This window comes from Neoarius graeffei, chromosome 4, assembly GCF_027579695.1.
Source record: "Neoarius graeffei isolate fNeoGra1 chromosome 4, fNeoGra1.pri, whole genome shotgun sequence".
In the NCBI taxonomy this organism is placed as follows: Eukaryota; Metazoa; Chordata; class Actinopteri; order Siluriformes; family Ariidae; genus Neoarius; species Neoarius graeffei.
In genome coordinates, this window is record NC_083572.1 from 112802988 (window position 1) to 112947166 (window position 144179).

Genomic DNA, 144179 nt, shown 5'->3' on the forward strand with positions numbered 1-144179 from the left:
TTGACTAATCACTGAAATCTCAGTTTTTTCCCCATTCAGGTGGTTGATTTGAACATTCCTTAAAAATGCTGGTCCATAGCTGTAGGATTGACAATTTACAGCTGATATACAGTAAGATATACAGAAATATACAGAAATACAATTTAAATGGCAAAAACAGTGCTAGTCATAGCTAAAATTTAATCAGAATACAAAAATATCTATTCATCATGCCAAAAGAGTTAAAAAGAAAAGTTTTGAGTGAGAAAAAGAAGGGTTAAATTCTGGCTTTACTGACAGAGGGATACAGTGAGCGTCAGGTTGCTTCCATCGTCAAAATTTCAAAGATGGCAATTCATCAGAACAAGGTCAAGCAGCAGACATTGGGGACAACAAAGTTACAGACTGGCAGACGATGAAAATGACTCTCCACTGACTGGGATGCTCGTCAACTCCTTCGAATGTTGTTCAACAACCATAGGATGACATCAAGTGACCTACAGAAAGAATGGCAAATGGCAGTTTGGGTTAAGTGCACAGCAAGGATGGTTCAAAACAGGCTCCTCCAGGTAGGGCTGAAGTTATGTGAAGTTAGAAAAAGCCCTTCATCAATGAGAAGCAAAGAAGAGCCAGACTGAAGTTTACTAAAAATCCTAAGGTTTGAACTGGAGAGGGCTGAAGTTACGTAGTGGATGTTCATTATGTCTAACTATTACAAATATTTTAAGTTCATTTCTTAGACAAGGATATTATATAATATCCTTAATATAATATATATATATTATAATATATAATATATAATTATATATATATAATTTATATAATATATAATATATAATATCCTTGTCTAAGAAACGAACTTAAAATATAAGGGCTGAAGTTAGGTCATCTTACCTGATGAGTCCAATTTTCAGCTTTTTCCCCATCACCTGGTCATCTAATGGTTAGACGGAGACCTGGAGAGGTCTACAAGCCACAGCGTCTCGCACCCATTTTGAAATTTGGTGGAGGATCTGTGATGATCTGGAGGTGCTTCACCAAGGCCGGAATGAGACAGATTTTTGTTTGTGAAGGACAAATGAATCAAGCCGTGTACAAGGTTATGCTGGAAGAAAACTTGCTTCCTTCTGCTCTGACAAATGTTCCCTAACTCTGAGGATTGGGTATTCCAGCAGAACAATGCTGCATGCCACACAACCAGCTCAATCAAGGTGTGGATGGAGAACCACGAGATCAAGACCCTGTCATGGCCAGCCCGATCTCCAGACCTGAACCACATTGAAAATCTCTGGAATGTGATCAGGAGGAAGATGGATGGTCACAAGCAGGGGCGCCGCTAGAAATCTTGGGCCCTATGGAAGATTACAATTTAGGGTCCCCCCGGTAAAATTTTCAAGCGCAAGCAACTGAATTTGAAGTCTGTTTTTGGCTGGCACTTCTACTTTACTATCCATGTGATCAGCTGTCTAGCAAGTTTAGGTGATACAATTATTTGGTATATGAACATTTTAAATGCAGAACTGTCAGAATTAGACTGAATAGATTGTTGCCGGTTTAACAGCATCAATTCTTGCACTCCAGCGAGCATCAGACAAGCTGTGGAGAGAGCAGCTGGTAGTTTCTTTGTATATGGCCCATCGTTCTGGACTGGCACTTACAAATTTGTAAAGACAATTGATGAAGCCAAAAAAAGCTGACACTTCCTCACTTGATCCTGGAGCGTGTACCCCAGCGAGATTTAACACATGAACATTTTGATTGAATGAACTCCATACTAAGTTACCTAAGAATAGTTGCTCATAAAAAAAGAAATGTCTTTTCATTTTAATGTAAGTCTTAATAGCCTAATGCTGCTTACTGTAGCCTAGCAATTAAAATAGTTTTTAACCCTAAATCCTTTATTCATGGATTGTATTGCTCACCTCCTTCTCCTAGGATTTTGGTTGAGGGCTGGGGTCCTATTCCTGAGGCTGAATCTGTGCATGTTGAGGGCATCTCATTAGTTTTGAAACCAGTTATTAGCACCAGTATCATGTACTGTAGGCTAGCCTAATATTTTACCTCACGTATTAGCCCAGTAGGCTAGTTTACTGCACAAGTTTAGCTAGTTCTGTGCAGACCTTCTACATTACATTCATCTGATCTTCCATGGCAATAAACATTAAGTATTTAAATAAAATGACACTGCACTGCTGATTGAAAAGTGTTGTCTTGATATTCCAACTCGGTGAAAATGAAATCTGCTAGTCTATCATTAGCTAGCATGCTGTAATGGCATCGAGTGTCAGTGAATAATAGGCTAGCTTTCTCTGGGAAAAACTGAGTCACCAATTCTCGACCCTTTTTCTCCGTTTCAGCTTTCTGCTGTTTCTCCTTCCGTTTTTGATATCCGGACTTCATAATTTATCGCACCACCATCACACCTGCTCCTGCTTAGTAACTTCTAGAATGTACAGCTCAATTGGAGAGAAACTGCCAGCTGCGCTAATAGTGGCGCTGTGCACACACGGAGCTACACAGTTCACTGCCCCCGCCCACAATCAGACTGTACCATTACTAAAAAGGGAGGAGGGGTGAAATGACAATATCATAAATAATTCAAGGAAAATGTGATAGCAAATCATAGCCATGTATAATTTGCATATTTTAATAGATGAAATGAAATATTTTATTTCAAAAACTTACACAAGGCAATACTATTAAAATAATATTAATATCCCTCACAGGCCCCCCTGTCAGTACCAGGCCCTTAGAATCGTCCTAACTTTTCCCCCCTAGCGGCGCCCCTGGTCACAAGACATCAAATAAAGCTGAGCTGATGGAATTTTTGCACCAGAAGTGGTATAATGTCACCCAAGAGCACTGTGAAAGACTGGTGGAAAGCATGCCAAGATACATGAAAGCTGTGATTTAAATATCAGGGTTATTCCACCAAATTTTGATTTCTGAACTCATCCTAAGTTCAAACATTAGTATTGTTTGAGTATGATCTCAATTACTATGCATTATTGAAGATTTGAAAATGCTTCACCTTTTTTGTTATTTTGACCAGTTGTCATTTTCTGCATTTACTAAGTGACAATATTTTCACGTGGAATTTGGGGGAAATATTGTCAGTAGCTCATGGAATAAAACAAAAATGTTCATGTTCTTCAAACAGATACCAATCATTAGTAAAACCAGAGAAACTGATAATTTTGCAGTGGTCTCTTAATTTTTTTCCAGAGCTGTATATTAATGGTTAACGTGTCTACCTCTCAACTGGGAGATTGCGAGTTCTGCTCGCTTTTGGGTTATACCAAAGGCCATCATAAAAATGGTACCTACTGCCATCTGGCAAGACATGCTGCAATTATATATATTATAGTTAGATTTTAACTATCCCACACTTTTTGGAATTAGGTTAAACCTAATTCCAATAAGTGTGGGAAACTGTGTACATGGGTGGTTAAAATCCAACTTTGTGTACACACACACACACACACACACAAAGTTAGAATTTGATGCAACACACTCAAAAAAAAAAAGCTGGGACAGAGGCAAAATAGGATATTCAAGTCACACCATTTTGGAAGATTCCACATTCAGCAGGGTAATTGGTCACATGATTGGGTATAAAAGGTGCAACACCAAAGGTTCAGGCTACATCCACACGACAACGGCAACGAGATTTTTTTTTTTAAATATCGCGTCCACATGGGCAACGGATCAGTAAAATATTAGGTACGTATGGCAACGCAGCGCTTGCTGAAAACGATGCAATACACATGCCACACCTCTACGTGCACTGTAAGATGGTCCCATCGGAGACACCAGAACAATAAAAGAAGTAGACGCATGCGCATAAACCCCTTCTTCTGTAGCATTAGCCACATAAAGTTTTGATTATTAATCAGTAGCGTAAAACGAAAGACGTGGAAAGAGGAATGAATGGGGGTAGATGGAAGCCGGTACGCCAACATTCTGATATCCTCCAGAATTCTTTAATGGTCCGGAATAAATTGAATGCTACACGCTGATGGATTACTTTGTTCTTCTACGCCCTGTTTGAGGAATGTATTGTTGGACTTAAACCAACATCTGAAGAGGTGAGATCACTCCTTTTTTTTTTTCCTATTTTTGCTGGCGGGATTGTTTTTGTTTTTGGAAAGCGCACGGGCGGTGCGCGGTTTGGTACTGCTTCCGCAGTGTTTGGACTAAAGACTCTGCCCTAAGGGCTATTCTCTCTCTCTCTCTCTCTCTCTCTCTCTCTCACTCACTTTGCACCATTACACAATAAATATTCACAGTGAAAATATTTTGTAAGCGCATTTCATGAACCAAGTTATAGGATTTGTTGACAACTCGCATCGAGTTCGTTACACTTCTACCTGGCGTGAAGCACTGACAGTCATGTGGTTGTGACATCATCGTAAACAAATCTGTTCCCATCTCAACCCATCTCAAAAGATTTCATTTTGGGGCACCCAAAACACTGGTGCCGTGTGGACGCCAGGCCGAAATGATAAGCAATTTTATCAGATTCACCTGAATCCGTTGCCGTGTGGACAGGGCCTCAGTCTTTGCAAGCAAGCATGGGGTGTGGCTTACTGTTTTCTGCCAAAATTCATGAGTGAATTGTTCGTCAATTCAAAAAGAACATTTCTCAATGTAAGATTTTTGGTCTTTCAAAATCTACAGTACATAATATTGTGAAAAGATTCAGGGGATTCAGAGACATCTCAGTACATAAGGGAAACCACTATTGAATGTACATGACCTTCGAACCCTCAGGCGGCACTACCTGAGAAACCGTCATGCTAATGTGACAAATATAGTTACATGGGCTCGGGAGAAAACAGTTGACACTTAACACAGTCCGCTGCTGTATCCAGAAATGCAACCTGAAACTGTATTACACAAGGAGGAAGCCATTCATCAATTCTATACAGAAACACCTCCAATTTTTCTGGGCCCAAACTCATCTCAGATGGACTGAAACCGTGGAAACATGTGCTGTGGTCAGATGAATCCACATTTCAGCTTGTTTTCAGGAAAACCTGACGTTGATTTCTCAGTGCCAAAGGTAAGCATGACCATCCAGTTTATCATCAGAGAAAGGTGCAAAAGCCAGCATTTGTGATGTTATGGAGGGCATCAGTGCCCACAGCATGGGTGAGTTGCATGTGTGTGAAGGTACCATTGATATATTGGGGCATATATTTGGATTTTAGAGAGATTGACTTGATGAATCTATGTCACGTCCATGCTTATTTTAGCAGAACAATACCAGGACCCATTCTGCATGGGCTACAACAGCGTGGCTTCATAGACACAGAGTATATGTGCTTGACTGGCCTGCTGCCAGGCCAGATATGTCTCCTTTTGAGAATGTATAAATTGGAGAATCAGACAATGGTGACCATGTACTGCTGAGCAGCTAATGTTGTGTATCAAGCAAGAATAGACAAAAAATTCCAATTGGAAAACTGCAAAAATTAGTATCCACACGTCCCATACTATTAAAAAGTATTTTTAAAATGAAAAGGTGATATAACACAATGGCAATAATGCCTCTGTTCCAACTTTTTTTTATTGTGTCACAGGCAATTTCTAACTTTATCATTCCAAAATACAATAAAGTTGATCAGTAAAATCATTGAAAATCTTTTCTTTGTCCTTTTGTCAGTTAAAAAAAGGTTCACGTGACTTAATAAAATCACAGATTTTTGTTTTTATTGCATTTTGGAAAATATCCCAGTTTTTCTGGACATGGGGTTAGTATATACCTTTTAATATTTTATTTTTTATGGGCATTGGTCATGCCTGAGAGCATGTGGTAGTACTTCCATAGGGACAATATCCTGCAGGCGTCCTGGAACTACAGGGTTAAGGAGAGAGGGCAGAGTGTGATTGATGGCATAGTTGATGCAACTGGATTCTGTCATGTCCATAACCTTTAAGGAATGGTGAATCATAAAAGCCTGACATCACTTGGACAGGAGTCTAAGGTGCAGGTTTTTTGTGGTAAGCACTCTCTCTATTGTTCTGTTTTGTGGTCCCTTCTTTTCTTATATTGCTGTATTCAGTTTCACTCATCAGTCGACTTGCCTTAATATAAAGATATAAGACATTTTCAAAAACAAATTTCAAGCCAAGGTGTTTAATTTCATTTTATCATGTAGGTGTCTGAGGTGCAGGACTTTTGTGGACCAAACCATCTATCTCTTGTTCAGTTTTCCAGACCCTTCCTGTGGTGGCAATCATCATGAATCTTTAGTGTTAGGTCCTCTCACTCAAGTATTTAGAACTTACAGTATATTGCTGTATTCACTAATCAATTTAATTCCTTTAAACAAAGATATCAGAACTAAGTCTGTTGGACTCTGAAGAAGAAGAAGAAGAAGAAGAAGAAGAAGAAACCTTTATTTGTCACATGCACTCTTCAAGCACAGTGAGAATCATCCTCTGCATTTAACCCATCTGAAGCAGTGAACACACACACACACACACACACACACACACACACACAGAGCAGTGGGCAGCCATACGACAGCGCCCGGGGGGCAGTCAGGGGTTAGGTACCTTGCTCAAGGGCACTTCAGCCCAAGGCTGCCCCATGTTAACCTAACTGCAAGTCTTTGAACTGTGGGGGAAACCGGCGCACCCGGAGGAAACCCACGCAGACATGCGGAGAACATGCAAACTCCACACAGAAAGGCACCTGCCGGCAGCTGGGTTCAAACCCAGAACCTTCTTGCTGTGAGGCAAGAGTGCTAACTGACCCAAGGTGTTGCTGTTAATGACACCCTACTTTTCCATCAATGGGTAGAGGGAGTCTGGACTTGAAACTTGTGCTCACATTCAAAAACAATATACAGTATCCTCATCTCATCTCATTATCTGTAGCCGCTTTATCCTGTTCTACAGGGTCGCAGGCGAGCTGGAGCCTATCCCAGCTGACTACGGGTGAAAGGCGGGGTAAACCCTGGACAAGTTGCCAGGTCATCACAGGGCTGACACATAGACACAGACAACCATTCACACTCACATTCACACCTACGGTCAATTTAGAGTCACCAGTTAACCTAACCTGCATGTCTTTGGACTGAGGGGGAAACCGGAGCACCCGGAGGAAACCCACGCGGACACGGGGAGAACATGCAAACTCCGCACAGAAAGGCCCTCGCCGGCCACGGGGCTCGAACCCGGACCTTCTTGCTGTGAGGCAACAGCGCTAACCACTAAACCACCATGCCGCCCCCAACGTAATTGTAATAAATATAATTATTAATGTGTTTTCTTCTTTAATTTCAAGGCTCCAATTGGGATTCTGGGTTCCAATTTCAGTCCAAGGGTCTCCAAGTCCAAGTTTTTTGTCTAAAACGTTTGGCAACTTGTGCTTTATGTTCCTGTTCACCAAAGCAATAATAATCCTGTTAACAATTTTCTTGTTTTCTGTAGTTGATTGAAATATTTTTAGAATATGGGTCATTCTATTAATGGTTAATATTAAATCACAGTGATTCAGCATTTAAATTGTACAGTGAGAAACTGAATTTACAGTGATTTCCTGTTAATCACTGTTAATCGTACTGCAATGCCATATACAATACCGTTAAAAAAATGAAAGTGCTTTGTTTGTACAGTAAATAAACCAGCACAGTAAATACAACTGAAATCACAGTATTTAATTGATATTTAGTATACAGTTAAACAAAATACTGTAAATACAACTGAAATCACAGTATTTTATTGTTTTTTTATTTTACAGTAAATACATCAATACTGTAAATGGAATTACAGTACTTCTACTGTAAAATATATTTACAGTAATTACCTGGTTAATTGCTGCCAGTAAGTTACTGTAAATTTTACAGTAAATTTTTTACAGTGTACTCACTATCAAGCATGACTCAGAATAGGGTGAAATCCCTTTTGAGCTGGTTCTTTCCAAGATTTCTTCCTCGTTCCATCTCAGTGAGGATTTAATTTCCACTGGTGCCTCAGGCTTGCTAAAAAAAGGAAGCAGACAAATTATTACTTGTTTTTGTTACCTTGATGGTGAACTACAATAATGTCTTGCTGTCTGAATTTTCCCGTAGGTGCATAAACAAGCCCCGGTTAGTCAGAAATGCAGCAGCCAGAGTCTTTAAATAGAACCTGAACATTTCAGAGATGTAGAAATGTTGCTTACACATTCCTGAACCCAAGGCTCATTTTCTGGCTATTGATTAATGTCAGTCAATCAATGTGTCCATTCATATGTCCATATGTCCATACAACTGTCCTCTATATCTATGCAAAGGTCCCTTGCAAAAGTACTGGAAAGGCAAGGCCAGTTCTTTTGTTTTGGCTATATATGAATAAGAGATAGAATTTCATTTTATATTTCTAGATATGTTAAACAACTTAGAGCATGGCACCTTTTGCTTGAACCCACCCATTTTTCAAGTGATCAAAAATATTGGAACTTGTGGATGACAAGTGTTTCTTGTTGCCCAGGTGTGTCCTGATAGATTAATTGTTTAAACCATTAATAGCTCTGACTGTCTACTCTTGTTTCATGCCTGAGGTTTTGCTTCTGGAGACTCTATCAGTTGTTTAGAAGATAAAACCAACATGAAGACCAGAGAGCTGTCTATGAAGCAAAACCCAAAAAGCAGCAGTCAGTGACATCACCAACAACTCTACAGGTCAGGGTTGAAGGTATTATCGTCCAGTGTTCAATGAAGACTTTGAAATATAGAGGAAATACCATGAAATGCAAACTACTTGTCAGCAGTAAGAACTGGAATTTGCAAAGAAATGCTGAGATCATAATAATCCTTATGAGTTCTATCATCAGTAAAGATTAGTAAGTCAGTTCCATAAGCAGCCATGCAAGCCCAAGCCATGATATGACCTCCATTGTGTTGACATGACCAAGCCATGACACAACCTCCACAAAAGTTCTGGAACAAAGATGAACCTCTAAGAAAGTGATGGAAAGGCCAAAGTGTGGCGAAAGAAAGGATCTGCTCATGAGGTAGAACATATAAGCTCATTGATAAAGCACAGTGGAGGTCATGTCATGGCTTGGGCTTGCATGGCTGCTTCTGGAATGGACTCACTAATCTTTACTGATGATGGAACTCATGATGGTAGCAGCTGAATGAATTTGGAAGTCTACAGAAGCATTCTGTCTGACAATTTACAGAGAAATACATCCAATCTAATTGGGAGAAACTTCATCATGCAGCACGACAATGACCCAAAACACACTGCAATGACAACAAAGGACTTAATCAATGGAAATAATGGAAGGTTTTAGACTGGAAAATCAATCACCGGACCACCAGAAGAAAAGGCTAAAGGGAGAAACCCCCCAAAACAAACAACAACAGATAGAAGCGGCAATACAAGCTTGGAAAAGCATCAGAAAAGAACAATTCAACAGTTCGGTGATGTCAATGGGTCACCAGTTTGATGCAGTTATCACAAGCAAGGGACATGAAACCAAATATTAAATATTTTTATTTAAAGACCATCTGTTCCATAACCTTTTCTCACCTACAAAATTGGGTGGTTTGCCACCACGGGCTCCATGTTCTAAGTTGTAAAATCTGGAATTATGATATATGGTCTCAAATTCATCATTTGATATAAAAAAAGTGACAGTCATAGTGATGAACGCTTGTACATGAGCATGCATGCTGATATTTCCTGAATTGCATCAACTAATTTAAAGTAGCAAGTACAGCATTGTTAATTAATATATACATTCTAAACTGTAGTCATATAATTTTCACAACTATGTTGATTTTACTATGTCAGGGTGCAGGCACTTATGGATGTAATTGCAGGGGAGAGCAGGTGTGTCACAAACTGGTAACCAAATCCAAAACAGCAATCTGAAGTCATAGTCGGGGATGGGCAAGGGTCGGTCGATTTGCAAACAGGATGTCAAAGGGTAGGCGAGTAGATGAAGTTAAAAATAAATGTAAACAAAGTCAAAAGCACTGGTAATCGGGCATAAAGTCAGAAAGCTTAGTATGATCAGGCACGGAGACACAGAATGATATTTCACAGTGGGTGTGGATGCTGGGCTTATAAAGGGAAGTAATTACAGGGAAATGGGAAACAGGTGCACTTCCTAATGTGGTGGAAAAATCATAATAAATCAACACCTTGAGACTGTTAGGAAAAAGCAAGCAGAAATACTTTTGCAAAAGTAGGCTTCCCAGAGTGTTTCACCCAGAGAAGCGCCCTCTTGTTATCATACACACTCTTTATACAGCTTAGCATAACTTGCATATCAGATGTTCCCCTGTTTATCTACTTTCATGGTCAGGGCATCTTCTCTGCTATCTTCATCTCTGCTGACAACTACAGGCTATCTTTGCACATACACATGCTTACAATAACCTTGCAGAACAGAACAGTGTGACACAAAAACAGCATTCTTCATCTTATATAAACATGAGACACCGTGTTTCTGAAATGTACTTTTCTAAAAATCACTACTCTAAAAATTCTCTAAAAATTATATTTCCCTTTACACTAGTATTCTGGAGATGAGGGGCACTGTGGTGTTTGGTTGTTGTAGCCTGGAGTGGCCATGTTTGGAGGCTGCTCCAAACTCAGGTTTTCAATGCTATTACTGACAGACCCCCCAGGCGCTTACTCTGGGAGCGATCTCTATTCTTTGGACCACCTCTTTTTCTTGGTGCTGGCTAGTTTGGGTGTTCAGTGTGGAATTCCTGGGTAAGGAGTCAGTCTAAGATGTCTTGGGAGTTTACCTAGCTGCATTCCTCCGGGCCATACCCTTCCCAGTCCACTAAATATTCTAGTTGCCCTTGTCTGTGCCGAGAATCGAGGATTTTGTGTACCTGGTATATTGGGTCTCCTTCTAGTCCTAGGGAGGGGGGGAGGTTCTTGGATGAGTTTGTTAGTGGGTAGGGGGCCTTGGATGGCAGGTTTCAGGCATGGGACATGGAATGTGGGAGCCATTCTGCAGTGAGGTGGGAGTCCCAACTTATAGGAGACTTTGTTAACTTTGCAGATTACTTTATATGGACCAATGTATTGGGCTTGGAGCTTCCGGCAGGTGTTGGCTCTTGTAGATCCTTAGTGGACCCACACTCGGTCACCTGGGGCATACTCAGGAGTCTCCCCTTGATGTTAGTCTGCGTATTGTTAGTACTTGCTGTTGACCTGATCCAGCCTTTGGTGAACCTCCTCCTACACCTGCTCACTCCTCTTGAACCAGGAGTCTACTGCCAGGATTTGTGTTGGGGAGTCATCCCAGGGGAAGAGTGCTGGTTGATACCCAAGGATATATTGAAATGGTATATGCTGTGTGGCAGAGTGTTTCAAAGAGTTCTGGGCATGCTCAGCCCAAGGAAGGAACTGCACCCAATCCTTCTGATTCCTCATGCAGAATATCCTAAGGAAGCAAGCGACCTCCTGGTTGGCATGCTTCACCTGGCCTCTGGATTGTGGGTGGCACCCTGAAGTTAAGTTCATGGATACCCATAATTTGTCCATAAACTTGGTCCATAACCTGGAGATGAACTGGGGACCCCGGTCACTGATGATATTTTTGGGGATACCATAATATTGGAAAACATGATTGAACAGGAGTTCTGTAGTTTTGAATGCCATGGGTAGGCCGGACAGAGGAATGAGTTTGAGGGCTTTGGAAATGCAATCTATGACCACTAGGATGACTGTGTTACCTTGGGATTGAGGTAAGTCGGTGATGAAGTCAATGGCTATATGTAACCAGGGTTGTTGAGGCACCGGGAGTGGACAGACCTTCCCAACAGGTGGGGCCCATGGCACCTTCGCTTGGGCACAGGTGAAGCAGGATGAAACAAAGTGGTTAATCTCAGAAACTATGTTCTCCCACCAATACTTATTTCTGAGTAGTTGATAGGTTCTGTGACTGCTGGGGTGCCCCGTAGCCAGAGAAGAGTAGGCCCAGGTGATGAGCTGACCTTGAAATCGGAGTGGCACATACATGAGTCCAGGACCATAGTTCTCAGGTGGATTTGGTGGTTGCGATTGTGCTATTACTTTATCTACATCCCATGAAATGGCATGCAAGAAGAATTCAGGTGATAGGATGGATGTGGGTTCTGAAACGTGTTTGGATGTGGTGTGGATTCTGGAAAGGGCATCCACCTTAGTGTTTCTGGGACCTGGACAGTATGAGATCGTGAAACAAAACCAGGTAAAGAAAAATGCCCATCTGGCTTGATGTGGGTTTAGGCATTTAGCTGTCTTCAGATATATGAGATTCTTATGATCGGTGAGGATGGTGAATGGATATGCGGTGCCCTCTAGCCAGTGTCTCCATTTTTCTAGAGTTAGTTTAATTGTTAGGAGTTCTCAATTGCCAGTGTCATAATTCTGCTTGGTTGGGGTGATTTTCTTAGAATAAAAGGCTATGTGATGTCGCTTAGGCTTATCCCTGAAACGCTGAGAGAGTACCCCTCCCACTCCTGTCTCTGAGGTGTCTACCTCTCCGATGAATGGTTTAGTCAGGTTTGGGTGCTGAAGTATGGGAGCTGTTGTGAAGGTGGTCTTGAGCTGGTTGAAGCCTTCTTCAGCAGCTGGGTTCCACTGGAGATGTTGTAGCCCCTTCTTTAGCAGGGTGGTGAGAGGAGCGGTGATCATGCTGAACCCTTGGATGAAGCAATGATAAAAATTTGCAAACCCCAGGAAGCATTGCAGTTCCATCATGGTAGTGGGTGTGGTCCAGGAGGTGACTGCCGAGACTTTGCTATGGTCCATGCTTACTCCTTCTGCACTGATGATGTACCCAACAATGGAGAGCTGGTGAACATGAAATTCACACTTTTCTGCTTATACATAGAGGTGATTTTCCAATAATCGGGTGAGTACTGACCTTACATGTTCGTGATGTGAGCTCTTGGCGGGGGAGTAGATTAGAATATTGTCTATCGAAGCAATGATGAATCATCCCAGCATGTCTCTGAGTATGTCACTGATCAAATAATGGAAGATGCTGGGAGCACAAGAAAGTCCATAAGGCATGACAAAATATTTGAAGTGCCCGGATGTTGGACTAAAGGTGGTCTTCCATTCATCGTCTTCCTGAATTCTGACCAGGTTGTAAGCACTTCGAAGGTCCAGCTTGGTGAATATTCTCACTGACCTGAGCTGTTCCTAGGCCAACAGCATCAGGGGAAGCAAATAGGGTATTTGACTGTGCTCTAGTTTAAACCTCAGTAGTAGATGCAGGGGTGAAGACTGCCTCCTTCCTTTTCAACAAAGAAGAAGCTGGCTGAAGCTGGAGACATGGATGGCCTAATGTACCCCTGTTGTAGTGCCTCCTGTACATACTCCTCCATGGCAGCTTGTTCAGTGGTGGACAGAGGGTATATGTGATTGCGAGATGGAGTCGTCCCTGGGAGGAGGTCAATGGCACAGCCATAGTTTTTGGTGAGGAGGCAGGTCACTAGCCTTATCCTTGCTGAAAACTTCCTTATGGTCATGATAACAGAGAGGAGCATTGTCCAAGGTACTTGGCAGTGGGCTCTCCACAGAGTTGGACAAAAGAGAGACTTGTGGAAGTTTCAGGCAGTTCTGGAAGCAGGATGGGGACAATTGCAGAATTTCTCTGTGTTGCCAGGATATTAGGGAATCATGAAGCTGGAGCCACGGGAACCCCAAGATGAGAGCATGCTGAGTTGTGTGAGTAACCAACAAGGTGATGTGTTCTACATGAAGTGCCCCAACCTGGATTTCAAGAGGTAACATGCATGTTGCCATGAGCCCATCACTGATGGGAACCCCATCAATGGCCTTAAGGTTAACTGGTCATTGAAGTTCTTCCATGGGTAGGTTGTACTTCTGGATGATCTCGATACTGATGAAGTTCCCCTCTGCCCCAAGTCTATGAAGGCAGAGAAAACATGGATTGAGTCTGGTAGCTTTAACAGCACTAGCATCTTGAGAGAATGCAGTGTGTGAATAAATTCATGACTCACCAGGCTGGACGGACAGATTTCCTGATGGGTGAGACCCTCCCTTTTAGGGTTTGATGGGCAAATGGGACACTTGGCTATCAGATGGCCAAACTCACCACAGTAGAAACACATCCCTTCAAGATGCCTCTTATCCATCTCTGCATGTTGCAAGCAAGCATGGGAGACCTCCATCAGAGTCTGGGATGCTGGAGTAGGAGGAAGGGCTGGAGGTGACTGTAACAAGGGCCAGTTTCTAAGGAGGTGGTCTAGGTGGATGGCCAAATTGATGAGGGAGTCAAGAGTGAGTTGTTTGTCATGGCATGCCAGTTCAGTGAGGACTTCTGGGTGCAGACCCTGGCGAAAAGTGACCTTGAGATTGGCCTCATTCCAGCTACTTCTGGCTACTAGCATGTGAAATTCTAGTGCATAGTCAGCCACTCTCCTATCTCCCTGTCTGATGGTTAGCAGATTCTCACCAACTTCCACACCCTCCAGCTGATGATCAAAAACTCGCTTGAACAGTTTGATAAATCAATCATAGGAGGTGGTGTGTTCACCCCAATGCTCCTAAACAGCACTAGCCCACTGCAAAGCTTTCCCTGTGAGGAGACTGAGGAATTGAGCAATCTCCTGCTCTTCTGTAGCTCCAGTGAGGGTCGTGAAATATAGTGAGCATTGAAGAAGAAATCTTTTACAGTCTGAAACTTCCCCAGAATACTTTGCGGGTTGTGGAACCATCAGGGCTGCACCAGCAGAGGACGAGAGGCATGTCAGGATGGCCTACAAAACAACAGCTGTTAATTGCGACATTCTGGTGTTAAGTTCGCATCTCATTTGCTGATGTTCTCCGAACAGTCACCCCTGAGCATTGAGAGCAGTCTGCTTCACTTTCTCTTCTGCATTCATTGTGGGTGAAATATCCTGTCAGGGTGCAGGCACTTACAGATGCAAGTACAGGAGAGAGCAGGTACATTGCAAACTGGTAACCAAATCCAAAACAGCAATCTGAAGTCGTAGTCAGGGACAGGCAAGGGTCAGTCAATTCACAAACAGAATGTCAAAGGGTAGGTGAGTAAACAAAGTCAGAAATAAACTTAAAGTCAAAAGCATGAGTAGTCGGGAAGAAAGTCAGAAGGCTCGGTATGATCAGGCATGGAGACACAGAACGATACTTCACAGTGAGTGTTTGTAGATGCTGGGCTTATATAGGGAAGTAAGTATGGGGAAATTGGAAACAAGTGCACTTCCTAGTATTCCAGAGATGAGGGGTGCTGTGGTGCTTGGCAGTAGTAGTCGGGAGTGGCCATGTTTGGAGGCTGCTCCGAACTCAGGTTTTCAGTGCTATTACTGACATACTTTTATCAGGAAAAGATTTTAGAGCTTTGAGTCATGATTGATTGAGCTATATTTGCTAGCTAGCTGACTTCAAGCAGTTTTATTTTAAGTAAGTATAAGTAGCTAATGTAAGGTAGCAACTGAAAATATAAACAGCACTCAACATTTACACTCAACACCATTTTTTGAGGGAAAAAAGTTGCTGCTCTCCATGATTTTCATCTGACTCCGATTCTCTTATTCTCGTTATTCTGTCATTCTGGCAGTTTGTTGAAAAATGAATGACTAGCTAAACTTAGCAAGATACTTTGAGTGTTAGCTAAGGTTATACAGTCAATAAATTATTATGAAACTGAACTAATATTAGCTGTATTGGTTTAAACCAGCACTTCACTTACATTGGTTTGCAATTTATACAGTATATAATTTTTTAATGAATATATTCTTCTTCTTCTTCTTCTTTTGGCTGCTCCCGATTAGGGGTTGCCACAGCGGATCTTTCATCTCCATTGCTCCCTGTCTTCCGCATCCTTCTCTACCACACCTGACACTTTCATGTCCTCTCTCATGTATCTCCTCTTTGGCCTTCCTCGTTTTCGTGTGCCTGACAGCTCCATCCTCAACATTCTCCTTCCCAGGATGTGCCCATACCATCTCAGTCTCATCTCTCTTAGCTTAATTCCCAAGCTCTCCACATGTGCTGTCCCTCTGATGTGCTCGTTCCTTATCCTGTCCAACCTTGTCACTCCCATCGCAAACCTTAACATCCTCAACTCTGCCACCTCCAACTTTGCCTCCTGTCTCTTCTTTAAGGGTACGGTCTCCAATCCATACATCACAGCTGGTCTCACTACTGTCTTATACATCTTACCTTTCACTTTTGCTGGGACTTTCCTATCACAAATGACTCCTGAAATCCTTCTCCAACTGCTCCACCCTGCCTGCACTGTCTTTCTCACCTCACTATCGCAGCCCCCATTTTCCTGCACAGTTGACCCCAGGTACTTGAATTCACCAACTTTCTTTACATCTACTCCTTGCATCTTCACTACACTCTCATTCCCATTCTCATTGATGCACATGCATTCTGTTTTGCTACTGCTCACCTTCATTCCTCTTCATTCCAATGCATACCTCCATCTCTCCAAACCCAGCTCAACCTCCTTTCTACTTTCACCACATATCACAATATCATCCACAAACATCATGTTCCATGGTGACTCTTGTCTCACTTCGTCCGTCAAGCTATCCATCACTATGGCAAACAAGAAAGGACTCAAAGCAGATCCTTGATGAAGTCCCACCTTCACCTTGAACCATTCAGTTGTTCCAACTGCACACCTCACTGCTGTTTCACTGTTCTCATACATGTCTTGCACCACTCTGATATACAGTTAGGTCCATAAATATTTGGACAGAGACAACGTTCTTCTAATTTTGGTTCTGTACATTACCACAATGAATTTTGAACAAAACAATTCAGATGCAGTTGAAGTTCAGACTTTCAGCTTTAATTCAGTGGGTTGAACAAAATGATTGCATAAAAATGTGAGGAACTAAAGCATTTTTTAAACACAATCCCTTCATTTCAGGGGCTCAAAAGTAATTGGACAAATTAAATAATTGTAAATAAAAAAGTTCATTTCTAATACTTGGTTGAAAACCCTTTCTTGGCAATGACTGCCTGAAGTCTTGAACTCATGGACATCAGCAGACGCTGTGTTTCCTCCTTTTTAATGCTCTGCCAGGCCTTTACTGCAGCGGTTTTCAGTTGTGTTTGTTTGTGGGCCTTTCTGTCTGAAGTTTAGTCTTTAACAAGTGAAATGCATGCTCAATTGGGTTGAGATCAGGTGACTGACTTGGCCATTCAAGAATATTCCATTTCTTTGCTTTAATAAACTCCTGGGTTGCTTTGGCTTTATGTTTTGGGTCATTGTCCATCGGTATTATGAAACGCCAACCAATCAGTTTGGCTGCATTTGGCTGGATTTGAGCACACAGTATGTCTCTGAATACCTCAGAATTCATCCGGCTGCTTCTGTCCTGTGTCACATCATCAATAAACACTAATGACCCAGTGCCACTGGCAGCCATGCATGCCCAAGCCATCACACTGCCTCCACCGTGTTTTACAGATGATGTGGTATGCTTTGGACCATGAGCTGTACCACGCCTTCGCCATACTTTTTTCTTTCCATCATTCTGGTAGAGGTTGATCTTGGTTTCATCTGTCCAAAGAATGTTCTTCCAGAACTGTGCTGGCTTTTTTAGATGTTTTTTAGCAAAGTCCAATCTAGCCTTTTTATTCTTGAGGCTTATGAGTGGCTTGCACCGTGCAGTGAACCCTCTGTATTTACTTTCATGCAGTCTTCTCTTTATGGTAGATTTGGATATTGATACGCCTACTTCCTGGAGAGTGTTGTTCACTTGGTTGGCTGTTGTGAAGGGGTTTCTCTTCACCATGGAAATTATTCTGCGATCATCCACCACTGTTGTCTTCTGTGGGCATCCAGGTCTTTTTGCATTGATGAGTTCACCAGTGCTTTCTTTCTTTCTTTCTTTCTTTCTTTCTTTCTTTCTTTCTTTCTTTCTTTCTTTCTTTCTCAGGATGTACCAAACTGTAGATTTTGCCACTCCTAATATTGTAGCAATTTCTTGGATGGTTTTTTTCTGTTTTCGCAGCTTAAGGATGGCTTGTTTCACCTGCATGGAGAGCTCCTTTGACCGCATGTTTTCTTCACAGCAAAATCTTCCAAACTCAAGCACCACACCTCAAATCAACTCCAGGCCTTTTATCTGCTTAATTGAGAATGACATAATGAAGGAATTGCCCACACCTGCCCATGAAATAGCCTTTGAGTCAATTGTCCAATTACTTTTGGTCCCTTTAAAAACAGGGTGGCACATGTTAAGGAGCTGAAACTCCTAAACCCTTCATCCAATTTTAATGTGGATACCCTCAAATGAAAGCTGAAAGTCTGGACTTTATGTCCATGTCCATTATATAACTATAATTTGATTATATTTCAGTAAACAGGTAAAAAAAGAAAATTTGTGTCAGTGTCCAAATATATATGGACCTAACTGTACTTCTCATTCACTCCACACTTTCTCATACAATACCATAACTCATCTCTCGGCACTCTATCGTATGCCTTCTCTAGGTCTACAAACACACAATGTAGCTTTCTCTGGCCTTCTCTGTACTTCTCCATTAACATTCTTAAAGCAAAAATTGCATCCAACATGCTCTTCCTTGGCATAAACCCGTACTGCTGTTCACAGATTGCTACCTCTCTTCTCAATCTCTCCTCCAATACCCTTTCCCCTAACTTCATGGTGTGGCTCATCAATTTTATCCCTCTTTAATTACTGGAGCTCTGTACATCTCCCTTATTCTATATACTGGGAGAAGCACACTCTTTCTCCATTCATTTGGCATTTTCTCATTCTCTAGGATCTTATTAAACAATCTCATTAGGAACTCCACAGCCGTCTCACCCAAACATCCCCAAGCCTCAATCAGGATACCATGTGGTCCAACTGCTTTCCCAGTCTTCATTCTTTTCATGGCTCCCCTCACCTCATCCTTACTAACCAACTCTGCTTCCTGATTTGCTGTCTCCAATGAATCTGACCTTTTATCTCTTGGATTCTCCTCATTTAATAAACCCTCAAAGTACTCTTTCCACCTTCTTAATACACTCTCTTTTTTTGTCAGCATATTTCCATCTTTCATCATTCTTACCTGCTGTACATCCCTTGTGTCCCTGTTTCTCTAAGTAGCTAGTCTGTACAGGTCCTTTTCTCCTTCTTTGGTCCCCAGTCTTTCGTACAACTCCTGGTATGCATCTGCTTTTGCCTTCGCTACTGCTCTTTTTGCCTTCTGTCTCATCTCTCTGTATAACCGCCTGCTTTCCTCATCTCTCTGATCACCCCAATTCTTCTTTGCTAGCCTCTTCTCTTTTATAATTTCCTGCACTTCTTTGTTCTACCAACATGTCTCCTTGTCTTTCTTTCTCCTTCCCGATGACCACCCTAGCACCTTCCTTGCTGCCTCTCTTACTAGTACAGCAGTAGTATCCCAATCTTTTGGCAGACTTCCATTACCACTCAGTGCTCATCTCATTTCTTCCCTAAACTCCTTCTGATGATCAACCTCTTTTAGTTTCCACCACTTAATCTTTGGCTCCACTATTTCACGCTTCCTCTTTTTCACTTTCAAGCTCATCCTGCGCACAACCACTTGATGTTGTCTAGCTACACTCTCCCCGCCATCACTTTACAGTCTCCAATCTCCTTCAGGTTACCCCTTTTGCAGAGTATGTAGTCCACCTGTGTAGATCCTCCTCTGCTCTTAAACATCACCATGTGCTGCTCTTTCTTCTCGAAGTATGTATTGACTATTGCCAAATTCATCCTCTTTGAAAAATCAACCACCATTTGCCCTTCCACATTTCTCTCTTACACCATATCTGCCCATCATGCCCTCATCTCCTCTGTTTCCCTCACCAACATGTCCATTGAAATCTGCTCCTATCAGCACACACTCCTCCCTTGGTATACTTTCTACCACTTCGTCCATCTTTTCCCAGAAAGACTCTTTCTCTTCATTCTCACATCCAACCTGTGGGGCATACACACACACAACATTGATTACCACTCCTTGAATCTCCAACTTCATGCCTATCACTCTATCTGACACCCTCTTCACATCAATCACACTGTTGACCAACTCTCCCCTCAAAACAATACCAACACCATTTCCCTTTCCATCGACTCCATAATAAAACAACTTGCATCCATCTCCAATGGTCTTGGCCTTGCTGCCTTTCCACCTCGTCTCCTGCACACACAAAATGTCCAACTTCCTTCTTTCCATCATACCTGCTAACTCTCTCGCTCTGCCAGTCATGTTCCCACATTCAGTGTTCCTACCCTCAATTCTAAGCTCCTTCCCTTCCAACTTTCATGCTCTCTCCTAACACGCCTCCCCCTCTCTTTCTCCTTCTCCGTTTTGATGCAACAGTAGCATATTTTCCGCCGGTACTCTGGTGACCAACAGTACCAGAGGCAGTCATTGTTAACCAGGGCCCTGATCGATCCGGTATAGTATTTCTCTTTTTCAATCCCCATGTTAGATTTGGCATGGTTTTACGCCAGATGCCCTTTCTGATGCAACCCTCTCCAATTTATCCCGGCTTGGGACCGGCACCAAGAGTACGCTTATGCACCCCCAGTGGCTGGATTTTTTAAATCTATCTATCTATCTATCTATCTATCTATCTATCTATCTATCTATCTATCTATCTATACTGTATGTATACTCATATACACACAATTACAGTAACCACAATAGCTTGAAAATAAAAATATAAAATGTGAATTTGTATGCGTACACGGACAACAATACATGGGGAAAGCAATTATAAGAAAGGAAGTCGATGATCTTTTAAGCATCTTTTGTAACTTTTTGTAGCAGAATGTTTTTTTTTTTTTTTGCCAGGTAGGTGGGAAAGGCTATTCCATAATTTGGCCCACCTAAATCTTATGGAAAATTTCCCTCTGCAAGTGAGAAATTTAGAAAGATGAAGATCTGCAGATTGATGAGTTTAATAAGAATGATCCTGTAAATTTTCTTCAAAATAATAATTAAAATGCTCAGAAAAAATCCCTTTTCTTGAATATATCTCATAAATGAAAAGATATTTAAAATATTAATGTCATAAATAGGAAGTCCTTGAGTTTCTTAAATAGAGGAGCAGATGAAATGTCTGACTCTAATCAAGTTGTAATTCTAACAAAACGTTTCTGGAGGACCATAATTTTGTGGAGGATGGTAGGAAAAGTACTTGTCTAAGTTATATTAGAATATGACAGATAAGGATAAATTAAACTGTAATAAAGAGTAAGAAAATACCTGCATATAGGTTGATTTTATGTTGTTAAGTTTATGTTATGTTTATCTTCACAGCAAACTCACAGAGCAGGGCTTTTATGTAGCCTTGATACTGAACCTTAGTTATTGGCACAGTTAATAATTTAGGCTTGGGAGAATAATGTATTCAACAGATTAAAGGTAGACTGCCTTTTAGATTTTTAAAGTGTTCGTCATAAAAATTATTTTTCCTGAGACCCAATTATTTTTGTTTAGTAGACTGAAAGCTACTGAATTTGAATCACAAACTTCCAGGGTTTTTTTGTTTGTTTGTTTTTTGTTTTTTTAAATAGAACAGTTAACGAATTTAGGGCCATGTCCCACAATGTCTTTTTAAATTCTCCGCAATGGGGCAGCACGGTGGTGTAGTAGCACTGTCGCCTTACAGCAAGAAGATTCTGGGTTCGAGCCCAGTGGCCGACAGGGGGCCTTTCTGTGTGGAGTTTGCATGTTCTCCCCGTCTCTGCATGGGTTTCCTCTGGGTGCTCCAGTTTCCCCCACAGTTCAAAGACATGCAGTTAGGGTAACATGGGGTGGCCTTGGGCTGAAATGCCCTTGAGCAGGGTACCTAACCCCTAACTGCTCCCCAGGCATTGTAGTATGACTGCCCACTGGTGTGTGTGTGTGTGTGTGTGTTCACTGCTTCAAATGGGTTAAACACAGAGGATGAATTTCACTGTGCTTGAGTGTGCATGTGACAAATAAAGGCTTCTTCTTCTATTTTTTCCTGCTTCAGCATGACCCAATTCAAGATCCTATGTCATGCATCATGTGGTGGGATTTCTCTGTTCGTGCAAGGCATTGTGGGATACAAATTTGAAGCAGGAGAGAAAAATGGAGGATGTGAGTGTGTGAATCAAACATGAAAGACTTATTACAGTAATGGAAAGGGAGAAAATACATTATGTTGCGAAGGAAAATAAATGCAGGACCAAGTTAATAAATATCGGCAGTCAGCGAGCCCCTCGGTGTGATCAGCTGTTAGTTTAGCAATAAAATTATGTAACTATCAGTGCACAGTCAAAGGTAAACCTGTGGATGCCAGCTGCCGTAAAACCCAAAAGAAGAAGAAGGATGGAAACCAGAAGTCTGTCTGCTTGACTGTATGAAGCGAATGATTTCATGCACCTTATTTGCTAGGGAATCCCCTCAAATTAAGTACAGTTCTGGTCAGAAGTTTACATACAGTGACATGAATATCATCTTGGATATGAATGTTATGGCAATATTTGGTCTTTCAGTCATTTCTTTGAACTGTTCTTTTTCTGTGGTAGAATATACATCTTTAAAAACCACTAGACTTTGGTGCACAAGTTTTAATTTTCTTTGGGTTTTCTGAAATTAACACGGTCAAAATTATACATACAAGATCAAAAATTTACATCCGCTCACTTAGATTATTAATTCAGAGGTGCTGAAACTTCCAAAATGTCTCTTATCTTGCCAAGGCCAGGTCTTTTAACTTCCTGTTAGTGATCATGATGGACTACAGCTGGTAGTTTCTCTGTGCCTTCATAAAAAGGGTTTGTTTACAGCACTCACTGGATTGACCAACACACAGTAAAATGGGAAAGTCCAAGGAGCTCAGTGCAGATCTGAGAAAGAGGATCGCAGATATACACAACTCCGGAATGTCTCTTGGAGCCATTTCTAAACAACTGAAATTCCAAGATCAGTTCAAACAATTGTATCCAAGTTATTGTGAGGTGTAGTCACTTTGCCAAGCCACTTTCCTTCAAGGAAACCCAAACTGTCACCCTCAGCTGAAAGGAAATTGGTTTGGATGGTCAGGAACAACCTGGGAACCACCATAGCACAGCCCTACCATGAACTGGAAGCTGATGAATCACTGTCTACAGTTCAGATCACCATGGCCTAAGAGGCTGCTATCCAAGAAATAACCCCCTGCTCCAAAATTGACACCTTCAAGCTTAACAAAAGTTTGAAGCTGACCACACAGACAAAAAAAAGCCTTCTGGAGGAAAGCTGTATGGTCATATGAGATAAAGATTGAGCTGTTTGGCCACAATGACCACCATGTACAGAGGGACACTGTACCAGCTGGTGGTGGTGGTAGGATCATCATGCTCTGGGGCAGTTTTGCTGCCAGTGGAACTGGTTCATTGCACAAAGTGGATGGAATAATGAAGAAGGAGGACTACCTCAGAATTCTTCAATATAAACCATCAGAAACTTGAACACGACTTGGGAGTTACAACAGGACAATGAACTCAAACACGCATCAGAGCTAGTTGTGGAGGATAAAGCAGGCTAACATTATGCTTAAAACAAGTCCTGACTTCAACCCGATTGAAAATGTATGGACCATGCTTATAAGTCGAGTCCATGCCAAGAACAAAAAAATTTTTTTAAATAATTAAACTCTACCAATTCTACCATGAAGAGTCATGAAATATCCAACTAGAATTCTGTCAGAAGCTTGTTCATGGTAAACAAGAAGGCTTGGTCAAAGTGAATCTTGCGAAGAGACATTTTACCCAAATATTAGGTGGGCTGTATGTACATTTTTGACCCTGTATGTATGATTTTGACCTTGCGTTGATTTCAGAAAATGCAAAAAAATTAAAACTTGTGTACCAAATTCTAGTGTTTTTTTTTTATTAAAGATGTATGCTGTACATTCTGCCACAGAAAAAAGAACAGTTCAAAGAAATTACTGAAAGCGCAAATATTGCCATAACATTCATATCCAAGATGGAATTCATGTCACTGTATGTAAACTTCTGACCACAACTGCAATTTACCAGCCACAGAATGGCCTTTTTTGTGAGATATTACAGAAATAAGCATATATCCCAATGACCAAATTTCAGAGGGAACTAAATTTCACTGATTTTATGAAATTGGAAGGCCATGTAGCTTTAATGTTCTTTACACTTCACCTATGTCCTATAGTTAATACTGACATATCACAAAGTTTTGGATTTTACATATACCGTATGTAGGGCAGGTATGCATAACTCAGGTGCAATATATGTATATAGGAATCATTGTATATAGAATCACTTCATTTTGCTGTTACTTGAAGTTATTGAACTTATTTAAATTTATTTTATTTTATTTTTATTCTTTTTTCAGACAATTTTATCTACTATTTTTAGACATGTTTTACTTCTTCTCTGATTCAGGAGCTTGGTAGCAAATTTGAATTTCCCTCCGTGGATTAATAAAGTAATTCTGATTCTGATACCCACTCTCCATGTTTAAATTTTCCATTTTATTCAACTTATTTCTAATTTTATGCCAACATACAGTTCCAGGCAAAAGTTTGGACACACCTACTCATTCATAGGGTTTTGTGTGTTTTGACTATTTTTAACATTGTAGAGAAATACTGAAGACATCAAAACTATGAAATAACATTATATTCCATACATACAGAATTCCAACAAATGGAATTATATAGTAAACAAAAAAGTGTTTAAAACATGTTTGATATTTTCAATTCTTCAAAGTATCCAGTGTTTTCCTTGATGACGCTGTACACACTATTGGTATTTTCTTAGCCAGCTTCATGAGGTCGTCACCTGGAATGCTTTTCAATTAACAGGTGTGCCTCGTCAAAAGGTAATTAGTGGACAGTCTCTTGCCTTCTTAATGTGTTTGAGATCAAACAGTAAATAGTAAATAATAAAAATATAGTAAATAGCCCAATTCTACAACTGTAGTAATTCATATTAAGTCAAGAACCGAACAACTAAGTAAAGAGAAACAACATCCATCGTTATTTTAATACATGAAGTGTCTTAATTAATAAAAATAAAGAAAACAACTGAATTAGGTGTGTCCAAACTTTTCACTGGTACTGTATATACATCATGGCACTGAAATTTCTAACAATATCTAGTTTTCTTAAGTCTAATGCATGGCTGATGCCCTTCATCTCGCATCAAGATTCCATGTCACCACTGTGGGCTGAGGGACACCTGGTTGTGTTTGTGACCCAGTCACCAAATGCTTGCCTGTGGACAATCCAGGTTGGGTACACTGTCTTTTTTTTGTACCTTTCATGGGGTTGTTTGTAATTGTTCTTTGTTTGATCTCTCCCCTCATATCTGTTCACAAATGTTGGCTGACTGGGAGCACAGCCCTGTGGTAGACATGTCCTTTTGCCCTTTTACAAAGTCTTAATCCACAAAGGCAGTCATACTTTTATTGCAGTAAAAAGCTTTAGAAATGGATCTGCTTGAGGCAAAATTTAATTTATCCCAAATAAGTCCACAACTGAAATAAAGACACAGCAACTGAGACATTCATTCATGTGCTTGAAATTTAATTATGTTAAATACACAAATTATATAATAATTACAAAACTTCTTAAATATAAGATACATTCTTAAATATAATATACATCAAAAGTTTTGTTCAACTCCAATGAAAAAATAAAAATAATAAATATACACAGCTGTAGTAAAAAAAAAATCTCAAATGCTGTTGTTAAATGAAAATGCTTTCAATACTGCCACTCTTGCACATTTTTTATCTTCATTTATCACAGTTCTTGTTTTTAGCACTATTAATGCACATTCACATGTACAAAGTGCACACACACACACACACACACACACACACACACACACACACACTTTATATATATTATATATATAAAGTTGTTACTTTTTATCTGTATATTGTAAAGTCGCCTTGTTCTTGGGATTTTAAAAAAAAAATCTATTTTATGTTTTTCCTTTCACATGTCTGATAACTTGCTGCTGCAGCAAGACAATTTCCTAGCTTGCGATCAATAAAGTAAATCACTCAAATAAATCGATCTATCTTCTTGATCCATCAGTCCTTCTACCAGTCAGTCCACCATGTTCATACCTGCCAAGACACAAGAACACATTATGACCAAGATTTAGTGGATTGCTGTTAAAGCCAGTCAGTGACTCATGACCTGAATTTATTATATATAATCATGACCAAATAATTTACCTGACAAATCCAGGAAGGTTTTCTTTGATGATGCTGGATATCCAAATCTGGTACTGAGACACCAGAGTATACACACCAGGTGAGCTATGCTGAGCACAGCCCTTATCCCAGCTAGTGATACCAGTCTGAATCCAGGCCGCACCCAGCTTAGTCACCATCGGACCACCAAAATCCCCCTTTCAAAAGAGAAAAGAAGTTTTGTTGTAATCTGTGTTTTGTAGACATGATGCAAAGGGCCACACACAATTCTATTATGCATTCACACAAGAAGGTTGATCAGGGTTATATTATTCAGATATTTGTTCATATTCCACAATGTTGTGTGTACCTGGCAGGTATCTGGGCCTCCATGTAGATAACCAGCACAGATCATGTTTGCGGTAATGGATCCAGGACCCATTAGATAATCACAAAGATATGGATTAACAATCGGCGCCATTGTCTCTTGAAGTACACCAGATGAAGGAACTACACACAAACAATCACACATAAACATCATTATCTATAAAAAAGGTATCAGCTTATATTCATATCTGTCTGTATGCATTTGTGTAGTTACAACAGCCTAATGGAGCCCACTTCTGACTTCCCAAACCCAAAACTTAGTTTCAGAGATCAGCTGAGACAGTTTGATTGCAAGTCTGGGATTAAAATCAGACCAAAAACCATGCCTTTAGAGGAGTTTGTTTAAACTAGAACAATAGGGAATACCAGTTGCACCACAGACACTTAAAATTCTTCACAACCAGTCATATATAAAGATATCAAAGATGAAAATGTTTTCAAATCTATAACACAATCTGGCATAAAGAGGAAACACTACACACATGATTGAGACAAGACACAGGAAAGTGTTAATGGCCATATTTTGTTTTTTTTTCCCAAGAATTCAATTCATTAATTTGTTCCTCTTTGGTAATGCTTTATTCTGGTCAGGGTCATGAAATTAATATCCTAGGTTTATAGTTGGAGAATTCACTCAAGACAAGACACCAGCCCGTCACAGGACACCATGCACACACACAGTCATTTACACCAAGGGGAAATTTAGAGTAGCCAGGCCACCTACCTACATGATTTTGGAATGCATTTCATTTAGACGACACTCTTATCCAGAGCAATGTACAACATACACAGAGCAGCATAAGGAGCAGTTGGGGTTAGGTGCCTGGTCCAGGGATTTGAACCAGCAACCTTTTGGTCCCAAAGTTGCTTCTCTAAGCATTAGGCTATGGCTTCCCCAGAGCTCAGGATTGAACTGGGAACCTTGGAGCTGTGAGGCAGCAATGCTACCATCTACATTACTATGCTTCCAATCATTTTTTAGTGTAATATAATTATTTCCATTTCAAACATACAATGTACAGTGGTATAGCCTCACTGGACTTATGTTCTACTGGTGCAACTGACTGCTGGACCACAGAAAGCAACTATTTGCAATACTCCAACTCATAAGCTTTGGAAATTAGGAGGAGACAGGCCAGATAGAGAAATGCATGGAAACCTCTTCTGATATACAGTTGTTCCAGCCCCAGACATGTTACATTTATGATTTAATGGTCAGCTTGTTAGGACCTGTAGGCTGTTTAAGTATTGCCTAAACACTTCCCAATTCAAACACTCCAGAATGTTTTCTCTCAGACACTACTCATGGTCAGTTACTGATGACTTTTGGTGTTACTCTAAAGAGAACACATTCATTATATTTCATATGCACAGATCCATGTTTTTGTGTCTGTAGTTTACCTGGCAAGTTAATGCTTCCCCAGCCTGTGATCCAGCTTATGGTGCCATCAAAAAAACTGCTGCCTTGTCCAGCTAGGCACACTGGTCTGATGTAGTCTGAGAAGGTGACAGAAGCTTGCAGACGCAGAAGCGCAATGTCATTGTTTTTGGTTGTGCTGTTGTAGTTGGGGTGAAGAATCACCTTTTTAATACGTCTAGTAATCTGATTGGGATTGGAGCCATTCAAAGTCTGTTTCCCCAAATACACAATCACAGCAGAATTTCTTTTCCTGAAAGAAAGAAAGAAAGAAAGAAAGAAAGAAAGATGTTCGGTTATTTGTTCCGTCAGCTCTTTGAGTTGTGTCAGTGCAGTGTTATGTGCAGAAATGTGTGTGAATTTAACCTGGAGAAACAGCGGGCTGATGTCAGAACCCAGTCTTTGTTGATGAGGGATCCTCCACAGAAATGGCCACCACGTTTACCAGGCCTCTGTAAACTAACCTGCCATGGCCATGACCCTTCTGAAGCATCATGTCCACCCACAATACGGGTATTAAAAGGTGCACGACCACATACTGAGAAAAGGAAAAACTCAATTACACATGTGTATTTTTTTTTCTTTTCAATGATTGAGTAGAACAGAACAGAACTTAACATGGCTTAAGATTAAGATAAGTACTTACCATTGAGTTGTGAAAGACAACCTGTCGTGTGAAAGGATCACAAAGAATATGTTACAAAATGTGACTCTGATGCTGTTGTAAATTACAATGAATACATACAATGTCACTATAAAATCCATCAATATTTAGTAAGTTGGTGATCAGATAACTTGTAAAGAATGCCCTTTCTCATTAGTAAGACACGAAAGTTTTGAATCTGTTTAAAATTCATTTGAATTACATTTTGCTGGCAACATAATTTAATACTTTGCTTTCCTGTACTCTGATCTACTTTACTCAAGCAAATAAGCAAAAATAAATAGAGAAACATTTATCAGCTAAAAGTAATAATACCTTACCTGTTAAATATAAGACCAAGGCCAAAACCACACACTGAAATCTCAGCATATTTGCATTCAGCCCTCTGTCTTGTCTGTGTCACTTGGAAAGTGTTCTTGTTCTTCCTTGACATGCTTTTATAACTACTCAGTCTTCCATTGGTCTGATGTGTCAGACCTATATCATTGGAAATCACCCACAACAACATAATCCTGTTGAAGCGCATAGCATGCAATTATCTTCATGAAAGGAATGGCATGTGATTGACAAAACAAAATAACAAAACATGGAATGAGGTTATAGCAAAACACTTCCTCAACTATAATGGGGAAAAACTCAACACCTCCTGCTGAATACAATATAGTGTAGCATTATAGTTAAATTTTATTTGTATAATACTTTTAACAGTAGACATTGTTACAAATCAGCGTTATAGAAGTCCAGGTGTTGACTCTGATCTCTAGATAACATGCCAGAAATGGCAGAGGTGAAGAAAAACTCCATGAGACAGCATGACAAAGAAATTTTGAGAGGAACTTTAAGAGGACCACAAAAAGGACCCCTTCCTCTTTTGATTGACCCCAGATAAATAATTACAGTTTATGTACAAGTGTAGAAGAGTAAAACCGAAGAGTACCAAGTGTGTTGAAAGGATGTATGAGTCCTGGGAAGAGCATAGGACAATCTTTCTGATTACAGTAGCAGTTTTTGGTACAAATCTACAGTATCTGCGTACAGTATCAGGTACATTATCTATTGCAGAAAGGGCCATAAACTGTGTTTGGGGAGTGCAAATCTTTAGGGTACTCCTGTGGGACCATCCAGACCAGCAGAAGGTGAATAACAACTGCAGAAGTGAAGTGGAAAAGAACATCAGGATAAATCTGGCAGGTCCAGAAGACAAGAGGAACCAGAGCAGTTGTCGTCGTCGTCAGCTGTACATTGCTAGCAATGATGACCGCGTCATTAGGATGCGCAGAAACGCAGATAGGCTGCAAGACCCACACCAGAGCGACAGAGTCACCTGCAGTGGCGGCACGAATGGCCCGGCTGAGCCACCATGAAATGTCTGGCTTTGTGAGCACTTGCATACTATTCTCCTCTCCTAATGAAGCACCTTGCAAAGTAAGTTAAGACAAATGATGTCGTGCCCCCATTGTGTTGTCTTTCTGGACCTCCAGACCTGATGTCAAGTGGTGCACAAAAGTGCCATAGACCTGATGGGTATGGAAGTTGCCCCACAGTGACAACTGACTTGCTGAATGATGCCATCCATTGGCCGTTTGAGTGGCTCTGGTGGTGTGCCACTGACCCTGTTGGGTTCATCTGCCACATTGTACTGAAAAATGCCCTGCTGCCAGCGCCTTATTGGTGATGTACTATTTAACCCATAGCTGGAACCCAAGCAGGTGCTACCACTTTGGGTCAGAGCGGACCTGGGAACAATGGTGATTAAGGGGTAACTCCACTTTCCCCAATACTCAAGTCCAGGGTCGGACTGGGAACAAATTTCGGCCCTGGCATTTTTCCTCTGGACCAGCCCACTATTGGCCCGACAAAACCACCCCCAAACACGCACTCACACATCCACCCACCCGTCCACACCGAACCCCCAGTGAACAAATACCAGACATCTAAACACCATGAAAGCACACTTTCACTGTCATTTCAATTTCACCTTGAACATATTACAAAGCACAAGCACACAAGCTTTTGTGTCTCCAAAATGTGTGTGTGTGTGTGGGATTAAAATTAACGTTGTCCCATCGACGTGATAAATTCTCATTGGGAGAATTTATGTGTGTGTGTGTGTGTTTACTTTACCTTACCTTACAGGAGACAGTCGTTTTGGTTAGGGCGGCTGAAATAGTCCATAGCAGGCTCAGCCTCAGACGTAATCCTCTCTGAAGGAACGTTAACACTGGAAGTGCTAGCATGAATCTGAGCATGATGAACAACTTCGGGTTCTGTAATCTCCTGTGCGTCCTTTCCCTCGACCTGCTCACTGGCCACGGAATCCTCCGAGTCCGAGTCCAACCCAACATACACATCACTTGGCTTTGAGCCTGTACTGACCTCTCCAGTAACGTTGTCCTTATTTTTGCCAGTTGAACTTGTAGTAGGGACGTCGGGAACACTAGCAGCAACACTAGTAGTAGCACTACTGGCCACAGCAAACAAATGATCTATTTTAAAACACTTGGAAGCGTCAGCTTGAAGAGCTTTCTGCTTTTTGTCGCGAATCTTCTCCGCTACCCCTTTTCTCTTTTTGCCACCTCTTTCCATTATTTATAGAGGGCTACCGCGTGACGTCACCATACCGCGAGATTGTGTTAGGGCGCCATATTGGAAGACCAAGTACATGCATACATACATACTCACAATATAAAACAAAGTACGAGCGAGAGTAAAGTGACACGATGGCTGATAATTCTGGTTATGTGAGTACATTACCATCTGCAGAAAGGGCACGGTATGTGGAGAAACTGGCTGTGATTGATGGGTTTGACCCATATGATAAGACTCGGGGCAAGGGAGAATGGATTTTTTTATTTCATAATTTATTTTTAATTTACTACTTATCTGTTTTTATTTATATATATTTGAATTATTTGGACATGGGGGGAAAAACTATATTTAAAATCCAAAGAGGGATGGAGGGAGGAAAATTAAAACAAAAGAAAGAAATGAAATATATAACATAAATGTGATAAAATTAAGGATGTTTTTATTCAGTAAACATTTAAAAAAAATGTTCTACAACACTCTAGCCTAGTGACTTACCAGTAACAAAATGGTCTGAACATATTCTGTACTGTTGTAGATTTGAAGTATTCAGATCCGCTCTGCATAAAGCAGCTAAATCCTCTCTCTGTCTCCTGGCAGAAAGCTTCTTGGTTTGCTCCCCTTGTGTCTCAATCACAGCTGGTATTCTGTAGAAAGACTTCTTTTCACCTTTCCCATCAGCTTTGTTGGAACACCCTAACACAGCACAAACGTTTACCATTGTAGGTTTTTGATGAACCAAGTGCCTCGTGGGTTCACATACCGTGTGCCGCCGTTATTTCCCCCTAATCACGAGTTTGTTGGTCTTCCAATATGGCACAGGGTTTGTTTACTTCCAGTTTCGGGTGAAGTCAGTGAAAGATTCCTACCCCATCATGCACCGCTACACATTTTTGCAAAATCTTCGAACAGAAATCCACCAAATACAAAACGAACATCGTAGTTTGGCTTCAACAAAGTTTTTAGTTTAGTTTGTTTTAGTTTGTTGTAAGGATTTTACAGTTAAAAGAAGAAAAATAAAATTACGCCACATGCCCACCATGACAAAGATGTGTATCAAAAGTAAGGGGTATATAAACTGCATGCTCTGCTCAAAAATCATGATGTGCTTAGTAGAAAACGTAATAGCGGATTTTCTATTACTAGTAGTCACTTGTAATTGCTACGCAGGGCCGGTGTTAACTTGTGAGGGCCGCCCAAAGCACGTCTGAGGTACAGCGGCCCACCGGGATAATGCCCAAAATCACAGATTACCAGTCCGAGCCTGGTTCCGCGGTACTAGAGTTCAGCAGCCCAGTGGTTGAAAACACTGTACACCACTGATGCACTTGGTAACATCTCCATTCAATAACTCCATCCCTCCTTTTTGGTGGGGTTTTGGTCGCCCTTGGCGCCCCTGGGCACACTTTGCATTTAGGCTATTACATGGTCAAAACAGAGAATAGCCGCGGATGCGCACTTGTGCGCCCGAAGACACACTATAGACAGGGCGAACCACTGTTGAGCGCTTATTGTTTCATGATTAACAACCACCACCCCACCCCACCCCACCACACTTTTTTGACAAATCGCACCCTGACTACATGCTTTGCTGTACAATTAAATTCGGCTAAGACATTATAATGCTGACTCGTTTTCGGAACAGTGGAAGTCATAATTTTTCTCCCCCCGTTTCTGCGCCCCTGGATGGACGCAGCGCCCTTAGCATTTGCCTATATTGCCTATGCCACGGGCCGGCTCTAACGCCATGAAAATGAAGACCAAAGAGCATTTTAAAGAAATAGATAAAAGTATGGGCATGCACATGACAGGAAAAAAGGTTACAAAATAATATCCAAGTGTTTGGATATCCAATTGCATGACCTGTTCAAGCACTAGGGGTGGAAAATAGCAATATTTGCTAAAACCTGGTACAATGCATCTCTCCTTGTTTTATGCAAGGATAATATTTTATTGTGCACTGTTCCTGTTTAAATAAATAACTGAATTAGTTAATTACAATTACACTTGAAGAAAGAAACAATTAAAGCTGTTCAAAGAAATGGCTGCCATATTTTGAAGGGCTTTGTAAAGAAGAAGAACAAAAGGACAACTTTATTTATCACACATACACTTGAGTACAGTGAAATTCCTCCTCTGCATTTAACCCATCTAAAGCAGTGAACACACACATGCACACACCAGTGAGCAATGAGCACACACACATAGCCAGAGCAGTGGGCAGCTATGCTACAGTACCCAGGGTGCAGTTGGGGGTTAGGTGCCTTGCTGAAGGGCACTACAGCCCAAGGCGGCCCCGTGTTAACCTAACCGCATGTCTTTGGACTGTGGGGGAAACCGGAGCACCTGGAGGAAACCCGCACAGACACGGGGAGAACATGCAAACTCCACACAGAAAGGCCCCTGTCGGCCACTGGGCTAAAACCCATAACTTTCTTGCTGTAAGGTGACAGTGCTAACCACTACACCACTGTGCCACCCCACGGCCCTAGCTATCCTCTGATGTGTTCTGTACACCTGTGGTATGGGTGTTTAAAAGGTGCAGGAACACAATCTGTGAAAAGGAGAAACTCTTTAATGCAAACAAATGTGAAAATACTGATTGATCAGAACAGACCAAAATAAATACTACTTAAGGATATGACGTAACGAACATCAGGTTGAGAAATTCTGTGGTTTCTCATACAGTGAGAACAATTACAGCTTTGTATTACTGAGATAATTACAGCATGTGAACTTCCCTCATGAGTCATAATGAATGAGTTAATACTTTAACAACAGCAACAACAACAACAAAGTGTACAAAAGTGGGAAGGGGATCCAAACATTTGCATGTGCCACAATTAATTTTTTGGCTGTTTTTAAATTCATCAAATAGAAAGTAAGTGTTCCAGGCAGACTGGGGGAGGAGAAATACAAACACGTGTTTTTTTAATGATCCACAACATCACTGGAATGTCTTCCTCGTCTTTGAGAAAACAAGTTTCGTATAACTGGAACAATTACGGCATGTATGGTCGACATACTTTACAGTATATGCAATTATCATGACAAATTCCATCTGCATAGCAGAATAATATAAGCAGGAACTCGATGTTAAGATTTTAAAATTGTTGCTTCCTAAACTACAAAAGGAGAAAATTTCTACACCTTATGTTAAATTTACTACAGTGTATGACTATTCCAGTGCTACATTTTAGAAAATAAATGTTTAAATGCAATAATTAAAATGTAATTGTTATAAATTAATAATAAAAATTAAAATGTTAAAACAAATAAAATTGTAATTGATTGCTTTACTATATTGTGGAATGTTACCTAAGAAGCAACATTATAACATGAATGAAAAACCCATCTGGAATGAATTCATGTGAACGTTCAGGGAGTAATCCCTGTAATTTCATGGATTAACTATAGCTATATTTCCTGTCCTTTTTCTCCCCAAGGAAACGTCTAGCTGTCAGTGGTGACATGGATGGCAGTATGAAGTCCATCCAAAGGGCCTCATGGATGTACTTCTCCAGACAATCAATGGGTAAATCAGGTCAATAGGGTATGACCTACCAGGGTATGAGCTAGAGGAGTTTGCTAGCACAGCCCTCACGAAATATTGCCAGCCAGTCTTGGTATTTTCCTATGGTGGTAGATTCACACTCGCTTTGTCAACTGGAAAGTGTTGCTCAGCAATTTAAGGCCTTCAGTTACAAATAAGAAGGTCATGAGTTCAAATCCCAGCACCACGAAGCTCTCACTGTTGTGCCCTGGAGTGAGATCCTGAATCCTGGTTGTGTTCTCTACACATTATATGTTGCTTTGGATGTAAATGAGACAACTAGGAGGACAGAATATCCATGTGAATTAATAGCACAAAGAGATTCAGAAAGTTTAAACCCAATCTTTTCATGTATATACTGAAACTAATTGTCCTGAGTCTTTTTCACTCTCTCTCTCATTGATTCACATGGACATTCTGTCATTCTAATTCTCCCATGGTTGTAGAAACATCACTAAAAGTCAAGAAGGGAGATCATGAGCTGGTCACCAAGCTGCACAAAGTTTTGTAGAGGAGTGGGTTTGAATTTTGACCCACCTCCACAGAGAGCCTGGCAAAGTACCATGACCTGCTGGTGGTCTTTACTAAGGATGGTATCACCAAACTCTCCCTGCTCAGAACCTGGGATTGTGTAATTGATCTGCTGCTGTCACTTCGCATTCTCAGATTTACCCCTTGTCTGTCAAAAAGAATCATGTTGTGGAGTAGTATTTATAGTTTTCCTCAGGCAAGGGTTCGTTCAGACATCCAAATCACTAGTGTCAGTTGGAATTTTATTTCTAGAGAAAAAGAATGTGGGACTTAAGCAATTACCATGAATAGTACTAAAAAAGAATTGCATTATCTCCTGCCTTTGGTGCCAGCCAAATCAGAACAACTTTACCTGGTGGTGGTGTAGCTCCAGACCTGGTTGTGGTGTAGCTCCGGACCTAATTTGGGCATCGGTTCCCTCCAGGCCTTGGTTCGCCGTGGGCGATGCCTGCACTCCCAGCTGTGGACTGCAGTGAGCTCGCTGCTCATTTTAACATCGTGGTTGTCCAGCACTCTGCGCTTTAACGCTTGGCATGATGTTCTGAGCGATGTTGCTTGGTGGTGTCGCGGCGGCTGTGCAGGCGGTTTGGGACACACCAGCGCTCTGCGTGGCGGAGGTTCTCTGCTCACTTTGTGGATCCACGGCGTGGTGTTCGAGTGATGTTGCTGACGGCATCACGGCAGCGGTGCTGGAGATGTGGGACTTGTTTTCGTGCGCCTTTTGGTGGGACTGTGGATGCTACACCACGGGAATTACATCCTGACCCCTACTTGGTGGACTTTTTTATTTATTTATTTATTTATTTATTTATTTTTTTATTTGTTTTTCTTTCCTTGTCTATAATTGTAAAGCGTCCTTGGTTTTTTTGAAAGGCGCTATATAAATTTAAATTATTATTATTATTATTATTATTATTATTATTATTATTATTACCTAGTTATTACATAGCCTGGTTAATGCCCCAGTTGTTTTCCAGTAGTTCTTGAACGAGGTGCTCGCTTACATGAGCCACACATGTATATATCAAAGAGAACCTGGCATATTTCCACAAGCTAAGGTTTGTTGCAATTTCGCTGCTTTTATTTATTTTGAATTTTGTTGTATTATAATGGCGGAAGAAGTACAATTTAAAAAAATAGATTTCCTGGTTGGGTTTTTCAACCTGGAATGTAATTTAACTGGATATGTAAGAGATGTGGTAGTCGTAAGGTTATTTCATGAGTGATATAAAAATCTAGATCAATAAGATTGTTAGGCGTGGCAACACTGGGCAGATATAAGCAAGAGCTGAGAGAGCACAAGGACACCTGCTTACACACTTACATACAGAGAGACAGAGCTGAATGCAAATATGCTGAGATTTCAGTGTGTGGTCGTGGCCCTGGTCATGCATGTAAAAGGTAAGACATTTGCAACTATCAGTATTCATGGATAAATGATTTTATGTTTATTTTTACTATGATGGTATCATGGCAAATATATATGACATATATCCTGGCAAACATCTTCATCAGTGGGTGGCACCACAGTTTTCCAGTAATGACGATTGTCTAGTAACCTTCTGGCAACAAGTTCACCTCTTTTGGCAAATATGTCAATGTTTTTTTTTGTTGTTTTGTTTTTTTGCTCGTTTGTGTTGTTGATGTACTATGATGGCAAATTGAAGGCAAAACTCTTTAAGAGAAAAACACTGTTGCATGAATTGTCAGAGTTGTTCCATGGCGGCAGATACAGACGCAAGCGTAGGGTAAGAGAGCTCTATTATTAAAGCTCAACAACATATCCAAATTGTCAGGCAAAATCATAAACAGTAAACTGGCTATGGTCAGGCAATCAGCAAACAACATGAACTAGGCATCTATATACTTAGTGGCAAAGGTTGTTTTTTTCTTTTTGTCTTGAGCTAACGTCGTCATTTCTCAACGGATTTTCACCAAATTTGACAAGTAGGTCCAGGGATGACCCTCAATTTTGCATATATAAAGAAAATTCATGTATGCATCCCAGGGAGGTCCCTGGGGGGCACAACAGCCACCCACTCCCTCCCTCAATGACTTTCACATTACATTTATCAACATAAACCCTCAACAGATCTTCACTAAACTTGGCACATAGGCACAGGATATAGTCACAATTTGGCAGAACTCAGAAATTCCATATAGGGGCCTCAGGGGGTCCCCGGTGGGCCCCTGGGTGGTGCATGTTTGGGTTTTTGTTTGTCTTGGGTTAATGTCACCATTTCTCAATGGATCTTCACCAAATTTGACATAGAAGTCTGAGGTCAACCCAGAATTTTGCAAAACCAGGGCAACGCCAGGGAACCTGCTAGTAGACTATAATCATGGAACCAAAAGACTATAAAGAACATCATAAACCAGGTAGACTATGACAAGTTGAAAGGCTTTATAGTGACCAGTAATGTAACACTGAGCGTATACCTCATAATTAATAAATAGAAATGAGAGCTTTTATTTTGTGTGTAATTGAGTCCAGGTGACTGATCAGCAATCAGGTGAACATGAATGTGATTGATGAGATTTGGAGTTTTTGCCGGTCATGTTTGTAGGCTGCATGATATTACGGGTGTGAGGAGTGTATCATCAAACTTTCCATAACCAGTTCTAATTATCACATTAGTCACTGCAAATTTGATTTCACCAAACAGTATGGATACCATACTCATTATTCAGCACTATATACAATAGCACTTGATCAAATCACATCCTGTTACCTGTTACTGTACATACTGTCGCCTTTTATTTTATTATATTGCGTGCTGACCAATAATTGTAGACTCAACTTAACGAACCCATAAGATATGAAATAAAAGTCATGAATCATGTGTGTGTGTGTGTGTGTGTGCGTTTTAAGCTATTTAATCACTTTTATTTAGCTGTTTTGAACTGAATTAATAAACTAATGCAAATGTTTTGGTCAATTTGATGAATGCTCTTGGAAAGAAATGACTGAGCTTTCATCTGCTTCACAGCTTGCATTAAGCCAATTTGCAATTTATCTATGAAAAATTTACAGTGTATCTGATTAAGGGTCTTCTCCTTGATAACCATGCAGGAAAAATACCTTTTGTTAATATTTTCAATGAATGAGTTATTTAATCAATTAACAAATTAACTAATTAATTAACAAACTAATTAATTAAATATCCAATTAGTTCAGACAGCAGCACTGGATTTAATGCTGCTCTTCACTGAAAGGGAGACTGCCTTACAGATTTTTCAAGTGTAGATCATAAAAAGAACTTTCCCCGACACCCAATTATTTTTGTTTCATGGACCGAAAGCTACTGAGTTCGATTCACAGACTTCCAATTTTATTTGCCTTTTTTAATAGAACAATTATTGAATTTAGGCCCACATGGCCCTAAATTCTCCACTATTTTTTCCTGCTTCACCATGACCCAATTCATCTTGGGGCGGTTCTAGGGGCGGGGCCACAATTATAAAAATCTTGAATAATTATTATTCAAGATTTTTATAATTATTGAATTATTCAAGATACTACATCATGCATCACGTGGTGGGCTTTCCCCATTCATTGTGGGATACAGATTTGAAACAGGAGAGAAAAATGGAGGACGTGAGTGTGCGAATGAAATGTGAAAGACTGACTACAGTAACAGAAAGAAAGCGAGAAGAAAACATGTTATGTTGCGAAGGAAAGGAAACGCAGAACCAAACTAATAAATATGGGCGCTCAGCGAGCACTTCGGTGTGATCAGCTGTTCGTTTAGCGACAGAATGATGGAACTGTCAGTGCACGCTCAAAGGGAAACCTGTAGATGGCAGTAATGCAACACTGTGGATGCCAGCTGCTGTAAAACCCAAAAGAAGAGGAAGAAGGTAAACCTGCGCATGCGCACACGGACTTCCTCTGTCTGCTTAACTGTGCAGTGCAAGCGATTTCATGCACATTATTTGCTTTAATCTCCTCAAATGAAATAACTTCCCAGCCACAGAGTGGCCTGATATTTTGTGAGATATTTCAGAAATAAACAGATATCACAATCACCACATTTCAGAGGGAACTAAATTTTACAGATTTTATGAAATCGAAAGGCAGTCTCACTTGAAGATGATGTCGAACAAGAACAAATACTAAAGTTCAAGTGCAAGGTCAGAATCAAGCATTAATTGATACACAGTACTGTTTTAGGCAAATTCGGTCCTGCATGCACAGCTCTTCTGAATAGGACTTAATTCTTTATTTATGTCTGAGCTCTGACTATCAATATGCACACGTTCAGTTTTAAATCCTCATTATATGCACTGTAAAAAAAATAGTTGAGAATACTTGAAATTTCAAGGCAACCGTCTGCATTAAGAATTTTATGTTTTGCCAATGATGTGCCCATGATAATCCAAACTATGATAAAACTGTTATCTTTATTAAGAATTCTTAATTAAGTCAATTTTCAATTCCTCATTCTGCCAACATAGATTTCTCTTTTTGCTGAACAGTGGCATTCACAGTAGTGCAAAAAGGCAATTGAGGTTATCGCAATTTTTTTTTTAAAGATTTTTTCACCTCTATTTGGATAGGACAGCATAGAGACAGGAAATGAGCAGGAGAGAGAGAGAAAGGGAGGGATGGGGAAATGATCTCGGATTGGAACCGAACCCAGGTCCCCAGATTTATGGTATGGCGCCTTATCCACCTGAGCCACAATGCCCCTGAAGTTATCACAATTTATCATTAAACTATACATGCCTTTTTTCATTGTTCTACACAATTACAAAACTTCAATATTGAAATAAAGTTTTTAAAACCCACATCGTGGGTGTGGCTCAGGTGGATAAGGCACCATACCATAAATCCGGGGACCCGGGTTCGATTCCGACCCAAGGTCATTTCCCGATCCCTTCCCGCTCATTTCCTGTCTTTACACTGTCCTATCCAAATAAAGGTGAAAAAAGCCCCTCAAAAAAGTCTGATAACCTCAATTGCCTTTTTGTACTACTGTGAATGCCACTGTTCAGCAAAAAGAGAAATCTATGTTGGCAGAATGAGGAATTGAAAATTGACTTAATTAAGAATTCTTAATAAAGATAACAGTTTTATCATAGTTTGGATTATCATGGGCACATCATTGGCAAAACATAAAATTCTTAATGCAGACTGTTGCCTTGAAATTTCAAGTATTCTCAACTATTCTTTTTTTACAGTGTGTGCAAAACTAAACTCTGAATACAAACCATGGATTCTATAACAACAGAGTCTGCATTGTATTTTGTGACACATATTCTTTCTCTCATTTCAGGTTCCCTTTCCCAGCTCAATGGTAGGTTCTTCTCTTAATCTTAATCACTCCCACTGTTTGCTGTTGGCATTTCTTTTCCTCTGTTCTGCTCCATCAGATTCTGATGGCATTTAATGACATTGGGTTTGTAACTGATGTTTCTCTTCTCTCAGTTTGTGGTCATGCACCTTTTAACACCCGTATTGTGGGTGGACAGAGTGCGTCAGATGGGACGTGGCCATGGCAGGTTAGTTTACAGAGTCCTGCTTATACTGGTGGCCATTTCTGTGGAGGATCCCTCATCAACAAAGACTGGGTCCTGACAGCAGCCCACTGTTTCTCCAGGTTAAATTCAATTCCATTCAAATGTATTTGTATAACACTTTTTAAAATGGATATTGTCACAAAGTAGCTTTATTGAAATATGTAAATTCCATATATAAATTTTCATCACATTTCAATTTCATAATTTACGTAACACATTTTATAACTTTTTTAAGTTTCACTGAAATAACTGACTAAATGTTTTTATTTCATTCTTTATCCCACCAGCACCAAGACTTCTGACCTGACTGTGTATTTGGGGAAACAGACTCTAAGTGGCTTGAATCCCAATCAAATTGCAAGAGGTGTTAAACAGGTGATCCTTCACCCCAAATACAACAGTGCAACCCAAGACAATGACATTGCCCTTCTGCTTCTGAACTCGTCTGTCACCTTCACGGACTACATCATACCTGTGTGCCTGGCAGGTGAAGGCAGCAATTTTCCACACGATACCAAGTGCTGGATCACAGGCTGGGGAAGCATTGCATCTGGAGGTAAAATACATACACAGGCACAAATGCATAGCTCCATGTACAATAAACACATGTACAATAAACTTTTAACAATAGACATGTTAAAACACGTTTTAACATGTCTATTGTTTAAAGCGCTGTACAAAAAAACTTGACTTGAGTTGACATCCATAGTGTACTTCTTAGGCAAATTCCTCACTGGGCAGATCTTCAGGGTTGTGAATAGTTGCTCTCTATGAACATAAAGCAAGGTGTAAAGCAAGGTGTCAGCCTGGAGAAAGCTGAGCAAATAGTGACATAGTTGGATTCTAGCGGTTCATGTGAGGTATATTTTTATTTATTTCTTAAGATGTGTTTGTGTTGGTTTGTGTAGTGCCACTGCCATCTCCTGGTGTGCTGCAGGAGGCAATGGTGTCCACGATCTATTCACTGCTTTGTGATCTTCTACATGGATTTGGATCCATTACCCCAAATATGATGTGTGCTGGTAATCTCAGTGGACGCCAGGACACCTGCCAGGTACAAACAGAGTCACAGATACAATATGAACAAATATGTGAATAATACAACCTGGCTCAAACTTCTTGTGCGAACACATAATAGAATTGTGTATAGTACTTAACAATCAAAAACAGCAAAAGTTATTTCTCTTTTGAAAGGGGGATTCTGGAGGACCCTTGGTGACAAAGCGTGGTGCAGTCTGGATTCAGGCTGGTATCACTAGCTGGGGTAAGGGTTGTGGAAATTCCAGATTACCTGGTGTGTATACTCAGGTGTCCCAGTACCAGAAGTGGATCTCCAGCGTCATCAACAAAAATCTACCTGGTTTTATCAAGTAAGACATTATTTGCTCATGAATATATATCACAAAATCAGGCAAGGAGTCATTGACTGGCTTTAACAACTGTTCAGTAAATCTTGTTCATAACATGATCTTTTATCTTGCCAGGTACTAACACAATGCGATGACTGGTGACAGTACTGATGGATCAGGAGGAATGAAAGCATTTCAATTTATTAACAGTGTTTATTATTTTTCATGAGATGTCTATATATTTTACAATACAGATCTATATATATTTTTACAGTAATCAGTTTCATAAATTTAAAAAGAATTTTATACACACACACACATATGCATATGAGGTTGTTTTGTAATTAGGATGGCTGTTGTAATAATCATTTTAAGATTAGATTTTAAAAAATTGCTTCATGAAGTATTGTACGTGATGTACTGACATTAGCTTGGCTACACTGTAGCTGTTGTTTGCTCTCATGACTCTGCACTAAACCTTCCGTGATTTCCTGTGAAGCATGCAGATACAGTATGTATGGTACCCTGGCTTATATTCGGTCATGGTAGTGCCAATGGGCACTGAACTACTACTACTGACCAGCATGTCACATGTCAGTAATTACTCTCACCTGTATCTCATTATACTTTTTTAACACCACCATTTAACTTCTAGTTTTAGTATCTCACTGTCAAGCTTCTGTTGTAATTGTTGTGTTTGTTGTGTGCACATGCCACAGTTTTGCTTATGACCTGTATGACCTTTGTTTTATATCCAATGTCCATGTTTATGATTCTTGTTTTCATGTTGTTGATGAGTTTGCTTGTATGTCATGTAATAAAATATCTGCATTTGCATCCGTCTTTGCCTCCCATACATGACACATGATACACCTGAATGTCTTGTTCAACCAGTGACCACAAACAAGATCACTAAAAAGATTATCTGTCTGTTATTTGTAAGTGCTTATCCTGTACAGGGTCATGGGCAAGCTGGAGTCTGCCCCAGCCAACTATGGGTGAGAGGTGGGGTTCACCCTGGACATCACCAGGTCATCACAGGGCTGACACACAACCATTCACACTCACATTCACACCTACAGTCAATTTAGAGCCACCAATTAGCCTCACCTGCATGTCTTTGGACTGTGGGGGAAACCGGAGCACCCGGAGGAAACCCACACAGACACGGGGAGAACATGCAAACTCCGCACAGAAGGCCCCCATCAGCCACTGGGCTCGAACCCAGGACCTTCTTGCTGTGAGGCGACCATGCTAATCACTACACCACCGTGCTGCCCACTAAAAAGATTTATTTTTCAATACTGTTATAGTGTTTGAGATGAGAACTGAAGCAAAAATACTCCTCAAGAAAAAAAAAATCTGCAAAATTCATTAGTTTGTTATCTTTAACAAAAAAGGATACTAAATAAGAAATTAATGACAAAAAAACATCCTTTAACTTGTATCTAACACACCATCTCCTCATGTAATTAGAGATCAATCTTAACACTTGGCTTCAGAGGAGTATTTGCTGAATGTATTTATTTACGGGAAGGTCTGGAACAGATCTATATTTACTCTAACTCTGGTGTGTTCTTCTTTCCCTCTGTTGGTAGACACTTGACATCGAATTAAAAAAAAACAAAACAGGTTCTCAGGCTAAATGTGAGTTTTTTGTTTGTTTACATGGGGAAGATCATTATGTGCAAGTTTAACACTGAACTATGCAACTAAATTTAATTCATTATTAGCTCATCCGGCCAACAGATGATGAGTTTATTCCAGCATGTGTTGTCTGGTGGCATCCACATTTCACAAAAATAGCTTCTTTTCTCTCAATACTTCAATTTTTATTCTTTTTAGCAGGAAGGTGAGTCTATCTGGGGTGCATATAGCTTCTACCCACATTTGCATAATTGCAATTAATAATGAAGATATGGAGTAATTAAGCCCTAACGACCAGTTTCCACACAAATCACTTCTTCACCCTTAATTTTTCAGCGATTTTGATTCTTTCTGGCATGAAGGTAGGGGTACCTAGGGTGCATATATCTTCTACCCAGATTTGCTTCATTACAATTATTAATGAAGTTATGGACCAATTAAGCCTTAATGAGCAGTTCAACAAAAATCACTTCTTCTCGGTCAATTCCTCGCCATTTTGGATTCTTTCTGCCAAATAGGTAGGCATTCCTAGGGTGTATATAGCTTGTATATAGTGTACAGTGGTGCTTGAAAATTTGTGAACCCTTTAGAATTTTCTATATTTCTGCATAAGTATGACCTAATACATCGTCAGATTTTCACACAAGTCCTTAAAGTAGGTAAAGAGAACCCAGTTAAACAAATGAGACAAAAATATTAAACTTATTTATTTATTGAGGAAAATGATCCACTATTACATATCTGTGAGTGGCAAAAGTATGTGAGCCTTTGCTTTCAGTATCTGGTGTGACCCCCTTGTATATAGCTTGCAACATTTATTGCACAAGGTTCCATTCCATTCCACTTTAGATCATTCCTTCTGGACTAGATGGGGCCAGAGTGAGCTACACCATCATTGACAGTCTCATTATTATTATTATTATTATTATTATTATTATTATTGTTGTTGTTGTTGTTGTTGTAAAATTAATAATAATAATAATAATAATAATAATAATAATAATAATAATGAAGCCTCCCTGCAATCCCACCCCATCTCATGACAAATCACAACATGTACCTACCAGTACCACCATAAACAGAGCAACATATCATGGCTGTGGAACAACTTCAAACAAAACATCATGGAAGCTGCTGCAAAAGTGCTCGGCTACAGAAGATCAAAGAAAAAGGCTTTCCTATCCAAGGAGACAGGCCAGATTAAGAGGTCACCTTAATGAGTACAGATGTCTAAATGCCAAGCGTAACAAACTGCTCTGACAAGACAAACAAAACTGGCTGGACACCCTCTGTAATGAAGCCAAAGCAGCAGCCCATAAAGGAAACCAGGCAATCATCTACAGAACTCTTAGGATCATCTCTGGGAAATCCACTCCACCTACAGCTAACGTTAAGACCCAGGATGGCTCTGACCTGGATACCCCAGAACAACAGCTGGCGCGATGGCAGGAGCACTTCATGAACCTCCTACATGCTTCCTGCTAGCATGTTACACCCTGCTGTTTTGTGCAGGATTGTCTCGGGGGCATCTTTGCACAGTCTGCACCTGGGGTCCTGCCTCATGTGGTAGACCCCGGTCTCTATCAATCTTGTGCTTAGGGTCTGTTCCTGTGCAGCTATGATTAGTGCCTCTGTGCCATCTTTCAGTCTAGCTTTATCCAGCCACTGGTAGGATTTTTCAATATCAGCCAATTCTTCTATCTGCCAGTGGTACATTTTGTGCAGTGGTTTGTCTTTCCATGATGGTTCCTTTTGCACTTCCTTCTTCAATTTTTGCTCCTGGGGTATTCACTAAGCACGTCATCATTCAGGGGCCATCTTCCTGATGTACTCATGGATCTTTGTTTTTTCATCCTGGATAGTGGCTTTGACACACACTCATCCTCAGCCTCTGTCATTCCTCTCAGTGTACAGCCTCATGGTGCTGGACTTGGGGTGAAACCCTCTGTGCATTGTCTGGAGTTTTCTTGTCTTGATGTGAGCGGCCTCTATCTCCTCCTTTGGCCAGCTTTTTATGCCAGCAGGGTATCTGATGACCGGCAGGGCATAGGTGTTGATGGCCCGGACCTTGTTCTTCACATTCAGCTGACTTCTCAGGACTTGCCTTACCCTCTGTAGGTATTTGGCTGTTGCTGCTTTCCTAGCGGCCTCTTCATGGTTGCCATCTTTCTGCAGGATTCCAAGGTACTGTCTTCCACATCCCCTATTATGCCATGTGGTAGCACCACCCCCTCAGTTCTCTTGGTGATGATCTGGCTGAGGGGATTCAGTCCTATGCAGAACAGCAGTGGGGACATGGCGTCTCCTTGATATATGCCACACTTGATGTTGACCTTTTGTTATTGGCTTGAAATTGGCCTCTATGGTTGTTTTCCACAGACTCATTGAGTTCTTGATGAAAGTTCTGAGAGTCCTGTTGATGTACAGTTTCAAGCATTCCAGGATCCATGTGTGGGGCATCAAGTCAGAGGCTTTCCTGTCGTCAAACCAGCTGGTGCACAGATTGGCGCATCTGGTTCTGCAGTCTCAATCTACTGCACTGTCTACCAGTAGCTGAGGTTTTGCTCCTCTGGTGTTCCTACCAATTACTTTCTGGGCCTCGCTCATGTATTGAGTCATGTGCCGACGCATCTTATCCACTGTGATGCCTGACAGGCGCTTACATGTTCTGCAGAGACAGGTTATCAGGCAGTAGTTGGATGGGACTGCTCCCTTCTGTGGGTCCTTCAGGATCAGGACTGTCTAACCTACAGTTAGCCATTCCACGTGAGTCCCATCCATGAGCAGCTGGTTCATCTGTGTTGCCAAGTGCTCATGTAGCGAGGTTAGCTTATTTAGGCTAAGGCTAGTGCTGGTGCTGTCCAGTTCTTCATTTTTGAGACTCTTACTTGCACTGTAAAACAGGATAAGGTCACTGAGCTCAAAAATTTTATTGAAACCGATTACGTAAAAATTTTTGAGGTAAGTAACTTAAATTTTTTAAGGTAAGATTTCTTAAAAATTACAATTAAGTGTAACTATAGTGTAATTTTTAAGAAATCTTACCTTAAAAAATTTAACTTACTTACCTCAAAAATTTTTACTTAATCAGTTTCAATAAAATTTTTGAGCTCAGTGACCTTATTGGGTTTTACAGTGTGGATGTCTGCCACAGTGATGGATACTGGGTCTTGTTATTTGGCCCTAAGGTCTATTAGCCACTGAGCACTGTCATTATGTGATTTTTCCTTCTCCCATACGGTATCCCTTTTCAGTATTGTTCAGTTTCTAGCCTTGGTGGATCTGGAACCATGTTGTTATTTCCTTGCCACTGGGTGTTCACCTTTTAGACATAGATACAACTGGTTATACAGCTGGATATCTCAGTTGGTAACATCACTGACTTGGTGCACTCTAGTGCAGGAGGTCACGGGTTCATGCTCTGGTTGAGATAACTCCAGTGAGGCCTTGTAGGCAAGGCCCTTAATTCTACCTGCCTACCTCATCAATGAGAGACAGAAAAAGAAGAGTCAAACCAGCTCGGACGTCGCCCAGTTTAACAAGGTCTGTGTCAGGTGTTGAAGAACCAGGCCAACCTGATGAGATGTGGGCTACTGGAACAAGAACATAGGCATAAATGACTATAATATACAGAATAAATGTATACACTATAAACAATACGCAAAAAATATACATGCCACAGTCAGGGTACACAGAGTGCAGTGACATCATGGAAACTAGAGTATGTTCACATTTTAAGTGTAAGTTTTGCTAATGTAACTGATGTGTTGTTATTGCAAATAAATGTTCATGTCATATGTACCAAATAATAAAGGTTAAGGAAACCTTAATGTAAAGTATTATGAATATATTTTGTTAGTTTAATAACATTGAAGTCAGTTTCAGTAATACCAATTTTTATCTACCTAGCAAAAAGGGCACCGCTATAGCATTCATTGAAACATTTTTTCACAAATCCAGGTGCTATTTTTAACTCTACCAAAATTTCCTGACTGGCTTGTTTTCTTTTGTGAAGCACCTGGAATTTATGTTATGAAGACAATTATGTGCTAAGTGATTATAACAGGAAATGCTGTAGTATGTTGTTTGACGAGAAATGTCAGGCCAGCAGTGATGTAGCAGGTCCAATTCGTAGCACTGTGAGTCATAGACAGGCTGGATGTTTGAGAGAGGACAATAACACCGGTTGACTTGAACAGACAAAGACGGAGAGCTGAAAGCAAATACATTGAGATTTCAGTGTATGGTCATGGATCTGACCCTATATTTAAAAGGTAAAGTTATCTATATCGATAATTTTCCAGTTATCAGTGACAGTTATGCTACTTTTATTTAACAACTGTTACATTTTGATTGCTCAAAAAATAGTAGTGATTCAGTAATGTACAAATAAAGTATGTATTTTGCCAACAACTATACTGACACTGATCATCGCGCATTCTCATCAAATATTTTAATAATAGTGACTTTTCAAGCATAAAAAACTATTGTATTTTAAGGATCATCATACTGCTGTGTAAGCTACTCTAGATTAGCTTATATGTACTGATTAGATGATGTTAACTTAAACAAGGAAATGATAAGTAATATTAATGCACTTTTCATTTTGAGTTTATAAATCTCACAGTGCTTTATTATGCTGCCTGCAGTGACATGGTGGTTATTTTTGAACAAGATAGCTATATCGCATGCTATGATTGCATTGGTCTAATTAAACTAATTTCTCTGCCTTTCTCATTTTAAAATACCCAATTTAAAAAATAGAAACTATCTACACCTTATTAAATAAATCCACCATATCATCAGGTCATTCGTCATTCACATTCACAAGTTCACATTCATAGCTCAGCGTTAAGCATCTCTTAATCTTAAGTTTAAGCTTAACTTCTCCCGGTGCTTGTAATCGACCCCTTCATGATTCTCCCAACTCTGCAGTTGCTAAAACAGAAAAGTTAAAATTGCATCTGTGATTTAACTGAAGAAGTAATCACTGTATCACTCTTTTCCAAGTATGTGGTTGTGCACCTTTAAATGCCCATATAGTGGGTGGACATAATGCCACAGGAAGGCCCTGACCATGGCAGGTTATCTTCCAAAGCCCTATTTATGGTGGACATTTCTGTGGAGGAACCCTCAACAACAAATGATGTCTACAGCACACTTTTTTAAAAGGTAAATAGTGCGCACCGTTCTGTATATAGTACTGTACTGATGCTGCTCTGAAATATAATGTTGAACAAATGACTGACCATCTTCCTTTCTCCCTCCAACACCCCCAGGACTACCATCAACAGTGCATGTGGGGAAGGAGACTCTTGAGGGTTCTAATCCCCATCAGGTTGCCAGAGCTGTTACACACCTGGTCTGTCAAAGAACTACAACAGTGTCATCACTGACAGTGACAACGCCCTTTGACATCTGAAGTCATCAATCATGTGTCTGGCTACTAAGGACAGCACTTTCACTAAACCATATATCAAGTCAAGTTTATTTTTATAGTGCTTTTAACAATAGACATTGTCACAAAGCAGCCTGACAGAATTTGAATGACTTCAAACATGCACTAATTTATCGCTAATCTGCTAATATATACATGCAAACACAAATATATAGTCATGTACATTGATGAATAAGCATGGCATAAATCTTTCATTAAGCAATACTGGATAATTTATGAAAGGCTTGTATAAAACTTGTAAGATGACAAATGACTTGTAAGCTTTTATGTCATGACAGAATAATATTTACTTATATATTATACACACACACGGGGGTCAGTCAAAAAGTTCAAAGACAGATGTTATAATTTCAAAAGGAATTCAAAAGAATTCAAAAAAGGAATACAAAGAAGGAATTCTCCAATGGAAACATCACTTAAGGAAGTGTTTAGACTTAAATGGAGGATATGTAGAAAAATATCTTTGCTATTTTCATAAATAAAGTTTTTTTTTTCATTTGACTTAGAACTTTTTGACTTACCCTCATGTGTAAAGTAAGTAAGTACCGTGAGTTAATTTTATTTATATAGCACTTTTCACAGATAAAAATCACAAAGTGTTTCACAGATAAAACACAATAAAACATGGTGATTCACAGATAAAACGCAATAAAATAAAACACAAGACACTATAAAACATCAATTTAATTAATTAAAAGCTTTTCTGTATAAAACTGTCTTCAGCTGCTTTTTAAAAGAGTCAAAGGAGTCAGTACAGCGTAAGGAAAGTGGGAGAGAGTTCCACAGTCTTGGTGCCACTGCCTGAAACGCCCGATCCCCACGAGTTTTGAGCCGAGTACGTGGGGCAACCAACAACATCTGACCTGTCGACCTCAGAGCACGAGAAGAAGAATGGGGTTTCATCAGGTCAGCAATATATTGTGGAGCTTGACCATGTAAGGCCCTAAAAGTAAAGACTAAAATCTTAAAATGAATTCTAAAATTTACTGGCAACCAATGAAGAGAAGCCAAGACTAGAAGAATGTGAGATCCTCTATTGGTGCCAGTTAAAAGTGTTGCTGCAGTATTTTGCACGGTCTGAAGACGGTCCAAAGCTGATTTATTTAAACGAGTTAAAAGACTTTACAGTAATCTAAACAAGAAGAGATAAAAGTGTAGATAATCATCTCAAGTTCAGCTTTTGACACCAGCAGTCTGAGTTTTGAAATGTTCCTTTGGTGATAAAAACAGTTCCCAACTAGTTGTTTGGAATGAAGCTCAAATGACATTGAACTATCAAATAAGACACCCAAATTTCTAGCATTTGATTTATCAGAAGAGCCTAGAAAGCTAACATGTTTTCTGACGTCTGGGAGCATCTTGTCTGGAGCTATTATCAAAGTTTCAGTTTTCTCATTGTTTAACTGAAGACAGTTATCATTTAACCATTGCTTGATATCTGTCAGGCAATTGTGCAAACAAGACAATTTATAGAATTCAGAAGCTTTAAAAGAACAATATATCTGAATGTCATCGGCATAGAGATAAGAAATATTATCGTAACGTCTAATAACTTGGCCAAGAGGAAACATATGCAGCAAAAAGAGAATTGGACCAAGAACAGATAATAATAATAATAATAATAATAATAATAAGTTAAATTTATATAGCGCCTTTCAAAAAACGCAAGGACGCTTTACAATTATAGACAAGGAAAGAAAAAATTAAATAAATAAAAATATAATAAAAAATAAAAAGTAAAAAGTCCACCAAGTAGGGGTCAGGATGTAATTCCCGTGGTGTAGCAGCCACAGTCCCACCAAAAGGCGCACAAAAACAAGTCCCACATCTCCAGCACCGCCGCCGTGACGCCGTCAGCAACATCACTTGAACACCACGCCGTGGATCCACACAGCGAGCAGAGAAGCTCCGCCACGCAGAGCGCTGGTGTGTCCCAAACCGCCTGCACAGCCGCCACGATGCCACCGAGCAACATCGCTCGGAACATCACGCCAAGCGTTAAAGTGCAGAGCGCTGGACAACCACGATGTAAATTGAGCAACAGGCTCACTGCAGTCCATAGCTGGGAGCGCAGGCATCACCCACAGCGAACCAAGGCCTGGAGGGAACCGACGCCCCAAACTGGGTCCGGAGCTACACCACAACCGGCGGACAAAACACTCAAACAAACACCAAACTACACAAACACACAGGAAAGAAAAAAAATAGAAAAAGAAATAAAATAAGAGCTCCGGTGAGAAGCGGCAGCCAGAACGCGCACAACGTACTCTCAACCGGAAACGGAAACGAAAAAAAAAGAAAAAAAATGATCCCAGATCCCTGAGGTACCCCACAGAGCAGGTCAGCTGAATCAGACATTACCCCATTTACATAAACAGTAAAAGATCTCTCAGACAGGTAGGATGTGAACCATTTTAGACCAACAGCAGTAATCCCAAACAATTCCTGAAGCCTATTTATCATGATACTGTGATCGACAGTATCAGAGGCAGAGGAGAGATCCAGTAAAACCAGAACAGTATACTCTCCAGTGTCTGCTGCCATCAAAATGTCACTAGAGACTTTAAGTAAAGTAGTTTCTATGGAGTGCAATTTGCGAAAACCAGACTGGAAAGTATCCATCATATTGGTTTTCTCCAAAAAGTTGTTGTGTTGCTCAGGCACTATTTTCTCCAAAATCTTTGAGATAAAAAATTATTTGGATATTGGTCTGTAGCTATTTGGAAGAGATGGATCCAACTTAGGTTTCTTTAGTAGTGGCTCAACAACAGCTTTTTTAAAGAAGCTGGGAATTGAGCCAGCATGAAAAGAGAGATTTATCATTTCTACAATGCAGGGCCCGAGCAAACTTGTGGTTCTCCACCCGCAGCGGAAGGTCCTTAGTGGACAGCCAAACCCGCTGCCCAGGGCGGAAAGCGTGTGCAGGTCTTCTATGGCGGTTGGCCTGAGTCTGGTTGGTTCTGGAGGTCTGTATGAGGGTCTTCCTGACCTTGCTCCAGGTCTTGCAACACCGTCTCACATATTGGTTGACCGAGGGCACCCCTGCGTCCTCCTCCTGGTCCGGGAACAGAGGTGGCTGGAACCCGAATTGGCACTGGAATGGCGACAGCTTGGTGGCCAATGACTGCAGGGTGTTGTGGGCGTACTCTGCCCATGGCAGCCAGGTGCTCCACGATGTCGGGTTATCCATACCCAGGCCTCGCAGGGTGGTTTCCAGGTCCTGGTTGAGCCTCTCCGTCTGACCATTGGACTGTGGGTGAAACCCAGAGGAGAGGCTGGCAGTGGCTCCGATGACCTTGCAGAACCCGTGCCACACTCGGGAGGAGAACTGGGGCCCTCGGTCTGAGACGATGTCCTGTGGAAGACCAAAGACTCGGAAGACATGATTAAACATAAGTTTCGCTGTTTCAAGAGCAGAGGGGAGTTTGCACAGTGGTATGAAGCGGCAGGCCTTGGAGAATCTGTCAACTATGACCAAAATGACTGTGTTACCTTGTGACTCAGGGAGACCTGTGATGAAGTCGACTGCCACGTGGGACCAGGGATGCCGGGGAATGGTCAGAGGATGCAGGAGACCCTGGGGACGCTACGTGGGTTCTTGGTTCTGGTGCAAACCTCACAGGACAGGACAAATGACCTTACTTCCTTCTCCATGTTAGGCCACCAGAAGCGTCTTTTCAGGAAGTCCAGGGTCCGCCGAGCTCCCGGGTGGGCGGTGAGAGGGGAAGAGTGACCCCACTGGAGAACCTTGGCCCGGGCTTGATGTGGGACATACAAGAGGCCCGGTGGCCCCGTCCCAGGACCGGGGTCCTGGCGTTGAGCTCATCGGACAGCCTCCTCAATACCCCAGCGGACAGGGGCCACAATCCGGGACACAGGGATAATAGGCCCGACTTCATTCTCCCTGTTAGTGGCAGAGAACAGCCTGGACAGTGCGTCAGGTTTGGTGTTCTTGGAGCCGGGGCGGTACGAGAGGGTGAAGTCAAACCGACTGAAAAACAGGGCCCACCTAGCCTGTCAAGGGTTCAGTCTCTTGGCTTGCTGGAGGTACTCCAGGTTCTTGTGGTCTGTCCAAACCAGGAATGGATGTTGCGCTCCCTCCAGCCAGTGCCTCCACTCCTCAAGGGCCAGTTTGACTGCTAGCAGTTCTCGATCCCCCACATCGTACCGGGACTCCGCAGGACTCAGGCGGTTGGAGAAGTAAGCGCAGGGGTGCAGCTTTCCTTCCGAGAGCACCGCGCCGACACCACTGTCCAAGGCGTCCACCTCCACGATGAATGGTTGGGAGGTGTCCGGGAGGACCAGAATGGGTGCCGTGCAGAAGCGGTCCTTGAGGTCTTTGAACGCCTTTTCCACCTGAGGAGACCAGACATAAGATCCACCTGTCCCTTTGGTAAGGTCTGACATGGGTGCTGCTACAGAACTGACGTTCCTGATGAACTTGCAGTAGAAGTTAGCGAATCCTAAGAACCGCTGAACCTCCTTAACGGACTTGGGAGTAGGCCAGTCCCGGACGGCCAGGGTCTTGGCAGGGTCCATTTGGAGTTGGCCTGTCCGTACAATAAATCCCAGAAAGGAGACCTCGGGAACATGAAATTCGCATTTCTGGGCCTTGGCGAACAGATTGTTCTGTAGCAGCCTCTGGAGAACCTGGCGGACATGGTGGCGGTGCTCCTGCATGGTCTTGGAAAAGATAAGGATGTCGTCGAGGTAGACAAAAACGTACAGGTTAATCATGTCTCTTAAGACGTCGTTGATTAGGGCCTGAAAAACAGCTGGTGCGTTGGTGAGTCCGAAGGGCATCACCTGGTATTCGTAGTGCCCAGACGGGGTGTTAAAGGCAGTCTTCCACTCGTCTCCTTGTCGGATATGGATGAGGTGGTATGCGTTCCGTAGGTCCAACTTGGTGAAGACGGTGGCGCCTTGGAGCAGGTCGAAAGCAGTGGACATCAGCGGAAGGGGATATCAGTTGCGCACAGTGATCTTGTTCAGGCCCCTAAAATCAATACATGGTCAGAGCCCCCCATCCTTCTTGCCGACAAAGAAGAAGCCGGCACCAGCAGGTGAGGTGGAGGGTCGAATGAACCCAGAGACCAGGGCGTCTTTGAGGTATTCCTCCATGGCCTTGCGTTCTGGCTGAGAGAGGGAAAACAGTCTGCCACGAGGAGGGGTAGTCCCAGGGAGCAAGTCGATGGCACAGTCGTAGGCCCGGTGCGGAGGAAGAACGGCGGCCCTGCTCTTGCTGAATACCTCCTTGAGATCCCAGTACTCTGTAGGAACTTGAGATAACTCGGTGAGATCAGGGGGCTTGGCAGGAGACACAGGAGAGCTAGAGAGCAGACAAGAGGCATGGCATGCAGGGCCCCATTCCACAACCTGGTTTGTTACCCAGTCTATGCGAGGGTTGTGGCGAGTAAGCCAAGGAAGGCCTAGAATAACTGGGAACTCAGGTGAAGGAATCAGGTGCAGGGATATTTCTTCCTTGTGACCTTGAGACTGGAGGAAGACTGGAGAAGTAACTTGGGTGACTCTTCCATCACCTAACGCTTGGCCATCGAGGGCAGACACAGACAGTGGGACTTCAAGAGGTGCAGTCGGAATATTGATGCTTTGGGCGAAGTGAATATCCATAAAGTTCCCAGCCGCCCCTGAGTCTAACAAAGCTTGACAAGAGTGGACAGACTCACCCCAGGAGATGGAGACCGGGATGTAGATTCCTTGGCCAGGGAGTCCGGGAGAGAGGGTAGGCGCCGTCACAACCCTCCCTCGGCTGGACGGGGTGGTCCTTTTCCCAAGAGTTCGGGACATGATGCTTGGAAGTGACCAGGCTTGCCACAGTAGATGCAGCACTTGTCCCTCCTTCTGCGCTCCCTCTCAGATGTGGAGAGGTGAGTACGACCCACTTGCATGGGTTCTGGACAGTCACTGAAGGAGGTAGACGGTCTCCAGGTAGAGGTAGGGAGGCTGGGGGGGCTCAAGGCTTGGTGGCGTTCTCTCATCCTGTTGTCCAGAAGAATAGCATGTGAGATGAGGGTTTCGAGGTCACTTGGGCATCCAATAGAGGCCAGACCGTCCTTGATGGGGTCAGACAGACCATGGTGGAAGGCTGACACCAGGGCAGTCTCATTCCATCCACTTACTGCTGCGAGCGTCCGGAACGAGATGGCGTAATCTGCGACGCTTCCTCCTTGCCGGATGGACATGAGCTTTCGGGCTGCGTCGGTACTGATGTCCGCCTGATCGAAGACCCGAAGCATCTCTTCAGAAAACAGCTGGAAATCAAGGCACTCAGGTCCCTGTCTTTGCCAGATAGCAGTAGCCCAGGCTCGCGCCTTACCAGCTAATAAGGTGATCACAAAGGCAATCTTGCGGCGATCCGTAGTGTAGGTGGTAGGCTGAAGCTCAAAGGTGAGTTGACACTGGGTAAGGAACTCTCGGCACTCACTGTGCTTGCCGTCGTACCTCTGTGGTGCAGGAAGGCTGGGTTCACGAGGTGAAGAAGGCAGCATGGCAGGAGGCACAGGAGCAGGAGCGGGAGCTGGATCAGGAGATGCAGGCAGAGATGTTAGCTGTGAGAGGGTTTTCCCAATTTGCTGAAGCAGTTCCTCGTGGCGAGCAAGGGCCTCACGTTGGCTGGTGAGCGTACATCTATGAGCGTCCATGGTCACTCCGAAGTGTGTCAAAGCTGCCGTAATTCCCTGAAGGTTGGCTGGGTAGACAGTTGAAGCAGCCTCTGCTGAGTCGGTCATGACGGAGTCTTTCTGTTAGGGTTTTGCTGGGATTCAAACCTGGTTCGTTGGTGTGATAATCCAGCAAACCCCCACTAGGCCACCAGGGGGATGACTCAAATGCAGAGGCGTGAGGCGGAAGTAGAAAAAGTATCAAAAAAGTTTATTTACAATATATACAAAAAATATCCAAAAAGTAAAAATAGAAAAATACTCAGAATATATAAGGGAAAAATTAAAAAATCCAAAAGTACAAAACAAAAGCCAAAAAAACAGAAAAGAAAAGGAAAAAATACCAAAGCTCAGAAGATCCAAAAAACACAGTAACTACTAGGTCCAAAAGAAAAGCAAAATGCAAAATAAAGAACACGGTACAGAGGAAACTGGAGATAAACATAACAGCACAAAGACTCCGTGACAAGAGGACTGAACTCAGGGGGTATAAATACACAAACTAAATTGAACACAGGTGAAGATAATCAGGACTAAACAGGCAATTAACACAAACACAAAACACAGGAACAGTGGCGGCCTCTAGAGGCCAAAATAAACATGACACGAAAAGGAAATAACAGCGGCCTCTAGAGGCCAAAACAGTCCTAGTCCTAACAGGTTCTGCAGTCTCAATCTACTGCACTGTCTACCAGTAGCTGAGGTTTTGCTCCTCTGGTGTTCCTACCAATTACTTTCTGGGCCTCGCTCATGTATTGAGTCATGTGCCGACTCATCTTATCCACTGTGATGCCTGACAGGCACTTACATGTTCTGCAGAGACAGGTTATCAGGCAGTAGTTGGATGGGACTGCTCCCTTCTGTGGGTCCTTCAGGATCAGGACTGTCTGACCTACAGTTAGCCATTCCACGTGAGTCCCATCCATGAGCAGCTGGTTCATCTGTGTTGCCAAGTGCTCATGTAGCGAGGTTAGCTTATTTAGGCTAAGGTTAGTGCTGGTGCTGTCCAGTTCTTCATTTTTGAGACTCTTACTTGCACTGTAAAACAGGATAAGGTCACTGAGCGCAAAAATTTTATTGAAACCGATTACGTAAAAATTTTTGAGGTAAGTAACTTAAATTTTTTAAGGTAAGATTTCATAAAAATTACAATTAAGTGTAACTATAGTGTAATTTTTAAGAAATCTTGACTTAAAAAATTTAACTTACTTACCTCAAAAATTTTTACGTAATCAGTTTCAATAAAAGTTTTGAGCTCAGTGACCTTATTGGGTTTTACAGTGTGGATGTCTGCCACAGTGATGGATACTGGGTCTTGTTATTTGGCCCTAAGGTCTATTAGCCACTGAGCACTGTCATTATGTGATTTTTCCTTCTCCCATATCCCTTTTCAGTATTGTTCAGTCTCTAGCCTTGGTGGATCTGGAACCATGTTGTTATTTCCTTGCCACTGGGTGTTCACCTTTTAGACATAGATACAACTGGTTATACAGCTGGATATCTCAGTTGGTAACATCACTGACTTGGTGCACTCTAGTGCAGGAGGTCACGGGTTCATGCTCTGGTTGAGGTAACTCCAGTGAGGCCTTGTAGGCAAGGCCCTTAATTCTACCTGCCTACCTCATCAATGAGAGACAGAAAAAGAAGAGTCAAACCAGCTCGGACGTCGCCCAGTTTAACAAGGTCTGTGTCAGGTGTTGAAGATCCAGGGCAACCTGATGAGATGTGGGCTACTGGAACAAGAACATAGGCATAAATGACTATAATATACAGAATAAATGTATACGCCGGGCGGCACGGTGGTGTAGTGGTTAGCGCTGTCGCCTCACAGCAAGAAGGTCCTGGGTTCGAGCCCTGGGTCCGGCGAGGGCCTTTCTGTGTGGAGTTTGCATGTTCTCCCCGTGTCCGCGTGGGTTTCCTCCGGGTGCTCCGGTTTCCCCCACAGTCCAAAGACATGCAGGTTAGGTTAACTGGTGACTCTAAATTGACCTTAGGTGTGAATGTGAGTGTGAATGGTTGTCTGTGTCTATGTGTCAGCCCTGTGGTGACCTGGCGACTTGTCCAGGGTGTACCCCGCCTTACGCCCGTAGTCAGCTGGGATAGGCTCCAGCTTGCCTGCGACCCTGTAGAAGGATAAAGCGGCTAGAGATAATGAGATGAGATGAGATAAATGTATACTCTATCAACAATATAAACAGTACACAATACGCAAAAAATATACATGCCACGGTCAGGGTACACAGAGTGCAGTGACATCATGGAAACTAGAGTATGTTCACATTTTAAGTGTAAGTTTTGCTAATGTAACTGATGTGTTGTTATTGCAAATAAATGTTCATGTCATATGTACCAAATAATAAAGGTTAAGGAAACCTTAATGTAAAGTATTATGAATATATTTTGCTAGTTTAATAACATTGAAGTCAGTTTCAGTAATACCAATTTTTATTTACCTAGCAAAAAGGGCACCGCTATAGCATTCATTGAAACATTTTTTCACAAATCCAGGTTCTATTTTTAACTCTACCAAAATTTCCTGACTGGCTTGTTTTCTTTTGTGAAGCACCTGGAATTTATGTTATGAAGACAATTATGTGCTAAGTGATTATAACAGGAAATGCTGTAGTATGTTGTTTGACGAGAAATGTCAGGCCAGCAGTGATGTAGCAGGTCCAATTCGTAGCACTGTGAGTCATAGACAGGCTGGATGTTTGAGAGAGGACAATAACACAGGTTGACTTGAACAGACAAAGACGGAGAGCTGAAAGCAAATACATTGAGATTTCAGTGTATGGTCATGGATCTGACCCTATATTTAAAAGGTAAAGTTATCTATATCGATAATTTTCCAGTTATTAATGACAGTTATGCTACTTTTATTTAACAACTGTTACATTTTGATTGCTCAAAAAATAGTAGTGATTCAGTAATGTACAAATAAAGTATGTATTTTGCCAACAACTATACTGACACTGATCATCGCGCATTCTCATCATTAAATATTTTAATAATAGTGACTTTTCAAGCATAAAAAACTATTGTATTTTAAGTATCATCATACTGCTGTGTAAGCTACTCTAGATTAGCTTATATGTACTGATTAGATGATGTTAACTTAAACAAGGAAATGATAAGTAATATTAATGCACTTTTCATTTTGAGTTTATAAATCTCACAGTGCTTTATTATGCTGCCTGCAGTGACATGGTGGTTATTTTTGAACAAGATAGCTATATCGCATGCTATGATTGCATTGGTCTAATTAAACTAATTTCTCTGCCTTTCTCATTTTAAAATACCCAATTTTAAAAATAGAAACTATCTACACCTTATTAAATAAATCCACCATATCACTCAGGTCATTCGTCATTCACATTCACAAGTTCACATTCATAGCTCAGCGTTAAGCATCTCTTAATCTTAAGTTTAAGCTTAACCTCTCCCAGTGCTTGTAATCGACCCCTTCATGATTCTCCCAACTCTGCAGTTGCTAAAACAGAAAAGTTAAAATTGCATCTGTGATTTAACTGAAGAAGTAATCACTGTATCACTCTTTTCCAAGTATGTGGTTGTGCACCTTTAAATGCCCATATAGTGGGTGGACATAATGCCACAGGAAGGCCCTGACCATGGCAGGTTATCTTCCAAAGCCCTATTTATGGTGGACATTTCTGTGGAGGAACCCTCAACAACAAATGATGTCTACAGCACACTTTTTTAAAAGGTAAATAGTGTGCACCGTTCTGTATATAGTACTGTACTGATGCTGCTCTGAAATATAATGTTGAACAAATGACTGACCATCTTCCTTTCTCCCTCCAACACCCCCAGGACTACCATCAACAGTGCATGTGGGGAAGGAGACTCTTGAGGGTTCTAATCCCCATCAGGTTGCCAGAGCTGTTACACACCTGGTCTGTCAAAGAACTACAACAGTGTCATCACTGACAGTGACAACGCCCTTTGACATCTGAAGTCATCAATCATGTGTCTGGCTACTAAGGACAGCACTTTTACTAAACCATATATCAAGTCAAGTTTATTTTTATAGTGCTTTTAACAATAGACATTGTCACAAAGCAGCCTGACAGAATTTGAATGACTTTAAACATGCGCTAATTTTATCGCTAATCTGCTAATATATACATGCAAACACAAATATATAGTCATGTACATTGATGAATAAGCATGGCATAAATCTTTCATAAAGCAATACTGGATAATTTATGAAAGGCTTGTATAAAACTTGTAAGATGACAAATGACTTGTAAGCTTTTATGTCATGACAGAATAATATTTACTTATATATTATACACACACACGGGGGTCAGTCAAAAAGTTCAAAGACAGATGTTATAATTTCAAAAGGAATTCAAAAGAATTCAAAAAAGGAATACAAAGAAGGAATTCTCCAATGGAAACATCACTTAAGGAAGTGTTTAGACTTAAATGGAGGATATGTAGAAAAATATCTTTGTTATTTTCATAAATAAAGTTTTTTTTTTTCATTTGACTTAGAACTTTTTGACTTACCCTCATGTGTAAAGTAAGTAAGTAGCCTACCGTAAGTTAATTTTATTTATATAGCACTTTTCACAGATAAAAATCACAAAGTGTTTCACAGATAAAACACAATAAAACACGGTGATTCACAGATAAAACACAATAAAATAAAACACAAGACACTATAAAACATCAATTTAATTAATTAAAAGCTTTTCTGTATAAAACTGTCTTCAGCTGCTTTTTAAAAGAGTCAAAGGAGTCAGTACAGCGTAAGGAAAGTGGGAGAGAGTTCCACAGTCTTGGTGCCACTGCCTGAAACGTCCGATCCCCACGAGTTTTGAGCCGAGTACGTGGGGCAACCAACAACATCTGACCTGTCGACCTCAGAGCACGAGAAGAAGAATGGGGTTTCATCAGGTCAGCAATATATTGTGGAGCTTGACCATGTAAGGCCCTAAAAGTAAAGACTAAAATCTTAAAATGAATTCTAAAATTTACTGGCAACCAATGAAGAGAAGCCAAGACTAGAAGAATGTGAGATCCTCTATTGGTGCCAGTTAAAAGTGTTGCTGCAGTATTTTTCACGGTCTGAAGACGGTCCAAAGCTGATTTATTTAAACGAGTTAAAAGACTTTACAGTAATCTAAACAAGAAGAGATAAAAGCGTGGATAATCATCTCAAGTTCAGCTTTTGACACCAGCAGTCTGAGTTTTGAAATATTCCTTTGGTGATAAAAACAGTTCCCAACTAGTTGTTTGGAATGAAGCTCAAATGACATTGAACTATCAAATAAGACACCCAAATTTCTAGCATTTGATTTATCAGAAGAGCCTAGAAAGCTAACGTGTTTTCTGACGTCTGGGAGCACCTTGTCTGGAGCTATTATCAAAGTTTCAGTTTTCTCATTGTTTAACTGAAGACAGTTGTCATTTAACCATTGCTTGATATCTGTCAGGCAATTTTGTAAACAAGACAATTTATAGAATTCAGAAGCTTTAAAAGAACAATATATCTGAATGTCATCGGCATAGAGATAAGAAATATTATCGTAACGTCTAATAACTTGGCCAAGAGGAAACATATGCAGCAAAAAGAGAATTGGACCAAGAACAGATAATAATAATAATAATAATAATAATAATAATAATAATAATAATAAGTTAAATTTATATAGCGCCTTTCAAAAAACGCAAGGACGCTTTACAATTATAGACAAGGAAAGAAAAAATTAAATAAATAAAAATATAATAAAAAATTAAAAGTAAAAAGTCCACCAAGTAGGGGTCAGGATGTAATTCCCGTGGTGTAGCAGCCACAGTCCCACCAAAAGGCGCACAAAAACACGTCCCACATCTCCAGCACCGCCGCCGTGACGCCGTCAGCAACATCACTCGAACACCACGCCATGGATCCACACAGCGAGCAGAGAAGCTCCGCCACGCAGAGCACTGGTGTGTCCCAAACCGCCTGCACAGCCGCCACGATGCCACCGAGCAACATCGCTCGGAACATCATGCCAAGCGTTAAAGCGCAGAGCGCTGGACAACCACGATGTAAATTGAGCAACAGGCTCACTGCAGTCCATAGCTGGGAGCGCAGGCATCACCCACAGCGAACCAAGGCCTGGAGGGAACCGACGCCCCAAACTGGGTCCGGAGCTACACCACAACCGGTGGACAAAACACTCAAACAAACACCAAACTACACAAACACACAGGAAAGAAAAAAAAATGGAAAAAGAAATAAAATAAGAGCTCCGGTGAGAAGCGGCAGCCAGAACGCGCACAACGTACTCTCAACCGGAAACGGAAACGAAAAAAAAAGAAAAAAAAATGATCCCAGATCCCTGAGGTACCCCACAGAGCAGGTCAGCTGAATCAGACATTACCCCATTTACATAAACAGTAAAAGATCTCTCAGACAGGTAGGATGTGAACCATTTTAGACCAACAGCAGTAATCCCAAACAATTCCTGAAGCCTGTTTATCATGATACTGTGATCGACAGTATCAGAGGCAGAGGAGAGATCCAGTAAAACCAGAACAGTATACTCTCCAGAATCTGCTGCCATCAAAATGTCACTAGAGACTTTAAGTAAAGTAGTTCCTGTGGAGTGCAATTTGCGAAAACCAGACTGGAAAGTATCCATCATATTGGTTTTCTCCAAAAAGTTGTTGTGTTGCTCAGGCACTATTTTCTCCAAAATCTTTGAGATAAAAAATTATTTGGATATTGGTCTGTAGCTATTTGGAAGAGATGGATCCAACTTAGGTTTCTTTAGTAGTGGCTCAACAACAGCTTTTTTAAAGAAGCTGGGAATTGAGCCAGCATGAAAAGAGAGATTTATCATTTCTACAATGCAGGGCCCGATAGATTTAAAAACACTATTAAAAAAGGGAGTAGGGAGGACATCAAGAGAACTTGAAGTCAGTTTCATATGACCAAGTAAAGCTGTGATGTCCTGTAAGGTAACAGAAGCAAAGGAGGACCAAGTAACAGATGGAAGCAAATTGCAAACATACTGTAATCTTGAGGAAGTGATGGAGGAATACCTGACCTGATGACAGCAACTTTACTTACAAAAAAAATGTAAAAACTCATTGCACTCAGACTTTGTGCACACTGGTGCATAAGGAATATCAGTAGAGACGATATTCCTGATTGTGTCAAACAAAATTTTTGGATTTTTCTTTTTTGATGCTATAAGATTAGCAAAGTATTCAGTTCTGGCATTTTTCAACCTGTCATTTAAAGAAGACATTGATTCTTTCAGATGAAGCCTATTAACCTCTAGTTTGGAAGTTTTCCATAAGTGTTCCAACTTCCGACAAGACCTCCTTAAATCACAGACCCTTTCATTCATCCAGGGACAATAAGTTGAGCGGTGGACAATGTTTTGTTTGAAAGGTGCCACTGTATCTAAAATAGATGTGCATTGGTTGTTAAAAGATAAAACAAAAACATCAATATCACTATGAGCCACGTTGGCATCAAACAAGAGTGAGAACCTTTCAGCAGCAGCCTGGTTTATGATTCGCCTTTGTCTTAGTGGTTTGGGAGGCAAATGATCCAGGTAAAATGAGAGATTAAAATAAATACAACTGTGGTCACTCACATGAACATCCTCCACAAGTATGCCATCTATGTTTAAACCCAAGGAAAAAACCAGATCCAATGTATGACCCTTTATATGTGTGGGGCCGGAGACATGTTGCTTAAAGTTAAAAGACTCTGTAATAGTGATGAGTTCTGCAGCCATATTACAGGACACATCGCCGATATGAAGATTGAAATCTCCTAATATTAAAACATTCTCCATTTTGATAATAGATGCTAAAAAATCTATAAAGTCAGTTAAAAAGACTCCTGCAAGACCAGGAGGTCGATAAATCAAAATACAATAAAAAGATTTTGGGTGACCAACCTTTATCATTTTTAACTCAAATGAAGAAAAGGAGTCCGAGTTCATCGGCCTGCATGTAAACCTGTCCTGAAATACAGCAGCCAGCCCTCCACCACGTCCAAAAAGACGTGGAGATCCAGTGACGGAGCAACCAGATGGGCAGATTTCCTTCAGACGAATAAACTCCATTTGTTACTGCCATGTCTCAGTCAGAAATATAAAGTCCAAAGATTCCTTCGTAAAAAGACCGTTCAGAATGAACGACTTGTTCCCAATAGAGCGGGCGTTGAGCAGGGCGATCTGGATGGGTGAAGGTCTCTCAGCTGACTGTAGCGGCACTTGAACCACACACCTGGACACATCCCCACATGTGCTGCACTGGGCGGTGACTCCCAAGCCAGTTGAAACCACCATAGATGACAGGACATTGCCACCGCCAGGAAGGAGGATGGGTCGCACACACGAGCCAAGCATTCCACTGTCAGACCAAGGGGCCCAGGCTGTAGCAGGCAGGGGCGTGTGCCCGTCAGATGACAGGAGAGGAACTAACCAAAGATGCCTTGAATCTCCCCACAACCATGAAACTAGCCTCCGGTACCATCTCAACTTCACAAGGACGCTGGCCCTGGTTCCCCATTTTCACTGCTTGTGTTTGAGAGCCCCACGAGTTGTATAAAATGGCAAGCGCTCAGGTGAGAAACACACAAACAGAGGAGGGAAAGTTTTTGCGTACCTGTCCCAGCTGTCACAGTATCTTTCCATTGTATCTTTTATGTTTAGCAGTGTGCCTCGATCGTAAAAACAAGCAGCAGAAACAAAGTTATTGCAGAAAAGAGTAAAAATTACATTACAACCGACAATGTCTAGTAGTATGAAACTACACCAACCAGCTGAAGCAGTGGCAATGCCTTACACAGGCGCCATCTTGATTGTGTGTGTATATATATGACATTTTTAAATTACAGGAATAAATTACTCTCAAATACTCAACCCATTCTACTGAGGCCTCTTCACTATTTTGTGTAATACAAAGCAATATGCACAATATGGAAGTAATAAAATTGTATGTTTCCGGTTGAGTAAAATACTGAGTGCCGTTTCTTCTTATACCACAACAATTTGCCAATAATTGCAAATTTTTAATTATTAAAGAATGTGTCCTTCTTCATTATCCATTCCTGTCCTGAAAACATAAAGTTACAGCTTTACCTCTGACTGTTACAAAGTGCTGCTGCTGGAGACTCCTTCCATAAATGTCTCTTTACAGAAAACGTCACCATGTGAAAAATTACACACATTTTTAAAAATTTGTAGAGTGTCCACCTTACAAGTCCTGATGAATGAACCTGTGATTTGTCGCTGCACTACTGTCAGAGCAGCTGATATAGAAAATGTGTCAACACCTTCCAGCCAATCAATTCCAGTATTAAAAAACTGTTAGAAATATTTAACTTTCACTGGAACTAAGAGGCACAGTTCAGTTTCAACCTGTGCGCAAAGTGAGGTTTGTGTTTATCCTTACCCCACTGAACACCAACTTTGTACCAGACCTTCAGTCCGGATATCAGTGCCCAACCTCTTGTGCTCTTGTGGTTGAATAGCCACAAACCCCCATTGCCATCTAATCACATCTAACAATGCTAACCAGCTTAAAACTCTAGTGGAAAGCCTTCACAGTAGAGCAGAGGCCGTTATAGCAGCAAAGAGGAGCTCAATAATCGTGTCCATGGTTTTCAAACGGGATGTCCAATACTCAGGTGTCCACATACTTTTGGCCATGTAGTGTACTATATCTCAGTGCGGCAACAGCCTGTTGGATTTGTTCAGGATAATATGTATGAATCCTATCTGTGAGATAGCAAACTATGTAGATGAAACATGTATGAATTTACATGTACTCTCTAGCAAGCTATTAAAGTTCCAGCAGTGTTTGGCTAATTTGGCTAGCCAGCTACTGTTACCATAGCATAGGTTACATGGTTAGTTAATGCTGTACAACTGCTAAAAATACGTTCCTCAGACACAATACCATGCAAAAGTATTCAACCCCCTGAAAAGTAATCATATTTATCTGGATTATAAATGACATTTTTTGCTATGTTTTATTTTAACAGACTGACCCTCAAACTTAATTCATCAAAAGTGATTTTTTTTTTTTGGTTTTATGGTTACAAACAGCAGCACGGTGGTGTAGTGGTTAGCGCTGTCGCCTCACAGCAAGAAGGTCCTGGGTTCAAGCCCCGGGGCCGGCGAGGGCCTTTCTGTGTGGAGTTTGCATGTTCTCCCCGTGTCCGCGTGGGTTTCCTCCGGGTGCTCCGGTTTCCCCCACAGTCCAAAGACATGCAGGTTAGGTTAACTGGTGACTCTAAATTGAGCGTAGGTGTGAATGTGAGTGTGAATGGTTGTCTGTGTCTATGTGTCAGCCCTGTGATGACCTGGCGACTTGTCCAGGGTGTACCCCGCCTTTCGCCCGTAGTCAGCTGGGATAGGCTCCAGCTTGCCTGCGACCCTGTAGAAGGATAAAGCGGCTAGAGATAATGAGATGAGATGAGATGTTTACAAACACCTGTGATGAAAATTACCAACTAAAAACGCTGTTTGCATGAGTATTCAGCCTCTGTGCTGTGGAAGTTACAAGTTCAGTCAGATGAAACAGGGGTGGATCAAGGAAAATGGGAAGGGGGCATCAACCCAGTAAGGCTAGGGGTCTGGGGCCACCAGGGCCCCCGGAAGCTCTGAACTTTTTAAATGCCCAGAGATGCATTTTGAGCTGTCAGAGACATGTTGTAAATGAAATCTCTAAAAGAAAATTACTGTATTAAAACCATGTTTTAAATGTAGGGACTTTCAAAACCATTTTATTAGTCACTGAAAATGATATTGTCAGAGTTGCAGGTATATGCACAGAACATAATTACAACTGATAGATGGTAATATTGATGAAAGTTGCATTGTTATATAACAGTGTAGTGCACTGACCACAAAACACCTTCCATCAATAAATTATTAATGTTTTAGCAACTGCAATCTGAGCTCCTGCTCAGGATATTCAATGTACATGTAAGACAGTGAACATACCCAGGGGAACTGAGGCAGCCTTTACCTCAGAAAAAGCCCACTGGCATTGCTCCGTCCACTGGACCGGATCTGGTGCCCCCTTTTAAGTGAGATCAGTCAGTGGGCTGGTGACGTCTGAATAATTAGGTATAAACCAACGATAATAGCCAGCCAGCCCCAGGAACTGTCTCACCCCCTTTTTGGTCTTGGGCCTGGGGCAGGCCGCAATTGCCGCTGTCTTGTTAATTTGGGGATGCACCTGCCCATTGCCCAAGTGGAAGCCCAGATACCGTACTTCCACCTGCCCAATCGCACACTTCTTCGGGTTGGCTGTGAGACCCGCCCACCTCAGCGACCTAAGGACGGCCCTCAGATGTTGGAGGTGCCTCGGCCAGTCATTACTATAGATAATGATATCGTCGAGATAGGCGGCCGCATAGGTGGCGTGGGGGCGAAGGACCCTATCCATCAGCCGCTGAAACGTAATGGGCACCCCAAACAGCCCAAAAGGAAGTGTGACAAACTGGTGTAAGCCGAACAGTGTGGAAAAGGCCGTTTTTTCTCAGAATAATGGAGTCAAGGGGATCTTCCAATAACCCTTTGTTAAATCCAGTGTCGAGTAAAAGCGAGCCGTGCCTAGTTGATCGAGCAACTGATCAATACGAGGCATTGGGTACGCGTCGAATTTAGACACCGCGTTGACCTTCCTATAGTCTACACAGAACCGGATCGACCCGTCGGCCTTGGGAACCAAGACCACCGGGCTGCTCCAGTCACTGTGGGACTCCTCGACGATGCCCATTTCGAGCATGGCCTCGAGTTCTTCCCGAACCACTTTTTTCTTGTGTTCGGGCAGTCTGTAAGGGCGGCTGCGCACTACCACCCCCGGGGGCGTCTCAATGTGGTGTTCTATGAGGTGGATGCGGCCGGGCAGGGGAGAGAACATGTCCGAAAACTCGGTCTGCAACTGGGCAACCTCCACAAGTTGGGTCGGGGAGAGGTGGTCTCCACAGGGGACCGGAGAGGTATGTGATGCCAATGTTCCCTTTTGAACCTCTGGCCCCAGCTCCGCCTTCTCCGGAACCACTGACACCAATGTCACGGGGACCTCCTCATTCCAGAGTTTGAGCAGATTGAGGTGGTAAATCTGTAACGCCCCACCCCTATCCATTTGCCTCACCTCATAGTCAACGTCCCCGACTCTCCGTGTGACCTCAAAGGGTCCTTGCCACTTGGCGACTAATTTGGAGCTCGATGTGGGCAACAGTACAAGTACTTTATCTCCCGGTGCGAACTCCCTGAAGCGCGTACCCTTGTCGTACAGGTGGGTTTGTCATTCTTGGGCCTGCCGCAAATTCTCCTGGGTTAGGTGTGTGAGTGTGTGGAGTTTTGTGCGCAGGTCAATAACGTATTGGATTTCATTTTTACTTGGTGAAGGTCCCTCCTCCCAATTTTCCCGCAGCACATCTAGGATGCCGCGAGGCTTACGCCCATATAACAATTCAAACAGGGAGAACCCCGTGGAGGCTTGGGGACCTCTCGCACTGAAAACAACAAGGGTTCGTGCCACTTATCGCAATTACGTGCGTCCTCACTTATGAATTTTTTAAATTATATTTTTGAGGGTGCAATTGAACCATTCAACTAAACCGTCCATTTGTGGGTGATAAACGCTGGTGCGGATCGGCTTAATACCCAACAACCCATACAGTTCCTTTAGTGTACGTGACATAAACGCGGTGCCTTGGTCAGTCAGAATCTCTTTAGGGATTCCAACTCGGGAGATAACGTGGAAGAGTGCCTCCGCAATACTGCATGCTAAAATATTGCGAAGAGGCACTGCTTCTGGGGTATCGCGTTGCATAGTCCACCAGAACTAATATAAAGCGGTACCCTCATGTTGACCGATCTAATGGCCCGACGAGATCCATTCCAATTCTTTCGAACAGGGTCTCAATTAATGGGAGAAGGCGCAAAGGCGCTTTTGGAATGGCCGCTGGATTTACTAACTGGCATTCGCGGCATGCCATACACCACCTACGGACATCACCGCGAATCCCTGGCCAATAGAACCGGGCCATTATTCGGGCTAGTGTTTTATCCTGCCCTAAGTGTCCAGCCATGGGATTAAAGTGAGCTGCCTGGAATACCAATTCCTGGCGGCTTTTCGGAATCAAAAGCTGCGTGACTCGCTCTTTCGTCTGAGTGTCCTGCGTCACTCGGTATAATCTATCCTTCATAATTGCGAAGTAGGGGAAGGACGGGGTGGTGTTTGGCTGGAGCGTTTGACCATCGATTACTCTCACTTGGTCAAATGCATGCCACAGAGTCTTGTCTTGCGACTGCTCTAACGAGAAATCCATGAGGGATTCCCCAAGAGAGAGAGGAGTAGCCGGCGGCTCCTCACTCTGACGCGGAGCTGACGTAGATGGCTCTGTGACAGCTGCTCCCACCAAAGCGACACCGGGACCTCCCCTGTTAAACTACGGCAGGACCCACTCTTTACTAAATGACTCATTAACTCCCCGAATCCCAGCCAATCAGTCCCCAAAATTATAGAGTGGGTGAGGCGAGGATTAACTGCTGCCTTCATTATAAATTTTTCCCCTCTGAAGTAAATGTGGACTGACACTAAAGGGTAGCTGTGAACATCCCCATGCACACACAACACCTTCACCAATTGTACTCCCCCCAATGCCTCGTCTTGCACCAGGCTTTGGTGAATTGAGGTCTGATTGCAACCAGAATCCACCAACGCCTGATACGTATCCCCTTGGATACTCACCGGTATGCGATATGCTCCGGCCTGATCGAGGGCGGCTCCTGGCGCGTCGGGGATCCGAACCACCGCGCCCACCTCCATCGCTGAACACTGATGCTGGAGGTGCCCCGGCTCCCCGCAGCGCCAGCACACCGGCCCGGGCTCTCTCTCTGCACCGGTGTTCCAGATATCACTCACCCGAAGGGGGGAAGACACAGACACAGAAGTAGGAAACAGTAGGACACCGCGGGTGCGGCGGGCCGGCTGGGGTGGAGCCGGCCCCTGCCTCCGTGGTGGGAGAATGAGGTGAGGGAGAGGAACAGAAGGAGAGGGAGAGGGGAGGGGAGAAGGGGAGACACGCTGTCCTGCCATTGGAACGGCTGCCATATGGTCCTCCGCCAGCTCAATGGCCTGATCCACTGATGCTGGGCAATGGCACTGGACCCACTCCACGGTTCCCTCTGGAAGTCGAGCGACGAACTGCTCGAGCGCCACCAGATCGATGATCTCCTCGGTGTCGCGGCTGTCGGCCCTCAACCACCGGCGGCAGGCGTCCCGGAGTTGCTGGCCAAACGCGAACGGCCGGCTGACCTCCTCCAGGCGTAGCGCACGGAAGTGCTGCTGCTGCTGCTGCGGAGTGCGACCCACGCGCTGGAGGACAGCCCTGCGGAGGTCCTCGTAGACCAGCCGAATGTCGGCGGGGAGCTGTAGCACGGCCAGTTGCGCCTCGCCTGTGAGCAGGGGGAGGAGGCGTGCTGCACGCTGTTCCACCGGCCAACCCCACGCCTCTGCTGTCTGCTCAAAGAGAGTGAGGAAGGCCTCGGGGTCTTCGTGTGGACCCATCTTTGTCAGGGTGAGGTGGGAAGGGCCCGCGGTGGTGGAGGTGGTGGACCCCGCCGACGCAAGTAGGTGCCGGAACGCCCGGTGATCTTCCTGCTGCGCCAGCACCAGGGCCTCGAACCTTCACTCCTGTTCTTCCTGGAGGGCAACCAGCACCTGGTGCTGGCTCTGTTGGGCCGTGGTGAGGGCATGGACCAGGTCCTTGAAGGGGGAGGACTCCATGGGGCTGTTCTCTCCTGCGCTTTGTCCCGGGTTTCAGCACCACTGTTGCAAGTGCTTTAGGTGGGTGGAGCACAGAAGCACGGCAGGCCAGTACTGAGTTCTCAATAACTCTTTTATTTTCATCTTTTCAGTTTCTACACATTTACTCAGATACACACACATGCCACACACACATGTGTTCTAGTCGGGGAGAGAGCCCGCTCTGCTCTCGCTCTCTTCCTTAAATAGGGCGCGGCTGCTGGGAAGACACACAAACACAGGTTAATTCACATCAGGTGTAGTGATTCCACCACTTACCTTCCCTGACTCCGCCCTCTGGTCACAGACCAACGCTTGACCACGCCCCCACTGCCACAAGCACATGTATCATGCACATACACAGGGTATAGTGAGTACAGGGATACCCTATTAATAAATACGAGCAATAGCCAGACAGCCAACATGTGTGTGTGTGTATGCCTGCTGCAAATCTGATCATTCTGGCTTGTAAACATGCATGTTAACAATACCATAAAGATAAAAGAATGGTACACACCCTTTACATGTAGTCTACAGTGCAGTCCGGGAATACAGTATGTTATGATATAGATGCATGAAATTCCCATACCCTGTTAAAATCCAGCAGGACTCGCCCAGCTTGCTTTTCACTGCATTTGTGTAACAAGCAAAAAAAAACCCCTAACCTAGGACCTACTATTAAATATAAATTTATACCATAAACTCTTCAGCTCAAATCCCACATAACAATTTATTTTGTTATTTTTTTAAAAACCTTATTAATTAAATAAAAAAACGGCTGGCATATCTCAGGTGTGCCCCCCCCCCTTTAAGTCTGCGCCAGGATGAAAGATATTGGCCTAATGAGGACACATTTGGCCTCCACCTGTCCATCATTAATCATTTTACCTTTTCTGGATAAAAGACCTTAATTCAACTACCATTGGTCAGACTGTGAATCTGAAAGAATGCCATGAAAATGAAGACCAAAGAGCATTTTAAAGAAATAGATAAAAGTATGGGCATGCACATGACAGGAAAAAAGGTTACAAAATAATATCCAAGTGTTTGGATATCCAATTGCATGACCTGTTCAAGAACTGGGGTGGAAAATAGCAATATTTGCTAAAACCTGGTACAATGCATCTCTCCTTGTTTTATGCAAGGATAATATTTTATTGTGTACTGTTCCTGTTTAAATAAATAACTGAATTTGTTAATTACAATTACACTTGAAGAAAGAAACAATTAAAGCTGTTCAAAGAAATGGCTGCTATATTTTGGAGGGCTTTGTAAAGAAGAAGAACAAGAGGACAACTTTATTTATCACACATACACTTGAGTACAGTGAAATTCCTCCTCTGCATTTAACCCATCTAAAGCAGTGAACACACACATGCACACACCAGTGAGCAATGAGCACACACACATAGCCAGAGCAGTGGGCAGCTATGCTACAGTACCCAGGGTGCAGTTGGGGGTTAGGTGCCTTGTTGAAGGGCACTACAGGCCAAGGTGGCCCCGTGTTAACCTAACCACATGTCTTTGGACTGTGGGGAAAACCGGAGCACCTGGAGGAAACCCGCACAGACACGGGGAGAACATGCAAACTCCACACAGAAAGGCCCCTGTCGGCCACTGGGCTAAAACCCATAACTTTCTTGCTGTAAGGTGACAGTGCTAACCACTACACCAGTGTGCCACCCCACGGCCCTAGCTATGCTCTGATGTGTTCTGTACACCTGTGGTATGGGTGTTTAAAAGGTGCAGGAACACAATCTGTGAAAAGGAGAAACTCTTTAATGCAAACAAATGTGAAAATACTGATTGATCAGAACAGACCAAAATAAATACTACTTAAGGATATGACGTAACGAACATCAGGTTGAGAAATTCTGTGGTTTCTCATACAGTGAGAACAATTACAGCTTTGTATTACTGAGATAATTACAGCATGTGAACTTCCCTCATGAGTCATAATGAATGAGTTATAACTTTAACAACAACAACAACAACAAAGTGTACAAAAGTGGGAAGGGGATCCAAACATTTGCATGTGACACAATTAATTTTTTGGCTGTTTTTAAATTCGTCAAATACAAAGTAAGTGTTCCAGGCAGACTGGGGGAGGAGAAATACAAACACGTGTTTTTTTAATGATCCACAACATCACTGGAATGTCTTCCTCATCTTTGAGGAAACAAGTTTCGTATAACTGGAACAATTACGGCATGTATGGTCGACATACTTTACAGTATATGCAATTATCATGACAAATTCCATCTGCATAGCAGAATAATATAAGCAGGAACTTGATGTTAAGATTTTAAAATTGTTGCTTCCTAAACTACAAAAGGAGAAAATTTCTACACCTTATGTTAAATTTACTACAGTGTATGACTATTCCAGTGCTACATTTTAGAAAATAAATGTTTAAATGTGATAATTAAAATGTAATTGTTATAAATTAATAATAAAAATTAAAATGTTAAAACAAATAAAATTGTAACTGATTGCTTTACTATATTGTGGAATGTTACCTAAGAAGCAACATTATAACATGAATGAAAAACCCATCTGGAATGAAGTCATGTGAACGTTCAGGGAGTAATCCCTGTAATTTCATGGATTAACTAAAGATAATGTTGAATAGCCTGTGACCCTGTACAAGATAATTGACTAGATATTGGATGGATGGATGGATGGATGGATGGATGATGCTGAATGGTTAAACTCAAATTTACAGGATTTCAGTGGACATCACCACAGTAGTTAAAGCTTATATTACACGGTGTCAATGGTACTCCTGTCACTGATGATCTCCTCTAAACTCTGGAAATACACCAGAATGTCATTGAGGTCTAGCTATGGACAAATCAGAAATTGCCTCATTCATGAATGACCGGATAATACAGCAAGTTGAGCACTAGCCAGACGATATGGCATCATCAGGTGTGGACAGTGAAGGTGGTCTTTCACTTGTCCCTCTCACAGAAATGAATGAAATTGTATATGCTCCTCAGGAGAAGATGAAAACGTAGGCTTTACACAGTTGCTCCAGTGTGGCTGGCACCAAACCCAGGGAATCATAGAACTTTGTTCTAATCATGATGAATAACACATAGCTATATTTCCTGTCCTTTTTCTCCCCAAGGATAGTCTAGCTGTCAGTGGTGACATGGATGGCAGTATGAAGTCCATCCAAAGGGCCTCATGGATGTACTTCTCCAGACAATCAATGGGTAAATCAGGTCAATAGGGTATGACCTACCAGGGTATGAGCTAGAGGAGTTTGCTAGCACAGCCCTCACGAAATATTGCCAGCCAGTCTTGGTATTTTCCTATGGTAGTAGATTCACACTTGCTTTGTCAACTGGAAAGTGTTGCTCAGCAATTTAAGGCCTTTAGTTACAAATAAGGTGGTCATGAGTTCAAATCCCAGCACCACCAAGCTCTCACTGTTGTGCCCTGGAGTGAGATCCTGAATCCTGGTTGTGTTCTCTACACATTATATGTTGCTTTGGATGTAAATGAGATAACTTGGAGGACAGAATATCCATGTGAATTAATAGCACAAAGAGACTCAGAAAGTTTAAACCCAATCTTTTCATGTATATACTGAAACTAATTGTCCTGAGTCTTTCTCTCTCTCTCTCTCTCTCTCATTGATTCACATGGAGATTCTGTCATTCTAATTCTCCCATGGTTGTAGAAACATCACTAAAAGTCAAGAAGGGAGATCATGAGCTGGTCACCAAGCTGCACAAAGTTTTGTAGAGGAGTGGGTTTGAATGTTGACCCACCTCCACAGAGAGCCTGGCAAAGTACCATGATCTGCTGGTGGTCTTTACTAAGGATGGTATCACCAAACTCTCCCTGCTCAGAACCTGGGATTGTGTAATTGATCTGCTGCTGTCACTTCGCATTCTCAGATTTACCCCTTGTCTGTCAAAAAGAAGCATGTTGTGGAGTAGTATATATAGTTTTCCTCAGGCAAGGGTTCGTTCAGACATCCAAATCACTAGTGTCAGTTGGAATTTTATTTCTAGAGAAAAAGAATGTGGGACTTAAGCAATTACCATGGATAGTACTAAAAAAGAATTGCATTATCTCCTGCCTTTGGTGCCAGCCAAATCAGAACAACTTTACCTACTGATTACATATAGCCTGGTTAATGCCCCAGTTGTTTTCCAGTAGTTCTTGAACGAGGTGCTCCCTTACCGTACATGAGCCACACATGTATATATCAAAGAGAACCTGGCATATTTCCACAAGCTAAGGTTTGTTGCAATTTCGCTGCTTTTATTAATTTTGAATTTTGTTGTATTATAATGGCGGAAGAAGTACAATAAAAAAAAATAGATTTCCTGGTTGGGTTTTTCAACCTGGAATGTAATTTAACTGGATATGTAAGAGATGTGGTAGTTGTAAGGTTATTTCATGAGTGATATAAAAATCTAGACCAATAAGATTGTTAGGCGTGGCAACACTGGGCAGATATAAGCAAGAGCTGAGAGAGCACAAGGACACACTTACACGCTTACATACAGAGAGACAGAGCTGAATGCAAATATGCTGAGATTTCAGTGTGTGGTCGTGGCCCTGGTCATGCATGTAAAAGGTAAGACATTTGCAACTATCAGTATTAGTGGATAAATGATTTTATATTTATTTTTACTATGATGGTATCATGGCAAATATATATGACATATATCCTGGCAAACATGTTCATCAGTGGGTGGCACCACAGCGTGCCAGTAATGAAGATTGTCTAGTAACCTTCTGGCAACAAGTTCACCTCTTTTGGCAAATATGTCAATTTTTTGTTGTTGTTTTTGTTTTTTTGCTTGTGTTGTTAATGTACTATGATGGCAAATTGAATGCAAAACTCTTTAAGAGAAAAACACTGTTGCATGAATTGTCAGAGTTGTTCTATGGCGGCAGATACAGACGCAAGCGTAGGGTAAGAGAGCTCTATTATTAAAGCTCAACAACATATCCAAATTATCAGGCAAAATCATAAACAGTAAACTGGCTATGGTCAGGCGATCAGCAAACAACATGAACTAGGCATCTATATACTAAGTGGCAAAGGTTTTTTTTTTTTTTTGTCTTGAGCTAACGTCGTCATTTCTCGACGGATTTTCACCAAATTTGACAAGAAGGTCCAGGGATGACCCGGAATTTTGTATATATAAAGAAAATTCAAGTATGCATCCCAGGGAGGTCCCTGGGGGGCACAACAGCCACCCACTCCCTCCCTCAATGACTTTCACATTACATTTATCAACATAAACCCTCAACAGATCTTCATTAAACTTGGCACATAGGCACAGGATATAGTCACAATTTGGCAGAACTCAGAAATTCCATACAGGGGCCTCAGGGGGTCCCCGGTGGGCCCCTGGGTGGTGGATGTTTGGGTTTTTGTTTGTCTTGGGTTAACGTCACCATTTCTCGACGGATCTTCACCAAATTTGACATGGAAGTCTGGGCCAACCCAGAATTTTGCAAAACCAGGGCAACGCCAGGGAACCTGCTAGTAGACTATAATCATGGAACCAAAAAACTATAAAGAACATCATAAACCAGGTAGACTATGACAAGTTGAAAGGCTTTATAGTGACCAGTAATGTAACACTGAGCGTATACCTCATAATTAATAACTAGAAATGAGAGCCTTTATCTTGTGTGTAATTGAGTCCAGGTGACTGATCAGTAATCAGGTGAACATGAATGTGATTGATGAGATTTGGAGTTTTTGGCGGTCATGTTTGTAGGCTGCATGATATTACGGGTGTGAGGAGTGTATCATCAAATTTTCCATAACCAGTTCTAATTATCACATTAGTCACTGCAAATTTGATTTCACCAAATAGTATGGATACCATACTCATTATTCAGCACTATATACAATAGCACTTGATCAAATCACATCCTGTTACCTGTTACTGTACATACTCATCTCATCTCATTATCTGTAGCCGCTTTATCCTGTTCTACAGGGTCGCAGGCAAGCTGGAGCCTATCCCAGCTGACTACGGGCGAAAGGCGGGGTACACCCTGGACAAGTCGCCAGGTCATCACAGGGCTGACACATAGACAACCATTCACACTCACATTCACACCTACGGTCAACTTAGAATCACCAGTTAACCTAACCTGCATGTCTTTGGACTGTGGGGGAAACCGGAGCACCCGGAGGAAACCCACGCGGACACGGGGAGAACATGAAAACTCCACACAGAAAGGCCCTCGCCGGCCACGGGGCTCGAACCCGGACCTTCTTGCTGTGAGGCGACAGTGCTAACCACTACACCACCATGCCACCAACTTAACGAACCCATAAGATATGAAATAAAAGTCATGAATCATGTGTGTGTGTGTGTGTGTGTTTTAAGCTATTTAATCACTTTTATTTAGCTGTTTTGAACTGAATTAATAAACTAATGCAAATATTTTGGTCAATTTGATGAATGCTTTTGGAAAGAAATGACTGAGCTTTCATCTGCTTCACAGCTTGCATTAAGCCAATTTGCAATTTATCTATGAAAAATTTACAGTGTATCTGATTAAGGGTCTTCTCCTTGATAACCATGCAGGAAAAATACCTTTTGTTAATCTTTTCAATGATTTAATCAATTAACAAATTAACTAATTAATTAACCAACTAATTAATTAAATATCCAATTAGTTCAGACAGCAGCACTGGATTTAATGCTGCTCTTCACTGAAAGGGAGACTGCCTTACAGATTTTTCAAGTGTAGATCATAAAAAGAACTTTCCCCGACACCCAATTATTTTTGTTTCATGGACCGAAAGCTACTGAATTTGATTCACAGACTTCCAATTTTATTTGGCTTTTTTAATAGAACAATTATTGAATTTAGGGCCACATGGCCCTAAATTCTCCGCTATTTTTTCCTGCTTCACCATGACCCAATTCAAGATACTACATCATGCATCACGTGGTCGGCTTTCCCCGTTCATGCAAAGCATTGTGGGATACAGATTTGAAACAGGAGAGAGAAATGGAGGACGTGAGTGTGCGAATGAAATGTGAAAGACTGACTACAGTCATGGAAAGCAAGAAGAAAATATGTTATGTTGCGAAGGAAAGGAAACGCAGGACCAAACTAATAAATATCGGCGCTCAGCGAGCACCTCGGTGTGATCAGCTGTTTGTTTAGCGACAGAATGATGGAACTGTCAGTGCACGCTCAAAGGGAAACCTGTAGATGGCAATAATGCAACACTGTGGATGCCAGCTGCTGTAAAACCCAAAAGAAGAAGAAGGTAAACCTGCGCATGCGCACACGGACTTCCTCTGTCTGCTTAACTGTGCAGTGCAAGCGATTTCATGCACATTATTTGCTTTAATCCCCTCAAATGAAATAACTTCCCAGCCACAGAGTGGCCTGATATTTTGTGAGATATTTCAGAAATAAACAGATATCACAATCACCACATTTCAGAGGGAACTAAATTTTACAGATTTTATGAAATCGAAAGGCAGTCTCACTTGAAGATGATGTCGAACAAGAACAAATACTAAAGTTCAAGTACAAGGTCAGAATCAAGCATTAATTGATACACAGTACTGTTTTAGGCAAATTCGGTCCTGCATGCACAGCTCTTCTGAATAGGACTTAATTCTTTATTTACATCTGAGCTCTGACTATCAATATGCACACGTTCAGTTTTAAATCCTCACTATATGTGCAAAACTAAACTCTGAATACAAACCATGGATTCTATAACAACAGAGTCTGCATTGTATTTTGTGACACATGTTCTTTCTCTCATTTCAGGTTCCCTTTCCCAGCTCAATGGTAGGTTCTTCTCTTAATCTTGATCACTCCCACTGTTTGCTGTTGGCATTTCTTTTCCTCTGTTCTGCTCCATCAGATCCTGATGGCATTTAATGACATTGGGTTTGTAACTGATGTTTCTCTTCTCTCAGTTTGTGGTCATGCACCTTTTAACACCCGTATTGTGGGTGGACAGAGTGCGTCAGATGGGACGTGGCCATGGCAGGTTAGTTTACAGAGTCCTGCTTATACTGGTGGCCATTTCTGTGGAGGATCCCTCATCAACAAAGACTGGGTCCTGACAGCAGCCCACTGTTTCTCCAGGTTAAATTCAATTCCATTCAAATGTATTTGTATAACACTTTTAAAAACGGATATTGTCACAAAGTAGCTTTATTGAAATATGTAAATTCCATATATACATTTTCATCACATTTCAATTTTATAATTTACGTAACATATTTTATAACTTTTTTAAGTTTCACTGAAATAACTGACTAAATGTTTTTATTTCATTCTTTATCCCATCAGCACCAAGACTTCTGGCCTGACTGTGTATTTGGGGAAACAGACTCTAAGTGGCTTGAATCCCAATCAAATTGCAAGAGGTGTTAAACAGGTGATCCTTCACCCCAACTACAACAGTGCAACCCAAGACAATGACATTGCCCTTCTGCTTCTGAACTCGTCTGTCACCTTCACGGACTACATCATACCAGTGTGCCTGGCAGGTGAAGGCAGCAATTTTCCACAAGATACCAAGTGCTGGATCACAGGCTGGGGAAGCATTGCATCTGGAGGTAAAATACATACACAGGCACAAATGCAAATGCATAGCTCCATGTACAATAAACACATGTACAATAAACTTTTAACAATAGACATGTTAAAACACGTTTTAACATGTCTATTGTTTAAAGCGCTATACAAAAAAAACTTGACTTGAGTTGACATCCATAGTGTACTTCTTAGGCAAATTCCTCACTGGACAGATCTTCAGGGTTGTGAATAGTTGCTCTCTATGAACGTAAAGCAAGGTGTAAAGCAAGGTGTCAGCTTGGAGAAAGCAGAGCAAATAGTGACATAGTTGGATTCTAGCGGTTCATGTGAGGTATATTTTTATTTCTTTCTTAAGATGTGTTTGTGTTGGTTTGTGTAGTGCCACTGCCATCTCCTGGTGTGCTGCAGGAGGCAATGGTGTCCACGATCTATTCACTGCTTTGTGATCTTCTACATGGATTTGGATCCATTACCCCAAATATGATGTGTGCTGGTAATCTCAGTGGACGCCAGGACACCTGCCAGGTACAAACAGAGTCACAGATACAATATGAACAAATATGTAAATAATACAACCTGGCACAAACTTCTTGTGTGAACACATAATAGAATTGTGTATAGTACTTAACAATCAAAAACAGCAAAAGTTATTTCTCTTTTGAAAGGGGGATTCTGGAGGACCCTTGGTGACAAAGCGTGGTGCAGTCTGGATTCAGGCTGGTATCACTAGCTGGGGTAAGGGTTGTGGAAATTCCAGATTACCTGGTGTGTATACTCAGGTGTCCCAGTACCAGAAGTGGATCTCCAGTGTCATCAACAAAAATCTACCTGGTTTTATCAAGTAAGACATTATTTGCTCATGAATATATATCACAAAATCAGGCAAGGAGTCATTGACTGGCTTTAACAACTCTTCAGTAAATCTTGTTCATAACGTGATCTTTTATCTTGCCAGGTACTAACACAATGCGATGACTGGTGACAGTACTGATGGATCAGGAGGATTGAAAGCATTTCAATTTATTAACAGTGTTTATTATTTTTCATGAGATGTCTATATATTTTACAATACAGATCTATATATATTTTTTACAGTAATCAGTTTCATAAATTAAAAAAAATATATACACAAGGTTTTTTTTTGTAATTATGATGACTGTTGTAATAATCATTTTAAGATTAGGTTTTTAAAAATTGCTTCATGAAGTATTGTACGTGATGTACTGACATTAGCTTGGCTACACTGTAGCTGTTGTTTGCTCTCATGACTCTGCACTAAACCTTCCGTTATTTCCTGTGAAGCATGCAGATACAGTATGTATGGTACCCTGGCTTATATTCGGTCATGGTAGTGCCAATGGGCACTGAACTACTACTACTGACCAGCATGTCACATGTCAGTAATTACTCTCACCTGTATCTCGTTATACTTTAACACCACTATTTAACTTCTAGTTTTAGGGCGTATTCACACCTACGTTGTTTGGTCCGGACCAAATGACCCAAATTTCCCTTGGTCCGGACCTTTTGGGTTGGTCTGAATACAAACCACCGAACTCTGGTCCAGACCAAAGGAACCCTGGTGCGGATCTTTTGAAGGTGTGAAAACAGACCGGACCTAATCTGACAGTTTTGCTTTTTTGTACCTCGGGAGCTTCCGTCGTTTGTCGAGCATTATGGGAAACAGAGTCTTGACACTCCACCGCAAAGTACAAACACTGTTGCGGTTGTCAAGGGTCGTTCAGTCACCAGTGGTAGGCGAGTACAAAAAATGAGTAGGGGCAAACGTGGGCCGAGGAAGAAACCCGTACCCTTGTGGATATATGGGCAGATGTCCACATATCTGAGCTTTTGGAGAGAACACACAAAAATGCCGACGTGTTTGCTGTATTCAGTGAGAAAATGAAGGAGAAGGGGTTCACGCGCTCCCCAGAACAATATCGACTAAAAGTGAAGAAACTCCGTCAGACCTACATTAAAATCAGGGACATTCTTTCAAAAAGTGGCAGTACTAGCGACGCAAAAAAGAAATTCATCTATTGCGTGAAGAGCCAGAACTGTCACAACATGATGTGCACTCATCAGCGCTATTCTCCGCAGCCGCCTTGCCCTTTGTCGCCGTCATTGATAAATTACTTGTACAACAGCATAGTAATCGCACAATTGTGAAAACAGTAAAAACTGGAAAAAACATATAGCTTTGGTGACATTAAAAAGAATAACAGCACGGAAAGCCTTCATGACTACTTTTGAACTTAACGCTTTGTGCGCGTGTCGTCTCTGACCAATAGCTGAACGACCTCAGGGCGCGTGGCTTTGTTGACAGATTTTGGTCCGCTTACTAAAATGTACGGTGTGAAAGCGAACCGCACCAAAATGAAAAAATAAAAAAAAACATTTGGTTCGGACCAAAGCAAGTGAACTATCAAACTATCCTGGTCTGAATACACCCTAAGTATCTCACTGTCAAGCTTCTGTTGTAATTGTTATGTTTGTTGTGTGCACATGCCACAGTTTTGCTTATGACCTGTATGACCTTTGTTTTATATCCAAAGTCCATGTTCATGATTCTTGTTTTCATGTTGTTGATGATTTTGCTTGAATGTCATGTAATAAAATATCTGCATTTGCATCCGCCTTTGCCTCCCATACATGACACACGATACACCTGAATGTCCTGTTCAACCAGTGACCACAAACAAGATCACTAAAAAGATTATCTGTCTGTTATTTGTAAGTGCTTATCCTGTACAGGGTCGTGGGCAAGCTGGAGTCTCCCCCAGCCGACTATGGGTGAGAGGTGGGGTTCACCCTGGACATCACCAGGTCATCACAGGGCTGACACACAAAGGCTACGTTTACATTAGACCATATCTGTCTCGTTTTCTTCGCGGATGCACTGTCCGTTTACATTAAACCACCTGGAAAAGCCGGGAAACGGGAATCCGCCAGCGTCCACGTATTCAATCTAGATCGTATCTGGTCCGGTGCTGTGTAAACATTGAGATACGCGAATATGCTGTGCTGAGCTCTAGCTGGCATCTCATTGGACAACGTCACTGTGACATCCACCTTCCTGATTCGCTGGCGTTGGTCATGACGCGACTGCTGAAAAACGGCACGGACTTCCGCCTTGTATCACCTTTCATTAAAGAGTATAAAAGTATGAAAATACTGCAAATACTGATGCAAATACTGCCCATTGTGTAGTTATGATTGTCTTCAGGCTTGCCATCCTTCCACTTGCAAGTAGTAAGTGATATGCGCTGGGATCACACACACAGCGGCTCAGTCCCGAATCGTGGCTTGTGCACTTCACTCGCGCGCTGTGTGAGCTGCGCAGGGCCGGAGTGCGCACCCTCCAGAGGGCACTCGCTGTTCAGGGTGGAGTGATTTGGAGCGCAGGATGCCTGCGGAGCCGAGCGTATCCGTGTATTGGTGTTGCTGTGTGCACGGCTAACGGTTTTAGTGTAAACGCGAATCGTTTTAAGAACGTTAATCTGATGATCCGCTGATTCGACGTAATGTAAACGTAGCCAAAGACGAACAACCATTCACACTCACATTCACACCTACGGTCAATTTAGAGCCACCAATTAACCTAACTATCATGTCTTTGGACTGTGGGGGAAACCGGCGCACCCGGAGGAAACCCACACAGACACAGGGAGAACATGCAAACTCCATACAGAAAGGCCCCCATCAGCCACTGGGCTCGAACCCAGGACCTTCTTGCTGTGAGGTGACCATGCTAATCACTACACCACCGTGCTGCCCACTAAAAAGATTTCTCATCTCATTATCTCTAGCCGCTTTATCCTTCTACAGGGTCGCAGGCAAGCTGGAGCCTATCCCAGCTGACTATGGGCGAAAGGCGGGGTACACCCTGGACAAGTTGCCAGGTCATCACAGGGCTGACACATAGACACAGACAACCATTCACACTCACATTCACACCTACGCTCAATTTAGAGTCACCAGTTAACCTAACCTGCATGTCTTTGGACTGTGGGCGAAACCGGAGCACCCGGAGGAAACCCACGCGGACACGGGGAGAACATGCAAACTCCACACAGAAAGGCCCTTGCCGGCCCCGGGGCTTGAACCCAGGACCTTCTTGCTGTGAGGCGACAGCGCTAACCACTACACCACCGTGCCGCCCCTAAAAAGATTTATTTTTCAATAAATTTTTCAATAAATGCTATAGTGTTTGAGATGAGAACTGAAGCAAAAATACTCCTCAAGAAAAAAAAATCTGCAAATTCATTAGTTTGTTATCTTTAACAAAAAAGGATACTAAATAAGAAATCAATGACAAAAAAAAACATTTTTTAACTTGTCTCTAACACACCATCTCCTCATGTAATTAGAGATCAGTCTTAACACATGGCTTCAGAGAAGTATTTGCTGAATGTATTTATTTATGGGAAGGTCTGGAACAGATCTATATTTACTCTAACTCTGGTGTGTTCTTCTTTCCCTCTGTTGGTAGACACTTGACATTGAATAAAAAAAAAAAAAAAAAAACAGGTTCTCAGCCTAAATGTGAGGATTTTTTTTGTTTACACAGGGAAGATCATTATGTGCAAGTTTAACACTGAACTATGCAACTAAATTTAATTCATTATTAGCTCATCCGGCTGACAGATGATGAGTTTATTCCAGCATGTGTTGTCCGGCAGCATCCACATTTCACAAAAATCGCTTCTTTTCTCTCAATACTTCAATTTTTATTCTTTTTAGCAGGAAGGTGAGTCTATCTGGGGTGCATATAGCTTCTACCCACATTTGCATAATTGCAATTATGCAGGAGTACTTCATAAACCTCCTTACATGCCCCCCACTACCACCATCCCCAAGGCTGGAAGCCCTGGCAGCCTCAGCCCCAGAGGATGATTCCATCACTGTAGATTCCCCCGCCCTGGAAGAAGTAGAGAAGGCTGTGAAAAAGCTCAAGGTCGGCCATGCCACTGGCACCAACGGCATCCCCCCAGAGCTGCTGCTGAAGGGTGGCCCAGCTGTGGCCAAGTGGCTACACTCCCTGATCCACTGCATTTGGCTAACTGAAACCATCCCAACAGACTGGCTGCATGGAATCATCCTTCCCTTCTGGAAGAAAGGCGCCAAGGACAACTGTATCAACTACAGGGGAATCACGCTCCTCAGTGTCCCAGGGAAGGTGGTGGCTCACATCCTTCTTGCAAAATTCCAACCCTTCCTCCTTCAAAAGTAGTTCCAGGAGCAGTGTGGCTTCACCCCAGGATGGTCCACAGTGGACCGAGTGCTTACACTCAGGCTACTGGCAGAGATGAGGAGGGAATTCAGGAGGCCCTTCTACACAGCCTATGTGGATTTAAAGTAGATATTCAACTCTGTTGATTAGGCTGGCTCTGTGGAGAATCTTTAAGACCCTGGGGGTCCCTGCAAAACTTCTGGACCTACTGTCACTTCTCTACTCGGACACTGTCTCCTGCATGAGAGTCAACGGTCAGATGTCTGCCACCTTCAACATCAGTCGTGGTGTCAGGCAGGGTTGTGTCCTGGCTCCAACCATATTTAACACAGCCATAGACTATGTTATGGGTAGAACTGTGGCCCAAAGTGCATGTGGCATTACCTATGGACAGATTAATATCACTGACCTGGATTACACAGATGATGTGGCCATCCTGGCTGAGCTCATGCAGACTCTCCAGGTGGCCCTCCAAAACATGGATACTGAAACACAGCCACTTGGCCTGATGATCAGCTAGCAAAAGACCAAGGTCCAGAGCCTAAGTGACTTTGAGCCTCCCCCAGCATGCCCGGTGATCAAGGGCCATACGGTGGAAGTAGTGGACATTTTCTGCTATCTTGGTAGCACAATTACCTCAGACTGTAGGAGTACAGTGGACATTGAGAACCAAATTGGGCATGCTGCAGCAGCCATGGCCAGCCTACAGAATATCTGGTCAGACAAACACCTCTCAACCAGCACCAAATTAAAGTTCTACAACAGCCTGGTCCAACTAATCCTACTGTATGTAGCCAAATGCCGGACCCTGACAGAGACACAGAAATGGCACCTTGATACCTTCAACAATAAGTGTATACGTAGGATTTTTAGTCTCTACTGGCAAGACTTTGTCTCAAACATCACCCTGCATCAGTGTGCACACCAACCACCTGTCACTAGCAAAATTCTGGCATCCTGTCTCTGCATATTTCATCTCCTAGCCAGACTGTCACCACCACTGGAACCAGCCAGGCTACTTCTAGAACCAGCCCCTGAATGGAAGAGACCCAGGGGCAGACCCCAGAGTAAGTGGACCGACCAGCTGTCTGCTGACCTGAGGGACTTGAGTCTCAACCTAACATCAACCTGAGAGGCTGCCCAGAACAGGACAGACTGGAGAACCTTGTGCCGAGGCGCCATGTTCCTACAGGAGCAAGCAGACTAGTGAGTGAGTAATTAACCTAACCTGCATATCTTTGGACTGTGGGGAAAGCCAGAGCACACCCACACAAACACAGAGAGAACATACAAACTCCACACAAAAAGGCCCCTACCAGCCACTGCCTGAAAACCACACTTAGACTCTAGTAGTACTGCATCTGCCAAGGTGTTGGTCAGCCTAGAGGAGACGATTCTGGATAAGATCTTTCCTACCACAGAAAGCAAGGATATTCATCTGTAATTATCACAGTCTGAACGACTACTCTTCTTAAATAAGGTATTGGCACCTTTGAGGTCTTGAGATACTTGATCATTTTCCCAGATATTACAGATGAGGCAGTGGGGTGACTGAGGCAGACTGGACCTCTGTGTTTCAGGATCTTGGTCAGGATGCCATCAGGTTCAGGAGCTCTGTTATTATGGAGTGCGTTGATTGCCGAGGCAATTTCCTGCTCTGTAGGAGTTGATGCAATATCTTGATGAATAGAGGGCTGTGGAAGCTTATCCACTGCAGTGAGGTCAATTAGTGGTTTGTGGTCAAAGAGATTTTGAAAATCTTTGGCCCAGCGGCTGAGGATTTCCTTTCTGCCAGAAATGAGGGTGCCACTGATGGATTTTAATGGACCAACAGAACAATGGGGAGGGCCAAATACTGCTTTAATGCCCTCATAGAAGTTACACGAGCTGTTGGAGTAGGCTGCAGCTTGGATATCGTCAACCATTTTCTCTCACCAGGGATGCTTAAAAGTGCGAAGCTTGGTTTGAGCTTCGCTACGGAGCTGAGTGAAGTGCTGTTTCTTTTCGGGGCAGTTCTTATTATTTAGCCAGTCATGGAAGGCAGCACATTTCTCCTCTATGATGGCCTGAATAGCAGAATAATTATCATCAAACCAGTCTTTATGACAGCACTTTGCAAAGCGAATGGTGTTCACAGATGTTTCATAAACTGTTTGTGGAAGTCATTCCAATTGGTATTGACATCGTTTGGGATGTCAAGGCTTTCAGGCTGTGACAAAGCTTCTGCGAGGCTATCAGCAAGTAGTTTCCTGTTCTCAATGTCTTTTAGGCTAGAGATGTTGAAGCATTTTAGTGTTGATCCCTGCCTTTTCTGGCATGGTGCAACATGAATGTTTAGCTTTGAACAGATACAGTAAGCATGTGGTCCATCCAGCATTCATCACCACAGTAGGCACATGTGGTATTGATGTCTTGTATATCCCTCTGTCTGGTGATGACATAATTGAACAGGTGCCAGTGACCTGACCTTGGATGTTACCAGAAGGTTTTATATTTGGCAGGCAGTCTAAATATCATATTAGTTATCGTAAGTTGATGCTCAGAGCTGAAGCTTAAAAGCAGTAGGCCATTGTTGCATTTACCTACACCATTGTGCTGAATAACTCCTAGCCAATTGTCAGCGTCAGTACCGATATGCACATTAAAGTCACCTAGAAAATAGATTTTTATTGTCAGTAGGAATGCCTTTGATGAGGACATCAAAGTCACCATAGAATTTCTCCTTTCATTCATCAGGGTTAGTCATAGTTGGAGCATAAGCAGATATGAACATGGCATGCCTGCCTTTTGCAAGTGGAAAGCGGCAGTTCATAAGGCATTCATTGATCCCTGGGGCATCTCCTAGAGACCCTTTCCCAGGTTTTTCCTATTAGTGAAACCAACTCCATGTAGTCGATCTTCTTCACCTGGATTGTCGAGCAGCATATGAATATTCCAGGTTACCACCTTGAGTATTACTTTAAAGTTCTTTTTGTAATTGTTGATATCTGTTTTGGCTGCTTAGAGAGAGAATCTGCTAGCTATACCCAGCTGGACAGAAACATTTTAGATGGGCAATGTTTGGGACACCTTTTCTAGTCACCTCCCTGGATTGGGATGACCAGTGATATCCTTAAATAGGGCTGGTCAGTTGTCCAAGGAGCTGCCGGATTGTGGTGCTGTCCAAATTCACCACAAGGTGACTGTGGCAGTGGGGGCGTGGTCAAGCGTCGGTCTGTGACCGGAGGACGGAGTCAGGGAAGGTGAGTGGCAGAATCACTACACCTGAGGTCGATTAATGTGTGTGTGTCTTCCCCAGTGACCACGCCCTATTTAAGGAGAGAGTGAGAGCAGAGGAGAGCTCTCTCCCCAACCAGACAACTTGTGTGTGTGTGCATGCGTGTGGCTGGGAGAGTTGATTTAGACTGAAAAGTGCTAAATAAACAAGTTTGGAACTTGAATTCTGGCCTGCCGTCTTTCTGTGCTCCTCCCACTCTTACGAACTGCCACAGTGGTGCCAAAACCTGGGACCGAGCACAGGAAAAGAACAGCCCCATGGAGTCCTCCTCCTTCGCAGACCTGGTCCATGCCCTCACCACGGCCCAGCAGAGCCAGCACCAGGTGCTAATCACCCTCCGAAAGGAGCAAGAGCACCGGTTCGAGGCTCTGGTGTTGGCACAGCAGGAAGATCGACAGGCGTTCCAGCACCTCCTCGCATCGATGGGGTCCACCACCTCCACGGGCCCTTCTCCCCTCACCCTAACTAAGATGGGCCCGCATGACGACCCGAGGCCTTCCTCACGCTCTTCGAGCAGGCAGCAGAGGCCTCGGGCTGGCCGGTGGAACAGCGCACAGCGCGCCTCCTCCCCCTGCTAACGGGCGAGGCGCAGCTGGCCGCGCTACAACTCCCCGCCGACCACCGGCTGGCCTACATGGACCTTCGCCGGGCCATCCTCCAGCGGGTGGGGCGCACCTCTGAACAGCAGCGACAGCGCTTCCGCGCTCTGCGTCTGGAGGAAGTCGGCCGGCCGTTCGCATTTGGCCAGCAGCTCCGGGATGCCTGCTGGCAGTGGTTGAGGGCCGACAACCACGATGCCAAGGGAATCATCGATCAGGTGGTGCTGGAGCAGTTCATCGCCCGCCTACCCGAAGGGACCGCGGAGTGGGTCCAGTGCCACCGCCCGGCGTCGCTGGATCAGGCCATCGAGTTGGTGGAGGGCCATTTGGCAACTGTTCCGATGGCAGGACAGCAGACATCCTCTTCTTCCCTCTCCTCTCTCTCTCTCTCCCTCCCTCTCCCCTCCTGTGTCTCGTCCTCGCCCCATTCCCCCACCACGGAGGCGAGGGCCGGCCCCACCCCAGCCAGCCCGTCACACCCGCAGTGCCCTCCCGTTTTTCCCTTCTGTGTCTGTCTCTTCCCCCTCCCAGGTGAGTGAGCCCCAGAGTGCCAGTGCAGAGAGGAAGCCCGGGCCGGTTTGCTGGCGCTGTGGGGAGCCGGGCCACCTCCAACAGCAGTGCTCGGTAATGGAAGTGGGCGCAGTGGTTCGGATCCCCGACGTGCCAGGAGCCGCCCTCGATCGGGCCAGAGTGTATCGCATACCGGTGAGTATCCAAGGGGATACATATCAGGTGTTGGTGGACTCTGGCTGTAATCAGACCTCAATTCACCAAAGCCTGGTGCAAGACGAGGCATTGGGCGGAGCACAGGGGGTGAAGGTGTTGTGTGTGCACGGGGATGTTCACAGCTACCCTTTAGTGTCGGTCCACATTTTTTTCAGAGGGGAAAAATTTAGAGTAAAGGCAGCGGTTAATCCTCGCCTCACCCACTCGATAATTTTGGGGACGAATTGGCCGGGATTCGGGGAGTTAATGAGCCATTTAGTGAAGAGTGGGTCCTGCCGTAGTTCAGCAGGGGGCGGTCCCGATGTCGCATTGGTGGGAGCAGCTGTCACAGAGCCGTCTATGTCATCTCCGGGTCAGAGTGAGGAGCTGCAGGCTCCTCCTCCCTCTCTCGGGGAATCCCTCGCGGATTTTCCGTTAGAGCAATCGCGAGACGAGACTCTGTGACATGCGTTTGACCAAGTGAGGGTAATCGATGGTCAAACCCTCCAGTTAAATGCCACCCCGTCCTTCCCCTATTTTTCTATTATGAAGGATAGGTTGTACTGAGTGATGCAGGACACTCAGACTAAAGAGCAAGTCACACATCTTTTGATTCCAAAGAGCCGCCAGGAATTGCTATTCCAGGCGGCTCACTTTAATCCCATGGCTGGACACTTGGGGCAGGATAAAACACTAGCCCAACTAATGGCCCGGTTCTATTGGCCAGGGATTCGCGCCGATGTCTGTAGGTGGTGTACGGCGTGCCGCGAATGCTAGTTAATAAATCCAGCGGCTATTCCAAAAGTGCCTTTGCGCCCTCTACCATTAATCGAGACCCCATTCGAAAGAATTGGGATGGATCTCGTCAGGCCATTAGATCGGTCAACACGAGGGTACCACTTTATTTTAGTTCTGGTGGACTATGCAACGTGATACCCAGAAGCAGTGCCTCTTCGCAATATCTCAGCACGCAGTATTGCGGAAGCGCTCTTCCGCGTCATCTCCCGAGTTGGAATCCCGAAAGAGATTCTGACTGACCAAGGCACCTCATTTATGTCACGTACACTGAACGAACTGTATGGGTTATTAGGTATTAAGCCGATCTGCACAAGCATGTATCACCCACAAATGGACGGTTTAGTTGAACGGTTCAATTGCACCCTCAAAAATATAATTTAAAAATTCATAAGTGAGGACGCACGTAATTGGGATAAATGGCTCGAACCCTTGCTCTTTGCAGTGCAAGAGGTCCCCCAAACCTCCACGGGGTTCTCCCCGTTCAAATTGTTATATGGGCGTAAGCCCCGTGGCATTCTAGATGTGCTGCGAGAAAATTGGGAGGAGGGACCTTCACCAAGTAAAAATGAAATTCAATATGTTATTGACCTGCATGCCAAACTCCACACACACATACACCTAACCCAGGAGAATTTGTGGCAGGCTCAAGAACGGCAAACTCGCCTGTACGACAGGGGTACACGCCTTAGGGAGTTCGCACCGGGAGATAAAGTACTCGTACTGTTGCCCACGTCGAGCTCCAAATTGATCGCCAAGTGGCAAGGACCCTTTGAGGTCACACAGAGAGTCGGGGACATCAACTACAAGGTGAGGCAAATGGACAGGGGTGGGATGCTACAGATTTACCACCTCAATCTGCTCAAACTCTGGAATGAGGAGGTCCCCGTGGCATTGGTGTCGGTGGTTCCGGAGAAGGCGGAGCTGGGGCCGGAGGTTCAAAAGGGAGGATTGGCATCGCGTACCTCTCCGGTCCCCTGTGGAGACCACCTCTCCCCGACCCAACTCGCGGAGGTTGCCCAGTTGCAGATCAAGTTTTCAGACGTGTTCTCGCCCCTGCCCGGCCGCACCGACCTCATAGAGCACCACATTGAGATGCCCCCGGGAGTGGTAGTGTGTAGCCGCCCTTACAGGCTACCCGAACACAAGAAAAAAGTGGTTTGGGAAGAACTCGAGGCCATGCTCGAAATGGGCATCGTCGAGGAGTTACACAGTGACTGGAGCAGCCCAGTGGTCTTGGTACCCAAAGCCAATGCCTCGTATTGATGAGTTGCTCGATTGACTAGGCACGGCTCGCTTTTATTCGACACTGGATTTGACAAAGGGTTATTGGCAGATCCCCTTGACTCCATTATCCCGAGAAAAAATGGCCTTTTCCACACCATTCGGCTTACACCAGTTTGTTACACTTCCTTTTGGGCTGTTTGGGGCGCCCACTATGTTCCAGCGGCTGATGGATAGGGTCCTCCGCCCCCATGCCACCTATGCGGCCGCGTACCTCGACGACATCATTATTTATAGTAATGACTGGCCATGGCATCTACAACACCTGAGGGTCGTCCTTAGGTCACTGAGGCAGGCGGGTCTCACAGCCACCCCGAAGAAGTGTGCGATTGGGCGGGTGGAAGTACGGTATCTGGGCTTCCACTTGGGCAACGGGCAGGTGCGTCCCCAAATTAACAAGACAGCAGCAATTGCGGCCTGCCTGAGGCCCAAGACCAAAAAGGGGGTGAGACAGTTCCTGGGGCTGGCTGGCTACTATCATAGGTTTATACCTAATTATTCGGACGTCACCTGCCCGCTGACTGATCTCACTAAAAAGGGGGCACCAGATCCGGTCCAGTGGACAGAGCAATGCCAGCGGGCTTTCTCTGAGGTGAAGGCTGCACTGTGTGGGGGGCCACTGTTACACTCCCCTAACGTTTCTCTCCCTTTTATGTTACAGATGGATGTGTCGGACAGAGGGCTGGGGGCCGTTTTGTCCCAGGAGGTGGAGGAGGAGGACCGCCCAGTGCTGTACATCAGCAGAAAGCTGTCAGTTCATGAGGGGTGCTACAGCACCATTGAAAAAGAGTGCCTCGCAATCAAGTGGGCGGTCCTTGCCCTCCGCTACTACCTGCTGGGATGCACTTTCACCCTCTGTTTGGACCATGCGCCCCTCCAGTGGCTCCACCGCATGAAGGATGCCAATGCGCAGATCACCCATTGGTATCTGGCACTCCAACCCTTTAACTTCAAGGTGATTCACAGGCCGGGGGCACAGATGGTCATGGCGGACTTCTTCTCCCATCTGGGGGGGTGGGGGGGAGTCGGCTGCAGGCCGGACGGCTGCCCGGCCTGAGTCGGGCGGTGGGGGTATGTGGCAGTGGGGGCATGGTCAAGCATCGGTCTGTGACCGGAGGGCGGAGTCAGGGAAGGTGAGTGGCAGAATCACTACACCTGAGGTTGATTAACGTGCGTTTGTGTGTCTTCCCCAGTGACTGCACCCTATTTAAGGAGAGAGCGAGAGCAGAGGGGAGCTCTCTCCCCAACCAGACAACTTGTGTGTGTGCATGTCTGGGAGAGTTGATTTAGACTGAAAAGTGCTAAATAAACAAGTTTGGAACTTGAATTCTGGCCTGCTGTCTTTCTGTGCTCCTCCCAGTCTTACGAACTGCCACAGTGACCTTCTTGCTTGGACCACCTGTGTGTAGGCTCATAACTGTCAGCTCCCAGTGTTGCCATCACCTACTAATTCGCCACTTGCCCATCACCACAGAACTTGAAATAACAAAGTGTGATACATTGCTGCAGTGATAGAAGGTAGGTGTGATGCTGAAAAAAACATGTGTGTAAAAGGATTATGGTGAGGCAGCCAGTGCACACTAGCTGCTCCACACACTTGGCCAAGCAGGCAATAGCTCTGATAGTAAGACATGTCAAGATGATCGGAAATGCAGGCTTAATTGCAGTGGATGACTGAACCTTGCTGATGCATCTTGATGCAGCTGATGCATCAAGTACTTGGGAGTTTACTTCACAGAAAAGGATGAAACATTGAGAGCAAGCAAAAAGGGACTATAAAAAGAGGAACTAATAAAAAGAGGAAGGATGGCGATGGGAAGACAAAAGTAAATACGGAAGAATGCTGGTTACAACAGGCATGGGCGCCGCCGGGGGGGAAAGGTTAGAACAATTCTAGGGGCCCAGCACTGCCATGGGGCCCTTTAAGGGGCTGATAATATGCTTTTAATGATTTTAATAAGACTTTTGAAATAACAACAATGCAATATTCCATCTGGTAAAATGAGCTAATTGAACAAGGTTGTCCATTTCTTGAGCTCTTCAACATATTGTCATTTAATCCTCCCCTTTTGGGAAATGGTACGGTCCAGTTCTGGTAGAAGCGCGATGCGTTAAATCTGTGTGCTGATCAGTGCAACGCTACTTGCTGCTGTGTCGCGGTGCAGCAGCCAGTCAGCCAGCAGTGGAGACCGTACAGTCTATGATCACTAAATATGAAGAGTGGCTGTCAAAAACGTAAAGAAAGGCAGCTGAAAGCTGAGAGGGACCGGAGAGGCAGGCAACTGGTCACTCAGTTTTTCCCAAAGAAAGGTAGCTATCGCTCACGTGTGTTCGAAATATTAGCGAATGGTAAATGAACAGTATGAACGTGGTTGGATTAGCCTATCAAGAGAACACTTTTACAGTTTGTACAGTGACATTTTTTACATTTTAATAACTGAACTGACTTGTGTGATAAACAAGATGAAATATTATGTTATGCTGGTGCTAATAACTAGTGCTAATAACCAGTTTCATAACTAATGGGGTGCCCTAAATATGCACAGATTCAGCCTCAGGGAGACCTCTGCCCTACCAAACCACTGAACCCCCCTTTGGAGAAGGAGGTAAGCAGCAAAAGCATCGGTGCCTAGACTTGGGTATTTAAATCTTTACTGTATGAGTAGTGTAAATATTGTTCTTCATGTTTACATTTGGATTGGTTGATATTGCTGGTAAGAATCTATCTTGAATATTGAATATTTTATTGTTCATGGATATTTGAATATTTGCTTTGACAATAAATGAGTGCTGCCTAAAAGAAAGCATAAACTCTCAGTGGATTTCTTGCAGTGCATTATGTTGTATGAAATAACTGTTGCCTAGTTATTAATCAAGGCAGGAAATTGTGATTACTGATGTTTTCTGGAACTCTCTGGCACTGAAGTAGCCTATAAAGAATGTATATCTTATAAATCCATACAGATACAGTGATGCATGCAAGTTGTGTCAACACATGAACGAATGAACTCCATACTAAGTAGCCCAATTTTGCACACTTGAATGAAGAAGAGTTCAAAGCAGTGTGTTAAATAATGTTGGTTATGTTTATTTACAGTCAAGTCAATAATAACTGCTGCATCATTCACCATTTTATTTCCTTTTTCCTTTTTATGTATGGGCTTATATAGGCCTGAATTATGTCTGGGCTTATACTGCCATCTACTGGTCAAACAATATAAAAGTGTAAATTAGAAAACAAGGTCAAAAACTCCTGGTCCATGGAGGGGCAACCAATAGTCTAACTCTGCTTACGCTCAAATTTCTGTCTAGACACACTTTGCTTTGAACATATTCTCTTTTTGCAGAACAGTACACACAGCTTTCTACCTAACACATAACAATCCATGGGATTTCCATAGGTATTTTGATGCTGGGTAGAAAACTTTTTCTATGATTTATTAGCAGTCACATCACACACTTCACTACCAATTGTCCTAGCACAAGAAGGCATGTGGCAAAATCTTGAATTTTCATTTGTGATTGTAAATGCACCAGAATTAGTCACTGACCAGTTTTCATCTAGTCCCTGGTAGGTTAATACATAAAATGTAATAAAGTCACAAACTCAAGGTCCATGGGCTATCAAAAGTCAAATAATGACAATAGTGCAATTGTGACGAGGGTGGGCAAAGTTGGGGGGCCCAAAATTCTAATCTTTCATGGGGCCCAAAATTTCTGGCAGCGCCCCTGACAACAGGGCTAAAAATCAGACTGTTGACATCAATAATGTTTCTGACAGTCATTTATGGAGCAAAAACTTGGGTAATCAGAAACAGAAAGGAGAAGAAAATGAATGCTTTTGAAGTGAACTGCTTGAGAAGAGTATTAGGAGTGAGATGGTTCCACAGAGTGAGTAATGAGGTGTTGAGAAGCAGGGCAGAAGTAGACATCACCTTGCTAGAAAGAGTAAAGAACATTTAAAGATGGCTGGGACACGTGGAAAAGACACCGGAATGGAGATTGCCAAAAAAGGTGATGCATGTGTGGCCTTGGGCAGAAAAGCAAGTGTTGACTAAATTTGACCTTAAGCAGAAGAGCAATTACTGACTACGCCACCAGGGGACTTTCACCCCAGGAATATTAACCAAAAAACACTTCACAATGTTGACACACAAGGTTCATTTGACTAAAGACACCAGAGACCAAAGTTATCTCATCTCATCTCATTATCTCTAGCCGCTTTATCCTTCTACAGGGTCGCAGGCAAGCTGGAGCCTATCCCAGCTAACTATGGGCGAAAGGCGGGGTACACCCTGGACAAGTCGCCAGGTCATCACAGGGCTGACACATAGACACAGACAACCATTCACACTCACATTCACACCTACGGTCAATTTAGAGTCACCAGTTAACCTAACCTGCATGTCTTTGGACTGTGGGGGAAACCGGAGCACCCGGAGGAAACCCACGCGGACACGGGGAGAACATGCAAACTCCACACAGAAAGGCCCTCGCCAGCCCCGGGGCTCGAACCCAGGACCTTCTTGCTGTGAGGCGACAGTGCTAACCACTACACCACCGTGCCGCCCAGACCAAAGTTATGAAAATACAAAAAAAACACCCATTTTATTTTATTACAATGTTTACAAAAATAAAAGTTCTTTCCTTTACTTCACAAACAATCACTTTCATTCACACTCACAATCCAAAGGTTTGACTGACATGTATGTGAGGCAAGGGTAAGGGAAAAATCAATATTAACGGGGCTGAGGCCTACCAGCAAGGGGCACGATACCAAGAGACGGAGAAAGAATCCAAGGAGGCACACCATACAAGCATACGTGTCACACTCACTGCAAACAAATCGAAGTAAATCAAAAACACGGCAAAAGAAGAATTCCACGCAGGCACACGTGAACACACACGGAAAATAGGGGAACACCACCACCTAGGGGATCAGCTGCCACCCCGCCTTGGGCACACAGCACCTAAAAAGTAAATAAACAGGAAAAAAAAGGTATGAGAAGAGAAAATCAAACAAAGAAACAAAGAAATAACATACAGCTTGATCACAACAAACTAACCAATTAAAACACAACCACACACACACACGATATAAACTAAAGGAGGGGAACTACGTGGACCACTGATGATCCACAGCTTGCAATGGCCTCCCACCAGTACTGGCATGCAGCTGACAACAAAAGGCTGCTTGCCACGACAGAAAAGATTGGCAGACGTGATTGCTAGCCGCACACAAATTCACATAAAATAAGCTCTTGCGAGCATTAAACCAAATAAACAAATAAGAAATAAAGAAAAACATTAACATAAATCAGGCCCAATAAGATAGCCCACTGGCTATCCACAGCTATAGAAAAAAGAGCCTCCTGCCAGCAGGTGAAACCTGAGCAGGACTAAAGCAAATAAACAGAAATACCCAATTTAACAAAAAAAAAAAAGAAAATATCCCTCACACCACACATACACGCACACTGATTATAGATGAATAATGATCAGACACACACGCAACAAAGGTTAAAACTAATAAAGTGCTGTGGTGGTTTGTGGTTTCGCAGCCCTCCTCATACAAGCAGCTGCACCAATAAAAAAAAAGCAGCTCTCGATAGAAATGCGTTGGCAAGAACAGCAGCAAACCCGGACCAAAACAGGCAACACCTAAAGAACACGCAAAATACTCTTTTTCTTCTTCTTCTGTGTTTTTTATTGGCAGCTTGCATACGAAGTGCACTACCGCCATCTACAGGGCTGAGGTGTGATCCTTGAGGGAGTTATACTACTGCTTTATCAAACTGATATATTAAAAAAAAAAAAAAAAATGGAGAGCAGTGAAAACTTCAGACTCTATTGGCTAATCCTGTTTCCATCAGGTACCTGACTATAGCTGCTGTCTGTCTGTTGGGTGCACTAAGCAAGGTACTCAGTGATATGGGTGTCTTAACTGCCCTTTGCATCTTCTCCCTCTCATTAGAGTACGCTGAACAGTGAACTAAAACATGTTCCACTCCCTCCCTTTCTCCACAATGCATACCGGCTCCAGTCTGGTGCTTTCCCACAATGTGCAACCCACTATTCAGACCTGTGTGTCCAATCCTCAGCCTTGTAATCCACACCTCCTCTCTACATTTCAGTTCCCCACTCCATCTAATGCCAACCTTCTTCTGTAAGCTGTACAGATGTCTTCCCCTTTCCTCTTGGTCCCATCGATCCTGCCACAATTTGCTAATGTTTTTCTTAAGTATAATTTTCATTTCTGATCTACTTAAAGGAACTTCAAGTTCTATGTGCTCAGCCCCAGTTGCTTCTTTTGCCAACTTATCTGCTGCCTCATTACCCTGAATTCCTCTATGGGCAGGAACCAAAAAAAACTGCAGAAATGTTTTTTGCTGTGTTATCTTGTATATTATCTGATGAATTTCTTCCAAAAGATCCTGACGGCTTGAAGACCTTCCACTAAGAATACTAGTTAATGAAGACATTGAGTCTGAACATCTCATCTCATCTCATTATCTCTAGCCGCTTTATCCTTCTACAGGGTCGCAGGCAAGCTGGAGCCTATCCCAGCTGACTACGGGCGAAAGGCGGGGTACACCCTGGACAAGTCGCCAGGTCATCACAGGGCTGACACATAGACACAGACAACCATTCACACTCACATTCACACCTACGGTCAATTTAGAGTCACCAGTTAACCTAACCTGCATATCTTTGGACTGTGGGGGAAACCGGAGCACCCGGAGGAAACCCACGCAGACACGGGGAGAACATGCAAACTCCACACAGAAAGGCCCTCGCCGGCCCCGGGGCTCGAACCCAGGACCTTCTTGCTGTGAGGCGACAGCGCTAACCACTACACCACCGTGCCGCCCGAGTCTGAACATACTACCGCTTTACTGGGTTTTGTCTCCTCTACCCATTGCAGGGCCAATATTATCGCTATCATTTCAGCTGAAAAAACTGAAAGAAAATCTGATGTCCTTTTTGTAATTTGAACATTAAATTGAGGGACGTGTACTGCCGCACCTGTTTTGCCATCTTGGTCCTTTGAAGCATCGGTATAAATTTGGACTGTGTCATCAAACATTATATCGATATAATGTTGTACAGTCTGATAAACACCTCCAGGTTTAACAACCTCCTTTGCTTCCATGTTGACTTGGGTAAAACAAAAAAACCAAGGGGGAATGATAGGTCTGGCAGAAGTTTTACATACAGGGATACCACCTAACCCCACCTGATTTGCCTGCTGGTTTCCCTCCCACCCAAAGCTACGTACAGAATGTCCATATTCCCAACAATCTATAAGTACTCTTTTGGTAGGGTGACTGTCGTTGTGTCCCTGAAGGGTTAACCAGTACATACTTGATAACTGAAGCCTTCTGAGATCCAGTGGCATCTCCCCTGATTCCACCTGAAGTGCTGGGATTGATGAGGTCCTGAAGGCACTACAGCATATGCGTAAGGCTTTAGCTTGCACTCTGTCCAGTTCTAGAAGAGAAGTCTTAGTTGCTGAATTATACACTATACTCCCATAATCAAGGGCCGGTCTGATCAGTGCAGTGTATATTCTTTTTAGGGATGTACTTGTTGCCCCCCAGTCACTTCCTGCTAAACATTTCAATATGTTAATACTCTTCTTACATTTGTCTACTGTTTTCTGTAAATGTACTTTAAAGGAAAGTTTCACATCAAACCATACACCTAAGTACCTTATACTTTCTACCTGCTTAAGTAGCTGCCCATACAATCTAAGACCCATCTTGGGATTGACCCTTTTTTTGGAGAAACAAATGACCTGCGTCTTTTCTACAGACAAATGAAAACCCCACTCATGAGACCATTTCTCCACTTGACTTATAGCAGCTTGCATCCTACTCTTTAGGCTACAGATACTTTTACCCCTCATCCATAGGGCCCCATCGTCAGCATAGAGGGCCCTATCAATTCTAAGGTCTACATCATTAATCATAATATTGAACAAAATAGGGCTGCACACACTCCCTTGTGGAGTTCCATTTTCAATTTTATATGTACCAGAAAAACTTGCTCCAACTCTCACTTCTATAGTCCTATTATTCAGAAAGTCCTTAATCCAGTTATACATTTTCCCACCAATTCCCATTTTGTTCAGTTTAATTAAAAGGCCCTCTTTCCATAACATATCGTAGGCTTTTTCTATGTCGAAAAAGGTTGCCAAAACCATCTCCTTGTTCACCTGGGCCTTCCTAATTTCGTTCTCTAAAATGACAATTGGATCCATGGTGGTGTGCCCAATCCTAAAACCGCTCTGATGCGGAGAGAATAGACCTCTCCTTTCAATCTCATACACCAATCTCTTAGTCAACATTCTTTCCATTAATTTGCACAAGTTTGATGTTAGAGCTATTGGCCTATAGCTCCTGACCTCCGTTTTGTCCTTGCCTGGCTTTGGTATAGGGACAATTATAGAATGCTTCCAACAGGAAGGTAGTCGTCCCTGTTCCCACACCTTATTATACAGTTTTAATATTACACTCTTAGACATATCAGATAGCTGTTCAATTAGTTTATAACATACTCCATCTTTGCCTGGAGAAGTATTTTTTGCACCAATGAGAGCTCTCTTCAGCTCAAATAATGTAAAATCTTTATCAAGTGCATTATCACTGACTTCCTTCCTGCCCAATAGTTCTGCATTATCCTGTATCACCTGTTTCCTCCATACTAGTTCATCAGTAGACAGATTGTGGGAGCTATGAACTTTCACAAAGGCTGCAGCAAGCATCTCTGCTTTTTCAATATTCGTTACGGCTTCAGAATCATTATCTTCAAGTACTGGCAAAGAAAAATCCCTCCTTATTCCTCCCATCTTCCTAATCATGCCCCACACATCCTCAATTTTAGTATCTGACCCAAGGGTGCCGCAAAATTCCCTCCAGTATTTCTTTTTAGTGTCTTTAATAATCCTTCGAGCTTTAGACTGAGCTTGTTTATATGCCATTAGATTATCAAAGGAGTGATTTAATTTCATCTTCTTAAATGCTTTGTTCCTAGCCTTAACAGCTGCTTTGCAATCATTTGTCCACCAAGGGACCATTTTCCTTTGCCTGACGCCAGTGGATTTACCTATGGTTTCCTCTGCAATGTCACATATTATAGCTGTGATCACTGAGTTCAATTCCTCGACATCACCAACATGTGACAGAACCCCCATAAGTTTAACATCCGCGTTCATGCTATATAGTCCCCAACTGGCCTCTCTCATATTCCACCTAGGATGCAAATTGTCCTCCAAATGAACATAGCGCTCTCTTATCTTGACCAAAATAGGGAAGTGATCACTTCCTAAGGAGTTTTTAAGCACTTCCCACTGAGTGGTTCCTGCTACCTGTTCTGATACTATAGTGAGATCTATAGCTGAGTCCACCCCATGCAACACATCAAATCTTGTCCCCCTTCCATCATTCATGCACACTAACTTACAATCATCCATAAACTCTTCGACTACCCGCCCATTGTCATCTGTTCTATTACTTCCCCATAGTGTGTTGTGAGCATTAAAATCCCCACAAAAAATCAATTTGCTACTTATTTGCCCACAGATTCTCTCAAGTAGCTCTCTTGTAATCTTTAGACATGGATTGTAAAAATTAACCACTTCAAACTTTGTATCCCCAGCCCACACTTCAGTCCCAATAACTTCCGCTTCTATATTTAATTTTAAAGGCTTATAACTAAGACCCTGTTGGATGAACATAGCTACTCCTCCTCCTGGTCCTATACCTCTATCCTTCCGTATAGCTGTGTATCCAATTATTCTGAAGTCCAGTGATGGTTTCAACCAGGTTTCCTGTACGCATATGATGTTTGGTTTATCATGTTGCTTTTCAATAAAATACTTAAATTCTTGGCCATCTGCTATTAAGCTTCTGGCGTTCCACTGCAGTATGGACAGTACCATCACAATCCGCCACCACATGACTGGGCAATTCCATGTAAATGTCAACCTCGCCATGCAAAAATAAAGCAACATGTAATACATCAAAACCACTCCCAGAGATATCACCTAGGCCTGTATTTTACAGATGTGAATAAGTTGAACCAATTTGTAACCAACCTAATATGTCACTGTCAGTCTTTCTTTCTTATAATGTAAAACCCAAGCTAAAATCAACTTTGATCATGTACAATTCTATATTATTGCCACAAGCCACAGAAATGTATGCTAAAATCCACAAAACAGCAAAACAATAGCCATCCTAAATATTATTTAAGAACTTTGATAGTTTTAGCTGATATTTAGAGAGTTTTTCAAAGGGTTATGGTGGTTAAATTGCTGATTTTCTAAACGTATGCCATGTCTATTTCAGATGCGTCACATCCATAACAGAATTATGTCACATCCATAACGCTGATTTTTTCTTCCTAGATTCTGCTTGAAATAGAAAATATTTTAAACAAAGGCTTTTTTTATTTTCAGCTAAGACTCCTTTATTAAATGCATGCCTGCATTTGGATATTATGTTTGCAATTTCACAGAGTTTGATGAATATGTGTAGTCACCCTGGAAATGGGGTATTTTTTCCGTCACATCCATAACGCATGTCTTTTTTGGCATTTTCTAGAGTTCTAAATGTACTATGGGAATTCTTTTTTTCCCATGACTTCTCCAATATGAGAGGTCTTAAAAATATACAACAAATTTTAAAATACTGGAAAGGAATAAAAATTAACTAGGTCAGTTTTTGCCATTTTGAGTCCAAATGTCACATCCATAACGCTGGAATTGCTCGACTGCTGACTTTCATTTACCTTTGCTGTTAGTATTTCATTGATTGCTTCAAAGGACAGAGCTTCCATTCCAAGATACTTCTTAGCTGCTCGTATGATGATATAGGTTTTTTGTGTCCTACTTTCTACTGTTGCTGAACAATTAATACATTCCACCACAAATGCAACAAATTTCCGTTTGTCTACAACGAGGGTGTTGTCATTGACATTGTGTCTCGGAGTTTGAACAAATGTTTGTGGTAGAGGCTGGGAGGCAGAAAGTACTCAGGCGATGGGCTTTGCTTTGCTATTCACTTTCTTAATAGCTTCAGCGTAAGACAATTTCTCCTTTACTCGCACATTCTGTACTTGCACTGCTTTTTTGTGTTCCTCGCACCCTTTATATGCCGCACTATGTTCGCCCCCACAATTACAGCACTTTATTTTTGTACCTTCAGCGCATTTGCCATAATCATGTTCACCCCCACATTTGGCGCAGCAGGGTTTAGCCCTGCATACCGCGGCAATGTGTCAGAATCTTTGGCATTTGTAACACCTCACGGGGGGGGGAATATATGGTCTAACGCTGTAACTGACATACCCAATTTTAATCCTGTCTGGCAATTTATCCTCATCCATCACCAGCATAACAGACAGACTTGCACTTTTAATTCCATTTCTTGTGATAGGTAGACGTTTCACTTTAATAACTCGTGCACCCCTCACACTAGTTTTAATCTCTTCTTCAGACATGTCAGTCGATACTCCTGAAATCACCCCCAAAACTTTTCCTCTCTCTTCCTACACCTGTGGTTTAATCGCTTTCCCCAAGAACATCTTACACTTCATTAAACCTTGTTGCTGGTCTCTATCTCGACAAACAATCATTAGATTACCATCTCTCAAAGGCAGGACTGCAAGAACATTTCCGACCAGTTTGTGAACTTCTTCACTGGCCTTTATGGGATTGACAGTACACGGGGATTAAAATTGAAGTATTACTTTTAATTTAGTTGGTTTACCTTCCTCCCTACCGCTCTCGTCAGATTCAGATGATTGTCCCTTCCTTCTCTTGTTATGATTGACTGTCTGAAATTCACCTGCTTCAGTGTGTCTTTCATTAGCCTGTATCGGGTCAATGCCTTGCTCCATACCATCTATTTCTTCTCCCTCATCCTCGCCTGCCATCCTGCTTCCTCCCAGATCACACCTCAACCCCCTACAGCTGGTCAGAAAACATGCGACAAAAGAAGAAGGCGGAAATCCCTCTTCCCCCACCCTGTTGCTCTAACCCTATCGCTCTCCAAAAATCCAAAGCTCTCTTGTTTAGCCAAGAGCTCGAAACCACGAGCTGCATCACTCGGCTACCAAATGAGGCAGCGGGCTAAACGTGGTGACGCTTTTCCGCTGTGAGTGTCCGAGCAACTCCAACCTCAACGTCGGCTCCAGGAACTTAAACGGCTCACTGGGGTACTGCTTACACACCGTCTGGATCTCCATCTCTCCTCCGCAAAATACTCAATTAATGCCACGCTTAATAAACTCAGTAGTAGGAATTCAAGGGGAGGGGCACATACCACGCAATCCAAAACTTCTCGCCTAGTCCCAGCGAGGCTCACAGAATTCCATGGGTCATCTGCACTTAGTAACAGATGCCAAGAGAACGTTCAGAAATCACCGCACACAAAATGCGTAGCTGGGCAAGACCGAAGGAAAACCAAATGGTGGATGCACTAAAAAACGACCAAAGGCGGATCAGCATTGAATTGAGCAAGGTAAACAAAAGTAATAGCATGCTCAAGCAAGCATACATACCAGTCACCGGCAGACAAAAAAAATCACGTCGCAGGAAAGTGCACTGCTGACAAGAAGTAAACAAAGCCAAGCGGTGGGAGCACGGCCACAGGTAAACGGGAAGGGTTGTGACAGGAAACAGCGAGGGGGGGGACGGGTCGTCATGCATCAAGAGTTGTTCTTCTTCTTCGGGGTTTTAAGGCAGCCGGCATCCTAAAAAGTTGCATTGCTGCCACCTACTGTACTGAACTAAAAACGCAGCGCACTAAATTCTACCATATAGGCCAGTGTCCATTAAAAACTGGAAAAAAGGTCTTCTTCCCTTCCCACTTGACCCCACGTCCAACACACTTTTCAGAGAAACCTCTTCCAGACCAATCTCCTTCAGCTGTCTGACCAGTTCTTGCCTTTGGCAATCGTATTTCCCACAAGAGAGTAACACATGACATACAGTCTCCATTTCCTGGCAGGAACAATTGGTGCATAATCCAGTCTGATGTTTTCCCAAAATAAATAAGGTACTGTTCAGAAATGTGTGTCCAATTCTCAATCTAGAAATAATAACATTCTCCTTCTGTTTGCCTCCTCCTCTTTTGTAAACCTGAACTGAGTCTGTTACTCTACTAGCAAGTGAAAAAAGGTGTCTGCCCTTCTGTTCTTGCTCCCAATGTGACTGCCAACTCAAAATTATCTCTTGCCATACAATGCTTTTACCCTCTGACTTAGATAGGGCTATGTGGACATCAATTGTGTCTTTTTTGGCTGCTTTCTTGGCCAACTTATCAGCCTTTTCATTTAATGAAATGCCCACATGTGCCGGGACCCATAAATAGGACACCTCCATGCCCCTCCTCTTGGCATCCCTAATTTCCATCAGGACTTCATAGATCAAATCTTGCCAGCTCTTTGACAACCCCTTACCAAGACTACTGATAGCTGACACACTGTCACTACAAATCAGTACTTTCTTATTCTGGAGTTGTTCGGCCCACTGCACAGCCATCAGGATGGCATATAATTCTACTGTAAAAACACTTAAAAAGTCTGAGGTTCGCTTACAAGCATGAATATTAAACCTTTGAACAATGAAAGCTGCACCTGTAACACTTGTGTCTTGGTCTTTTGATCCATCAGTGAATACTAAAATATGATCCCTACGGTATATCTTTCACCCACATGACAATGAAACTCATGTACTAAATCCACTTCAGGATTATCACACTTGATTCTAAGCAATCCTAGATCAGTCTCTGGAGCCTCCAATTGCCACAAAGGAATAGAAGGCCACACTACTCCTAAACTAAAAGACTTATCAAGGACCTTCAACTCCTGTGCTACAGCTTCCCCAGTCCACCCAAAGCTTAATAATCTTGCCCCCTACCTCTCCCAGCTTGGCTGAATTACTTTTTACTGGGTGGTCAGGTCTCTGACCCATCAAATTCACCCAATAGTTTGCTTGAAGCTGCTTCCTTCTCAACTCAAATGGCATTTCACCTGTCTCCACTTGCAAGGAACAGACTGGGGATGATCGCACCGCTCCTGTACAAATTCTCAAAGCCTTAGCTTGGATAACATCCAATCCAGCTAACACTGATTTGGCTGCAGACCCATAGACTATGCATCCATACTCAATCCTTGCCCTGATTAAGTAACTATAAATTTGCTTCAGAGAGGCTACATCAGCCCCCCATTCCAGTCCAGAAAGACATCTCATTAAGTTGAGGACCTTTTTACTTTTATCTATGACTTTTGATATATGTTCCCTCCATGTCAGCCTTTCATCAAAGACAACACCAAGGAATTTAAAACTTTTCTGCCTTTCTAGGGGACTTCCATACAAATACAATTGCAAACACTCATCAATTTTCTTTTTTGTAAAAAAACACCACTTTAGTCTTTTCCACTGAAAATCTAAACCCCCATTTCCTACCCCAGTCCTCCACTGTACTGAGAGATTCCTGGACCTTCTTCAGAGCATACTTTACATTTTTCCCCCTCTTCCACAGACTACCATCATCTGCAAACAGCGACTTTCCAATTCCTGGCTGAACATTATTAAAGACATCATTAATCATAATATTGAACAAAAGTGGGCTTATCACACTTCCTTGAGGAGTTCCATTTTCAACCAAGCATTTTCTTGATACATCATTCCCTATCTTAACCTGAATGCTTCTGTTATTCAAAAAAATCTAACACCCAGTTAAACATGTTCCCGCCAATCCCAAGTAAGTGCATTTTAATTAAAAGGCCATCAACCCACAGCATATCATATGCCTTCTCCACATCCAAGAAAACTGCCACCACAGTTTCCTTATTTAACTGTGCCTTCCTTATATCATCTTCTAGACAAATTATGGAATCAGTGGTACTTCTTCCCTTTCTAAAGCCACACTGACAACTAGCCATAAGCCCCTTTTCCTCAATAAAGTGCATTAGCCTACAATTTACCATCCTTTCCATCAATTTTCCAAACCGAGAGGTTAATGCTATTGGTCTATAGTTTGCTGGATTGCTAGCATCTTTTCCTGGCTTCTTAATTGGTACAATAATGGCCTCCTTCCACCCTGTAGGAATTTTGCCTTCCTCCCAAACTTTATTATATAAATTCAACACTTTCTGAATAAGCCCTGTGATGACCTGGCGACTTGTCCAGGGTGTACCCCGCCTTTTGCCCATAGTCAGCTGGGATAGGCTCCAGCTTGCCTGCGACCCTGTAGAACAGGATAAAGTGGCTAGAGATAATGAGATGAGATGAACACTTTCTGAATACTTGTATCACTCATACGTGATAACATTCTATAGCAAATGCCGTCTTTACCAGGGGCTGAGTTTCTGCACTGCTCCACAGCATTTCTCAGTTCTCTAATAGTAAAAGGAAAGTTATATTTATCCTCCAGCTTTCCCTTCTTTTGAATAGCATCAGCATACAAACTCATTTCCTCTCTTCTACTTCTTTCTTCATCTGTCAGGTTCCTAGAACTATGTACTATGCTCAATGTGTTCACCATCATTTCTGCTTTTTCCATGTCAGTGACAGCCAACTGATCACCATCTGACAAGATCAGGTAACTCCACTCTCTCCTATTACCCTCCATTCTCCTAATCATTCCCCACACATCATTAATGTCAACATCACTTTCAATGGTGCTACAGTACTCCCTCCAGTATGCTCTTTTCCTCTGTCTTATCATCCTCCTCACCACTGCATGAGCCTGCTTATAAGCAATTAAATGTTGAAAGTTATGTGTCCTTTTTAGCTGTCTAAAGGCTCTGTTTCTTGCCCTCACAGCCTCATCACATTCAACACTCCACCAAGGGACAGCTCTTCTACCCAATCTTCCTGAGCTTTTAGGAATGGTGGCTGCTGCAGCCATAGTAATACTCTGGCGCAGTTCCATTTCATGGCTTTCAACATCTCCTGACTCCTGAACTGAGCTTATGTTCAAGTCAGCAGTTACCATATACTCCTCCCAGTCTGCTTTTCCAAAAATCCACCTCCCTTGACCAACGTCTAAGCTCAGCCTTACATCAATGCCTACTTTACATAACACTGGATAGTGATCACTACCAATAGTGCTGTCTCTATTCACTTCCCATTCGCACTTTGGGGCCAACCTATGGACCCTTTTCACGTGACGTCACGACAAAAGCGGCCGCCATTTTGGACGTGTACTACCAGTAGTTTACCACAGCCAACATTGAGGAACGGCAGCAAAGAAAGTTTTTACTTTCAGCAAGACTTCCATCATGCCACTATATTGTTGTGCACCTGGATGTAGTAACCATCAACAAACAAGGCAAGGTTTATCATTTTATCGGATCCCAACGGAGAAGATGGATAGCGGCCATTAACAGATTGGCAGCCCTCGGCATACCAGCGCTTGTGTAGTGACCACTTTGTTGGAGGTAAGACGAATAAAATTAGCCAGAAAAGGCATTACATTGCTTTTAACATTCTGTGGCGGCGAGTGTGTAACCAAATAGGCTAAAATAACCCATTGTAACCTCTTTGTTCTTCTGTAGTAGCTATTGTTGACTAGCTAATGTCAACAAGTAGCTGGTATGTTACTGTAGCAATGTTTACGTTCAGTCATTTGGATGACTGTTAAAACCTTTCAGTCTCAAGTTTTTCCTTTACTGTATTTACTAGTTTACTGTAATTATGATCCGGCAGCTATTTACACTGGATCCAGTATAAATAGCTGCCGGAGCCGACGTCCGAGGTTCCGGAGCGCGCTCCGGCTTGCTCTCCCTCAAATTAAGCAGCGCGCGCCGGCTTGCTCCCGGAGTGCTCCGGCCGAGGTTCCCCTCAAATTAAGCAGCGCGCGCCGGCTTGCTCTCCCTCAAATTAAGCAGCGCGCGCCGGCTTGCTCTCCCTCAAATTAAGCAGCGTGCACCGGCTTGCTCTCCCTCAAATTAAGCAGCGCGCGCCGGCTTGCTCCCGGAGCACACTCCGGCCGAGGTTGCCCTCAAATTAAGCAGCACGCTCCGGAACCTCGGCCAGAGCATTCCTGGAGCAAGCCGGAGCGCGCTCCGGAACCTCGGACGTTGGCGTGTATGTGTATGGCGATGGGTTTTTAACGACATAGGTATACAGATCATGTGGGCCAAAGTCAGGTAAAGACGAGGGCTTCGTGTACTTCCGTACGTCAGTGAACAATCCTGGTGGAAGCAGGTAAACGTCATTCTCTAAGCCTGCTAACCTCAATTTTTGCAAATACCTCTCCCTCTGCTTGCCCTGTAAATGCCCTACGTCGCTGGATAGTGAAGGTGTTTTCTGCATCTCGCTCCTTTTTCTTTTATGTTTTTCGTTTGTCGCCTTCCTCGCATTCAAACTGATTCGAGCCGAAGTCCACTACATGTCCAAAATGGCGGTCGCATTTACGAAGGTCACGTGACTGAAAAGGGTCTATAGAAGGCTACCGCATGACGTCACCGCGCTGCGAGATTTTGTTAGGCGCCATATTGGAAGACCAAGTACATGCACTCACAATATAAAACAAAGTACGAGCGAGAGTAAAGTGACACGATGGATGATAATTCGGGTTATGTGAGTACATTACCAGCTGCAGAAAGGGCACAGTATGTGGAGAAACTGGCTGTGATTGATGGGTTTGACCCATATGATAAGACTCGCGGCAAGGGAGAATGGAAACATAAGGAGGACCTGACACCAATTCTGCCATCTGTTTGCTACCCAGACATTGCAAACTATTTGTTGTTTACACCCAGTGCCTACACTGCTGATGACTTGAAAGCCTACAAAGGGCTACAGGCTTACAATTATGTTGTTGGTGGCTTGGTTCGTGATATTACAGCTGTTGTTAAGAATAACCTACACAGTTATGGCCAAGGTAATCTTGTTGATATTTATCTTTTAATAATATATCTTTTCAGTTGAAAAATTTATACTTTTTGTTACTATTAAGGTATCCATAATTTAGGTTAATTTATCCAAATTATACATATGTATTTATGATATATGCCTACACAACAACTATGCTTTATTTATATAATAGGAGGGAGAGCAAGCCCCAAACCATCCTAAATTATTATTATTATTATTATTAAATTGTAGAAGTCTGGGAGGCTTGCTCCTCATACAGTTATCAACTTGGGGCCAATTTAGCATGTTTTAAATCTGAATTTCTTGCGTTTGCTTACCTCAAAGTGTCCGCAGATCATGCACAGACTTATCCATTATATCCACAGTTTTTTGCCAAGTCTCACACAGGTTTCTTTCAAGTCTACTGTTGGGCCAATAAATCATAAAACAGCTCAGATTTGTTTGTTTAAGTCGTTTGCCACTCCACTTTATTCTCGTGGGTTCACATACCGCTGCCGTTATTTCCCCCTAATCACGAGTTTGTTGGTCTTCCAAAATGGCGCAGGGTCTGTTTACTTCCGGTTTCGGGTGACGTCAGTGAAAGGGGTCTATTCGACAAAAAAGTTAGGTCTAGTACTGACTCTTTACCTGTCCTAACATCAATCCTAGTCCCACTACCATCGTTTAAGCAGACTAAATTTCTGTCATTCATCACTTCTTTAATTACTTGACCATTACTGTTTTATCCCCTCCCCACAGTGTGTTATGAGCATTAAAATCTCCAGTCCATATAACATTATCCCTATCTTGCCCTTCTACAGTCTCTAGAGTAACCAATTCAAGCTGCTTACAAGGGTTGTAGTAGTTTATAACCACCACACTTCTAGTAGCTGTCCATACTTCAACTACCACATATTCTTGCTCTCCGCCTATGCCCAGCACCCTGTATGGAATCCCCTGTCTTATAAAGGTAGCACAGCCCCCTCCATTTCCCCCCTCTCTATCTCTTCTAATGACTATATAGTCAAACAAAACAAAATCAAATTTGGGATTAAGCCATGTTTCTTGAATACATACAACCTCTGGTTTTACATCCATGCCATCTATTACCTGTTTAAACTCTTGTCCATTCGCTAACAAACTCCTTGCATTCCATTGAAAAAGGAACATAATAAAGAGATCATCCTGCCCCTCCTTCCTGACTCAGTTGTGCCACACTAAGGCCATCCCTGACCTCCTCCCACTTTAAACCCAATATCCCCAAATGGTGAATCGCTGCCTTTGTGATCATTTGAATTCTCTCAGTTTTTGACCTAACCTCAGAGGTAGCATTAATCACTCCTGCAAGAAAAATGACCAGGTCTCTCTTCTCTCTCTCCTTGACTTCCTTTTCCTTAGCTGAGTCTTGCCTCTCCACCTGGTGGTCCTTCACTGTAACTGCATCCCCCCTATGTCTCCACATACTCCTGGACTGATCCACTCTTTTAACTGCTTCTGCATATGAGATTTTCCCTTTAATTTCACGTTATGTATCTCTGTCTCTCTCCTCATAACCTCACAGCCCCAATACGCAGCACTGTGTGACCCTCCACAGTTACAGCATTTAGGTCTCGTGTCCTCACCACAATCTTCATACGCATGAGCTCCACCACATTTAGCACAAGTCTGTTGCCCTTTGCAAACTTTGGCTGCATGACCAAACTTTTGACATTTAAAACATCTCATTGGTTTATAGATGAACTCCCTCACTCTATATCTCATGAATCCATAGTAAAGCTCTCTAGGCATCTCTTTTGTGTTAAACTCAATCAAAACTGACTCCGTTGCCTTCTTCTCAATACCCCTTGTCAACCGTTTTGCACTTTGAACAGCGTCACATTTCTCTCGTAGATTTTTAACAAGCTCGCTCATCTGCGTGGTCAAAGGAATGCCATAGATCACACCCTTACTACCAGAAGTACCAACCCTCACAACTCGTACTACCTTCACCTTCCCAATGATCTGCAATTTTCCTGCTCTCTCTGCCTGCTCTTCAGACGTGCAAACAATTAATAAATTGCCATCATTTAACACACCAGCATATCTCACCTCACCAACCTGCTTCTTGATAATATTCGTCAGCTTTATTGGATCCACGTTTTTCACTCCATCCCCTTCAAACCTCACGACAACACTGAAATTTTCATCCCTGTCTCTAACTTCCCTCGGCCGTACCGCCTTAAGCTTTTTCCTTAACTGCCAGCTACCATCATCCTCTTCTGAACCATCCATACTCTGACTCTCATCTTCCTGACTCCCCATGACTGAGAGCCAGCCCTCCCACCCTGCATTCAACTGAGGGACCAAAAAAAAAATTCGTTTACTTTTCAAAGAACTTTAAATCGTTCAGTCCTCGTAATAAACCGAGCGCCTCTCTCCGTGTTTACCCTCCAGCTTCCGAGTCACGCCCTTCGCATCCAGAGTTCAAAATCACTCTACCATAAATAGGCTGGCGACGCACGCCATTGGTTGAGGCTGCCCCAATTACTAAGGAGCACTTAACTCAGTGTGTCTCACCACACATGGAAGAATGCAAGGAACTAGATCAAGGGGTAGACCCAGAAAGACTTGGTGGGAATCAATAAGAAGAGTGAGCCCAACACTGATAGCACAAGAAATGCTGAAGCTTGCCAGAGATTAAATAAATAAATAAATAAATAAATATATAATTAAAAATGTGAAGAGACTACACAGCAGTTGTCAAAAGGGACCCAACCCAGGACATACTGGACAAGCAATAAAAAAGGTTTAAAAAAAGAAGAAGAAGCGGAAGAAGAAGAAGAAGAAGAAGAAGAAGAAGAAGAAGCTATCGCAAGGACGTTGTCTGCTAATTGGGGTATTCATGCCTATGAGGTGAACGATGTCTGGACCTTGGTAATTTTTTAGAGCTAAAAGTAAAATTTAGATCTTAAAAAAAAAAAGAAGCATCACTGGGCGGCATGGTGGTGTAGTGGTTAGCACTGTCACCTCACAGCAAGAAGGTCCAGGTTCAAGCCCCATGGCCGGCGAGGGCCTTTCTGTGTGGAGTTTGCATGTTCTCCCCGTGTCCGCATGGGTTTCCTCCGGGTGCTCTGGTTTCCCCCACAGTCCAAAGACATGCAGGTTAGGTTAACTGGTGACTCTAAATTGACCGTAGGTGTGAATGTGAGTGTGAATGGTTGTCTGTGTCTACGTATGTGTCAGCCCTGTGATGACCTGGCAACTTGTCCAGGGTGTACCCCGCCTTTCACCCATAGTCAGCTGGGATAGGCTCCAGCTTGCCTGCGACGCTGTAGAACAGGATAAAGTGGCTACAGACAATGAGATGAGAAGAAGCACCACCATCATCATCAACAACAGCAACAAACACAGCAGTTGAGAACTGCATGATTTCTTTCTCCAAATGAGAAATGAGATGAGTGTGTGGTTAATTCAGTGTAGACTTGTTATTTAGTGTTTAGACTTGTTATTTCATGTAAAAGCAAAATCATCTTGCTTTTCCAATAATTTCAAAGAGAACTGTATTTAGTAACTGGTGACTCTAAATTGACCATAGGTGTGAATGTGAGTGTGAATGGTTGTCTGTGTCTATGTGTCAGCCCTGTGATGACCTGGCGACTTGTCCAGGGTGTACCCCGCCTTTCGCCCGTAGTCAGCTGGGATAAGGCCTCTGCATGCTCTTGCGACAAGGCTTTCGCAGATAGCTTTTCACAGACAGTTGTAATTTATCGTTGAGCGGGTAGTATAGGCGTGTATAGGCATGCGCGATGTTATTCACCGCCACAACGCAAGGGGGCGCGAAGTCGCGAAATCGCTAGGAGTAACTAGGAGAATCGCTAGGAGAATCGCTAGGTGGGTGTGGTTAGTGGAGTGTTTATCCTCCGGTTACTGAGCAACAGGTCATTCAACACCAATAACAATGGCGACTGGACGAGTTCACACTTTGATCGAGATGCAGCTGAAGGATCTAGAAATCACTTCCTCGATCAACCGCTCTTCGTGCTGCTCCATCTTCGCTCGTGTTTTTAAAAATGGCGGTCGTGAAAACAAAACAAACCAGGGAAGTAGGGAAGCAGAAGTGCGTGTACAGCGGATGTAGAGTGGACCAATCAGAGCCCTCTTGTCTGTGACGCTGTCTGCGAGGCTGTCTGCGGTGGTCACAATTTTTGGGAGGTGCATGCAGAGCATCTGCGAAGGGGGGGGACTTCGCAGACACCATCTGCGACACCATCTGCGAGGACTGGGTTGTCAGCATAAATTGGCCCATAGGCTCCAGCTTGCCTGCGACCCTGTAGAACAGGATAAAGTGGCTAGAGATGATGAGATGAGACTGTATTTAGTGTTAGTGCATTTGCCCACAAGGTGGCGCCAATAGATTAATAATGGGATAAAATATGCTTCCTGTGACGTCTGTTCAGTCAGGATGTCTTATTTTGTAAGACTAGAGATCATAATCTATTAATTATGCACTTACAGATAATAAAATTATTTTATTTTTTCTATGCTATGGAAAGTCCGCACTATAATGACAGGCATACTAACACCTTCTGCGCGCTTCAGCAGCGCATTGATACGGAGCTCAGATATCAATGCGCTGCCGAAGCGCGCAGAAGGTGTTAGTACGCCTGTCATTATAGTGCGCACTTTCCATAGCATAGAAAATCACTACGTTTCAATTTGTGTAACTGAACTTGTTTCATATCACTGGTCATATAAACCTATGTAAACAGGAAAAACGCGGAAGAGTTTGGTCGCATCTAACTACAGCCCCAAAAAATACCATTGGCCATACTGAGCCTAGCTACATTGCTAACAGGAGTGACAGCGCGTCTGACTGCGTCTGACTGACTGGGAGGTCGCGCAAAGCTCGGACAGGTACAGAGCAGCTCGTCTCAATTCAGATAAGAGCATATTTCATTATGGAAGTACGGTGGACTGTTCCTTTAAATATTTATTGTGTATTTGTGCCCCAATAGAAAGGAAATCTGGGATGTGAAAGATGGCTGATCAGGATCATGTCAACTCAGATCAGGATCATGTCAAGAGTCAGGTGACATGGCTTACAGTAGATGGGCTAACCAAGAACCATAGGTTATAGAATGGAAATCAGCTGAATTGAGATGGAAGCAGGATAAGTGACATCAACCACAAGCATTTATTCAGTTATAAAAACCTACTTTAACAAATCATTCTACACTAATAAAAAAAATACAATTTGGTTATTTGATATTTATTCATTAGTAGAACCTCTAATGCATAACAATAAATATTCTGTGTCACATGTGGCATATACAGTGTCTTGCAAAAGTATTCATCCCCCTCTGCTCCTCCTACTCAAGCGAGTAGGACGCTTCTTTGCTTTGCTCCTGCTTTCTTAATCTTTATTTCTATACTTTACTTTCTCATTGACTTTCCACTATTTTATTCTTTTTTTAAATTTTTTATATTTATAAGCTTTTAATTTAATTTTAATTTAATTTCCACTTTTTTTTTTTTTTTTAAATGCCAGGAAGCAAAAAATCCTGCAGAAAATGCATGGAATTAGAACAGAGGATTTCTATTCTGGAATCAAAGATTAATGCTCTGCCAAAGACGGACGAATTAAAAGCGATATCTCAGGAAAGGAGTACTGAAACAGTGGCTGAGAATGCAGAGATTGTGCTCCGACAGACTGAGGACATTGCAGACCAAGTGGAAGAATTCATAACTCAACCTGTAAGTACTGAAAACTGGCAAATGATGGGTGCTAAGCCAAAAAACAAAAACAGAAGAGTAATTACTTCAACACCAGCTCATTCTACAAATTACAATAGGATCTACAATCCTATGGAAAATCCACAGCCTATAAGGCTTCAGAACAAATTTGAATGCCTCAGGGATGTGGAAGAGGATTTGTCAAGCAGACAAACACATAGTAAAAAGAGATCACACCAAGATCGAAGAGCTGTGAGAAGAGACAAAAAGCAGCTTGTAACACCACCTGATCCCACAACCCTTGTTCTTGGTGATTCCACTGTAAGACAATTAAAAGGTTATGAGATAATTATTTGTTGTCTTCCAAATGCATCCATCTCTGACACCAAAGACAGCATTTTGAAACTCATGTCCGAGCATAAAACTATTAAACGTATCGTTGTGCATGTGGGAGCAAACGATGTTTTCAGAGAACAGCTGTTTGTCCAAGATGATTTCAGAAAACTTTTTTCTGAGCTCTATAAGACTGGAATTCAATCTTTTATCAGTGGCCCACTCCCAGCGAGAGGAAGTTTTGCTTTTTCTCGAATCTTCAGTCTTAACACCTGGCTTGGAAAAACTTGTTCTTCATTTGGTATGAATTTCATAGACAATTTTAACCTTTTTTGGAATCACAAAGAATTTTACAAGCCAAATAGCACTGAACTCAGCTGGATTGGAGCCAAAATCTTAGCAGACCACTAAAAACTTGCAATCTTTTCTCAGCCAGCACCGAGGAAAACAGTTGATAAGATGTCGCAGACTGACATAGTTACAAAGCCTAAACAATCATCTTTGCAAGTCGTCATCAAGGACACACAAACATCTGACTTGCAGGCCTCCCAACATTCAAGGACAGACGACTCCACTTCTCCTTGGATGGATTTCCCAAATAGTATGAAAAAACTGCTCCCAATGGCTACACTTTCCTTTTCCAGCCCAAATCTGTCGTGACAAGCAGTGTATCCAGTACATCAAAATTGTGTTCGTCCAGGACTTTCAGCTGGCTACAAATCTTTTTCACCATCCAAAAGATACATGTCATCTCCAGTCCTTTCACCCTCAAACCAAATGGAACATTTAGAAAGTCTTGTTTGATGTAGTCTGGGTCCCTGCAAATGGATGTAATGTTGAAAAAAAGTTGGGACCCGATGTTGACACTATTCCTGTGTTGATAAGAAACAGAAAACATAGAGCACATTTAACCCTGGGGGTGAACCAATCTAATCTCCTTCCTGTTTTAAAACAGCATCAAAGTGCACAACCAAATATAGCTTCTAGAATTTCTGTAAAGCTAGCTCTTCTGAACATTAGATCACTTTTAAACAAGTCATTTTTAATTAATGATCTTATTTGTAAACACAATCTTGATTTTTTGCTTCTAACTGAAACCTGGCTGGATCAAGCAAATAGTGCTACCACCCTTATCGAAGCAGCTCTCCCAAATTTAAATTTTTTGAATGTTACCCGACAAGGGAAAGGTGGAGGGATCGCAAATATATTCAAAGTCTCTTTTCAATGTAAACAATCCTCACTTGGTGATTTTACATCCTTTGAACACTTATGTGCACTTGTTACATGCTCTCCTAACATATTATTATTAACTATTTATAGGCCTCCGAGACATTCAGCCAAAGTCTTTCTTGAAGAGTTTGGTGAACTGTTATCAGTCATTTGCTTAGAGTTTGATTGTCTTATTATATCTGGGGATTTTAACTTGCATGTAGATAATACTGATAACATTTATGCCAAAGAACTATTTGCAATTATTGATAACTTTAACCTGGTACAACATGTACAGGGACCGACCCACTCTCGTGGTCATACTCTTGACCTCGTCATCACAAAGGGTCTTACTGTTTCTTATACTGTTGTTGACCTGGCATTATCTGATCATTTCTGTGTTTTCTTTGAAGTTTCTATGTCTCCTCACATTCAGAATAGCTCAACGACTATAGGTAGGAGAGTCATAAACGACAACACGTGTTCTTTTTCAGCAAGCTCTCTTACAGAACTCAACCAAAATGTCAGACTCTGTAGATGATTTACTGGAATTTTTTAATTTAAATATGACCCAAATTATGGATGATATTGCTCCATTCAAAATAAAAAGAGTCAATGATAAGCAGAAAGCACCATGGAAGCAGTACCCGGCTGTTAAACTGCTAAAGAGAGAATGTAGAAAGACTGAAAGAAAATGGCGCAAATCTAAACTTCACATCCATTATCAAATCCATAAAGAGATGCTTTGTAATTATAATTATGAAATTCGTAAAGCAAGACAGTCTTTCTTCTCCAACATCATCAGCAGGAATATGAACAATGCCCGTGTGCTATTTTCAACAGTAGAGAAGCTAACTAATGCCCCACCACAATTAGCACCTGAACTTCTATCAGTTAATAAATGCAATGAGTTTGCATCTTTTTTCAAAGGTAAAATTGATAAAATAAGGCAGAATATTTTTCATAATATATCTCAGTTGCAAAAAATTGAAAAACTGCAATCACCAATGACACAGATAGATAACTTTAACACAATGTCAGAATTTTGTTTAATTGATTATGAGACTCTTGAAAAAACTGTACAAAATCTCAGTTCTTCAACATCTGAATTGGACATTCTGCCCACCAACTTTTTTAAGTCTGTTCTTCATCTTATAATTACAGATGTGCTTCAAATTATAAATACATCCTTGGAGACTGGCGTTGTTCCTGTGTCCCTTAAAAAAGCTGTTGTAAAGCCCCTTCTTAAAAAAAAATAATCTGGATCCTTCAGTGTTAAATAACTACAGGCCAATATCAAATCTACCATTCATCGGGAAAATCCTGGAAAAAATTGTCTTCAATCAATTAACTGCCTTCTTGATATCAAACAGCCGTTTTGATAATTTTCAGTCAGGATTTCGTGCCAATCATAGCACTGAAACAGCATTGATTAAAGTTATAAATGACATACGTCTTAATACTGATGCAGGCAAAACATCGGTCCTGGTATTACTGGACCTCAGTGCAGCTTTTGATACTGTTGATCACAACATACTGCTATATCGACTTGAACACTGGGTTGGATTGACTGGTAAAGTTATCAATTGGTTAAAATCATACTTAAAAGATAGAAGCTTCTTTGTTACCCTGGGAAATTGTTCCTCAACGTCAATGCCCTTGACCTGTGGTGTCCCCCAGGGGTCGATTCTTGGACCATTACTTTTCAACCTTTATATGCTCCCACTTGGGCAAATTATCAATAAAAATTCAATTTTGTATCACTGCTATGCAGATGATACCCAAATTTATTTTGCTTTATCACCAAATGACTATGCCCCCCTTGAATGTCTCTACCAGTGCATCGATCAAATCAATAGCTGGATGTCACAAAATTTTCTTCAGTTGAACACAGATAAAACAGAAGTAATTCTATTTGGAAAAAAAGATGAAAGACTCAGGATTACCACTATTCTTGACACAAAAGGGATTAAAACTAAAGAAATGGTTAAAAATCTTGGTGTTTTCATTGACAGCGGGCTAAACTTTGACAGTCACATGAAAGCAATCACTAAAACGGCATTTTATCACCTAAAAAACATTTCCAAACTAAGAGGACTTATGTCAAAAAATGATCTGGAAAAACTAATACATGCCTTCATCTCTAGTAGGGTTGATTACTGCAATGGCCTTTTCACAGGCCTGCCAAAAAAGACCATCAAACGACTTCAGCTGGTTCAAAATGCAGCGGCGAGGGTTCTCACACGAACAAAAAGAACAGAGCACATTACCCCAATTCTAAGGTCCCTTCACTGGCTTCCAGTAAGCTACAGAATTGACTTTAAAGCATTGCTGCTGGTGTATAAATCTCTAAATGGTACAGGGCCCAATTACCTCTCTGATATGTTGCAGCGGCCTAACCCAATCAGATCTACCAGATCGCAACAGAAAAATTTACTATTAAAACCAGTTGTTAAAAGCCCTGTGATGACCTGGCGACTTGTCCAGGGTGTACCCCGCCTTTCGCCCGTAGTCAGCTGGGATAGGCTCCAGCTTGCCTGTGACCCTGTAGAAGGATAAAGCGGCTAGAGATAATGAGATGAGATGAGACCAGTTGTTAAAACAAAGTGTGGTGAAGCAGCTTTTAGCTACTATGCAGTACATCTATGGAACCAACTGCCAGAGGACATTAAAAATGCTCCTGCTGTTGGCAGCTTCAAATCTAGGTTAAAGACCAAGCTGTTTTCAGATGCTTTCTGTTAAATAATTAATATTTTTACATTTTTTATAATCTTTACTTTCTCTGCATGTTTTAAATTTACTTTAATTTTATTCTATTTTATTCCGCTGGTTTCTTTTTCTTTTTCTCCTTTTTTCTTTTTGGCATTTTATTATTTTAGTTCTACTGTTGTTTATTTCTTATTATTTTCTTTTAATTCTTTTAATTAATTGTTTTAGATTAAAAATAAAATTATTTTATGTAATTTTATTTCTCTATTGTTTACTGTTTTTGTTTTTGCTTCTGTAAAGCACATTGAACTGCCATTGTGTATGAAATGTGCTATATAAATAAACTTGCCTTGCCTTGCTGTTTGTCCTGTTTTGTCCGCAATACAAGCTGGAATTAAAATTGATTTTTGGACAGTTTGATTTACACAACATGCCTACCATTTGATTTACACAACATGCCTACCACTTTTTTTTCTCTCCATGCTTCCACAGAAAGCAGTCGCATTCTCTGCTCTCCCTTTCCCTCCTTTTTTTCCCTGCTTGTGCTTCTTTGTCTTGTCTAGTCTGCTGTACTTTTTGAAGAGACTCTCCCTGCATTACTTTCTAAACTAAAAAAAGCTTGGAATTGATAAACTGGTCTCCTAATGAAATTGACACAGTTTTCTCGACGAGAAGCCTGGGTTCGGGGGAACCCATCTGTCCTGCCAGAACGTTTGCGGCTGGTTACATGATGGACTCGTGGGAGTGGTGGCGAGTCGTGTGCCTGGCGATTCTTCTGTGGAGGACATTGAAGATATCTACCTATTCGGAACCATGATTACAGGACTTTTGCTGATTGGATTAGGCATTGCCCTGGTATATCGAGGAAATCAGACAATGGTGACAGCTGTTCAAAGCCCCACAAAGCTGCCCAATATGATTGGAGTGGTGGGCAAAGCTGTCGGCACTCAGACTGTGGATATTCAGAACTTGAACCACAACATGGTTGTTATCTCGGAGAAGCTTTCGGCTTTGCAAGGAATACGTTTTTCGGAGACCAATTTGAACAGAATGGACGAAATGGACAGATATGGATGAGCGGTGTGGACGTGCAAAGACTGCGTCTGGAAAGACCAAACAATTTATATCTTATTGACATTCGGCTCCCTGAGACAGCACCGGCCTCGGTTAAGGCCGTTGCTGAGGCAACATTTCCCCCTGAAGGTTACTGCAGGGAGACGCTCTCGCATTCCTCTCATTCCTTCTCCAACTTTCCGCGGTCACCATTTTCATCCCCAGTGTGACAAGTGGGTGCGTGACCAGCGCCTTCATGGCTGCAGGAGTGGACGGCTGCTTGCTTGTGCTGGATTACCTCTACCTCCTCCTCTCCCCCCTTACCCCCCACCCCTGATTGCCCCCTCCTTTCCCCCTGCCCCCCCTCAAGTCCTGTGTTTAAAGTCTACTTGTGTTATTGTGTGCTTATGTGCGAAGGTTTTTTAAATGTTCCCACACTGTACTCCTGACAGGAGCATAGTGGGGGGTGTTCTTTTTTCCTTATCTCTCCTCATGCTGTGTTTCCTTTTCTTTTATCCCTGTCTTCCTGTCCTGTTCCCCCTCTGTAAGGACAGGTTGATGGTCAATTTCACTGGCAACAGTGATAATAAAGGGTTCATTCATTTATTCATTCATTCATTCATTCATTCATTTAAAGGTGCAAATTGTTCCTATATTGTGACAGAAACAATTATTAAGATGAAAAAAACAGAAATCTGGAGTGTGCATAGGTATTCACCCCCCAAAGTCAATACTTTGTAGAGCCACCTTTTGCTGCAGTTACAGCTGCAAGTCTCTTGGGATATGTCTCTATTAGCTTAGCATATCTAGCTACTGGGATTTTTGCCCATTCCTCAAGGCAAAACTGCTCCAACTCCTTCAAGTTAGATGGGTTGCGTTGGTGTGCAGCAATCTTCAAGTTATGCCACAGATTCTCAATTAGATTGAGGTCTGGACTTTGACAAGGCCATTCCAAGACATTTAAATGTTTCCCTTTAAACAATTCCAGTGTAGCTTTAGCAGTATCTTTAGGGTCATTGTCCTGCTGGAATGTGAACCTTCATCCCAGTCTCAAACCTCTGGCTGACTCAAACAGGTTTTCCTCCAGAATTGCCCTGTATTTAGTGCCATCCATCTTTCCTTCAATCCTGACCAGCTTTCCTGTCCCTGCAGATGAAAAACATCCCCACAGCATGATGCTGCCACCACCATGCTTCACTGTAGGAATGGTGTTCTCAAGGTGTTGGGTTTGTGCCACACATGGCATTTCCCATGATGGCCAAAAAGATCAATTTTAGTCTCATTTGACCAGAGAATCTTCTTCCATGTGTTTGGGGAGTCTGCCACATGCTGTTGGGCAAACTCCAAACATGTTTTCTTTAGCTATTACTTTTTTTTGCCACTCTTCCATAAAGCCCTGCTCTGTGGAGTGTATGGGTTAAAGTGGCCCTATGGACAGATACTCCCATCTCCACTGTGGATCTTTGCAGCTCCTTCAGTGTTATCTTTGGTGTCTTTGTTGCACCTCTGATTAATGCCCTCCTTGCCCGGTCTGTGAGTTTTGTTGGGCGGGGCCTTCTCTTGTCAGGTTTGTAGTGGTGCCATATTCTTTCCATTATGCTATAATGGATTTAATGGTGCCCCGTGGGATATTCAAAGTTTGGGATATTTTTTATAACCCAACCCTGATCTATACTTCTCCACAACTTTGTCTCTGACCTGTTTGGAGGCTCCTTGGTTTTCATGTTGCTTGCTTAGTAGTGTTGCAGAGTCAGGGTCCTTCAAGAACAGGTTGATTTATACAGACATCATGTGACAGAGCATGTGACACTTTGATTGCACACAGGTGGATCTTAATCAACTTATGTGACTTATGAAGTGAATTGGTTGGACCAGCTCTTATTTAGGGGTTTCATACGAAAGGGGGTGAATACCTATGCACACTCCAGATTTCTGTTTTTTCATCTTAATTTTGTTTTGTGTCACAATAAAACAACAAATTGCACCTTTAAAGTGGTCGGCGTGTTGTGTAAATCAAATGGTGCTAACCCTCCAAAAATCTATTTTAATTCCAGCTTGTAAAGCAACAAAACAGGACAAACACCAAGTGGGATGAATACTTTGCAAGACACTGTATATGATTGCTCGCTTAACATTGTGCAGGTCAGCCTTGTGCCATTAAAACAGCTCGGACCCATCAAGGTATGGTCTTCACAAGACTTCTGAAGGTCTGCTGTGGTATCTGGCATCAATATGTTAGCAGCAGATCCTTTAACTGCTATAAGTTGCAAGGTGGGGCCTCCATGGATCAGACTTGTTTGTCCAGTACGTCCCATGGATGCTCGATTCAATTGAGATCTGGGGAATTTGGAGGCCAAGCCAACACCATTAACACCTTGTTGTGTTTCTCAAACCATTCCTGAACATTTTTTGCAGTATGTCAGGGTACATTATCTTGCTGAAAGAGGCCACTATCATTTGGAAATACCATTACCATGAAGAGGTGTACTTGATCTGCAACCATGTTTACATAGATGGTATGTGCCAAAAGTAACATCCACATGACTGCCAGGACACAAAGTTTCCCAGCAGAACATTGCCCATAGCATCACACTGCCTCTGCCAGCTTGCCTTCTTCTCATAGTGCATCCTGGTGCCATCTCCTCCCCAGGTAAGTGAAGCACACACACCCATCCATCCACACGATGTAAAAGAAAATGTGATTCATCAGACCAGGCCACTTTTTTCAATTGCTCCTTGGTCCAGTTCTGGCACTTACGTGCCTATTGTAGTCACTTTCAGGGATGGACAGGGGTCAGCATGGGCACTCTGACCAGTCTGCAGCTACACAGTCCCATATGCAGCAAGCATTGAAGCACTGTACATTTTGATATGTTTCCATCTGAGCAAGCATTAACTTTTTCAGCGATTTGTGCTACAGTAGCTCTTCTGTGGGATCAGAAGAGGTGGCTAGCCTTCACTCCCCATATGCAGTAATGAGCAAAGACCTGTCACAGGTTTACTGATTGTCCTGCCTTGGACCACTTTTGGTAAGTAGTTCCGTGATTGTGCTCTGAACAGGGACAGGTACATGTAATAACTAGTCATTGTGGCATATGCGGCACACAGATGCATGTGGATGAGAGTAACAGCTCGAGGCACACCAAGCACGCTGGCGTGACAACAAGAAATTCTACTAATTAATTTTTAATAGACCATGTCTGTTAATTAAAAAGCATTCCAGGTGACTACCTCATGAAGCTGGTTAAGAAAAAGCAAATCGTGTGTAAAGCTGTCATCAGTGTAAACACTGGCTACATTGAAGAATGTAAAATATGGAACATATTTTGTTTAACACCTTTTTTAAATGTGAATGAGTAGGTGTGTCCAAACTTTTGACTGGTATTGTATGTACAGTAAAGGTGAAAGATTATTCATATCATCTCCTTCACAAAAACCAACTGTTCTTTGTTTTCTCTTCTCTCCTCAGCTCACCACCAGCTGCACCTCAGTCCTCAATCACTATCAAGGTCTTTGCGGTCTTCTTTGAGGAAAAGATCATGGCCATCTGTAAGTCCTTAAATTTATAGATTTATCCTTAATGAGCAAGCCAGAGGTGAATATGGCAAGGAAAAAGTCCCTGAGACAACATGAGAAAGAAACCTTGAGAGGAACCAGACTCAAAAGGGAACCCATCTGGGTGACACTGGACAGTGTAATGATAAATAACTCACTTCTATAACTGTGTGCTATATCGTCAAGAAGTGAAATTGTGTAACCAGAAAATTCATTATAGTGTGAACATGAAGTCTATTTTGTTGAAGTTATAAATTGTTTACTGATGGAGACTTGAGTGGAAAACTGTTCATGACAACTGCAGTCTGAAAGTTATCATGGCAACTGTAGTCCTAAGCCATCGTAGTAAAACTCATCTCATCTCATCTCATTATTTGTAGCCACTTTATCCTTCTTCAGGGTCGCAGGCAAGCTGGAGCCTATCCCAGCTGACTATGGGCGAAAGGCGGGGTACACCCTGGACAAGTCACCAGGTCATCACAGGGCTGACACATAGACACAGACAAACATTCACACTCACATTCACACCTACGGTCAATTTAAATCAAATCAAATCAAATCAAGTTTATTTGTATAGCGCTTTTAACAATAAACATTGTCGCAAAGCAGCTTTACAGAATTTGAACGACTTAAAACATGAGCTAATTTTATCCCTAATCTATCCCCAATGAGCAAGCCTGTGGCGACGGTGGCAAGGAAAAACTCCCTCAGACGACATGAAGAAGAAACCTCGAGAGGAACCAGACTCAAAAGGGAACCCATCCTCATTTGGGCAACAACAGACAGGCTGACTATAATATTAACAGTTTTAACAGGTATAACCTTCAACTGTCCTCATGGGGCTGTCCTTCACAGGAGCGGTGCGATAAAACTCCGACCAGACACAGGGCACCAGGATGGATCAAGCAGGTCCGAGGGGCAGAAGAGGCCAGCATCTCAATCCCAGGATCAACATGTAACTCAGAGGGACAGATTGGGGGGGGGAAGAGAGAGAGAAAGAAAACACGTTGTTAGGTATGCCCTAAAAATGACAAGTATTAAATCTGTGTGGTAGGCTCGCAGAGACGAGAGTCTTTACATCAGGCATAACACACAACAATGGCATGTTAATATGGTAAAATATATCATGACCTGCTCTGGCTGGATGCTTGATTGGGTGATGGGAGCACACTCCTCAGCAATGATGAGATGCAGATGGGACCCTTAGGGCTGGCCAAAACAATTCAGTTACATTTCACTGGGTCTGGGACATGCGACAGAACATCTGACGGCCGATTCCCTGCAGGCTACGATAGACAGTCGAGGTCTCCACCCTCTCCACCAAAAGATTTCCTGTTGACTCCATGTAACTCAGAGGGACAGATTTGGGGTGGGGGGGAGGGAAAGAAAACACAGGTGGTTAGGTATGCCCAATATCACCTGAATAAGTAGGAACAGTATACATATTGCATCGAGTACAAGCAGGGACTCCGGCAACTAACTATGACAGCATAACTAAAAGGAGAGAGCCAGAAGGTAACACAGGCATGAGGGAGCCCTGGGACATAAAGCAGCCAGCCACTACACCGTCAACAAACTCGAGTGAGCAAGTGAGTGGGGACTGACAGCATCCATACATCCCAGTTTACCAAAACACTCCATGTCTGAGGACCCTCCAGATCTACTCCTTTACCTCATAAACACCATTAACAAAAGGCTTGACTAAACAGACATGTTTTCAGCCTAGACTTAAATGCTGAGACTGTGTCTGATTCCCGAACATTACTTGGAAGGCTGTTCCATAACAGTGGGGCTTTGTAAGAAAAGGCTCTGCCCCCTGATGTAGCCTTCACTATACGAGGTACCAGCAGATAGCCTGCACCTTTTGATCTAAGTAGGCGTGGCGGGTCATAGAGGAGCAGAAGTTCACTCAGGTACTGTGGTGCGAGACCATTTAGTGCTTTAAAGGTCAATAGTAGTATTTTATAATCAATACGAAATTTGATTGGGAGCCAATGCAGTGTGGATAAGACAGGCGTGATGTGGTCATATTTTCTAGTTCTAGTAAGGACTCTTGCTGCTGCATTTTGAACTAACTGGAGCTTGTTTATGCACTTATTGGAACATCCAGACAGTAAGGCATTACAATAATCCAACCTGGAGGTAACGAAAGCATGGACTAATTTTTCTGCATCATGCAATGACATTAAATTTCTTATCTTTGCAATATTTCTGAGATGAAAGAAAGCTATCCGGGTGATGTTATCAATGTGAGTTTCGAATGAAAGACTGGGGTCAATAATCACTCCGAGGTCTTTTACTGCTGCACGTGAAGAAACAGAAAGGCCATCCAAAGTTACTGTGTAATTAGAAAACTTACTTCTAGCTGTATGTGGTCCTAGCACAAGTACTTCAGTCTTGTCAGAGTTAAGCAGAAGGAAATTAATAAGCATCCAGTGTCTAATGTCCTTAACACATTCCTCAATTCTATTAAGCTGGTGTCTTTCATCAGGTTTTGCAGAGACATACAACTGTGTGTCATCAGCATAACAGTGGAAACTAATACAATGTTTACGAATAATATCGCCCAGAGGTAACATATATAGAGAAAAAAGCAGTGGACCCAAGACAGAACCTTGTGGAACACCAAACTTTACCTCGGTACGTCTAGAAATATCACCATTTATATCAACATACTGATAACGATCAGTTAGATAAGACCTGAGCCAGGAGAGGGCCATTCCCTTAACTCCCACAACATTTTCTAGTCTATCCAGAAGAATGGAATGATCGATGGTATCAAATGCTGCACTAAGGTCAAGCAACACAAGTAGCGAGACACAGCCCTGATCAGACGCCAACAGTAGGTCATTTACTACTTTAACCAGTGCTGTCTCTGTGCTATGATGAGGTCTAAATCCTGACTGATACATTTCATGGATGTTATTCCTATGTAAATATGAGCATAACTGCTGTGCCACAGCTTTTTCAAGGATCTTGGAGATAAAGGGGAGGTTTGATATTGGCCGATAATTGGACAGCTGACAGGGATCAAGGTCAGGTTTTTTAATCAGGGGTTTGATAACTGCTAGTTTAAAGGATTTGGGTACATAGCCAATCATAAGAGAAGAATTTATTATTTTTAGAAGCGGTTCAATTACTCCAGGCATTATCTGTTTGAATAGATGTGTCGGTAAGGGATCTAGTACGCAAGTTGAGGCTTTTGATGTAGAGATTAATGAAAGTAATTCAGTTTCTTTTAGGGGAGTAAAACATTCTAACTGATGATCTGATACAGTTATATTGTTAACTACAAGGTCACTTTCATTGTCTAACCTTAAATTAGTAGTTTGAATTTTTTGTCGGATATTCTCAATTTTGTCATTAAAAAAATTCATGAAGTTGTTGCTACTACATACTGCAGGTGTGCATGTGTCTACAGTGGACTTATTCCTGGTTAATTTTGCTACAGTATTAAATAGGAATCTAGGATTATTTTTGTTATCTTCTATTAGGGAGGAGAAATATGTTGATCTCGCAGCACTAAGAGCTTTTCTATACTTCAGGAAGCTCTCCTTCCAAGCTAATTTGAACACTACCAATTTTGTTTGACGCCATTTACGTTCCAATTTTTGAGTGGTCTGTTTTAATGTGCGAGTGTCATCATTATACCAGGGTGCTAATTTTTTGTCTCTGACCATTTTCCTTTTTAGAGGAGCTACATTATCTAAAGTATGGCAGAATGTTGACTCTGCCATTCAGTTTAATTTTTTGAATGTTACCCGACAAGGGAAAGGTGGAGGGATCGCAAATATTTTCAAAGTCTCTTTTCAATGTAAACAATCCTCACTTGGTGATTTTATGTCCTTTGAACACTTATGTGCACTTGTTACATGCTCTCCTAACATATTATTATTAACTATTTACAGGCCTCCGAGACATTCAGCCAAAGTCTTTCTTGAAGAGTTTGGTGAATTGTTATCAGTCATTTGCTTAGAGTTTGATTGTCTTATTATATCTGGGGATTTTAACTTACATGTAGATAATACTGATAACATTTATGCCAAAGAACTATTTGCAATTATTGATAACTTTAACCTAGTACAACATGTACAGGGACCGACCCACTCTCGTGGTCATACTCTTGACCTCGTCATCACAAAGGGTCTTACTGTTTCTTATACTGTTGTTGACCTGGCCTTATCTGACCATTTCTGTGTTTTCTTTGAAGTTTCTATGTCTCCTCACATTCAGAATAGCTCAACGACTATAGGCAGGAGAGTCATAAACGACAACACATGTGCTCTTTTTAAGCAAGCTCTCTCTCAGAACTCAACCAAAATGTCAGACTCTGTAGATGATTTACTGGAATTTTTTAATTTAAATATGACCCAAATTATGGATGCTATTGCTCCATTCAAAATCAAAAGAGTCAATGATAAGCAGAAAGCACCATGGAAGCAGTACCCGGCTGTTAAACTGCTAAAGAGAGAATGTAGAAAGACTGAAAGAAAATGGCGCAAATCTAAACTTCACATCCATTATCAAATCCATAAAGAGATGCTTTGTAATTATAATTATGAAATTCGTAAAGCAAGACAGTCTTTCTTCTCCAATATCATCAGCAGGAATATGAACAATGCCCGTGTGCTATTTTCAACAGTAGAGAAGCTAACTAATCCCCCACCACAATTAGCACCTGAACTTCTCTCAGTTAATAAATGCAATGAGTTTGCATCCTTCTTCAAAGGTAAAATTGATAAAATACGGCAGAATATTTTTCATAATATATCTCAGTTGCAAAAAATTGAAAAACTGCAATCACCAATGACACAGATAGATAACTTTAACACAATGTCAGAATTTTGTTTAATTGATTATGAGACTCTTGAAAAAACTGTACAAAATCTCAGTTCCTCAACATCTGAACTGGACATTCTGCCCACCAACTTTTTTAAGTCTGTTCTTCATCTTATAATTACAGATGTGCTTCAAATTATAAATACATCCTTGGAGACTGGTGTTGTTCCTGTGTCCCTAAAAAAAGCTGTTGTAAAGCCCCTTCTTAAAAAAAATAATCTGGATCCTTCAGTGTTAAATAATTACAGGCCAATATCAAATCTACCATTTATCGGGAAAATCCTGGAAAAAATTGTCTTCAATCAATTAACTGCCTTCTTGATATCAAACAGCCGTTTTGATAATTTTCAGTCAGGATTTCGTGCCAATCATAGCACTGAAACATTCTCATCTCATCTCATTATCTCTCGCCGCTTTATCCTGTTCTACAGGGTCGCAGGCAAGCTGGAGCCTATCCCAGCTGACTACGGGCGAAAGGCGGGGTACACCCTGGACAAGTCGCCAGGTCATCGCAGGGCTGATACATAGACACAGACAACCATTCACACTCACATTCACACCTACGGTCAATTTAGAGCCACCAGTTAACCTAACCTGCATGTCTTTGGACTGTGGGGGAAACCGGAGCACCCGGAGGAAACCCACGCGGACACGGGGAGAACATGCAAACTCCACACAGAAAGGCCCTCGCCGGCCACGGGGCTCGAACCCGGACCTTCTTGCTGTGAGGCGACAGCGCTAACCACTACACCACCGTGCCGCCCAGCACTGAAACAGCGCTGATTAAAGTTATAAATGACATACGTCTTAATACTGATGCAGGCAAAACATCGGTCCTGGTATTACTGGACCTCAGTGCAGCTTTTGATACTGTTGATCACAACATACTGCTATATCAACTTGAACACTGGGTTGGATTGACTGGTAAAGTTATCAATTGGTTAAAATCATACTTAAAAGATAGAAGCTTCTTTGTTACCCTGGGAAATTGTTCCTCAACGTCAATGCCCTTGACCTGTGGTGTCCCCCAGGGGTCGATTCTTGGACCATTACTTTTCAACCTTTATATGCTCCCACTTGGGCAAATTATCAATAAAAATTCAATTTTGTATCACTGCTATGCAGATGATACCCAAATTTATTTTGCTCTATCACCAAATGATTATGCCCCCCTTGAATGTCTATACCAGTGTATCGATCAAATCAATAGCTGGATGTCACAAAATTTTCTTCAGCTGAACACAGATAAAACAGAAATAATTCTATTTGGAAAAAAGATGAAAGACTCAGGATTACCACTATTCTTGACACAAAAGGGATTAAAACTAAAGAAATGGTTAAAAATCTTGGTGTTTTCATTGACAGCGAGCTAAACTTTGACAGTCACATGAAAGCAATCACTAAAACGGCATTTTATCACCTAAAAAACATTTCCAAACTAAGAGGACTTATGTCAAAACATGATCTGGAAAAACTAATACATGCCTTCATCTCTAGTAGGGTTGATTACTGCAATGGCCTTTTCACAGGCCTGCCAAAAAAGACCATTAAACGACTTCAGCTGGTTCAAAATGCAGCGGCTAGGGTTCTCACACGAACAAAAAGAACAGAGCACATTACTCCAATTCTAAGGTCCCTTCACTGGCTTCCAGTAAGCTACAGAATTGACTTTAAAGCATTGCTGCTGGTGTACAAATCTCTAAATGGTACAGGGCCCAATTACCTCTCTGATATGTTGCAGCGGCCTAACCCAATCAGATCTACCAGATCGCAACAGAAAAATTTACTATTAAAACCAGTTGTTAAAACAAAGTGTGGTGAAGCAGCTTTTAGCTACTATGCAGTACAGCTATGGAACCAACTGCCAGAGGACATTAAAAATGCTCCTGCTGTTGGCAGCTTCAAATCTAGGTTAAAGACCAAGCTGTTTTCAGATGCTTTCTGTTAAATAATTAATATTTTACATTTTTTATAATCTTTTTCTCTGCATGTTTTAAATTTATTTTAATTTTATTCTATTTTATTCTGCTAGTTTTTTTTTCTCTTTCTCTTTCTCCTTTTTCTTTTTGGCATTTTAATATTTTATTTCTACTATTGTTTAATTCTTATTATTTTCTTTTAATTCTTTTAATTAATTATTTTAGAATAAAGATAAAATTATTTTATGTAATTTTATTTCTCTATTGTTTACTGTTTTTGTTTTTACTTCTGTAAAGCACATTGAACTGCCATTGTGTATGAAATGTGCTATATAAATAAACTTGCCTTGCCTTGCCTTGATCAAGTACTGCAGGGGCTGACAGTGACCCAATCAAAGTTGACAGCTCTGGGAGATCATTTATAAAGCTCTGTGCAGTAGTTGACGTGAAAGTACGTTTAATACAGTAGCGTGGTGAGGTGCATATATTATTACTCAGACATATTTTGAATGAGATGAGACAATGATCTGAGATAACTTCAGACTGTGGAAGTATGACTATATTGTCTATGTTTAATCTGAATGTTAGTATTAGATCAAGGGTGTGACCACCATTATGGGTCGGTCCTATGACATTCTGCTTAATCCCGACTGAATCTAAGATGGACGCAAACGCTGTTTTTAAAGGGTCTTCGGGGTTATCGAAGTGAATATTAAAATCTCCGACAACTAAAGCTTTGTCTAAGGAAATAACCAGATCTGAGATAAAATCTCCAAATTCAGAAAGAAACTCAGAATATGGCCCCGGGGGCCTGTAAATAATAAGCAATGGAATTAACTGGGTAGACTTATTTTTCGAGGCTACATACATTATATGAGTATGAAGAACTTCAAATGTATTAAATTTATAACCAGGTTTGTGTGTTACACCTAGATAATCGTTATAAATAACCACGACACCTCCTCCTCTGCCAGTTAGATGAGGCTGGTGTATATAACTGTATCCAGGAGGACTCGCTTCATTTAATGCTATATATTCATTTGGCTTAATCCATGTTTCTGTTAAACACAGTACATTAAACTCCTGATCAGTAATGAGTTCATTAACCATTAGCGCTTTAGATGTAAGAGATCTAATATTTAATAGCCCCACCTTTAGATCAAAGGTGCTGGCAGCAGCTGTACAGTCAGTATGATCTAATTTTATATTGATTAGGTTACTGGAACAAACTCTCTGAAAATTTCTACCTTTTTGTTGAGCTCGGGGAACAGACACAGTCTCGATGTAGTGGGCCCTGAGTGACGACTCTGTGCAGCTAGCAGACAGTCGGTTTAGCCTGTTCGTCTGCTCCCTGGCCTTGGCTCTGGATTGTCAGAAATTAACTAGGCCTGTTCTGAGACTATGACCTATGCTGCAGGAAATGAGAGCAGCACCTTCCCGAGTGGGATGGATACCGTCCCGCCCTAACAGGCCAGCAGTACCCTCAAAATTAGCCCAATTATCTATAAAGCCCACACTGTTTTCAGAGCACCACCTGGACAGCCAGCAGTTCAGCGACCATAACCTGCTGTAAGCTACATCGCCACGCCGCATTGGGATGGGGCCAGAGCATACTACAGCATCGGACATCGCCTTTGCTAATTTAAACACCTCTACAAAGTTACTCTTAGTAACCTCAGACTGACGAAGGCGTATATCATTAGCTCCTGCATGGATAACTATCTTTGAGAACCTGTGCTTGCCTAGGACCCTAAGATTACCTGCTATGTCCGGCGCCCTGGCTCCCGGTATACACCTGACTAAAGCTGCTGGTGCCCCTAAAGGCTGAGCTAATTTCACGTGCTGTATGATAGAGTCCCCTATAACCAGAGCTCTTTCAGGTTTCTCAGTGGGTGCATCACTAAGGAGAGCAAACCTGTTCGACACGTGACGCGGAGAGGAGTGGTGCTCCCGTGGGCGAGCCTCAGCGGTAGCTTTGGCTCTACGCTTATGCCGCCAAGCCGTCACCCATTCGCCCCGCTGTAAGGGCTCTAATGCCGGAGTTGGGGGATTGCTAACTCCACCTAGGGCGTCCAGACTTTCCCTAACAGAAACTACACTGTTCTCACGCTCACTAACCTGCTCTAAAGCCTGGACACGCGCTTCTAGCACTGTAATCTTCTCTGTCAGAGAGCTAACTAATCTGCACTTATCACAAGTAAAGCTAATAGAGATATCGCTAGTGATGGAGGAAGAATGACTAAACATCCTGCACTCAGCACACTGAACAGGCTGAAGGTGTGCCATGATGAAAAGATTCACGTACCTTAAATGAAGATCTGCTGATATTAAAGCAGATCAGATGTGGATGGCCTCCGCTTGTGGTCTTTACACAGGAGGAGAGAAAAAGAAAGCTTCCGGTCTCGGCGTTCTTCCGAAAAAAGAAAGAGAAAAAAACGGGAAAAAAAAACGGAAAAAGGAAAGCGAAAGTGAAAAGTACAAAAATGAAAGCGACAGTACAATAAAAATGAAGAGGATACTGGAAATTTATTTGCAGAAAAAAGTTAAAAAAGGATTAGTAATTAACGCCGGCACTCGCGGGAAAAAGGACTCGGCGTGAACAACTCAGGAAGCAGGAAGTGCGTAAACCAGGAAGCAACGCAAAGTTGCAACGCAATTTTACACTCAATTTAGAGTCACCAGTTAACCTAACCTGCATGTCTTTGGACTGTGGGGGAAACCGGAGCACCTGGAGGAAACCCACGCGGACACGGGGAGAACATGCAAACTCCGCACAGAAAGGCCCTCGCCGGCCACGGGGCTCAAACCCGGACCTTCTTGCTGTGAGGCGACAGCGCTAACCACTACACCACCGTGCCGCCTCGTAGTAAAACTATTTTTATCAATTGAAGGCCCAAGCCATCTGCTGTTTCTAAGTGTATCTTTAAGCAGTCCATATGGGGCCATCCTCAGCAAGCAAGATGTGATGAACTCCTGCTAAAAATAGGGCATCAAGATGGATCAAGTAGGTCCAGAGAGTAGAAGGCGTTATTTATCTCAGGAGTACCATGTGAAACTTGACACACTGAGAGAGAGAGAGATTTTTGATTTTTAAAATCATACTTTATTCAGTTTTACAAAACTAGAGTAGGGCAATCAATTATTCCTTTCCATCAAAGATATGGCTAAAATGCAATTCATTTTCAATTACAGTGCAGATCGCTTCTTTGACACACCACACATCCTTAAATGTTTCAAGATTTTGCATTAGCTCATAAAACCTGAAATCAACCAAAACTCTGGCTTTAACCAGGGCAGGAAACAGAACAACGACATTAGTCCCTGGTTGGTGCTCGACCTTATTCCTTCTAGTAATGTAAATAGCCATCTTGGCTTGACCCAGGACAAAATTCAAAATTTTACATACATTTTGTCTTTTCTTAACATATTTAAAACCAAGGACAAACGTCTCAGTGAAGAATTCTTCACTAAATGCACCAAATACATCTTTCAGCATGCAAAACAAGGGTTCTAACTTTAAACAAAAAGTAAAAGCATGAAAAACAGTTTCCCTTTGGTAGCAGAAAGGACATTCCTGACTTACATTTCTGTTTATCGCTAAACAGAAAACTAAAGCATTGACAGCGACTGCTCCATGAAGAATTCTCCACTGTAAATCACCCACTCTCTTAGCCAATGGTGGTTTATAAAGTGCTCTCCATTCCGGCCTCACCCCACTATTCAGTTTGAGAGCAGCGCTCTATGGTGTGTCAGCCCTGCTCTCCAAATTTTTCTTATTAAAAGCTTTGACACAAGCATGATACAGCTGTTTCCCCATACCCATATTTAGCAGCATAGTGTTTGGGTTCCTAGATAGAAGTGGACCTGTACACCCGTCCAAATTGGGCCAGACTACCAGCCCAGGATAAAGGTCCTGCTCGTTAGGAAGACACACCCCTGCACAACAGCCCACAAGCAGTTCAATCTCATCTGTGGTGCAGGCAGCACGCCATTTTTCCAAGAGCTGCGATACCACCCAAAGCGACCTCAGCCCCAAGGAATCAGCAAGCCCCTTATTATTCCCAAAATATGGCCCCATCAAGTCCACTATATCTTTCAAAGTGACGATCTTGGCGCCACACAGCATCTTCTGTAGCAACAGGAAATTGGCCGAGGAGACATCCAGATGAGCACCTCCAACTACAGGCTCTTGCAGGAGCCAATGCAAAGAGGTTGCAGGGCTAAACCTTCTGACATTAAACAAGGCCCAGACTTTCAAACAACTGTGATAAAATGGTGGCAACTTTGAAAACAACATTTCATCTGATTTCATCAAAAACAAGGATTTGTCTAACCCCAAACTCCCACCCATTTTCAATATTGCACAGCTCAAACCCCTCCATGCAACATTTGTAGGCCCTGTCAAGAGCCTTTTTACAAACTGCAGTCTAAAAGCTGCAGTCCTACTACGTAAGTGTATGAGGCCCCGCCCCCCCATCTTTCGGCAAAAACAAAACAAACTGAGGTACCCAATGCAGCCCATCCCAAAAGAACTTTCCAATAACAGACTGAATCTTTTGTAGCAGGTCAGGTGGAGGGTCTATACAGGCTAGTCTATGCCAGAAGGACGAAACTACCAGATTGTTAATAATGAGTACATGCCCCCTATAAGACATTTTTGACAAAAGCCACTTACACTTTTCAAGCCTTCCCTTAACACTTTCAATCACCCCCTCCCAATTTCTCCCCATAACTTCATCATTCCCCAGAAAAATGGCCAAATAATTGAACCCATCTTTCCTCCAGCTTAAATTATCTGGGAGACTTGGTACCCCCTCCACCCATTGACCCAGCAATAGAGCCTCACTTTTTGACCAATTAACCTTGGCTGATGAGAGTAACCCAAACTCCTTAAGTATCCACCACCATCTCTATATCCCTTCCCCCACTAATCGGTAAAACTATATCATCAGCATAGGCTGACACACGAAGAGGTACCACACACCCAGGCACAGACACACCCCTTAAAGTTATTCTTAATCTCTGCAAAAGAGGCTCTATTGCTAAAGAGTATAATATACCAGACAGGGGGCAGCCTTGCCTCACACCTCTGCCAACCTTAAAGGGAGCACTTAAACCACCATTGACTTTGAGAATACTCTCCACATCACTGTACAGAACCCTGACCTTCTGAACGAAGCCTTCACTGAATCCAAAGGCATATAAGGTGTCCCACAGATAATTATGCTCCACCCTATCAAAAGCTTTCTCTTGGTCTAATGAGACTAACCCCACATCAAGCCCCAACATTTTTGCCATGTCTAAAACATCACGGACTAAAGAGACATTATCAAAAATGGATCTACTGGGAATACAGTATGTTTGGTCCAGATGGATGACCTGGTCTATCACCCTACATAGTCTGTTGGCCAGTGCTTTGGATAATAATTTATAGTCACTACACAGAAGCGACACGGGTCTCTAGCACATTATATCAGTGAGATCACCCTTCTTAGGTAGAAGCATGAGGACTGCCCTACGACAGCTCACCGGCAGGAGTCCTCCAGCAAGACTGTCATTGAGCACTGCAAGCAAATCCTCCCCACCACAGACCAAAAAGACTTATAAAAATCTATAGGGATTCCATCCAGGCCAGGGGCCTTGCCACACTCCATACCCTGAAGGGCCCTCTCCAATTCCTCCAACGTCAGAGCTGAGTCAAGTTCGGCCAAGGACTCCACTGAAACCTGAGGCAATCCCTCCATGAACACACTGTAAGCCTGTTCACCGCTTAGTTCGCTCCTGTATAGATCTTCATAAAACCGTGCAGCTCTACTTCGAATATCATGCACACTGGTCAAAGGGTTCCAGACTCAGATTTCAAATAATGAATACATTTTCTCTGGCCATTTTTCTTCTCCAAGCTAAAGAAAAATTTTGAAGGTACATCCATCTGATCTACACACTGAAAACGTGAACAGACCAACACCCCATGTGCATTAAGACCTAACAGCTCAGCTAAGGTGCCCTTCTTGGTTGCCAAATTGTCAATGTCATCATGATCCCCAGTAGAGTAAGCCAAATTTTGAATTTCTACTAACTCTGCTTCTAGAATTTCAATTGACCGAGTTCTGTCACTTGTGATGTTTTGAGTATACTGGTTACACAATTGTTGGATTTGCACTTTGCCAAAGTCCCACCACTGTTGTAAAGAAATAAAAGGTGCCTTGCATTCACAAAACTCATCCCAAAAGGCTTTGCAAACATCCCTAAAATCCTTATCATGGGTTAAAGTAGTGTTAAAATGCCAATAAGCACTCTTTGGCTTCACTGAGTTCAAGAAAACACTGCACACAACCAAACTATGATCTGAAAAACTTACAGGAGTAATATCACAATTCTTAAACATATTAAGATGATGTTTAAAACAGTAAAACCTGTCAAGCCTTGCTAAGGAAATCATATTACTACGGACATGAGTCCAACTATATTGCCTTTGCGCCTTGTGAAAATTTCTCCATACATCACTTAGGTCATGTGTCTGCATACACTGGCTAAGTCTTCTGCGTGAAAGCATGTGGCTCAACATGATTTCTGTCAATGTCCTGCTCTGTGCAATTAAAATCCCCCCCAATAAACAGATATTCATCACCATTGCATCCAGAAATAACAGTAGACAATGTTTCTAAAAAAGCCACTCTTTCTGCTGCAGTGGTTGGGGCATACACACAAACAAAAACAAAAACATAATTTTCAAAACAAGCTCTAACCTTTAGTAATCTCCCCTCTATACCTTCCACCACTTCATAAGAAATGGGAGTAAAACTTTGCAAACGGACATGCGACTCCACCACTAATGTTGGAATTGTGGCTCAAAAGAGAAAAATCCTCCCACTCCAGTGCCCAATCAGCTACGTTCCTTGCATCACTGTGTATCTTGCAAGAGAAGGATGTCTAAACGCTTAATGCGTGACAAAATATGAAGCTGTGCCCTTTTCAAGGGATCCCTCGCCCCATTGATATTTAGGGAGGCTACACGAAAATCACCCATGATCAAAAACAAAAGAAAAAGAAAAAGAAACTGTATAATTACAATCATTTTGCTGCTTGTTTGGGTGCTACCTTCTTTGATTTACTGTTTTTACCCAGAAGGGTATTTAGCTCCGTAAGGAACTTAGTTAAATGGTAAACTTCAGGGTTAGAAAAAAGCCCGTCCGAAATGAACTGCTTTGTTCTAGCCATGAACTGTTCAAGATCAGGGAAAAAATCGTCAATATGAACATTTCTGACATTCTTTGTTTCACTCAGAAAATTTTTAATAACTTCTACAGTGTAATCTTGAGTAGCGTAGCCAATCTTGTGCAAACTACAATCCACACTACAGTCAGACTCTAAATCACTTTCTATCGAAGGTTTACTTTGGCCTCGTGCAGGCTTCTTTTTTGATTTAGCAAACTCATCACTTTGTAATTGCTTACGAGTTTTGGGGGGCACTTTAAAAACATTAGGTTCATCCTCTGCTTCCATTTGAGAACTTTCATCCTCTGCATCAACCTCATCCGTCAGATAATCATCTTCTACTGCTCCACTAGTTTGGGGAATATCTATGCTTTCAGGCTCAGCTTGGGATGCACCTTCCCCTGCCAGCTCATCAGGGGTACTATGCGGGGGGCTTACCTCGGCCGAGGAACTTTCCCCCCTCCCTCTGTCGGAGCACTATTAGCTTCTGCACCCTCCCCATTATTGGGAACGTTATCACTGGGGGTTTGCTAGCTATTAGATTCCCCCTCAGCGGGAGTACTACCCACTCTGTCTGGGCAAGCCCGCACTAAATGGCCAGTCTGGCCACAGCCAAAACACTTCATCAAACAGGAGGACACATAAACCGAATAATGAAACCCCTCTACTGGCACATTCAGAGTAAAATCTAAGTCTTTGTTATCTTTTATGATCATATACACAAAACGTCTGAACGACACCACATGTTTAAGGAGTGGATTGCTGCTGGAAATCGCTATCTTCCTTATGGGTGATACCAGTTTACCATGACGGGCTAGAGCTTCAATAAGGATTTCATCCTTAATAACAGGCGGAATATTGGATATAATTACTTTTTTAGAGGGTGCTAATAAAGGGAGCACTGAGGTGAAAACACCATCAATTACTACTTCCCTTTCAACCATTTCATTTGCCAATTCCACCGTCTCAAGAAAGAAAATGACTGCCTTGTTCATATGGGTTGCAGAGAGAATTTTATCGAGACCATCTCACCAACAGCCAAACTACACTCTTCAACGCTGGCTTTTGCTGCTATTTTAATGGCATGCCGCCTCGTTAAAGACCCAAACGTTCCTGTGCCTGAGGCCGCCATGCTTCCAGATCGGGGCAGACGCCTTGGCAAAGAAATAAAACAAAAAAACGAACTACTCCAAACAACCCACCCAAACTAAACCTTAAACAACAACAAAAAAACAAGCCATGCAAAAAGACAGAAAAAAATCAGCAAAAAGACAAGAAAAGGTAGAAAAAGTAGTGAAAACAATGGCACAGAGGCCACACTCAGCACCACTCACACACTCGGACTCCACCCACTTGCTCCGCCCACTTGCTCCGCATGTGCACGAGAGAGAGAGAGAGAGAGAGAGAGATGGAAATAGAAACACAGATTGTTAGGTATGCTAATTGTTATGTAATGGCTAAGAACAGTGTACATTTTGTGCTGAGTGCAAATAGAGACTTGGGCAAGACTAACAATGACAGCATAATTAAAAGGAAGGGCCAGAAGGTAACACAGACATGAAGGAACCCTGGAACATAAAGCAGCAGCCTCTCCACCATCAACAAACCTGTGTGAACATTTGAGACTGGGGCGGTGACAGCATCCATACATCCCAGTTTACAAAAATCCTCTATGCCCATGAACCCTCCATATCTTCTCCTTTACCGAATTAAAAGCTATTAACAAAAGGTTTGACTAAACATATATTTTCATCCTAGAATTAAACACTGAGACTGTGTTCAATTCCTGAATGCTAATTGGAAGGCTGTTCCATAACTTTGGGGCTTTGTAAGAGAAGGTTCTGCCCCCTGATGTAGCCTTCACTATTTGAGGTATGAGCAAATAGCCTCCATCTGTTGATCCATGTACGTGTGCTCCTGGGCCATACCATCATCAAAACAAACAAGAGCAATTACACACTCTGTACAGATGACAGCACACAATCTTTCATTGAACCAATGAAAGACATTAATATTACATTAATATTAAGAAAGTTAGCCAAAAGAAAACTGACTGAATAAGCAGTTTCCATACTGATGTAAACACAGTTTACAGTGTTAGAGTGAAGAAACAAAGAAAGCATTAATTCTTCAAATGCAGCAACTGACATTTATCTCAGCTGATGAGACAAAGACTGATGATCGTGATAATCAAAGTGATAAACAATATTTCTGTTGCAAGCTTATAATTCTTTAAACTTTGCCAGTAATGTTGCTTTTCCCTAAGTGGACAAATTTATAGATGTAGAGGTGACTCCACACAGAAAGGCCCCTGTTGGCCACTGAGCTCAAACCCAGAACCTTTTAGCTGTGAGGTGACAGTGCTAACCACTACACCACCATGCTGCCCCTTACAAATCATAAAAACCTTATATTTCATTGAAAATACTACAAAGACAACATTTCAAATGTTGAAACAGAAATTTTATTGTTTGAAACATATTTTCAAATTTTATTATTTGAAAAATAGAGGTTCATATTGAATTTGATGCCAGCAACATGTGTTAAAAGAGCTGGGAAAGAGGCATGTTTAGCATTGTGTTGCATAACCTCTGCTTTTAACAACACTGTTAATGTTTGGGAAGTGAGGAGAGAGGAGACCAAGTGTTGTAGTTTTGAAAGTGAAATGTTGGTCCATTCTTGCCTGATATAGGCTTTCAGCTGCTCAACAAATTGTGATCTCCTTTTTTCATATTTTTCATTTCATAATGTGCCAAATCAGTTCAGTGATGAGAACTCCAAACAGAAGTAGGGTATCAGGATGGGGTGATAGCATCCATACATTCTAACTTATCAAATCACTCTATGCCTGAGGACCCTCCAGATCTGCTCCTTTACTGAGTAAAAAGCAATGAACAAAAGGCTGAAGTAAACAAGTATGTTTTCAGCCTAGCATTAAACACAGAGATTGTGTCAGAATCCTGAACACTAATTGGAAGGCTGGTCCATAAAGTCAAGTCAAGTTTATTTGTATAGTGCTTTTAACAATAAACAATGTCGCAAAGCAGCTTTACAGAATTTGAACAACGTAAAATATGAGCTAATTTTATCCCTAATCTATCCCCAATGAGCAAGTCTGTGGCAACGGTGGCAAGGAAAAACTCCCTCAGACGACATGAGGAAGAAACCTCAAGAGGAACCAGACTCTAAAGGGAAACCATCCCCATCCCCATCTGGGCAACAACAGACAACATGACGATAACATTAACAGTCCTAACATAAAGTTGGCTTTGTTGATGCTATAAACCCCCCACCAACAGAAACCCGAGCTCAAAACTGTTCTAGACAACCGTAGTCCCAAAGTCAGCAAGTCAACTGCAGTCCCCAGCCACAAAAGCACCAATGCAAGAGTCCAGAGCGTCCTCCAGGCATGACCCCCAACTGCCCACATGGGGCCACCCTCCACAGGAGCGATGCGATGAGACTCCAACCAGACACAGGGCACCAGGATGGATCAGGCAGGTCCAAGGAGCAGAAGAGGTCAGCATCTCGATCCCAGGACCAACGTGTAACTCAGAGGGACAGATTTGGGGGGGGGGGGGGGGGGAGAAGAGAGAGAAAACACAGGTTGTTAGGTACAGTATGCCCAATGTCACCTGAATAAGTAGGAACAGTATACATATTGCATTGAGTACAAGCAGGGACTCTGGCAACTAACTATGACAGCATAACTAAAAGGGGAGAGCCAGAAGGTAACACAGGCATGAGGGAGCCCTGGGACATAAAGCAGCAGCCACTACACCGTCAACAAACTCGAGTGAGCAAGCAAGTGGGGACTGACAGCATCCATACATCCCAGTTTACCAAAACACTCCATGTCTGAGGACCCTCCAGATCTACTCCTTTACCTCATAAACACCATTAACAAAAGGCTTGACTAAACAGATATGTTTTCAGCCTAGACTTAAACACTGAGACTGTGTCTGATTTCCGAACACTACTTTGAAGGCTGTTCCATAACTGTGGGGCTTTGTAAGAAAAGGCTCTGCCCCCGATGTAGCCTTCACTATACGAGGTACCAGCAGATAGCCTGCGCCTTTTGATCTAAGTAGGCATGGCGGGTCATAGAGGAGCAGAAGTTCACTCAGGTACTGTGGTGCGAGACCATTCAGTGGTTTAAAGGTCAATAGTAGTATTTTATAATCAATAGAAAATTTGATTGAGAGCCAATGCAGTGTGAATAAGACAGGGGTGATGTGGTCATATTTTCTAGTTCTAGTAAGGACTCTTGCTGCTGCATTTTGAACTAACTGGAGCTTGTTTATGCACTTATTGGAACATCCAGACAGTAAGGCGTTACAGTAATGCAACCTGGAGGTAACAAAAGCATGAACTAGTTTTTCCGCGTCATGTAGTAATATTAAATTTCTTATCTTAGCAATATTTCTGAGATGAAAGAAAGCCATCCGGGTAATGTTATTAATGTGAGTTTCGAATTAAAGACTGGGGTCAATAATCACCCCGAAGTCTTTTACTGCTGCATGTGAAGAAACAGAAAGGCCATCCAGAATTACTATGTAATAAGAAAACTTACTTCTAGCTGCATGTGGTCCTAGTACAAGTACTTCAGCCTTGTCAGAGTTAAGCAGAAGGAAATTAATAAGCATCCAGTGTCTAATGTCCTTTACATATTCCTCAGTTCTATTAAGCTGGTGTCTCTCATCAGGTTTTGCAGAAACATACAACTGTGTGTCATCAGCATAACAGTGGAAACTAATACAATGTTTATGAGTAATATCACCCAGAGGGAACATATATAAAGAAAAAAGCAGTGGACCCAAGACAGAACCTTGTGGAACACCAAACTTTACCTCAGTGCATCTAGAAATATCACCATTTATATCAACATCCTGATAGCGATCAGTTAAATAAGACCTGAGCCAGGAGAGGGCCATTCCCTTAACTCCCACATTTTCTAGTCTATCCAGAAGAATGGAATGATCAATGGTATCAAATGCTGCACTAAGTTCAAGCAACACAAGCAGCGAGACACAGCCCTTATCAGTCGCCAACAGTAGGCCATTTACTACTTCAACCAGAGCTGTCTCTGTGCTATGATGAGGTCTAAATCCTGACTGATACATTTCATTGATGTTATTCCCATGTAAATATGTGCATAACTGTTGTGCCACAGCTTTTTCAAGGATCTTGAAGATAAAGGGGAGGTTTGATATTGGCTGATAATTGGACAGCTGACAGGGATCAAGGTCAGGTTTTTTAATCAGGGGTTTGATAACTGCTAGTTTAAAGGATTTGGGTACATAGCCAATAGTAAGAGAAGAATTTATTATTTTTAGAAGTGGTTCAATTACTTCAGGTATTATCTGTTTGAATAGACGTGTAGGTAAGGGATCTAGTACACAAGTTGAGGCTTTTGATGCAGAGATTAATGAAAGTAATTCAGTTTCTTTTAGGGGAGTAAAACATTCTAATTGCTGATCTGATACAGTTATATTGTTAACTACAGGGTCACTTACATTGTCTGACCTTAAATTAGTAGTTTAAATTTTGTGGGGCTTTGTAAAAGAAGGTTCTGCCACCTGCTGTAGCCTTCATTATTTGAGGTACCAACAGATAGCCTGCAATTTTTGATCCATGTATGCGTGGCAGGTCATAAAAAACAGAAAAATAAAGACTTTAAACATATAAACCAAGTTTAACCCTAATAAATTTTTTTCTCCCTAATGAGCATCCACACTCCTATACCAAACCCATCCTGAACCGAAACCTCCACCCGGCGCCATGCCATGTAGAGTCAGAGTGGAATTCTGAGGGAACCTCTTTCAGCTCAATGTTTTCTTCCCTGGGGCCAACCAAGGAGGTTTTTAGCTCCTGGAGGGAGCTCTTTGGGGGGTTCTGTCACATCCACACACATTTGCGCACAGAGCATGCAGCAGCGCACTGTGGACTCACATTCAGTGCCACACTCAAGCTCATTCAGACTAACTGCCATGCACCTGTTCCTGATTAGTGCATAATCACAGCTCATGCATAAAAGGGCTCTCCTCACACATAGACATTGGAAAGTATACGCTCTGTTTTTTGTGTCTGAAGTGACCAAGCCATTTGAATATTGTTTTGCTACTCTGGTTTCAACTTTGTTTTCTGTTTTCAAGACCACATTCCTGACCACATACGAAATCATGTAAATATGAGCATAACTGCTGTGCTACAGCCTTTTCTTGGATCTTGGAGATAAAGGCAAGGCAAGTTTATTTGTATAGCGCATTTCATACACACAGGCAATTCAGTGTCCTTCACAAAAAATAAAAGCATAAGAACAGTAACAAAGAAATAAAGTAAAAGTAAAATCATTAAAATCCAAGATTAAAAAGAAATTATATTAAAGGAAATTAATTACACTTTAGGTAAAAATTAATCAAGTGAAAGCATCTGAAAACAGCTTTGTCTTGAGCCTGGATTTAAAACTAACAACAGTAGGAGCATTTTTGATCTCATTTGGAAGTTGGTTCCAAAGCTTAGCAGCATAGCAACTAAAGGCTGCTTCACCACACTTCGTTTTGACA

General features: G+C 42.4%; 3 protein-coding genes and 2 long non-coding RNA genes across 5 annotated transcripts; 4 read left to right on the forward strand and 1 right to left on the reverse strand.

Annotated features, from left to right (window-relative positions):
• Positions 1–25591: 25591 nt before the first annotated feature.
• LOC132885498 (serine protease 27-like) lies at positions 25592–28991 on the reverse strand. Its single transcript, XM_060920213.1, has 7 exons — positions 28913–28991; positions 28575–28595; positions 28295–28466; positions 27913–28181; positions 26495–26634; positions 26167–26342; positions 25592–26055 (listed from the first exon to the last, which is right to left on the reverse strand). Exons 1-7 carry the CDS (start codon positions 28959–28961, stop codon positions 26004–26006), a joined length of 879 nt encoding a protein of 292 aa, XP_060776196.1. The 5' UTR covers positions 28962–28991; the 3' UTR covers positions 25592–26003.
• Positions 28992–36565: 7574 nt separating this feature from the next.
• LOC132885503 (serine protease 27-like) lies at positions 36566–42971 on the forward strand. Its single transcript, XM_060920219.1, has 7 exons — positions 36566–36663; positions 40542–40562; positions 40694–40865; positions 41073–41341; positions 41694–41839; positions 41980–42155; positions 42270–42971. Exons 1-7 carry the CDS (start codon positions 36615–36617, stop codon positions 42274–42276), a joined length of 840 nt encoding a protein of 279 aa, XP_060776202.1. The 5' UTR covers positions 36566–36614; the 3' UTR covers positions 42277–42971.
• Positions 42972–47909: 4938 nt separating this feature from the next.
• LOC132885504 (uncharacterized) lies at positions 47910–49910 on the forward strand. The gene is made up of 3 exons (XR_009654599.1): positions 47910–48055; positions 48792–48953; positions 49061–49910. It is a non-coding gene; the product is annotated as an uncharacterized LOC132885504 (long non-coding RNA).
• An 8668-nt stretch (positions 49911–58578) lies between these two features.
• LOC132885505 (uncharacterized) lies at positions 58579–60607 on the forward strand. The gene is made up of 3 exons (XR_009654600.1): positions 58579–58741; positions 59482–59643; positions 59751–60607. It is a non-coding gene; the product is annotated as an uncharacterized LOC132885505 (long non-coding RNA).
• Positions 60608–75230: 14623 nt separating this feature from the next.
• On the forward strand, positions 75231–81935 carry LOC132885501 (serine protease 27-like). The gene is made up of 7 exons (XM_060920217.1): positions 75231–75327; positions 78519–78539; positions 78671–78842; positions 79050–79318; positions 79678–79823; positions 79964–80139; positions 80254–81935. Exons 1-7 carry the CDS (start codon positions 75279–75281, stop codon positions 80258–80260), a joined length of 840 nt encoding a protein of 279 aa, XP_060776200.1. The 5' UTR covers positions 75231–75278; the 3' UTR covers positions 80261–81935.
• The last annotated feature ends 62244 nt before the right edge of the window (positions 81936–144179 follow it).

Coding starts and splice junctions, on each gene's coding strand:
- LOC132885501 (XM_060920217.1), top strand. CDS start 75,279: ATGCTGAGATTTCAGTGTGTGGTCGTGGCCCTGGTCATGCATGTAAAA. Junction 79,319..79,677: donor GGGAAGCATTGCATCTGGAG/GTAAAATACATA, acceptor TGGTTTGTGTAG/TGCCACTGCCATCTCCTGGT. Junction 79,824..79,963: donor GACGCCAGGACACCTGCCAG/GTACAAACAGAG, acceptor CTCTTTTGAAAG/GGGGATTCTGGAGGACCCTT.
- LOC132885503 (XM_060920219.1), top strand. CDS start 36,615: ATGCTGAGATTTCAGTGTGTGGTCGTGGCCCTGGTCATGCATGTAAAA. Junction 40,866..41,072: donor GCAGCCCACTGTTTCTCCAG/GTTAAATTCAAT, acceptor TTATCCCACCAG/CACCAAGACTTCTGACCTGA. Junction 41,342..41,693: donor GGGAAGCATTGCATCTGGAG/GTAAAATACATA, acceptor TGGTTTGTGTAG/TGCCACTGCCATCTCCTGGT.
- LOC132885498 (XM_060920213.1), bottom strand. CDS start 28,961: ATGCTGAGATTTCAGTGTGTGGTTTTGGCCTTGGTCTTATATTTAACA. Junction 28,467..28,574: donor TTGTCTTTCACAACTCAATG/GTAAGTACTTAT, acceptor TCCTTTTCTCAG/TATGTGGTCGTGCACCTTTT. Junction 28,182..28,294: donor TCAGCCCGCTGTTTCTCCAG/GTTAAATTCACA, acceptor TCTTTCTTTCAG/GAAAAGAAATTCTGCTGTGA.